Here is a 129,435-nt window from a genome sequence, read left to right on the forward strand (position 1 = left end):
AGCCTTCTGCTTGGTGGTCCTTCTTGGTGCTCATGACTCTCCATGACAACTTTATGGCTGGATGACCTATGCAGTGGCCTTGGTCCCGTGCTTGGGTGGGGGCCCGCATTTTCACTCTCCACTGGACCTCACAAATTATGTCCCCGGCCCTGCCCAAATGCACATTTCCAGCCCAGACATTTCTGCTGGACTCCAGCAGACTCCAGACTCCATCTGCCTCCTCAGCAGCTCATTCATCACCCTCCTCCTTCACGTCTCCGCTCTCACATCACACTCTGACCACCTTACTTAAAACAGCATCCCTCACTGGCCACTCCTGCCCCCTCCCCGCTCCCTGCATTATAGCTAGCCTCCAGCTCTTACCACCTGTTTAACTGATTTATTTATTTGTGGTTTATCCGTCCTGCCACTAAAATTTATGGGACTTTGCTTTGTACATGGCAGAATCCCCAAGGCTTAGAACAGTTCCTGACACACAGTAGTGTGCAGCATATATTTGTGGAATGAATGACTGAAGTTGCTGACTGCCTAAACACGTGACCCTTCTCACCCCTTGCCAGGAGAGAAAAGATCGACTGCCCGGCCACGCTCACCCTCCGCCTGGGCCCCAGGAAGGACCGCCTGGTGGTGACCGAGGCCGCCCTGGAGCACAACCACCAGCTGGCCCCCCTGGAGTTCACCCGCTGCTTCCGGCGCCGGCAGCTGGAGGCCAGCGTGGGGCTGCCCATCCGCATCACCAACAGCGTGTCCAAGCGCTTCCTGGGCCCTGACCTGGTGTGGAACCTAGCAGACTTCAGCCGCGGCAAGGACAAGGGCATGTGCGAGCTCCTGGACCAGCTGGATGCCCTGTTCCGCTCTGACCCAGGGGCCAAGGTCAAGCTGGTCTTCCAGGAAGACGCAGCAGTCCTCAACTCCATCTTTCTGGCCACCTCCCACATGCGGGCGCTCGCCCACGCCTGCCCTCACCTGCTCTTCCTGGATCAGGCCGCCTGCCTGCCAGGTGACTTTGAGCTCTATTCTGTGCTGTGCCAGGATGCCAATGGGCGGGGGCGCGAGGTGGCCTACTGTCTGAGCCAGGCCGGCACACCTGACCTCCTGCTGTTCATTGTAGTCTCGCTGGTGCAGAGTGCACCGGAGATCAAGGCCCACGTGGAATGCCTGACTGTGGGGGCAGCCCTGACGGGCCTGGACGCTCTCCAGGAGCTTCTGCCCCAGGCCAAGGTACAGGTGTGCCGGGCGCAGGTCCTGGATGCCCTGGGAAGGCGGGCACGGGAAGTGGCGGGGCCAGGGCAGCGGCGGGTCATCAACCTGCTGCACAACCTGGCTCATGCCGCCTCACCCAAGGTCTACAGCCAGTACCTGCGCTCCCTGCAGGACACAGCCCCTCTTGAGTTTCTTCGCTACTTCTTGGAGGCCTGGCACCCCCACAGGGACGCCTGGGTGGCTTGTTGGGCCTATTGCCACAGCAGGGAGGAGGGCCAGGGCCTCTTCGTGGACCACTTGGGCACCCACCGCCAGAAGCTCCTGCCTGTCTTGGCCACGGAGCCCTCACTGGTGGGCCTCGTCCGCGGCCTGCTGGAGCTCGAGAGCCTGGCAGCCGAGCTGAGGACACTGCCTGCCGAGGAGGTGGCCCAGAAGTACCGGCAGGCCTGGCCTGCAGAGGCAGCGGCCTTGGTGGCGGAGGAGCTGGCCCTGGCACGGCATGGGGCAGTGGGTGCCATCCGGCCAACTGGGGATGGGGGGTTCATCCTGGAGGGGGGAAGTGGGGGGCAGGGGGCCACCTTTGCCGTAGGGCCTGACTTGGCCTCTTGCAGCTGCTCCATCTTCACCGCCAGCCACAGACCGTGCCGCCACCTCTTTGTGGCTCGCCACTGGACTGGGAAAGCCCTTTTCGATACCAGCCTGATGCCCCCGGGGGATGATGGGTAAGGCAGTCAGTGGTCCGCGGGCCTCACTTACTGGCTGCTCTTCACAAATGGGATGGCGGAAGATATTCTCTTTCACCTTCCCCCACCTCCAGATTGAGTCTGACCCACATAGTGCCCAAGGAAAGGAAGGCAGGAAGAGAAGTTATTTGTGACTATTTCCTTGTAAGAATAAAGGAGTTCGTGCGATATTTTAAACCCTGTGCCTTGGGCTAATTACATCTTCAAGGCAAGGGAAAATAATAGGCTGGAGGGAAGTGCAATGGGAGGTGGGGGGACAGAACAGGAAGAAAGGAGGCTGCATTGCAGAAGGCATGTGGTGTCACTGCTCCAGGACTGTGGTAGGTCACTTCCTGTCCACCTGGAAAATGAGGGGATTGGAATGAGCAAGTGTCTTTAAACTGCGAGCAGCCTAGAAGGTGTGTGGGTGGGGAGACTCCAGTACTGGTAAGAGTTCACTTAACTAAAAAAAAAAAAGTTCACTTAACAAAAGGGTTTTGAAATTAGAATTATCGGAAATGTCCTTGACAAGATATCTTCAAGTATCCAGTCAATCTGTAAGTTTCTTTGGGACAGAAGGAAAGAGAAGAAGCAGTAGATGAGAGGCTGGATCAGGTTGTAAAGAGAGGAAAGTGTTAGGGAATAAAGAGAGTATCTTGGGAATCTGAAGGTTGTAAGTGACAGAAACCCAAAGCAAACCTAGCTTGAGGAGGACCTACGAGTCAGGGTAGGCTAGATTAGGCTGCAGTAACAACACAAAGTCTTTTTCTCTGAAGGGCCAGACAGTAAATATTTTTGGCTTTGCAAGGCCATAGGGTCTCCATGGCAAATACTGAACTCTGCCTTTTCGGTGGGAAAGCAGCCATAGGCGAGAATGGGTGTGGCTGTATTCCCTGCAGATAAGCTGGGTCTGTAGCCAGTGGTAGGCTCTGCTGGGTGGTCTCAAGCTCTGCTGCGTGCATAGGACTGCTGGTAGAGCCTCAGGGTGAAGACGACAGCAAATTGAGTGGTCTCTCAAAGCTCACACCCACAAATAGACTTGTAGCTCCCTCTGGCATTCCAATTCCTAACCTTTTGCCACGTTTGCATTACTTGTCTCCGTATATATCATACATTTATGTGTGTGTGTGTGTGTGTGTGTGTGTATAATTTTTGGCTGAAATATTTGAAAGCAAGTTGTAGAATTCATGACTTCACCTTTGAGCCCTTCAGTGTGTTTCCCCTAAGAAAAAACTATATAATATTCACACTAAAGACAGAAATAATCCTTTCATGTCATCAAATATCAAGTCCAAATTCAAATTTCCCCAGTTACCCAACTTAATAGCCCTTTGAGCATTGCATTAGACTCTTAGGTCTCTTTAGTACTAATTTGGAATGGTCTCCCCACTATTTTTTTTTTAAATGGATTTGAATTTTGTGAAAAGTCCAGCTGGTGGTCTCCTAGAAGGTCCATATTCTGGATTTATCTCGATAGTGTTTGCATTAAGCAGTTATTTTGCAACAAACATGTATACATCACTTCCACTCATATGCCAGTATCTCTAGCAATGAAGGAGGCTGGAGCTGGGCAGCCATTACATAGGTAGTAGCACTAGAATATTTTAAGATTTGAAGACAATGAGCAATGAGCATTGTCTATAGCACCTTGTGAAAACATGGACTTTTATTCAACAAATTCATTCTATCACTATTGTGTACCTATCACGTACCTTTTATGTGTAGTGAGTATGTAGCCATGAACAAAATGCAAATCCCTGCCCTTGAGCTTGATTTTAGTGGAAAACTTATTTTTAAGCCCCTTTATTTTTTTAGCCTTTAATCTTAAAGCTTACTGGCAGGCACTGTACTGCACAGATCAATTCTTTTCAAGTTTTTGACTGCAACCCACTATAAGAATACGCTCCAACCCCTTATACACACATTTGTATATACAACTGAAAAGTCAGAGGGGAGAAGCAACCCATATTCTGTGATGCACTCTGAAATTATCAATATTTACTCACCATATATAATCTTTTTTTGAGGTACTGGGGGCTGGGAATTGGACCCGAGGCCTTAAATGTGGGAAATTGGCATTTAATCACTGAGCCACTTTGGCTCCCCTGCGTTGTTTTTGTTCGTATGTTTTGCTTGTTTTTGTTTTTTCTAGGAGGCACCAGGAACCAGACCCAGGACCTCCTGTGTGGGAAGCAGGAGCTCAACCTTGAGCCACATCCACTCCCCTACTCTCTCTGTCTCTCACTCTGTATATATTTATTTACCACCACCCCACCCCTGAGGTGATTCCTTTATCTGTCTGCCTGTTGTCTGTTCTTTAGGAGGCACCCGGAACCAAACCTGGGACCTCCCATGTGGGAGGTGGGTGCCCGATGTCTTGAGCCTCATCCACTCCCTCTCTCTATATATATATATTTTTAAAGATTTATTTATTTATTTAATTCCCCCCCACCCCGGTTGTCTGTTTGCTGCGTCTTGTTTCTTTGTCCGCTTCTGTTGTCGTCAGCGGCACGGGAAGTGTGGGCGGCGCCATTCCTGGGCAGGCTGCACTTTCTTCTGCACTGGGCGGCTCTCCTTATGGGCACACTCCTTGCGCGTGGGGCTCCCCTACGTGGGGGACACCCCTGCGTGGCATGGCACTCCTTGTGCGCATCAGCACTGCGCATGGGCCAGCTCCACACGGGTCAAGGAGGCCCGGGGTTTGAACCGCGGACCTCCCATGTGGTAGACGGACGCCCTAACCACTGGGCCAAGTCCGCTTCCCCTTCTTTTTTAATATATATATATTTTTTATTTTTTAATTATCTTTTTAAAAAGTTAATAGATCATGCGAAATGTTACATTAAAAAACTAAGAGGTTCCCATATGCCCCACTCCCCCCACCCCAATATTTGTCCTTTTGTGTCTGGTTTATTTCACTCAACATGATGTATTCAAGGTTCATCTGTGTTGTAGCAGGTATCAGAGCTTCATTCCTCTTTATGGCTGAATATTACTCCTTTAAACGTATATACTTTTCCTAATTTGGGGATTATTTTTTCACTTTCTTGATGGGGTCCTTTGCAGCCTGAAAGCTTTTAATTTTACGTGCAATTTGCCTATTTTTTATTTTGTTTCTCTGCTTTTGGTGTGAGGCAGGAATCCAACTTCATTCCTTTGCATGTGAATTTCCAGTTGTCCCAGTACCACTTGTGCCAAAGACTGTTATTTCCCCTTTTAATTGTCTTGACACACTTGTCAAAAATGAACTGACCATAAATGTGAGGGTTTATTTTTGGACTCTCAGTTCTATTCCATCATTCTATATGCCTATCCTTATGCTAGTACCACACTGTTTTGGTTACTCTAGCTTTGTAGTAAGTTTTTGTTTGAGATTTTTTATTTCTCTCCCCTCTATATATTTTTAATGTTTGTTGCAGCCCACTAAATTGATTTCATGCCCTTGTAGTGTATCATGGCCTGGATTTTGAAAACACGGATTCCTGCTTCTGGTCTCTATTTTATTTTGTTTTCTGAATGACCTGCACTGTCTGTTGCCCTCTGAAGACTTTATTTATTTATACCTTATTTTACTTTGGAACACCAAGGAGCAAGGCTCTTCCTCATCTTTGGTTTGTGCTTTGGAATACTTGGGGAGAAGCCCAAGACTCTAGTCAGGGAATCTGGGTGGAGTGCCCCCCACCTGCCAAGCACTGGGCAAGGCATTGGGAACAAAACAGAAGTGGGCCCTGCCCTCTCAGAGCTTACAGTCTAATGGGAGGGTAAGTCATTAAAGGCAGACATATATAGAATAAAGAAAATAAAACCAGGTGATGTGACAGTGACGGAATCCACTTTAGATAAGGTGGTGGGGAAGACCTCTTTGAGGAGGTGGCATTTGAGCTGAGCTCTCTAGGATTAGAATTAGCTAGCCATGGGAAGATCTGGGGGAGAGCTATGTAAGCAGAGAAAACATTACATTTGAAACCTAGGTAGTAGATGAAAGAGTTGTAAATCTTTTCCTTCTCCATTCAAAAGAAGTCTGTTCCCAGCCCCTCCTGAATCTGGCACTAGGTATTATTTGACCAAAGACTTCAACAGAAGTCATGCTGTTCAATTTCTGAGGCTGGGCCCTTGGGAGATAGACAGCTTCTGTCTTCGCTGCTTAGAGAGCTTATTGGAGCTCAGCTGCCATGAGGAAAGGTGCGCGCAGAGGACGGCTCTCTGCTGACAGTCCCAGCTGAGCTCCAGCCAGTCGCTAGCACCAACTACCAGCTGGGTGAGTGAGGTCAGCTCGGGCTTTCCAGCTGTCCCAACTCCCGGCCAACACCTCCCGAATCAGAATTGCCCAGGAAATCCACAGAAACACGAGAAATAAGAAACCATTCTTTTAAGCCACAGAATTGTGGGGTGGTTTGTTATGCAGTGATAGAAAACTGAAATAATCTAGAATCCAGAAAGGGCTTGTCGAAGTCAGAACCTATAGAAGGCCAGCATGACTGGACTGGAGTCAGAGGGTGAGAATGGTATGAGGTAAAGACCATGTAGCATTTCGCCTGCCAAAACAGAGTTGGATCTTTATTCCAAATGTATTGTGAAACTCCTGGGTGATTTTAGGCAAGAGTAACATGTCCTGAAGAACTTCTTTGTGGCTACTTTGAGAAGAGACTGTAGGGAGCAACGGTGGAAGTGGTTGCAGGCAACCTTAAGAGAGATGCCAGGGTGATGGTGCCCTAAAGTCAGGTGGTGATATTCGCGGAGACAGAGAGGTACATGGATTCGAGAGATGCCCGGAGATAGAATGAATCAGGACACTTGGAGAAGCACTGGTCCAATGCAAGAAGCTAGGCATTAAATATGTGAATAAAATACAGCAACTAGGCAAGGTAGGTAAATTCTAATTCCAGCTCTGCTATTTACTTGCTGCGTGACCTTGGGCAAGGGACTGACCTCTGTGCCTCCGTTTCCCTATCTGTACAATGGGAATAATAATAGTATCCGTCTCAAGTTTGAGATTTAACTGTGGTAACCCATGGAATGGCTTGTTCTGTTCCCCAACGTTACCTCACTGAAAAAATGGCTTGAAATTAACTGCTGAAGCAGATGAATTTCAATTGATTAATCTCAGATGATTAATAAATTGTGGGCCTGTGTTCTTTGTGGTAACAATTGACAGGAGATGGATAGTAGCAGCTTTTCTCCGTATAGACATGCAGAACTGTCTACACAGCTCCCCACATGCTCTTTCTGGCTTATTCAAGTACCTTGCTTGCCCCATGCTGGCATTTAATTAGTTTTTGACTACATTATACAATGTGCCATTTGGTTTACACATAGGATCATAATCATCCCCCAAACCCCAGGATGTGGGTATTGTGTTCGTTTTCCAGCTACAGAAACTGAGAGGTTCGGTGAGTTGCCCAAGGCCACACAGTAGAGAAGGGATTTGTCCCGTCGTTCCCCGCCCCCCACTTTTCCATGGTTCTCATTTTAGCAGGCAGAGGGCCTAGGAGTCACGTAGACCTGGGGCCCCAAGACGGCTCTGCCACATGCTTGTTGAGGTTCATTCTCTCTGAGCCTCAGTTTCCTCGTATAAATGGTTGTTTTGAAAACTGAAAATAATGTGCTTAGATTGTCTCATACATGCTCTTTCAAAAATTGGTCGTTATATATCAGCCCTCCTTTCCCTTTTTTTGAGAGATCGAAGCTGTGGATTGACGTCTGAGGGGAGTTTGGTGACGTTGCATAAGGAGTGCCTCCAGTTATTGGTGTCAGACCGGGGCAATTTCATTTTTTAAAAAAATCCCCCCTGGACGAGAAATACAGTACGCATGCGCTTTCGGGCATACGGAAGTGCTTTTGCCCCGATAGATGGAGAGTCCTGTGAACCGGAAGTATACCTGGATGGATAGGTGCGGAGCGCAGCGCTAAGTGGGGTGGGGGGAGCAGTAGAGAGGCGGCGAAGTTCGGGAAGAGAACGGCTGAGTCTGAAGGGCACCCGGGTAGCGCAGCTGACGGCGTCGGCGGCGGTCCGGTCAGTTCCTAGCTGAACAGGGCCTCGCTTCATGCCTCGTCCCCCTCCTTGGGTAACGGTCTCGCCCAATTCCCGTTCTCTTCTGCCACTCCAGGACATAGCAGAGGAATGGGGCAGCTGGGTGGGCGAGACCATTGTCGCCGAGGTCGGGGGAAATGTAGGGGATAAGGCGACCAACTGGCTGGAAGAGGAACGGAAGGGGCTTCTGGAGACCCTAGTTTGAGGAATAGGGCGGTACCCTGGAAGACCTTTGTCAGGAAAAGAAGGCGGGCTCTATGGTGGGGGAGTTCATTGGGTGGCAGGTGGGAGGTACGGGTGGGTGAGTTCATTGTGTGTCCGAGTGAGGGGGATGTCGTTGGTCGGAAGAGACCAATTATTTATGGGGGGGATTTGGGCATTCTTGGAGGTGATCTCTGCGTGTGTGAATGGGGAGAGTCAGAGTGAGTGTGTTTGGGGTGATGGGTTTAAATTGTGCTTTGAAGCAGGCGTTGGATTCAGAGGCTTTGGGAGGACACAGCAAATATAGGGGGACAGGTGTTAATGCCCGTGGTGAAAGAGTTAAGCATCTACTTGCAAATTGAGGGGTAGCGTATTGGAATGTAAACTCCACTGGCAAATACACCCAGAGCGAAGCTGGAGAGAATTGAGGGAGAGGGTATCAAAAGAACCTGGAAGTGGGTTGAGAGGCTAGACCCTGCCCTGGGAGCGCCAGGGAAGTCAAAGGGAGGGTTGTTAGCAGGAGAGGGGCAGGGTCAGATCTGGGTGTAGAGGTCATATGGAGTCAGGGGTCATATGGAGGATGGCCTGGAGGCAGGGAGGCAAGAGAGGAGGCTGGGCATATGGTCCAGACAGGAGAGGAGGCCTCGGCTGGAGCCGGGACAGAGAAGGAGACAAGGCAGAGAGAAAAACCGGAGGGTCAAGGGGACTGATGGCCTTTGGCACAGTGACTGGGTGGGCAATGAGGCCATCCACAGATGGGAACCCGGGAGGATTAATGGGTTTGGTGGAAGCCACTGAGGTCATTGTAGAGGTGGTGAGTGGGAGGGGTCTGCAGGTTGCCCCAGGGGCTCAGGAGAGAGAGGTCACGGTGCTGTCAGCTGTGGTTGGTCCCTGGTGCTGTGACCGGGAAGAGACAGTTGGGCAGAGGGAAGAGCAGGGAGGGAGAACCAGCTCGGAAGCTGTGGCTCTGGGGGCCTTGACACCAGGTTGAGGAGCTCAGTTTTTCTCCTAGGGGGTGCTGGGGAGCCACGGGGTGGGGACGGGGAGCTCTGTGAGCAGGGGAGGGACAGGGACTGCTCTGGGTCATAGAAAGACCCCTCTGGGGCTGAGTGAGGAGTGAACTGGAGGCCAGGAAGCTGGGGAGGAGGCGGCTTGACGCTCCTGGGGCTCAGGGATGTGGGGATGAGAGAACAGTGTGTAGCTGGTCCTGGAGACAGACAGTCGCCCAGGGTTCTGGCCTGGGCAGCTAGGCAGGTGGTGGGAACTGGAGGAGATCTCCCCAACCCCCCAAACACATACGAAAAGCGTGAGACTTGCCTTCTCTCTCCTTCAGTCCCCTTTGCCCCCTCCTCACGGTCTGGAGCTGACCACCAGCAGCCCCACCTCCTCCCCATCTCTGCGACCCCACCCCATGAAGGCGGGAGATGGAGAAGTGGGTCTTGGAGACCCACCAGACGGTCAGGGATCAGATCCATCTCAACTGAGGACTGTCCCCGAGGAACCTGAGGTCCCAGAAGAGGTGAGTTTCCTCCTGCCCCGAGAAGTTGGTTCTGAGTAGAAAGAAAACTTAGAGAATTGGGGGTGTGAGTCCCAGCTCTTCCACTTCCTGGCTTCGTGACTTGGGCTGCACCCACCCTGCCTGAGCCTCAGTTTCTGCTTCGTGGTGGTTGTAGGAATTCTGAGAGATGGTGCCAGGTGCAGAGCAGTTGCAAGTAAAATTTTTTTGGACCTAGAACAAGAGTCGATGGAGATACATGATCATCCTGGTGATCAAACTTGATAGCGTTTGAGAAAACGTCAATTCCCTTGCTTCCTCCTCCTTTTGCATTGTGTACGTCTTTGCTCAACTGTCACCTTCTCATGAACTTTCCCAAGTCATTCCCCTTAAAATGACATCCCCCAAAAACAGTAAAAAAAAGAAAAAATGGCACCCCTGGCATTTCCTATCCCTTTCCCCTGCTTCATTTCTCATTTTTAAAAGAAGAAACTGTTGTCTTCAAGCTGGTTTTAATAAAAACTCACGTATTTATGCTAGTTGTAAAGAAAAGGTTGCATACTAGCTCATGGTAATGAATATTCCTCTATGGAAGCTGGTTCTCATGAAAACTTTTTTTCACTCAGTTCATTTCAAATTATTGTGTACAAGTCAGTTTTCATGAAAACGATTGCAGTCAAGCTAGTTTTGATGAGAATTCACCTGACTTACTTCCCTTTTTATTTATGTATTTATTATCTGCCTGCCCACACTAGAGGGCAGGAGTCTGCCTGGTTTGGTCACTGCTCTGTGGCCAGAATCTACAGCCGTGGGTTGGCACCAGGCAGGCAGTCAGGCTGTGAAATGGTGAGGAGCATGCCCTCTCCTGGAGCTTGGGATTCAGGAATCAGTTAGGCGAGATACTCATGGGTAGGTACTTTTCACCAGCCTCCCCTGGAGATTCTAATGTGGGTGTTCGGAGGACCATGCTTCAGTCCAGTCCAACCCCCTCATTTCTCAGGTGAGGAAACTGAGGTTCAGAGAGTCCTCTCACCTTCCCCAAGGTCACACAGCATGTGGACAGCTGTGGAGGCAGCCTGGTCTGGGTCTTAACCCAGGAGGAACCAGCCATTGCTGAATGATGTTAGAATCTCTCCTGCCTCTCTCTGGGCCCTTGGGTCGCCAATCTGTCATCAGTAGAGCAGCAGGGTACTGCTCTTCAAATCCCAGCTCTGCCTCTCTTGGCTGTGATCTTACCCAGGTTTCTTAGCCCTCCTGTTCCTCAGTTTTCTTCTCTGTCAAATGGTAATAATATAGTATCCATCTCACAGAGCAAGTTTTCAGTGAGTTAATAGCCAAGTGCTCAGAACAGTGCCTGGCGTCCTCTAAGTGTCCAGTAAACTTTAGCTAATGGCATTGTCTCTAATACCGTAGCTAAGGGTCGGTGAATATACTGAGGATCAGGAGAGCACGGCATTGGTGAGGGCTGGCTTTAGAGCCCAACCTTCTGGATGTAAATCCTGGCTCTTCCGTTTCCAGCCTCTGTGACCTCAGGCAAGGGACTCATCCTCTCTGAGCCTTGGTTTCTCTGGAGATGAGTGCATTATTGTGAGCACTCGATATAGTGCCTAGTGCTAAATAAATGGCAAATATACTTTTTAAAAGTTTTATTTTAGTAACCTATACAACTCAAAATTTCCCATGTTAACCACTTTCAATGGTGTTAATTGCATTCACAATATTGTGCTACCATCACCAACATCCACTACCAAACTTTTTCCTCACCTCAGGGAGAAACTCTGCACCCATTAAATGACTGCCCATTTCTCACACTCCTTGTGTAACCTGTAATTTACTGTCTGTAAAACTACCTGTTTCTGTCCTATGAATTAACATATTTTATTTCATATAAGCAAGATCGCAAGTAAACTTTTTACCAGGAGAATCCCCTCTGTGTTTGGAGTCTCGGCAGCAAATGGCATGAATTAGTTTCCTATTGCTGCTGTAACAAATAACCATACACTTGGTGGCTTAAAACAACACATCTTTATTTTCTTACAGCTTGGAGGTCAGAAGTTGGAAATCGGTTTCAATGCCCCAAAATCAATGTTGACAGGGCCATGCTTCCTCTAGGAGAACCCCTTTCTATGCCTTTTCCCGCTTCCAGAGGTGCATTCCTTACATGCCTTGGCTCATGGCTCCTTCCTCCATCTCCAAAGTCAACAGTGTAGCATCTTTGCCTTTTTCCACCTGAAATCTCCCTTGACTTCCTTGGCATTAGGACACGTGATTACATTTAGGGCCATTCACATAATCCAGACAATCTCCCCATCCCAAAATCCTTAATTTAATTACATCTGCAAAGACCCTGTTACCACTTAAGGTAACATTTATAAATTCCAGGGGTTAGGACATGGATAACTTTGGGAGTCCCCCAACTCAAATTTACTTAAGCAAAAAAAAAAAAAAAAGGAAGGGAAAAAAAGGTAATTTATCGCCTCATCTAACCACTTTACCTGACCAAGAAACCAGCAGCCATTTGGGGAACAGACCCGGGGTGGGGTGGGGGGCGGGAGTGGGCTGAGGCTGGAGACCAGTAAGGAAGCAGCCGCAATGGTCCCGGCAAGAGATGATTTGGGCTGAGAGGAGGGGGGTTGACTGTGGAGCCGCTAAGTGGACTGGTTCTGGATGTATTGTCAAGATAGTCCTGGCAGGCTTGCCCAGGGGAGGGATGAGGGTGTGTGAAGCGTCCAGTTTTTACCCAGAGTACTTGAAGGAAGGAAAACACTGCCTTCTGCTGAAATGAAGAGTCAGGAGGCGAGGGGATGGTGGAGGATCTGGATTTGGGTATTACCCCATTGAAGCCGCATCGCCATTCCGCCAGGGAGGTACCGTTATCTCCCCGTTTTACGGATGAGCCCACGGTCACGCGGCTGAGCAGTGGCGGGTCGGGGGATGCCCAGGGACTGAGCCCCTCTCTCCTGCTCTCCCAGGCGCCCGGAGGAGCTAAGGCGGAGGCTCCGGCCCTGGTGCAGCTCATCGACGAGCACGGCGCCTACTCGACGGCGCGCCTGGTCTCGGACGCTGCGGCCGAGGAGGGCTCGTCCCCCGGCGGCCCCGAGCCCCCCGTGGGGCTGGTGGGGCCCAGGCCGTTCGGCTGCGCGGCCTGCGGCAAGGCCTTCAAGCGCGCGTGGGAGCTGCTGAGCCACCAGGTGGTGCACACCGCGGCGCGGCCCTTCCGCTGCGGCCTGTGCGCCGCCGCCTTCAAGCGCCACTCGGACTGCAAGAGCCACCGGCTGGTGCACAGTGACGAGCGGCCGCACCGCTGCGACGCCTGCGGCAAGCGCTTCAAGCGCGCCAGCAACCTGCAGGTGGGCAGCGGGAGGGGGTCCAGGACGGAGGGGGCGGGGCCTGCGCGGGTGGGGGTGGGGCAGAGCTGCGCAGGTGCCTGGAGGTGGAGGACCGCTAGGTGGTGGCAGCGGCGGCGGAAGGTGAGGGGAGAGGTCTAGAGAAAGCAGGCTTGCCGTCGAGGGAGGTGGCAACTTGAATGGTCATGAGATGATAGGATATGGGGGCAAGGGAGAAGGGGTCAGATTTGGAGGGAGGGGGCCCTGGCAAGGGAGCAGTGTGTGTGGGGTGCGGGGAGGGCTGAGGTGGACCGAGGCGGATGGGAGGAAAGGTTCTGGGGTCATCTGGAGACAACTCTGCCCTAGGAGCCCTCCCCTGGATCTCTCATGTTATGGGTGCTGCTCTGACCCTGTCCTGGCTGCACCCCTCCCTGTGGGGCCGAGGGGATATGCCTCCCGTACCAGGGACCCTGAGTTTCCTGCAAGGAGCCCCAAGCTGCCTCCAGGGTCTAGGTAGGCCCCGCTGCCAGGTCCACCGTCCCAGCATGTGCGCTTCGCGGGAGGGGTGACGCCCCAGCTTGGATTTTGGGCTGGGCTGCCCAAATGTGCGTGCGTGTCATTGTCAAGGTCTATTTGTCCAGGTAGGGGGGTTGAACATATTTTATGTTTGTTGGCTTGATTTATCATTTAAAAAAATGTTTAGACATCTGGTCTGTGGGCCTCCATTTGGCCTCTTGCCCTGGAACCTGCAAGGGGCAGGGGATCTACCTGGAGGGTGTGCCTTCCAGGAGTGAGCCGCTGCCCCTCACACTCTGTCCTGCCCCTGCCCCCAGGAGCACCGGCGCATCCACACCGGCGAGCGCCCCTTCCCCTGCGCGGCCTGCCCGAAGCGCTTCAAGACGCCCTACGAACTGCACCGCCATGAGCCGCTACACGCACCTTCACGGCCCTTCGCCTGCCCGGACTGCGGCAAGGCCTTCGCCGCCGGGCCTGCCCTGCTCCTGCACCGGCGGCAGCACTGCGAGGACAAGCCCCATGCGTGCGGGGAGTGCGGCAAACGCTTCACATACGGGCACAGCCTGCGGGTACACGAGCGCGTGCACACGGGCGACCGGCCCTTCGTGTGCCCGCTGTGCGCCAAGGCCTTCAAGCAGTCCAATGCGCTGGCCTCGCACCACCGCGTGCATTCCGGGGAGCGGCCCTACCGGTGCGCCACCTGCGGCAAGGCCTTCAAGCAGTCGTCCTACCTGGCCATCCACCAGCGCGCGCACACGGGCGAGCGGCCCTACGCCTGCGAGGCGTGCGGCAAGGCCTTCTCCAGACCCTCGCTGCTGCTGCAGCACCGCCGCGTGCACAGCCCTGTGCGCCCTTACGCCTGCCGCTTCTGCCCCAAGCTCTTCAAGGACCTGGCCTACCGTGCGGTGCACGAGAAGGTGCACACGGGAGACACGCCCTATAAATGCGGTGTCTGTAGCAAGGGCTTTGCGCATCCCAGCAACCTGCTGCAGCATCAGCGGGTGCATCGGGATGGGTGAGGGCGTGGGGCTCAGCGGAGGGCACAGTGTCCTTGGAGCTGCAGTGGGGACTTTGGGAGCAAGGTTAGCCATGTCCAGCTGAGGCCCTATCTATGGGCGGAAGTATCCACAGTGACGTGGCTGTGTCTGTTCTAGATTTGCCCAGCCCAATATTAGCCAGTAGCCACGTGTGGCTGGTAAGCATTTGAATTATGGCTAGTGTAGCTGCAGGTGTGATTTGGGGGTGTGTAATTTAAAATTTTTGAAATAGTTCAAGGCTCACAAAAATATAACCAAGACTTCCCATGCACCCTGTCATCCCCCAGTGATAGTATCTCAGATAATGATAGTCCAGTGTCAAAACCAGGAGGTCCATATTGGCCTGATACTGTTAACTCAGGTAGAGATCTTATTTGGGTTTCACCAAAAATTAAATGAATTTTAAAATTTAATTCTAATTAACTTAAATTTAAATAGCCACAGGTGGCCAGCTGCTGCCATATTGGGCAGCAGAGGCATAGGACATGAAGACACCAGCAGTGAGGTGTCCTCAGCTGTGGTTTGTGACATTTTAAAAATTACACGTGCCCCTGAGAGCCATGAAATATTCTTGAGTAGGACTTTGCAAAGGGCCTTTCAGAAAACCATTGGTGCTGAGGTCATCCTTAGGGGGAGGGCTTCCTGTTGGTGGGTTATGGCATTTTAGGGACATCTGGCCAATCACAAATGCGGGTGGGAGCTGGAGGAACCCGTCTCCAGCATTAGCCCTCCCAGTTTCAGCCTTGCACGTAGACCATTGGCGTTAGGGCTTCCCAGGGGAGTTTGTCATGGTCTTAGTTTGCCACAACTACCACACACCGGTTGGCTCTAACAGCAGGAATGTATTTTCTCACGGTTTTGGAGGCTGGACGGCCAAAATCAAGGTCTCGACAGGCCGCACTGTCTCCTGGAGTCTCTCCCCTTTTGGGACTGGCTGGCTGCAACCCTTGGTTCCTGGATTTGTAGCTCTGCCTCTGTCATGGCCATCTGCCTCTTATATCTGTTCTCACTTCTGCCGGATTCTGGCTTCGACTTCCATGCCCAGTTCCCTTAGCTTATGAGGACTACAGTGCTGGATTAGGGCCACCCCCATCTTGTTTAGCCTCATCTAAATAGGATTTTCAAAGACCTTCCTGACTCATGAGCATGCATTTTAACTGACAGCAAAATCTTCAAAGGTCCTATTTACACACGGGCTTACACTCACTCTCTGACACATCTTAACACGTTCGAAGATGCTGTTTACAAATGGGTTCACACCCCAGGATGGTGGTTAGGATTTGGACTTGTCTACCTAGAGCCATCATCAGTGAGTGCCCCAAGCCCTATGGTTCTCTGCAGTATAGCGGATTCCAAAGTGCTCACGAGAGTTTTTGCTTATGTCACTCTGCTGACTTGGTTTGCAAAATATTAACTAAGATTTCACATGCATCAAAGAGTTAAAAGCTCCATCATACAGTTCAGGAATCCTCAATTACATGAAGACAAGTGCAAGGCCCCGGGTGTCCACCCTTCCCCAACCGCTGAAAGCACTTTGAAGCCTGAATGAGATCACTCCCTGGATACAGGTAATGATTTTGCAAGCTAGATTTTGATGGCATTTTTACAAAATTTTAAATATCACCTAAGTTGTAACTAACCAAGGAAAAGGGGTATGGGGTAAAGCACTGTTCATTTTAAAATTCACTTGAACTTGAGGCCCTAGTGGAGGGGAAAGGGGGTCTGCTGTGCTTGCATGTGCTCCATGCCATCTCCTTTGCTGTGTTGGCCTCCCTGGTCTGAGATGGGGAGGGAGAATGAGAAAAGACATGGTTGATGATGTTCTCTCCCTGGCCCGTCTATGGATTCAGTGAGGATGAACAGTGTAATAGCTCCCACAGCTCACTCACAAATGTCTCCAACAGGCTTTGGTGGTCCCCTTAGAACTGGTAAAGGCCATGGACTCTGGAGCTGGGCCATCTAGATTCAACTCCCAGCTCTGCTACTTGTAATGTTAGCTAAATAACTTAACCATTCTGGGCCTCATTTTCCTCTCCTATAAAATGAAATAACGGTACATTTCTCAGAGGGTTGTGCTGAGGAATAAATCGATTCACATCAGAAAAACACTTAGAACAGCACCTGCAACTGTATCCCACGTGACCCTTGTGTAACAGCAGTGGCAGCATCTTTCTGCTGGCCTCCAGCTGGTGGTATCACACCACGTTCCTTGTTGCGTTGACTCTGTCCCACACCTACCCTAACCTTCTGAACGACTAGACCTGAAGTCCTATCAGCTTTCTGTGGCCCCTATTCTCTGTATCTCTTGGGCATCAAGAGCTAGGGGAGATGAAACTGGTCTTCTATCCACCTGGCAGTCCACCAGCATGACTTTGCTCCCCATCGCTGTTTCCCCTGGTCTATTGGTTGGGAAACCCCAAAAGGCAGCATCCAAGCATCTTCTGTTTTGTTCTACCATTGCTTAAGGCATTTTTCTCATTTACAATTATGAAGATGGTTGCCATGATATCTGACTGGTCTACATTCCATCTAGCAAGAAGGAGAAGAAGGAAAATGGAGGAGGTCCAACCTCTTTAAAGGCACAACCTGGAAGCTGCTCACATCCTATTAGAACTTAGTTACGTGATCTCACATGGCTGAAAGAGAGTTTGGGACAAATAGTCTTTATTCCAGGTAGGGTTGTGTATCTGGGTAACTTACAAGAGGCTCATGTTTTGTCCATTCAGGTAGCACAAGGGCAGGTCGTTGAGTTCAATGGCAGAGAAGATGTTTAATTCATCTCCCTTGCATGCAACCCTAAGTTTTCACTCCTCCATTAAGGGAAAGCTCATCTTCATGAATGTTTTTCTCCGGTCATTTCTCAAATTGGGGAGTGAGAATTGTGTGATAGAGTCTGCTGAACTTGTACCTTGTGGCAGGCCATGCAAGGACCAGTAGACCAGCCCCAACTGCTGGCAAGTCTCTGACATTGAACTGTGAGGATAATGTGTTTTGTTCTTAGCTCTGGATCTTGATATCCAGTTCTGGGAAAAGAGCACCTAAGAGCTTCCTGCTACAACCCATTTTCCAGATGGGTAACTTTCCTGGCTGCTAAAACAAATACTATGCAATGGGTTGACTTAAACAACAGGAATTTATTGGCTCATGGTTTTGAGGCTAGGAGAAGTAAAAAATCAAGGCGTAATCAAGACAAATACTTTCTCCCAGAAGTCTGGCATTCTGGGACTGGTTGCTGTTATCCTTGGTCCTTGACTTTTCTGTCACACAGCAATGCACATGGCTGTCTCTCCTGGCTTCTTGGTTCCATTGACTGCCGGCTTCTTCCTGTGGCTTTCTCTTGTGTGCATCTGAATTTCATTCTGCTTACAAAGGACTCCAGTAGTAGATTAAGACACATCTTGATTGAGTTGTATCACACTTTCACTGAACTAACTTCATCAAAAAGTCCTATTTACAGTGGGTTCGCACTACAGGAATGGGTTAAGATCAAGAACATAGCTCCAGGCCACCACAGTAATTGAGACTCATGGAGATTGGAAATACCTAAGGCCTTTTAAAAAGTGGGTGGTGGAGCCAGAAATGAATTCATTTCTTTGGAATCCAGCCCTATGATGTCATGCTGATAAATAGGAATCCTTCCTTAGAGCTGCCATAGGGTCCTCAAAGACATGGAACCCACCATATCTGCCAGTTCTACGTGCCAGCTATCCTAGAAAGATCTGGGGGACTGAGGACCAGAGTGAGGATAGAGGTTATCAGTACCTCTATAATGGGATCTTGGGAACAGGGAAGAGGGAGGGGAAAAACGGTAGACTGAGTCACTGTAGCATGCTGTGAACTTGCAATTAGATTGACTTAACTATTAACCCAAACTCTACTGTTTATTAGCCATAACCTTAGGCAAGTGAGCCTCTTTACATCTTAGTTTTGGGATCTGTTGAATGGTCATAACAATAGCACTTAGTAACATCAGTTTATTTAATCCTAGCAAGGTAGATTTTATTACCCCATTTTACTGTACTGGGATTCAGAGAAGTGACGTTGTTCCCCACCTTAATTCCCCTGCCTGCCGGCCCTTAGTAACCTCTTTGCGCTATAGCCCTTTTTAGCAGCAGCTTATGCTGCTGCCTCCCTTCACCCCTCCTCCCAGCCATTGTTATCTTCCCCCTCCAGCCGTTGCTGTTCTTCCCGCCAGTCCCACATTGCCAACATATAATCTGCCTCCTTCCTTAGCCACTGCTTACCTCATAGCCATCCGCCCACTTCCACCTATCCACTATCACCCCGTAGCCAGCCTGCCCTAGCTCCAACCCCTCCCTCTACCCAACCCTATATAACTAAGGGCACTTCCTCAATAAAGTAGACCTGCGCACAGCCCTCGTCTCCGTAGCGTTCTTCCACCGCGCTGCGCGTCCCCACCACACCTTGAGCCGCCTGCTGCCGGCTCAAAGGGCCCCCGGCCCCCCGGCAGCTACCCCTGAGCCAGCTGAGCCAGCCGTCCGCATGACGTAATTTGCTGAAGCCCACACAGTTGGTGAGTAGGGGAGCCTGTATTTGGATACTGGTCTGACTTTGTCCTGAAGTCTGTGGCTTTCTACTCTTATGTTATCTGCCCAAGAATGCCTTATAGTTGGTGACAGGGTGGAGAGCAAGTAAATTAATTTATTTTAGTACTTGGCATGGTGCCCCTCATACAGGCATGGGGTAAACAGTGACTTATGAGGTACTGGCATGGGTGCTTCCCCTACTTTTCAGTCTGATATAGGATAATCAGGTAATGATGGATGCATTAACAGAGGTATAGATACCAGAAGGAAAGAAGTATGGTCCTCTTCTGCAGTGCACTGCTTGGACCACTCCTGCTTGTGGACTTCCATTCTGGAGTGTAGACTTCCATTTTGGATTGTAGACCTCATTCTGACTTTTTTTTTTTTAGGTTGGTTGATTATTTGGTCGGTTGCCTTTTTTCATTCATTTTTTTTCCTCGAGATGTAATTATATAGAGTAAAATGCACAGAGTTCAAGTGTCCAATGCATTGAGTTTTTATTTTTGGGAGGTACTGGGGATTGAACCCAGGACCTTGTACATGGAAAGCAGGTGCTCAACCAATGAGCTTCATCTGCTCCCCAGTGAGTTTTGACAGATGTAATTACTTCTGTAACCAACACCCCAATCAATATATAGAACATTTACATCACACTAGGAAATTTTCTCAGGACACCCACCACTTAAATGTGTCAGTTTTTAACATATGTTATCTTTTAAAATATTATCTTTTAAATTAGCACACAGTAAAATGGACTTTTTTTGGTGTGTTGTTGTACACCACATTTATAGATTTGTGTAACCACAATCAGGGTACAGAACATCATCTCAAAAAACTCCCTTATGCTATTCCTTTATAGTCACACCCTTCTCCCGCCTCTAACCCCTGGCAACCACTGATCCATTCTCCATCACTATGGTTTTATCTTTCTGAGGATGTCATATAAATAGAATCATACAGTACATACCCATTTGAGAGTGTCTTCTTTTACCCAACCTAATGCTTGTGAGACTCATTTTCAAATTGTGGCATTATCAGTATTTATATTTCATGATAAGGATATACTATAATGGTTTATCCATCCATCTGTTAAATGACATTTTGGTTGTTTTCAGTTTGGGGCAATTATGAATAGAGCTGCTGTAAATGTTCATGTACAGGTATTTGTGTGAGCATAAGTTTTTTTATTCTCTATTTTTGAAGAAGCTTTAGATTACATAAATGTTACATTGAAAATATAGGGGGTTCTCATATATCCTACCCCCTTCCACTCCTGAACTTTCCTCCGTTAACAACATCATTCATTAGTTTGGTATATTTGTTATATATTGAAGCACTGCTACTAACCATGGTTTACAGTTTACCTTATGGTTTATACTTTGTACTGCACAGTTTTATAGGTTTTGACAAAATGTATAATGTATCTGTCATTGCAATATCATACAGAACAATTCCAATGTCCCACAAGTGCTCCATCTTACACTTATTCTTCTCTTTCCCTTCCCTCAGAACCCCTGGTGACCTCTGTCTTTTTTTTTTTTTGGAGGTATCTAGGATTGAACCCTGGACCTCATACATGGGAGTGGGCATTCAACCACTGAATTACATCTGCTTCCCAATGAAAGTTGATTTTTTCACTTGTTTGTTTGTTTTGTTAGGAGGTATCAGTGATTGAACTCAAGCCCTCATACATGGAAAGCAGGTGCTCAACCACTTGAGCTACATCACCTCCCCAGACCACTGTCTATATCAATGTCATAGGTCCTTCCATTAATAGAATAATAGTAAGTATACTTTAGTCCATAGTTGTATTCCCCTCTTATGTTTGTTCATTCCTTAATCTTGAGGATTTTGGGGTGGTGATGCCCACTCTGCTTCTAATTGAAAGGGCCTTTGGATTCCCTGGGACAGGTGGATGGAAGTGTCTTGCTTGCAAGTGTAGATACTGTCTATTTTGGGATGGGTGTTGTACATCATTATCCTTTTGTTAGTTGTCCTGGGTGAGTTTGATGACCTGGAGAGTAGGTATTGCCTGCAATTCTGAGATTCAGGACTCAACTGGCCAGAATGTAAGTCACTGTGACATATATTTAATAGGTATGGTGCTAATTATAGGTTCAAATAAAAGGGGCAGAAGAACCATTTGTAGGAAAATTATAAATGTTTCTAACTCTGATATGCTGGGGAGATAGGTTACCATATATTCCAAGGTAAGGTCCACTGACAGGGTACTGATTTCCTGGTGTTGTCTGCCCTGCCTATACTGTCTGGATGTCTCTAGAACCCCTGCTTGAGGCATTGTTTACTGTGGCAGTCAATGAGATCCTCCTGAGACATGCAAAAGGGATGACCTCCAACCATACTTGACATCTCTCAGCCATAAAAACTTATTGTATTTAAGATTTCCTCCTTTTTGCCAAGGCCCTTTTCCAGATTCATCACTGGTTGGCGCTTGGTAATACTCTTGGTGCCAGGGATGCTCATTCCTGGGAGTTATGTCCCACATTGGGGAGAAGGTAGTGAGTTTATATGCTGAGTTTGGTTTAGAGAGAGGCCACATTTGAGCAACAAGGAGGCTTTTAGGAGGTAACTGTTAGGCAGTGTATCTTATAAGGTTAAGTTTCAGTTTCACAAGAAAATGGTTCATAAGTCCAAGCATCAATATCAAGTGTGTGGTGTATTGGTCTATCCTTCTTCACTAGGTACTGCCCATGTACTCTAGAGATTCTTACCATTCTATTTAGAGAATGTAGCAGGATTCCCCAGCATAGGAATTCAATATTCTGTCAGTTATAGTGTGTGTCTCCACCCACTGAGACAATACCTCATGACCATGTGAACACATTCATATTGCATAGAATCATGCCCCAGGTGTACCTCTCCCCTCATATCGCCCTACTGACATCCCACACCAGTGATCCTCCCCTGCCACAATTTTAACCCTTCTGCAATCCAAAATCTCCCCAAAAGCAAAGGCAAATTTTTTTTACCATTGTGACTTTCATCACCATGAGATCTGTTATCTTGTATGTGTAGTTACAGTTTCTTCTGTATGTTCCCCCAGTGTCTTTTTTTTTTTCCCACTTTATTTCCCAAGAAGTTTTAGGTTACAGAAACGCCACATAGAAAATATAGAGGATTCCCAAATATCCCGCTCCCTCTCCATCTCACATTTTCTTCTATTAATAACATTTTACATGAGTAAGGTATATTTGTTAAAATTGATGAGCAAATATTGAAACATTGCTACTAACCACGGTCAGTGGTTTTCATTATGGTTTACATTTTGCACCATACATTTTTATAGGTTTTAACAAAATGTCTAATGGCTTGTATCATTGTAAGATCGTGCAGAAAAATTCCAGTGCCCTAAAAAATGCCCTATGTTCCACCTGTTCTTCCCTCTCCCTCCCTTCAGAACCTATGGTAACCACTAAGTTTGAATTTCTGAAGAATAATGTTCATAGTTACGTGCATTAATATTGAGGACTTGACATGCTGGTCTGTTTTCTTTTATTAGGCACTGCCTGTGTACTCAGGAGATTCTTTTGCCTCTGTTTGAGAATGTAGCAGGACTCCCCAGGATGGGAGTTTAATATTTTCTTGTTTATTGAAGCATGCCCCAGGTGTGCCCTTTCCCACATATCCCACTGTCACCAATGCCCTGCACCAGCAACCCTCCCCTGCCATATTTGCCAAAAGAACATTCCCACATTGTGGTTTCAGCCACAGACTTACAAATCCCCTGAGTTCACCTGTTCCTTCCTTCAGCCCTTCCCCCAGTTCCATGGATAATCTAACACAAGCCCGCACCCTATTTCCCCTCACATTTCAGCACCATTGAATCCAATCACATCACTGCATCACTATCACCCCCATCTACTTCCCAACCACCCACTTCCACCTTATCATAGGTTTTTCCCATATTGAGCATCCGATCACCACACTCTACTCCCTTTCTTTCTCCTGATAACCTATCTTCCAGACTCTAGCTCTTTGAGTCTTGTGTGAGCATAAGTTTTTATTTTTCTGGGGTAAATACCTCAGTGGGATGACTGAGTCATATAGTAAGTGTGCTTAACTTTATAGGAAACTGCCAGGCTGTTTTCCAGAATGACTGGAGTGGAGGGAGGGAGAGAGGGAGAAGGGCAGAGAAAGGGAGAGGGAAATGGGACAAAGAGAGAGAATGAGGTTGTCAAGTCTTTTTAAAATTCCCCCCCCTGCTCCCCACCCCCCCCCACCCTGTTTCCCCCATTGTCTGCTTTCTATGTCCATTTCCTGTGTGTTCTGCTTGTATCCTCATTAGGTGGCTCTGGGGACCAATTCTGGGACCTTCTGGAGTGGAAGAGAGGCGATTACTCTCTTGCGCCATCTCAACTCCATGTTCTGCTACATCTTCTTTTTCTTTCTCCTCTGTGTCTCTTGTTGCATCATCTTGCTACACCGGCTCTCAGTGTTGACTGGCACTCCTGTGTGGGGTGGCTTTCCTGTTCTGGGCAGCATTCCCATGCAGGGGGGCACTCCTGCACGGGGCGGCATTCCAGTGTGGGCCAGCGCTCTGCGTGGGCCAGCTTGCCCTCACCAGGAGGCCCTGGGCATCGAACCCTGAACCTCCTGTATGGTAGACGGGAGCCCAATTGGTTGAGCCACATCTGTTTCCCACAAGTCTTTTTTTTTTTTTCTTTTTAAATTATATTTTTGATTTAGCTTTTATTGTGGTAAAATATACATAACATACAAATCGTTTTAACCATTAAGCACATTGATAGTGTTGTGTAAATTTCACCACTCTTTTATTTTCAGAATTTTTATATCAATCAAAACAGAAACTGAACCCATTAAACAACAACTCCCTAATCTCGCTCTCCCTAGCCCATGGTAGCCACTACTCTGTTTATGTCTCTGTGAATTTTCTTATTCTAAATATTTCATATAAGAGAAACCATATAATATTTGTCCTTTGATGTTGGGGGTCACATCTTTTTGGCTTCTCATTTTTCACTCTAGCAACATCGAACTGCTGTATTTTGTATCTAGGATTCCTGGCATTGAACTATCCACTTATCAATCCCCCCTGAAACTGCCACTTACTAACCCACTTTTCAGAGTAGCCCCTCCCTTCCTGGTTTGTAGAAATGTCTAGGAGTCTCTTCTTCCCATTTGTTCAAATGCCTACCTCCTTGTGTTTATTCATAGAAGGCTTGCTGCCTTACAAGAAAAGTAGTATCTCTTCTCGCCCTTGCAGTACCTGCTAAAACTGGCTCTGACCAGTTGTAGTCTCTAAGCATGCTAAGGCTCCATTTTAAGACCAGGCATAATTTCAAGAGAGCATGTTCTGTTTAATCCTACCTTTTCCAAACCATCTCACCCCATCCTTAGCCACTCCCTTAAGCCTGCCTTCCCCAAACAATACAAAACCTCAGCACCACTTTTGTTTAGGGAGACAATCCAAGGCTTGCTTTTGGTCTCCTGGCTGGTCGACTATGCAATAAACTCTTTTCTCAAAATCCTAGTGACTCATTATTGGTTTGTGTGCACATTTTGGGGAAAAACCTCACTTGAGTGATAACAGCATCATCCTCTGTCCTGGACAAACCCCTGTCCTTTAGCTTCAGCATAATGGCCACCTCCAGGAAGCTGCATCTCAGATTCCTGCCACACACCTTCTGCTGGGTTTGGGACCTCTGCTTTGTGCTCCTTTAATCCACTGCATTCATAAGAGATGAAAGATGTGAATCCACTGATACCAGAAGGGTAGTATAAACCAATCAAGTTAAATACAAGGAAATGCACGTGCAGAATCAGCGCACCTGCCTGGGAGCACCCAGCTCACTGAGCTCGTGCAGCACAGACCACCTAAGTCGAGCGCCGAGGCACGTTCCATCTTGCAGGCTCAGTGATCCATTGCTTCAGCCCTGATGACGTATTTCATCTGTCCTTATTTACAACTGACTGCTCCTCCAGAACTGCCACTTTCCTTGAAAAAGCAAATATTTTGCGTCCTTTAATACTAGCACATCAAGAGAAGTGAGGGTCATCATATGGCTGCTTCACACTGTCAAACCCTCACTCTGCTATTCGTGGTGGTTTGAAGTATGTACCCCTGTTTAGAGATGTTCCTAATTTTAATCCACATCCCTCTGGGTGTGAACTCCTTGTGAACAAGACTCTTGGAAGATGTGGCCCAACTGAATAAGGGTGGGCCTTAATCCAGATTTCTGGAGTCCTTTATCAAGAGAGGAAATTCAGGGATAGAAAGAAAAGCACCTGAGGAGCTGAAAGCCAGCAGGAACCAGAAGAGAAAGGGGAAGACTTCACCACGTGGTGAAAAGCCAGGGAACCCCGAGGACTGCCAGCCAGAAGGCGAGGGAGCCTGGGAGGAGCAGGGTCCAGCCTCAGAACTGTGAGCCAATAAATTCCCGTGGTTTAAGCGAACACTTGTATGATATTTGTCATAGCAACTGGGAAACGAGGATACTGTTTTGTTTTTTTAATGTGTACCACTCCAGAGAAGGTAACTCTGATTTTTAAAAAATTGTAGTTGTACCATTTGCTTTTTTTTAGATACCAGAGCCAGGAATTGAACACGGGACCTGATAAGTGGGAATCTGGTGCTCAACCACTGAAGCACATTGGCACTCCTGAGTTGGTTTTTTCATTTGTTTGCTTGTTGTTTTATCTCTGTTTTCAGGAGGCACCAGGAACTGAAGATGGGACCTTCTATGTAAGAAGCAGGTGCTCAACCATTTGAGCCACAGCTGCTCTCCTATACCATTTGTTTTTATTTTCAGCTAAGTCATTAACCCCCTGAAGAGATTCTGAAGATGGAGTTTACCAAAACTAGCTGTCTTTTAAAATAGTAGGAGCTATAGGAAGGAATTTGTATTTGGTTTCATGCAAAACAGCTGAATTCCTTGTCCATTTCCTCATAGAATCTGTTGCAATGTGTCGTTTTATTTGAAATATACGAAAACAATCTGGCCTCACACTGATAGGTATGTCAAAAGGGGAAGAACATTTTTTTAGCCTTTTCAGTAATTGTGGATGTTCTTCTCTGAGGCGTGTGGTGGTTTAGAACCCAGTGCACCCCAGGAAAACATGTTCTTAAATCTAATCCACACCTCTGGGTGTGAGCCCATTGCAAGTAGGACCTTTTGATGAGATTTCTTCAGTTAAGGTATGGCCCATCTCTATCAGGATGAGTCTTAGTCCTATTTCTGTCCTTTATAAGAGGATGAAATTCAGACACAGAAAGAGAAAACCATGGTAGCAAGGCGCTGAAATCAAAGAAACCTGGAAGAGAAGGGAGAGACCAGCAGATGCATACATGTGACAGAGGAGCCAAGGATCGCCAGAAGCCAGCCCCAGAACACCAGTCTGTGGGATGAAAGTATCGCCTGGATAGTCCCTTGATTTGGACACTTTCCCAGCCTCAAAATCTAAGCAAGTACATTCCCTTTACATGGTATTTGCATAAGCAGCTTAGAAAACCAAAACAAGGCTACATCAAAACTTAACAAGTGGTAGTTTCTTAAAGGTTAGTTGCAATGTACACTCTAAAACAGTATCAGGGAAGTAGATTTGGCTCAACTGATAGAGTGTCCACCTACCACATGGGAGGTCCAGGGTTCAAACCCAGGACCTCCTGACCCATGTGGTGAGCTGGCCCATGCGCAGTCCTGATGTGCGCAAGGAGTGCCGTGCCACACAGGGGTGTCCCCCACCTAGGGGAGCCCCACACACAAGGAGTGAGCCCCATAAGGAGAGCTGCCCTGCGCGAAAAAAGTGCAACCTTCCCAGGAGTGGCGCCACGCACACGGAGAGCTGACACACAAGATGACGCAACAAAAAAGAGACGCACTTTCCCAGTGCCACTGACAAGAATGCAAGTGGACACAAAAACACACAGCAAATGGACAGAGAGAGTGGACAACATGGGGGGGGTGGAGAGAAATAAATTTTAAAAATCTTAAAAAAAAATTAAACCATATCAATGGACTTTTGTATTGTTATGTTAAAATCTGTTTTGCACTTTAAATGGACCCTTTACCAGATATAATTTTTTAAGATAACGCATTGATCACTTGGAAAATATCAGTTCCCTGAGTTATACAGATCTTCCATACGTTGACCCATTTCATTATATAATATCAAAATGCCACATTTGTTCCTGTCATCATTGATGTCATCACTGATGTCATGTCTTTAAGTCTTGGGAATCTGTCAAGCTCAGGGTGGCAGATAGAAGATTTCCAAACTTCTAATTTTTACTTGAAAGTTCATATTTTAATTGTTGGCAAAACAATGCTGTTAGTTGTTTTTCTTGAAGTAACAGGCTTACTTTGTTGATCTTCAAGAAAATATCTGCTAAATATATAAGTTTGTAATCTCAATTTGTCTATCAGTTCTTTGAAGTGAAAAATGGCGCCCCATGGAAAAAGCAGCTGATACATTTCATCACTCAAACAATTGCAAAACTGCTTTTCCTGGAGACAGCCCTAACATATTTCGGTATTAGCAGATGGGCCTCCATTTAGTTTCACAATGTTAAAAAACAGAGTCAATATTTAATAAAATCAATAATGTGTCTTTGGCTTCACCAAGGACATAAGAGAAACTGCCTTTTCTCTTGGGCCACTTCAGCTCCCTGATCTGCTGCGTCTCTTATTATCTTTTTCTCCATGTCTCTTTTTGTTGCGTCATCTTGCTGTGCCAGCTCTCCGTGTGGGCCAGCTCTCTGCATGGGCCAGCTTGCCACACGGGCCAGCTTGCCTTTACCAGGAGGCCCTGGATATCGAACCCTGGACCTTCCTATATGGTAGACGGGAGCCCAATTGCTTGAGCCACATCCATCCACTTCCCGAAACTGTCCTTTTAAAAAAATTTTCTGGGAGTGTGTGGTGAGGAAGAATACAATGACTAATTTTACAGTTTGTAGCATTGCCTTGATTTGTACTAAGATTCCTGCATTTTTTCCCAACATTGATTTTGTACCAACAGTGAAGATACCATTGTGGTTGTTGGGGGCTGACCATGAGATTCAAAGTGGTTATTTCAACCCTACCTATGATAGCTGCTGAAAACTCAAAAGGAAGATAAGACATCCTTTAATAATTAACCACATGTATACATTTGTTCATCCTTAAGGCAAAGTGCAAACCTGCAGATGAGCTATTAACTCAGTCGTCACAATTGCAGCCAAATTTGCATTGTGGAGTGTTGTGACCAGTGTTGGAAAACTGCAGCATATAAGAGTGTGTGATCCCAATTTTGAATGTTTTCCTGCTGACGACTTTAAAGCCCCATCCCCCTTCTTCCCTTTTTGCCCCACATTTGGGGAAGCTGAAAGCTCTGCAAACTAGTCAAGTCCAATTTGAAAGAGTTTCAAGCCACTCCAAGTCTGGGTCCACCCCTAACTACCATAAAAGTCCCACGTCAATGGCTTTTCCTTGTTCTTATGCAGGAAACACCCTGTTGTTCCCAGAAAGGCCTTTTCTGGAAGTAATAAACCTTTTCATATACCCTAATGGTGTGTGTGTGTGTGCAGTGTCTTTGGTTGACATCTGAAACAAATTTTGGGTGGAGAGACCCCCAATGCTGCCGTAGCGGCCACCGTATCAGAGAGGCATCAGCCGGTGCGGGGGGAGAGGCAGCCAGTGGTTATACAGGCAGAGGTGAGTGGCTGGTTTAACAGTAAACTGTTTTTGAAAATTGGGATTTTCTTTTCTCACAATAGCAACAAATCTAACAGTAGCCCACATTTTATAGTTAATATTTTTCGAGAATCTATAGCTCCACGTTCCTTCCAACCCAGATCCCACTAGAGCAATGGTTTTTTAAAAATTGGGGGTTGCTTTTTAAAACCAACTAGAGAATATGAAGAGTGTCAGGGTCCTTCCCTTAATGAATGGGCACATGTATACTCCAGATTTCAAATACAACTTCAGTGGACTAAGGTTCTATAGCTTCTCTGGCAATTGGTTGTTCAAGCTCTGCTTAAATACATCCACTGATGGAAATCTCATTACCTCTGAAGATGGCAGATGATGTTTATGGACTGGATTCTATCAGACTTTGCAGGTGGAAGTGCTAGTATGGATTACACCATATTAACACTTTTATGGCCACTCCACACTAGTGATTTATGTTAACTAAATTCTCCCCATTCAGTGCCCATCAAATAGCCTCTGGACTTCATGGACACATAAATCTAGACTTTTCCCCAGGATATTTCCTCAGAGATTTGGAGGCAAGAGTCATACCCATGTCTTCTTTTCTCTAGATTAAGTACTCCGCCTAGTTCCTTTAAGTCTTCCTCTTATACTGTGACCGGACATCGAAACTGAAGTCAGCTTTTAGCACAGGGTAGCACCAGTGCTTCTGTATTGTTGAGCACTACTGTTTATATCTTCATTCAGAAGATATGTACAGAATACCTACTCTTTTCCATCTGGCACTAGTATGTACATAATTTTAATTATGCTGGAAGAAGGCAAAGCAATGAGAAATGTAGGGAAATATGCAGAGAGCAGGGAGGGAGGCAGAAATAATAATAATAAAGAGAAACAGAGGCAGTCTCAAAGGAAACACAGATATGTACAGCTTGGTGGGTGTGTGAAGTGGTGCAACTTGGTTGGAAATAAAACTTTACAAGGTGAAGAAGGGAGTGGTTTCCTCACTGGTGCTAGGAAATACACCTTTTAACCTTAAATTAATTCCATTTTTGAATAGTGATATGGCATTAAAATCTCAATAGAGGGACTAAACAACATATTGGGAAAAAAACTGAAGGTAGATCTGAAGAAATGATCCAGAATGCAAGCTGGAAAATTAAAGAAACAGGGACTATAAAGGAAAAACTAAGCATATGCCTTGTACTTAGTTTGCAGCACAAAGAACACACATTTGTCTAATTAAAATTCTGCAGGAAGATGATAAAAATGTTAGAGAGGCAATCCATATCTAAATGCATTGTAGTGAACTTGCAAGAACACTAAAGTTCAAAGAGAAAAAACAACCAGAGAAAAATAACTACATCTCTAACCAAGATGAACAGATATGCTAAGAGTTGACACTCAATACAACATTAGGTACCAGAAAAGTGTTAAATGGCATCTGTTATTAGTATATAAATACTAATACAAAGATAACTGTCCACCAAGAACTGAATTTGGAATCAAATAAGAATGAAGGTGAAAGAAGATATTTTTCAAACAAGAAAAGCAAATGGAGCCAATTTACCACAGGAAATCCCCTCTAAATAAATATTAAAAGTATGTCACACAAATAAAAATTAGGGAAAAGAAAAAAGAAAAAAAAAGCACGTCATGATGAAAATAATCGCAGAAGGATAGAAAGATTGGTGAGAAAATAAAATGGCACACGTTTGGAAATATAAACAATGACGGTATAATATAACGTTCTACACTGTATGTTAAATACAAGGGAGAGGGAAGTGGATTTGGCTCAAAGGATAGAGCATCTGCCTACCACATGGGAGGTCCAGGGTTCAAACCCAGGGCCTCCTGGCCTGTGTGATGAGCGGGCCCATGCGCAGTGCTGATGTGCACAAGAGTGCTGTGCCACGCAGGGGTGTCCACCCCCCCGCATAAGGAGAACTGCCCAGTGCAAAAAACATGCAGCCTGCTCAGGAGTGGTGCCGCACACACGGAGAGCTGATGCAGCAAGATGATGCAACAAAAAAGAGACACAGATTCCTGGTGCCGCTGACAAGAATACAAGCAGACACAGAAGAACACACAGTGAATGGACAGAGAGATCAGACAATGGGGGGCAGGGATGCCACAGGAAAGGGGAGACAAATAAATTTTAAAAACTTAAAAAAAAAGAAATACAAGGGAGAAACTGGACAATAGCATTTTATCTGTGAGGAAGGTAATTGGAAATATAATATCCTAAATTATTTCTGTTGATCAGAAGAGATCAAAACATTAGCTTTAGAACTTAAGTTTAAGGTGCATGTTAAAATGTTAAGGATCATCATCAAAAAATAGAGTGCGTAACTTTAAAACCAGTCAAGAGAAAAAATTGAACAAGAAAAACATTCTCATCGAACTCAGTAAAGCAAGAAAGAAGAAAGAGGGAATCATAAAATAAGCAGATGGAATAGAAAATAAATAAACATATATCATTAATTACACAGACACGTTATACTGTCCAATTATTGTACAAAAATAGATTGGGGGGTTTATTTACAAGACTCAGATTTATATACAAGAGGCATTCCTATTATTCACCCATAAAATGATCTCATTATATAAAATTCCTAAAAGAAGCAAATTTCATAGAGACAGTAGATTACAGGTTACCAGGGGCTGGGGGTGGTGGAGGGGAGTTGTTGCTTCATGGGTGCAAAGTTTCTTTTTCAGGTGAGGAAAAAGTTGGGGTAATGGATGTTGGTGATATCCATAGCAGAATATTGTGAATGTAATCAATATGACTGAAACTGTATTAAAATGGTAAAGTTTTGAGTTGTATATACATTACTACCATAACAAGTTTTTAAAAAGCGAAATGAAGCACCGATAGATGCTACAGTGTGGATGCACCTCGACGACACCACGGTGAGTGAAAGAAGCCAAATGCAAAAGGCCATGCGGCGTCCGTATGATGCCATTTCTACGAAATGTCCAGAATAGGGACAGAAAACAGATTGGTGGTTGCCAGGGGAAGGGGGGGTTGGGAAGGGGGAAGCAGCTGCTTAAACGTTATGGTTTTCTTTTGGGGTGAGGACAACGTTTGGGGACTAGAAAGAGGTGGTGGTTGTACAACTTCGTGAATGTACTAAATGCCCCTGAATTGTTTGCTTTAGTCCTTCAACGAATGGAGTATCAGAGAGGTGATTAGAACTTCCCAAGTTACATGTCTTTGGGAAAGCATCTAGGAATAAAATACAGTTTAAGCTTAAGATGAGGCAGAGCTTCCTCTTTCTACAAGGGGAGAACTTCCCTTCCTGAGTTCTAGAAGAGACACCGCCTTTTGTAAACTTCTCCTTCCCCGGGTGACTAAGGCTGTGTCCTGAATAACACAGAGCAGCGTGTCCAGGCTCCTGAAACTGGGCTTGTCAGCGCCCTAGGAAGAACGAATAGCCTATACCTGGGAAGCCGCAGGTGGTGCTTCAGGGGAAGAAGGGGCAAACCGGAGAATCCCCTTAGCTGCAGTTTCTCTAGTTCCTAGCTCCATCTGAAACAAGAAACCCGCACAGGGGCACTGGGAGCCCTATGGATGGAATCAAAGTCCTAACCCCAGCCTGTGGATGTGAATCATTTGTGTGTGTGTGTTTTAAGATTTATTTTATTTATTTCTCCCCGCCCCCTCGTTATTTGCACTTGCTGTGTGCTCTGTCTTTAGGAGGCACCAGGAACTGAAACTGGGTCTCTGATGTGGGAGGGAGGCGCCTAATCGCTGGAGCTACCTCTGTTCCCTGCTTTGTTGTATCTCTCACTATGTTTTTTATTCTTGTGCCTCTTGCCATGCCTGCCTGTCACACCAGCTTGCTGTCTTCTCTAGGAGGCACCGGGAACTGAACCATGGACCTCCCATGTGGCAGGTAGGAGCTCAGTTGCCTGAGCCACATCTGCTTCCTGAGTCAATTGTAAATAGGATCTTTGACCATTTGGTGAGATCAAAACTGAATCAGAGTGGGGCTTAATTCAATATGACTGCAGTCCCGGAAGGCAGAGGAAATTTGGACACAGTCAGTAGGAGGCAGGAGAAAGACGGCCACGTGACAGAGGCAGAGATGGAGTTAAGGTTTGCTGTCAAGCCATCACCAGAAGGCTACTAACTTCAAAGAAGGCGTGATCCTGCCAACACCTTGGTTTCAGACTTCTAATCTCCAAAACTGTGAGATAATAAATTCCTGTTGCTTAAGCCAACCAGTCTATGCCCTTTGTTACAGCAGACCAAAGACATGCGCTTTCAGGGAATGGAGAGACAGAGCTTTCAGGGCTTCTGGCAGCCATGCTGGTAATGGGCAGTCCCAGGGCATCAGCACCATGTTTAATGTGGGCAGGAAGAAAAGACAACACTAGCTTAAACTCGCTTCTGCAGAGTTTATACTACTCTTCCACAAATAATTTTAAAAAGACGATATACAATAATTCCTTAATAAAATTTTATTGAACTATAGCATTGATGAACATATGTAAACAATAAATATATAGTGAAAGTTGTGAACTTACAAAACAAACATGCATATCATCATACAGGGCTCCCAAATTTCATCCCAACACCTTGCATTTTTGTGAAATATTTGTTGCAGACAATGAAAGGGCATTGTCAAAACTACAATAACATATTTTAACTAAAATTCAAGTCCAGTGTAAAATCCTCTAGAATGCATCCAGCCTCTCTCAGCTGTAACCACTATCCACTGGAAACTGTACTGTTCATAATTGTTTATTAATTGTTTATTAATTATTTAAAACTTTTTATTTGCTTAGTATCTTACAGTACCTTCTCTTAGGCAATTTTATTTTCAATATTATGTTTTTAATATTTAGTCATGCTTAACACATGGTTCTAATTAATCCATGCTAACTGGTCTATAGTATTTATTAATTGATGATGCTAGAATAGATTTGTCTATTCTTTTGATGATGGATGGATATTAATTTGTTTCCACTTTTTTTTCTATAGCAAATAATAGTACAGTGAACTATTTCTATGCATTTCCTTGTACATAAATATGATTCTTTGCCTAAAGTATATACATGCGATTGGAATTGCTAATGTAATTAGTATATGTATTTTGATATGTTCTATATATAGCCAAATTATTCTCCAAAGTGGTAGTAGCAAGTCGCACCTCTACTGTTAGTTTATGAGTTCCCATTGCTCCACATCCTCAATTATTCCTGATTTTGTCAGATTTTCTTATTTCCATCAGTATTGTAGGTGCAAATGATTTCTCACTGTAGTTTTAATATGTATTTCTGTGGTAATGGGTGAGTTAGAAAATTCTTACTGTACTTATAGGACACTTGTATTTCCTTCCATCTGAATTCATTATCCATATCGTTTGTCCATTTCTCTATTGTTTCTTTAATATGTCCAGGAATAATAAATTGTATTTCAAATTTGGGAATTTTATATAAATTTTAAAATTTCCAATGCAAAATGTATTATTTTGTATAACAGAATTTTAATATGAACCTGACTTTAAAGAATGTAATTTTGAAATTTTTTTCCCAGTGGAGATGAATACAGATTCTTGAAGGGAGTAAAAAAGAGAATTTAAGGCATGGGATATTTGGATTCCATGAAATAATTTGATTTCTAAAATTAGTGCTAAATAGCTAAAACTTTTAAATGCAGTATAAAAAGTTTTCAATTGAAATATATTCAAATTATGTATGTATCAGTTTGAAAACTAGCATAGTTTTTAATATGGTTTATGTGAAAATCAGATAATAATATTAGAATTTTATATGTATGTACAAAATTTTTCCTGTGAAAAATTTAGGAGGAGATATTTTAAGCGTTTTTTAAAACTTTAGAATGGTAATGAATTCACATAGTCTGTCCCCCAGAGTTAAATGTCACCTGTAGTGTAAGTTTCTTATATATGCCTCTAGAGTTTTTATGCATATACAAACAAACTTGAACTCTTATTTTCTTGCCTTTTTACTTGAATTGCAGAAAGTTAGCATTTTTATTTACTGTTCCTTTTCCCAGTAACAACATATCTTAGTGATATGTCAGTATTGGGTTTTAGAGATTTTCAGCATTCTTTTATAATTTAATATTTCCTTGTATGGAATACCATGCTGTCTTTTTAAAAAATCCCCCTATTGATTATCATATGGATCATCTGCAGTTTTCTTTTATTTGTAAAGAATATTGTGATGAATGAATAGTGTACCTACACCAATGCACACATGGGCAAGTACATCTGTAGAATAAATTTCCCCAGATGGAATTAGTATTCTGAAGGTTATGTGATTTTAAAATTTAATAGATATCACAGATTGTCATCCATAAAATGAATTTACACACCCACCAGCAATGTATGAGAATGCTTGCTTTTTCACAGCCTTGTCAATAAAGTGAATTGTCAGACTTTTGCATTATTGCCAAACTGAAAGATGAAAAATATTCAAGAGTAGCTTTAAGTTCCTTTTAACATGGTGTTTTTCATTCCTCACATACTTGGGAACCATTTGTTTTCCATTTCTATGAATTGTTTATTCATATCCTTCACCTGTATTTTTCTAAAAAGATGCTCCTCTTTTTATTACTGAAAGCTAAGGTATTTTTTATGCATCAGGGAGAAAAGCCATTTGACTCTGCAATGGTAGAAATCTTTTCCCACAGTTGCCATTGGTTAATGACATTGCTGATTTCTGTTTCTTCCCATGTGAAGTATTATTTTTAAATTATTATAAACTAAAATTTATAAATGTTTTTATGGATTTTGTGTTTTTATTTCCACATATCCAAGGTTGTAATAGAAGTAATGAGCATGTTCTTCTAGCAATTTTGTGTTTTAACTTTATTTAAATACCTATTCACTTATCTTGGTGTAAAATGTAAGCTATAAAACCAACTTTATTTGTTCTACTACTGGAAGCAATGCAACTGGTATATTATTTTGAATGGACAATAAGCAATTTTAGCTATCTTGTAGAGATAAAAGGAATATAACATTTATTGAAAGGTTTCTTTGGCTTATTAAATAACAATCTTCTTCGATTTTCTCAGGGTTAGCAGACCACAGTGGAGAACTAAAGACAACATTTGAGAAATGGAAAGTGATAATTCTTTACAATCATGGATTCCTAGGCTCCTTAGGTTTCTTACTGGAAGGTGAGAGAGTTTATGTCCTGTGATGGCTCTAATGACTTTGATTCCCAGGCATTTCATTTATGTACACTGAGATCCAGAACACCGTGGTCGTTTGGTGAATAGAAATCTCTGCATACATTTTTGTTCATTTACTCGTTTCCATATTGACGAAGGGGAAAACCTCCTGGGTACCCAGTGTGTGTCTTAGACCTGTTCTCTCCATCACTGGGTAACGTAATATTGACTGATCATGATAACTTCACGTGTGGGTTAGTCAGCTTGGCTGTTCTCCTGATAAGCCCAGAGCACGGCTTGCAGCTCTCAGCAGAACATGCAGCCTATTACAGTCCAACTCCTGAAGTGCATGAGTTGGTCTGGAATGAGACCAAAGAACACACCTGGTATTTAGTCAGGCATAAGCTTTATTGGGAATTATGGACAGGAGAGGCTCTCTGATGGTGGTGGTTCAGAGAATGAAGATAGCGCTAGGCTAAGAGATAAGAAAATAAGGGGTGATATATAAGGGGTTTCAGAACAAGGACACTCTATAGGGCATGAGAACAGAATTCTAGCTAGGGTCACATGAAATATACACATGGGGTCTGCTGATGTTTTCACTAATCTCATTGGAAGGACGGTGACCAAGGATATTTATTGCTTTGGGAAGATTATAGCTTATGATACCATCTATACATTCTACCTTCTCTGGCGAGGGTTGTTAACTTTTATCGTATGTCTAGGTAATGCAGGTAATCCACCCCCACATAATGGTCTACGTTGACAATAGGCAAGCATTGCATCCACATTCCACAGCAACAGTATAAAAGACAACATGTGTTTTTCAGTAACAACTGCAATTCCACCTGGCACAAAATGGCCAATGGGTAGAACCACCAGGGGGTGCTCTTTAGTCTACATCTAGCCTTGAAAGTAAAATGAAACAATTCAGGGGGTAACTGCTCTACATCACGGATTCCCTCTTGTCATTCCATGAAGATGGGAGCAACATGATGTAGGGTGACAGACTTGGCCATTAACTATCCTAAACCATCATATACAACATATCCTAATAAAGGCCTAGGCTTATTCACCTGTTCCCTTACAAGGGAAAAATGTAATTATGAGTCTCATTGAAAGGCAGCAGCTGGATTTCAGTCTTAAATGAGAAGGTCTTGTTCCAAACTTGTTGATGGGTTGCATTCTGCCAGGCCAGCAAGGTATTCTATGCTGGACAATTTTCAGGAGCTATGGTTCAAGGAAGGCCAGTAGCACCCAAAGATGGTAAGTCTGTGCAAACCAACACTGGGTTCAGTTGTGGGCATGGACTACTGCCAAAGCCCACTGTAGAAAGGTATTAGCTAGGGCGCTATGGGCAAAAAGAAAGATCTTTATGGGAACAATATGGGGCAGATCATGCTGGTCTAACAGTATACAAACAACATTTCCATCAGTAGATAACGAAGTACCAGGTTGGGGAGTCCTATGAGGAGGCTTCCAATACCAGACATTTTCACGTTCTAAATTCTCTGAGTTTTCTACAGTGGCCTCAAAAACTAGTTTACGCATAAGGTCCCAGCTATTTGCTGTCCTGATTGATTGCCTTTCTACCTTTGCCTATTAGCTTTCAGGGAAACAATGGGGAGGCCTTTCTGTTTGCAGTTATCCGGGACTTCTTTTGAGTCTAGGACTTTCAAACTAGACCTCATGACGAGGGTCTTTGGTTGGCTTTATTCTGACCAGCCACCTTCTCTCATTTCCTATACTAACCTGCCTCAACTCCCCCCTCAGAGAGTTTACACCCTTATTCTTAAGGGGGAGCTAAAGCACAATGGTCATTCTTCTGTAGCTGCTTGCTGCTGGTTAGGGGCAGTAGGCCCTGCCTGATGGGGTGTGAAACTCTCTGGACATTCTACTGAGGTTGAGGGAAGGTGGGTCTGGCACCATGATTGGAACTGGGTGAAATCCCTGCATGTCTAATACCTTGTTCTGGAAGACATTTATTCTGGAAGAAAACTTAGTTAGAATTTTGAAGCTACATGGTCTTCCTAAAAGGATAAAGAAAACAGTGGTAAGCAGCTCCAAAAAGGGGGCCAGCCATGTCATGCTGGACCATGGGAATGTGAAAGGCCAGGTGTCTCCAGAGACTACATCCTCCAGAAGCTGATGGGCTTGATCTTGTAAGTTTCAAATGCTGTCTAGGAATTTGTCCTAGGACAGCTAGGAGAGGTATGAGAGACACTGCCCTAGACATAAACTCATAAAGACAATATTGGCAATAGCAAGATAAGCATATGGCAAGCAAAATAAAGATAATACTTACAAGAGACATTCTTCTATCTTGTAGGCACGGTTCATTAATTACTTAGAAATTGAATTAAGTTTTCAGAGACTTTTAACATGTTCAATATCCTTCTGCATGTGATCTAGAATTGAAGAGATAGTATTGTATTTATTAAGTATACAGGTACAACACCTAATAATAATGCACAAGTTCCTCTTTGAGCTGCAGTTAATAGACCTAAGCTCCAGGTTTGCAATACTATATATATGTTGTCTCTCCATGGGAGTAGACCATAAATGCCAATTGTGTCTGTTTAGAATCTACTCACATTACTCTGGTAATTATTGTTCCACTTGGTACATCCTCATACAGCTAGCATGCTGCAGCACCACTAGCCCTTGAAGTTCCAATGCTTCACCAGCCCTGTACATAGCACCCTTCAGCACCGTGAAATAGAGCCAGTTTGGAGACAATGTCCATTGTAAATCTGGCCATTTTGAGCCATTGCTGGCTGCTGCAAGAGTCCCAAACAGCAATGTACTTTCCATCCACTTCAGGAGCCATGTTCAGAGATGTGGCGGATACTTTTATTATTTTAGGGGTCATAGTGACCAGCCTAACTAATAACTCAAAGGGAGATGCACCATGCAGGATACTGGGGGCCTGGTTTGAATGTATAAGAAAGTTTGGCACTACTGAAGGCTCTTTTAATTTTTTTCAGTTTCTAAATATTTCCCATGCAGTTTATAACATATTAAATGGACTTAATTATTTTTAGTACTTTACTTTTTACTTTTATACCTTTACCATGGTTATGTTAATTAACAGGTATTTTATTTTAGCAGTATAGGAAAAATGACTTTCTCCATTATTTTATGAAAATCTATGATTCCCAATGGAATCAAGATTATCTTCCCCCTACCACCACGTTAATATGCAGACTGAGGTGGTCTCTGACAGGTTTCCTTGTTATGAAGTTACTTTTTGTTATTAACATCAATTTAATTTCTATTTAATAATGGCTTACTGGGATTAGCCATTTAAAAATTTCCATTTAGAAAATGCTTTTACAAACTTCCCATGACTATCCCTAACCACATAGACAGTTACTTCATCTCAAGACAAATTTCACCTTTACAAAACACTTTCGCTTACTCGATGCTTCCTTTTACAATACCGTTGACAACTTCCTATATTCATTCAAGCCTTGTCTTACATATTTCCACCCTGATTTTATGAAAACCAGCCATCTTATCTTAGGACAAAAGACATTCCTTTAAACAAACTTATCAAATTTTCATTAGCATTCACTATGAATTCACTTCCACAAACCTTTTACTTCTTTCTACATCCAATTAAAAATCATATCCCTCATTCTGTTCTGTGAAGAAAAGAAAAGCTACTCATTTCAATTTAGACAAAAACATTTTTAAAAAAAGGTTTGTAATAATTACATTAGCTAAAAACTTACAATTTTAATCATCTTAAAGATTTAATACATACACTACTAGTTTATTTCATTAACATCCTATAAACGTAGGAAGATTACACCCAAGCTAAATAAAATTGGACTAATTATAGTTTATGCAAGAAATGTTCTTTTTTCTTCTTTCCTCCACAGGAGGCTAAAACCTCTTTTTTTTCTTTAATAAAATTCTAAAATTGTAAATAGCCTTAAAAGCATACTGACTGCCAGATTCTGGAATATATTATAATTGCTTAATTTGTTTTCATCATAATCTAGAAAAATCTTTCCATAGCTTTTAAGGACTTTTTCTTTACTTACTGAAATTTGGCCATTGGATTATTATTGTCATCTCGAAAGCTGCTAAAATTTAATTGGGGAATTAGAGTATAGACTATACAAAACAAGGTTTATTCTGTAGTATCCCTTCTGCCCCTTTTACTCCCCCACTGCCCCTGGGAAGCCTCCCTCATCTGTCTGCTCATTGCTGGTTTATTTTCTTTAGGAGGCACTGGGTTCCAAACCCGTGTCCCTATTATTTTAATTTCCATGCCTACTAGACAGAAGTCTAAGCTAAACTCACATCTCCTCCAGCTTTGCACACCCAGCCCATCCCCTTATTTCTTCAACTGGTTTTAATGAGCCACTGGAATTCAGTCAAGGTTAGGAGAAGACCCTGGGGGCATGATAGGCTATAGAAGGATTATGGGATAATTCAGGATAAGCTTTTCCTTTAAATAGTTTCTTTAGTCAGGTTTTATGTGACTTTTTATCCTATTTGGCTTTTTCAATTTGGGCTTCAGGACTAGTCATTTCCCTACATAAGCACCCATTTAATTTTTAGCAATTCTAATAGAGTGCTTTTAAAAATTTTCATTTATTAGTTTAATATTACCATCCAGACGTATGAAAATATAAACTGAGCAAATAAACAGACACAAATAGCGAGTTAGACACAAAACACAACTCACTAATGTTGCTTATGATTTGCATTCTCTTACAAAGTAAGTTTAAACATAAAATAACATTATATTCAAAATATCTCTTTGAAGGCTCTTTCTAATTCATCTTATCTGCACTGTGACCATGCAGTTTTGCCCAAGAATTTTGTTCTTTTTAGTTATTGGCTTGTAGCCAAATTGTTCCCAATACTTTGAGGATGGGACTAAATTGAAGTAACCATAAACAAAGGTCTAAGAGCACCATCACAACAGTAGGTCTTGGTTAAATCCATCCAGTTATACCAATCTCAGATATTACCTTTTTGCTGTCTTATAATATAAAGGCATCTACATAATGATCTTAACTCTTAGTTACAGTTTCTAGTAAGTTTTTATTTTAAAACAAATTGGATGCTTTCATTTATTAGTAATGTTCACGTTGCTAAGTTTTTCTGCTTCTCCAGTGATTAAACTAATTTGATTAGCTCCCGTAGCCCACAAGCACACCAACCAGGTGGCAAGGGGTTCACGGAGTTGCTGCTGGAATGTTTTCCCCACCTCATTTAACTGCTCTTGCAGCACACACTCTACTCCCATCAGCATTTTCTGGGCATCCCTGTACTCCTGGGGAGTTCCACAACAGTCAAGCAAGTGGGCGATCCCATATCCTCTCAGCAGTCCTAACCACCCAGGAGGGCAGCCGCCCCTTCCCGCATGGACATTATAGGCCAATTCGGGATTTCCCCCGCTGATTCTCCTTTCCCTGAGCTCACGCCCACTACTGCCGGCAGTCCTTTGGTCTCCTGGCTCGTGGCTCACCAGTTGTTACAACCCAACTCCTGAAGGGCAGTTGGTCTGGGTACAAGACCAAAGAACACACCTGGCGTTTAGTCAGGCATAAGCTTTATGGGGACTTAAGGACAGGAGAGGCTCACTGATGGTGGCGGTTCAGAGAGTGAAGATAGCGTTCTGCTAAGAGATGAGAAAACGAGTGTGGGAGAATAGTCTGAATTTGAAGGTGGGAACCTGGCCTGAGTTGGGATATTTCCATAATGGAAATAACAAGTGTGGGCTTAGGAACACCGGCCTTGACTAGACGGAACGCTGTCTGGTCAGCATGAAAATTGTCTGCGTGTGGAGACGTTTGAACTTTGTCATGGCCTGCTCCCTAGCATTGCCGGGGCTACAGCTTTAATAACAAGCAGCCTTGAAAGTAAACGTAGATAGATACTGCTTTGTAATTTCTAATAAATACGATGTGGAAACTAGGGTCGAGCCTCTCAGTTCCAGAAGCTGTAGAGCCCCCTGGTCCCATCTTTAATTTCTCTCTTGTGTCTTTCTTTCTGTCCTTTCATTTCTTCAGTTCTGTGTTGCCTTCCCTTTGTGCAAACCTATTGCCGAGCTGGTCTCAGCAAATGAGGGGTGACATATAAGGGGCTTCAGAACAAGGACAGTCCATAGGGTATGAGAAGAGAGTTTCTGCTAGGATCACGGGAAACACAAACATGGGGTCTGGTGATATTTTCACTACACTTGTAGGAAGGATGCTTACTGCTTTGGGAAGACTATAGTTTATGATGCCACCTATATATTCTCTCCCTTCTGGGGAAGCTTGTTAACCTTTAACTTATGTCTAGGTCGTGCAGGCAGCTATGTGCTGAGGACTTGGGTTTGGGGGGCCCTCCTCCTTGGCGTTCCTTCCAGAAGCTCCTGTCTCATTTGTGACCAATTAATGCGCAATTTTGTATGGTCTTGGAATTAAAAATAAATGAATACGACCAAAGATTTCTCTGTACCCAGGTCGGATAATATGACGGACATGAAAGACCACTGACTGGGGAATATTGAGGGTGATTGGAGAACTATTTTCTTTGAAAACCCAAAGTTTTCTAGTTTCTGTACTAAGTAATTTTACCCTTCCATTATTAGTTGCCCCAAGAAGTTGTGATGATGTAAAATACCCTTAGTTTAAAAGTTAGAAAACTGATACTCAGAGAAGTTAAGCAACAATTTTGACTTGAATGTAATGATAAAAAATGACAGTGCCAGCATCTGAAATCAGGTCTTTTTGGTCTCCATCACAAAGTCATACTAAACAAATAGATCTTACTTTGTAATACATACTGTGATAATACATTAGGGATTGCAAATCAAAGAAAGCATGCCTCCTGAGATCAGATTACTGTCTCTGAGCAGAGGCAGAGGCACAGAGAGTTCAATGTAATCTATGGAGGAGGGGGCTCTTATTGTAAGATGAGCATCCAAGAAGCATCTTGAAAGAGACTCCTGGAGCTACATCCAGTACATCTCAGGGAAGACACCACCCCACTGTTAAGCCTTCCTCTGTGTTTCCCCAGGAAGCAAAATCTGAATGAAAGGTCTGAAAAGACTGAAAAGACATCTCATGCAGTCACAGAGGAAGACACACCACAAAATCAACCCGATGATCAGAATCACTCGATCGATCAGAAACTGCTAAATTCAGAGGCATGTAGCCTCTCTCGTCGGACTGAATCCCCTGGGCCTGACTTACTTAGGTAAGGGAAATTACCTTCTTTGGGGAAAATGGAAGATTTTGAACTGTCCCCCTCTCTTTCATACAGGTATTTGAGAAGCAAAGGAGTTTAGGTTATTAGCATAAAAATCAGTATATTTTTCTTCTCCTTTCCTTTTCATAAAATTTTTAAAGAATCGTTTGACTAAAACGGAACTTGCAAAAATGGTACAAAGAGTTCCCTTTGTACTGATAATAACTTCTATAACCATAGTCATTGTCAAAACCATAATCATTACTAACCACAGTCATTGTCGAAACCTAGAAATTTATTAGATACAATACAATTAAATTAGTGAAATATGTTATTTCATGGTTGTATTTGATGAGCTGAAAAATATTGCTAATGAACACAGTAATGCCTCACTTCTGGTTAGGCTATCCACCCTTTCCTTATGGGATATTTCCAGTGTTGTGATATTCACAGGCAACTGCTGCTTATGGCACTCAAAGAACCACTTTGATTGAGTTGAACCAATGCCAGATGTCTCAGAGAAGGTGTCTCTGGTCAACTACACTATAACAGATGACTCGGCTCTAGGCCAGTACTGTCCAACAGAAACAAGACCATCATGGAAATATTCCATATATGTGCCAGCCAATATGGAAGTCAATGGACACACGGAGCTTCTGAGCCATTAAAATGTGGTTTTTGCAGATGAAAACCTGATTACCAAAGTTTTAGTAATTACAATTTTAATTTAAATAGGCACACGTGGCTAGTGACTATCATATTGGCTAGTGCGGGTCTTGGCCCAAAGGGCACTCCCTTGATCCTAATCCCAATCTTGATCCCATCAAGCCAAAGGAGACCAAAGAGCTCAGCCCACAAATGTGAAGAGGAAAGAACCTAGCGTAAGACTTCCGTGTTCCTGCCCCATGGAAGAATAAGAGGAAGAAGTAAAATACTCAGCATTACCTTCCGTCTGAGCCTTAGCATGCTTTCATCAGGGCTCCTCGCTATAGGAGGTGGAAGGCAAAAGAGGAACGTCTTAGTTGCATGGGTTCACAGGATACACACTGAATCCCACTGAAGTGCTGGAGTTTCAGTCAATCAGCCGAGGGGAACCTTCTCTTTAGCACCAGTGATGGGTGAAGCTAGAATATAAACAAGGAAGCCCTCCTCACCTAAAATTCTCAGCAAGGTATTTTATGCTTGTTCATCCATTGTGAACAAAATGTTATGATGAAGTATCAAGAACTGACTGAGATGTGCTTCCTGGGACGAAGAGAGCACCATTTCATGGGGAAACAGAGGCAGAAACAGTTCAATTCAATACAATGAAGGTGAGAGGGAGTCGTGTAATAGTGAGGGGAGGGAAGAAGACTCCCCCAAACACAAAATATAAGATCTGTGGTTATGAAGAGCCTGTCCCACCACCAGGTCCCTCCCCTATATTTACAGTACCTCCCTTATTGTGTTTTTTCCCCAGAGAATCTCTTAGAAGATCAAAGTCCCAGTTCCCAGGACATACAGAAGTGGCTACGGCAAACCTGTCATTAGCATACAGCCTTAGTGCTGTGCTTCAGTCCCTTGGGGATGTCATCTTCAGGTGAGAGAGGCTATCCTGTGGGGAACACTGGCAGTATTGGATGCTGTTTATCTCACAGAAGAATGTGAGAAGCAGGGGGGTTTGGGTGATTCACATGGGAATTGGGGAGAATGAATAAGCTTGTACAGTATTACCAGTGAACCCAGAAGTTTCTGAATGAGATCAACCATGTCTTCTTCCAGGGAGATGTCTTGGGAAGCTATACACACAAAAGCTATAACTAACGTTAGTCAAAGACCACTGCATTATTAGCTGAGCCAATGCCAGATAACCAATACAAATTCTCTAGGAAACTAGCTGGTAATGAGGCTGAAATACAAAGTGGGTACTCTGAAGGGGTGTGCTGGTAAATGTTTAACAACAAGCTTTACAGAGCAGAGGGAAAGCCTTGATTTGTAGAGCTGGCCAATTTCCATGCAGTAAATACTTTGACCACGGTGGATTTCAAACTACCAGCGTGACATCCCTGACCATGGAATTGGGAAGAAATGCACAGTAGCCCACCATTATAGAGCATGTTGACCACACAAATACCTTACCCAAAAATAAACTCAAGAACATAGACTACAGTAAAATGTAGTAAAATAATTAGAAAGTGATAAGTGTGAGTCTTTATTACCTTTGTTTCTAATACAATATATCTAAATGTACAGTTATATAATTTAATTTTTAATAAAGGTTGTGTTTAACGACCTGCTTGCAAAATTCCTGGGAATTTAGCAATTTTCTCTCGTGTCTGGTATGACCTGGCTCCAGCTCATCAGTGGGTTTCTCCCTACCTCCTACATCCCAGCCTTCTCCTCAGTCAGACACCAGAAACCAATGTCCATGTGCTCCACGAAAAAGAACATAAAATGACATATCATCCTCAGTTCTTTGTGTGGTGCTGGCATAATCCATGGCTAATTAGTAGCCCCAGGCCTAGCGACAAGTCTAAGGAAGGCAGCCCAAGGGTCTCTAACTGCTTGGCCTGCCCACAGAACCTTTCTGAGTTTAAAGCCGTAGGCTCTTTCTTTGAGCCTCACTCCTCCATTAGCCCTCATCCATGTATTAATTTCTCCTTTAATCCCTTCCATATTGAGATGAGTATATCTATTCAGGAAAATAGCAAGAACTCCTGGGTATATCTAGAACTCAAGGTGACCTAAGAAAATGTCAGCAGAAACCTAGAACATATTTTACGATGCCCAGCAGCATCTATTCTACAATAACTGCCATCCCCATAAAAGTAAATGCTTTTATTTCCTCTTGGGAACTCAGAATTTTGGGGACTAGGACTCTTGCCCTCTGGACCCCATTCTCTTTATTTGTTCCAGACTCAAATACTCCAACACAGGGAACTGGATTGAGTTGGTAGTCTTCATCTAGAGGGTATCACCTATGTTAGGGCATATTTCTCATACCAGGCACTTAATGAACCACTGATGCCTTGGTTCAACATTGGCATGACCCTGGTAGCTTTAAAAATGCTAATACCTGTGACCCAGATCCAACATTCTGATTTGAATCAGAATGATTTAGCCCACTTGGTCTGGGCTACGGCCTGGGAATGGGGGTGGGCAGAGATATTTAGAGTGCCTTCAGCATTGCATTCACACATGGGTCATTTACTTTTTCAGTCTTTGGATTCCAGCGGTCATGTGATATCAATACTGTTCAGGGCCATTTTGGAAACTAGTACAGTAAAAGGAGGTGAGGGAGAATAGTTAAGACATGTTTGGCTTCTGAGAGCCCCTTAGTTCTACCATGCCTACATTTGATTAGCAAATCTTTTTATCTAAGTCATCTCTTATTTTGATTTTGTAGATAGTGCTGTCCAATAGAACGCTCTGTGATAAAGGAAATGCTCTATTCTGCATTGTTCAGTTTGGTAGACATGTGTGGCTGTTGTGCACCTGAGGTACAAATGAGATAGTGTAGCTGAGGGAGTGAACTTTAAATTTAGTTTTAATTTATTTAAATGTACATAACCACACGTGGGTAGTGGCTGCTATTTGGAAAACACAGATGTATTTTTAAAACACATTATCTTTCCTTTTAATTCTTAATGTTTTCTTTACCTTTGAAGCACAAGTACCCCGGTCGAAAAATTAAGAGGCAAGGAATTTCCACAGAAGCACCAGAAGGGAGAATCAAGTAATTTGCTACTAGGTAATTTGCATCATTGGGTTGCCTGGAATGTTCTGAGGTTTTATATGCACAAGACAATTGTGTTGATTTTCATGGCAGTGAAGAACAAAAGGGACTTTTCTTACATCTACAAGGTGCACTATGAAGCTTTAAGGAGTTACTAAATACTTGTCTTCTTAGCTATTATTTCTCAAATGAATTCTGTATTCCAAACTCTGTTAGGTGTACTAAACACGTTCTCTTTTATTCATGGAATTTCTATGAGTGGTTTAATTAGACTCTGTTCTAGATATGAACATAGTAAACTCAGAGATGAGAAATCACTCAACTCCATCCAGCTGGTAGGTGGCATGAGATGGCCCTTGTCTGTTTCTGGTTTAATCAAAAGGAGCCTATTTTCTTTTACCATAACTCATGTTAAATCTTTAAATAATCAGCAATGAGTTGTTATGATATTTTGAGATATTTGTACTATAGTAGACCCAGGCTAAGAAAAATTTTCAAGGCTCATAGTACTAGATTGTTTTTCAAAATTACCCAAGCTTGATAATTCTAGATGCTGTAACTGCACGTGGTTGGAACACTTTCCCACGTGGTAGAAGTGGTGAGATTCAGGAAGAGGTGGACAAGGGCATAGATATCCCCTGCGACGGCTTGCTCAGTTGGTAGAGGTGGGGTCTGGCTGCGGACGAGGGGTCGGTCCAGCTCTGGACGAGGGGTCGGTCCCGCTTGGGACGAGGGGTCGGTCCCACTTGGGACGAGGGGTCGGTCCGGCAGCAGACGAGGGATCGGTCTCACAAGGGGTTGCGCGGTTTGGCTGACGGGGTCGCCCGGCGAAGCCGGCGACGAAGGGGTCGCCTGGAGAAGCAGGCGACGAACTGGGGACAAGGGAGGCCAGGCCCTTGTCGGGGGCTCTCAGGACTGGAGGGCGCACGGCAGAAGAACTACCGCGGAGACAAGGTAAACACGCAAGTCCACTTTACTGAGGGAGAGGCAACAGTTTTATAGGGGCTGGGGAAGGCTGATTGGTCGAAGCCACGCCCTGTTCTGATTGGTTGCCGGCAAAAGGTCAGTGGGCGGTACTGGACGGGGGAGGGGTGGTGGTTAGGGATTGGCTGTCGCTGTTGCTGGAGGAAGGGGCAGGGTTTAGGGATTGGTGGCTGCTGTTGCTGGGGTGGAGGGCAGACTTGAGTTTCCCGCCCACGCCTGGCTGTTGCTGCTGTCGGGGGAAGGGAAAAGGGTGGGCTGGATTTTTCCGCCCACACCTGGCTGTTGCTGCTGTCGGGGGAGGGGAAAAGGGCAGACTGGATTTCTCCGCCCACGCCTGGCTGTTGCTGCTGTTGGGGGAGGGGAAAAGGGCAGACTGGAATTTTCTGCCCACGCCTGGCTGTTGCTGCTGTCGGGGGAGGGGAAAAGGGCAGACTGGAATTTTCTGCCCTGCGCCTGTGCAGGGAGAAGGAAGAAGAAGGGTGCCGCCCCACAAGGCATCGGGTGGCACCATCTGGGAGGAGGGGCGGCCACGGAAGCATGGCTGCCAAGAAGGGGAGACCCGAGGGCACTCTGCGCCCATGCCGAGCTTCCTTCAGGGGTGGCGGTGGGCCCGACCAACCACCCTATTATGGGGGCAGCAGAATTAGGCCTACCGCGGCCACTCCCCTGCCAGGCCAGCAAACCACACTTCAGCCCGAGGGGTGACCGCATTTCCCCCTTCTTTTCAAATAAGGGCCAGGATGGCAGCAGCAACAAGTAGCCGAGGCCCAAGAGGCAGTAAGCAATGAGGGAAGCGGGGCTGAAGAGGGAGGTGAGTATGACGGGGATACAAATGTACAATTTAGGGGGCGGTATCTTGCCGTTGCAAGCAAGGGTGGCCAATGTCCAATTCTCGTTGATCTCGGTGGCTATAAGGTCCATCTGCTTGTTAAAAGTCCAGGATGACAGCGCGTTGCAGGTATTTGATCTCTTCTTGGCGGCGAAGAGTGGTAGAGGCAGACTGTGTGATGGTCTGGAGGATCGCAGCGGTGAGGACAAGTCGCGTCAGGGCACCAGCAGCGATGGTGGCGGCAGCGTCGGGAGTGGTGGAGACGTAGGCGAGGACAATAAGAAGGCCAAAGTCTTCATGGGTGCGAGAGAGGCCGATGTTAATGGGGCGGGCCGACATGGGGCGGCCCAATCTGCAACACAGTAGGGGTTCAAGCGAAAAAAGGAGGGGGGCGGGGGACGAGAAAGGACACTTTGGATGGCTGAGAAGAGGAGTGAGGTCGAGACAGGAGGAAGCTCTGCAAGCTGCGGGCTGGGGAAAGCGGGTTGCGGGCCGTTTAGCGGGGCTGGTGAGAGGGGTTAGCTTGGCCAGAGGTGGCGAGGGAGAGCATAAGGAGAAGGAGAGAGACTATGTTAATTGGCTCGGCAGCATGGCGAGGGTTGTGGCGTCTGCACTGACGGTAGAGTGCGAGCAGCGAACGGACTTCAGGGTTGGATGGTTGCCTCTCGGGGTGGAGGGTGAGCTGGCTCAGTTGGTGCTGGATCACTCGCATCTGGCGCTGTGCCCTGCGGGACATCCGCTGCTGAGGTGGCGGGTTCGACGTATCTCCCGGGGACCCAGATTGGCTGAGCGGCATCCTTGAGAGCGCGGCGATGGGAGCCGAGGTGCGCGGTGAGACGAGGGGTCGGAGCCGGTGGGGCTCCGACGGTGGTCGCGGGCCAAGAGAAGGCCCCGACGAGGGGAGGGCGGAACGACGAGCAGTGGAGCAAGGCAAAGGGGAGCAAGCGCAGAGGGGAGGAGGCAGAGGTGAAGGCAGGGGCGGAGGTGCTCAGGCACGCGCTCCTGAGAGTTTTATTGGCGCCTCTTAATCATAGCGGGTCGGTATAAGCCCCCGACATGGAAGGAGAAAGCCATCCAGCGATTCTCCCAGACCACCGTGGATCATATGAGGTCACCAAGGTTCAGGAGTAGCAATGCAGAGCGAAAAGATAGGGGTGAGAAGAGAGGAGAGCGTAGGGCTATGGTAGGGTTACTTCAGACATGCAAGTGCGTGCTCCCGAGAAATCCAAGGCTCCTCTTAATCATAGCGGGTCGGTATAAGCCCCCGACATGGAAGGAGAAAGCCATCCAGCGGTTCTCCCAGACCGCCGTGGATCGTATGAGGTAGCCAAGGCTCAGGTAGCAGCAATGTTGCACGAGAGAAGTCCCAAGGTGAGAAGAGAGGAGGGGGGGGGCCGCCAGGTTATGGAGTGAGGCTGTGGTGGAGTTGCCTTGCCCCACGTTGGGCGCCAAGTGCGACGGTTTGCTCGGTCGGTAGAGGTGGGGTCTGGCTGCGGACGAGGGGTCGGTCCAGCTCTGGACGAGGGGTCGGTCCCGCTTGGGACGAGGGGTCGGTCCCACCTGGGACGAGGGGTCGGTCCGGCAGCAGACGAGGGATCGGTCTCACAAGGGGTTGCGCGGTTCGGCTGACGGGGTCGCCCGGCGAAGCTGGCGACGAAGGGGTCGCCCGGAGAAGCAGGCGACGAACTGGGGACAAGGGAGGCCAGGCCCTTGTCGGGGGCTCTCAGGACTGGAGGGCGCACGGCAGAAGAACTACCGCGGAGACAAGGTAAACACGCAAGTCCACTTTATTGAGGGAGAGGCAACAGTTTTATAGGGGCTGGGGAAGGCTGATTGGTCGAAGCCACGCCCTGTTCTGATTGGTTGCCGGCGAAAGGTCAGTGGGCGGTACTGGATGGGGGAGGGGTGGTGGTTAGGGATTGGCTGTCGCTGTTGCTGGGGGAAGGGGCAGGGTTTAGGGATTGGTGGCTGCTGTTGCTGGGGTGGAGGGCAGACTGGATTTTTCCGCCCACGCCTGGCTGTTGCTGCTGTCGGGGGAAGGGAAAAGGGCAGACTGGATTTTTCCGCCCACGCCTGGTTGTTGCTACTGTCAGGGGAGGGGAAAAGGGCAGACTGGAATTTTCCGCCCACGCCTGGCTGTTGTTGGGGGAGGGGAAAAGGGCAGACTGGAATTTTCCGCCCTGCGCAAGCGCAGGGAGAAAGAAGAAGAAGGGTGCTGCCCCACAGGCATCGGGTGGCGCCATCCGGAAGGAGGGGCGGCCGCGGAAGCATGGCTGCCGAGAAGGGGAGACCCGAGGGCACTCTGCGCCCATGCCGAGCTCCCTTCAGGGGTGGCGGTGAGTCCGACCAGCCACCCTATTATGGGGGCAGCGGCTTGGCCTACCGCGGCTGCTCCCCCGCCAGGCCAGCAAACCACACTTCAGCCCGACTGATGACCGCATTTCCCCCTTCTTTTCAAATAAGGGCCAGGATGGCAGCAGCAACAAGTAGCCGAAGCCCAAGAGGCAGTAAGCAATGAGGGAAGCGGGGCTGAAGAGGGAGGTGAGTATGACGGGGATATAAATGTACAATTTAGGGGGCGGTATCTTGCCATTGCAAGCAAGGGTGGCCAATGTCCAATTCTTGTTGATCTCGGTGGCTATAAGGTCCATCTGCTGTTAAAAGTCCCGAATGACAGCACGTTACAGGTAGTTGATCTCTTCTTGGCGGCGAAGAGCGGTAGAGGCAGACTGTGTGATGGTCTGGAGGATCGCAGCGGTGAGGACAAGTCGCGTCAGGGCACCAGCAGCGGTGGTGGCGGCAGCGTCGGGAGTGGTGGAGACATAGGCGAGGACAACAAGAAGGCCAAAGTCTCCACGGGCGCGAGAGAGGCCGATGTTAACGGGGCGGGCTGACATGGGGCGGCCCAATCTGCAACGCAATGGGGGTTCAAGCAAAAAAAAGGAGGTGGGCGAGGGATGAGAAAGGATGCCTTGGATGGCTGAGAAGAGGAGTGAGGTTGAGACAGGAGGAAGCTCCGCAGAAGTATGGGGAGGCAAGAGTAGAAACATTATTGGATGCTAGAAAGCAGGCCGCGGGCTGGGGAAAGTGGGTTGCGGGTCGTTTAGCGGGGCTGGAGCTGCTTGAGAGCGATGGCGGCATGGGGGGCCGCGGTTACAGAAGACTTGGGGCTGTTTCAAAGAGATCTTACACCGGTGAGTGTCTAGGAGACCGGCAAGGGCCCGAACTTGCGGGGCTTGCTTAGCAGATAGGATGTTACCCATTGCTAATGGCCTTTTGGAGCCGATAAGAAAAGGGGCCCTTACCTTGAGAGCGTGGCGATGGGAGCCGAGGTGCGCGGTGAGACGAGGGGTCGGAGCCGGTGGGGCTCTGACGGTGGTCGCGGGCCAAGAGAAGGCCCCGACGAGGGGAGGGCAGAACAACGAGCAGTGGAGCAAGGCAAAGGGGAGCAAGCATGGAGGGGAGGAGGCAGAAGTGAAGGCAGGGGTGGAGGTGCTCAGGCACGCGCTCCTGAGAGTTTTATTGGCGCCTCTTAATCATAGCGGGTCGGTATAAGCCCCCCACATGGAAGGAGAAAGCCATCCAGCGATTCTCCCAGACCGCCGTGGATCGTATGAGGTCGCCAAGGTTCAGGAGCAGCAATGCAGAGCGAAAAGATAGGGGTGAGAAGAGAGGAGAGCGTAGGGCTATGGTAGGGTTACTTCAGACGTGCAAGCGCGTGCTCCCGAGAAATCCAAGGCTCCTCTTAATCATAGCGGGTCGGTATAAGCCCCCGACATGGAAGGAGAAAGCCATCCAGCGATTCTCCCAGACTGCCGTGGATCATATGAGGTAGCCAAGGCTCAGGTAGCAGCAATGTTGCACGAGAGAAGTCCCAAGGTGAGAAGAGAGGAGGGGGGGGGGGGCCGCCAGGTTATGGAGTGAGGCTGTGGTGGAGTTGCCTTGCCCCACGTTGTGCTGTGGTGGGGTTGCTTTGCCCCACGTTGTGCTGTGGTGGGGTTGCTTTGCCCCACGTTGTGCTGTGGTGGGGTTGCTTTGCCCCACGTTGTGCTGTGGTGGGGTTGCTTTGCCCCACGTTGGGCGCCAACTGCGACGGCTTGCTCGGTCGGTAGAGGTGGGGTCTGGCTGCGGACGAGGGGTCGGTCCAGCTCTGGACGAGGGGTCGGTCCCGCTTGGGACGAGGGGTCGGTCCCACCTGGGACGAGGGGTCGGTCTGGCAGCAGACGAGGGATCGGTCTCACAAGGGGTTGCGCGGTTCGGCTGACGGGGTCGCCCGGCGAAGCCGGCGACGAATGGGTCGCCTGGAGAAGCAGGTGACGAACTGGGGACAAGGGAGGCCAGGCCCTTGTCGGGGGCTCTCAGGACTGGAGGGCGCATGGCAGAAGAACTACCGCGGAGACAAGGTAAACACGCAAGTCCACTTTACTGAGGGAGAGGCAACAGTTTTATAGGGGCTGGGGAAGGCTGATTGGTCGAAGCCACGCCCTGTTCTGATTGGTTGACGGCGAAAGGTCAGTGGGCGGTACTGGACGGGGGAGGGGTGGTGGTTAGGGATTGGCTGTCGCTGTTGCTGGGGGAAGGGGCAGGGTTTAGGGATTGGTGGCTGCTGTTGCTGGGGTGGAGGGCAGACTTGAGTTTCCCGCCCACGCCTGGCTGTTGCTGCTGTCGGGGGAAGGGAAAAGGGTGGGCTGGATTTTTCCGCCCACACCTGGCTGTTGCTGCTGTCGGGGGAGGGGAAAAGGGCAGACTGGATTTCTCCGCCCACGCCTGGCTGTTGCTGCTGTTGGGGGAGGGGAAAAGGGCAGACTGGAATTTTCTGCCCACGCCTGGCTGTTGCTGCTGTCGGGGGAGGGGAAAAGGGCAGACTGGAATTTTCTGCCCACGCCTGGCTGTTGCTGCTGTCGGGGGAGGGGAAAAGGGCAGACTGGAATTTTCTGCCCTGCGCCTGCGCAGGGAGAAGGAAGAAGAAGGGTGCCGCCCCACAAGGCATCGGGTGGCGCCATCTGGGAGGAGGGGCGGCCGCGGAAGCATGGCTGCCGAGAAGGGGAGACCCGAGGGCACTCTGCGCCCATGCCGAGCTTCCTTCAGGGGTGGCGGTGGGCCCGACCAACCACCCTATTATGGGGGCAGCGGCTTGGCCTGCCACGGCTGCTCCCCCGCCAGGCCAGCAAACCACACTTCAGCCCGAAGGGTGACCACAATCCCCCGATGCCCAGCCCAGCTGCTGTGCTTGCCAACCAGGTGGTCATGGGGAAGTTAATTTATGTTGGTTTTACTAGCAGACATTGAGGGCTTGTGATTGTCTGGGTGCCACGCAACGAGGTCTATCCGTGCAAGTAGGACGACTGTCTCCATCTCCCACACGGGAAGAAAAGCTCAGAGAGGCTGAGAAACCTTCTACACAGTCGAGGCTTTTCATTACACCTACATGCAGTGCCTGCTCTCCACACACACATTACAAAAATGAGATCCCAACATGGATAGTTCTTGGTCGACGAGTGTTGTCACATGCGGTGTATAAGAGACTTTTATTAGGCAGTGTGCAAATACCTGTTCTATGTAAATCGCCACCACTCTGAGCCTGAGAGTGAAAACGGAGTCCAGCCGCGCATGCGTGGAGGGTCCTGAGTGCCGCGAGTGACCGTCTCGCTGCTGGACAGCGGAGAGAAATGCTCGGGGGACTCAGGGAAGGTCTGGGGGGTGGCACCAGGAGGAGAGAGAGTTCTTGGCCTTTTCAGCTTTTGCTCTTGTGCTTTCTCTGGCCTCGACTTTACTCATGGGCAGAAGGTAATACTTCTGTTGAGGATTATGTAGGAAATGTAGCTGCATTGATTCCAGCCCTCAGCAAGTTTGCCCAGCACCAAACCTGCCCAGCCTGCCTCCTGAAAACGCCTTTTAATTGTGGGGAACAATTTTATTAGCAACAAAGGACATTCTTGTGCCTTCATTGACCATTTCTAAAGAAGCACAGCCCCATGTTGTAGCCACACATTGTTCTCTTCAATGTCCCTGTTCCCCACAGCGAGGGAGACTCGGCCTCCAGGGCTCCCCCAGCCTCGCCACGCCCACAGTCACATCTTACGGCACAACATTTTTTTTTTCCAGGAAATATTTTTTCAGCAGAGAAGCAAGTCGTGTCCTCCTTGACTACTAATCTCTGTTCAGGGATTAAAAGAGATTGTACACATAATCGGTTTCTGGGACTTGGAGGCAATGTGGATGTTGAGTTAACTGATAAAGGTGGAAACAGATACAGGTGAGAATAGAAGATGCTGATTATTTCTATGTAACCTGAATATAAAGGAATGTACGGGATTCAGCGTTTCAGATATCTGAAATTTTTGTCAGCAATATGCCTGTTTCCTGCATCTTAATTTCAGCATGAGCAGAAGACAGACTTGGGGCGCAGAGCGCTCGGCTCCCTTCCCCGAGGGCTGTGGTTTTGTGAAGCTGCAGCTGGGTCTGGAGCCCTTGCCCAGCCCCAGCTCCACGTTCCTCCACAGGAAGTGGCTGAAGTCCAGGTCTTGAATGCCCTCACGATTCTCCCTTCTGGCTTCTCCAGCGTTTGCTTCCCCGCAGCTGGCTCGTACATGTGGCCGGCCACGAACCTCGGCTTCGTGGTGAGGGCGGCTGTGACCGTGGAGATGGCGTTTGCTTCCTGGGGTCAGCACCTGGACTTGGCCCTGCAGCACCACGAGCAGTGGATGGTGGCAGGCCCCTTGTTTGACATCACGGCAGAGCCCGGGGAGGCCATAGCCGAAATCTACCTGCCCCACTTCATCGCTCTCCAAGGTAATGAAGGGCGAGAGGAGGCTGTGGGGTGACTGGGGAGCATCTGGTCTCATTGCCGTGGTGGTTCTCCTGCAGCAGGTGAGGTCGACGTCGCCTGGTTCCAAATCACCCATTTTAAGGACGAAGGGATGGTCCTGGAGCAGCCAGCCCGGGTGGCGCCTCTCTATGCTGTCCTGGAAAACCCCAGCTTCTCTCTGATGGGAGTTCTGCTCCGGATTGCCAGTGGTACCCGTCTCTCAGTTCCCATCACTTCTACCACACTCCTCTATTATCACACCCATCCTGAAGAGTGTAAATTCCACTTGTACCTTATTCCCAGCGATGCCTCAATAACAAAGGTAATGTGGACAGAATTTTGGGATTATAAGAGAATGAGAATTATCTTTAAGATGGAAACAACCTTGTGCCACCATGTCAAATCTATAAATCTAATTCTGTGCCATCTGCATTTTTTGCAGTCTCCTGCAGTGAGGAAGTGGCCTTCTTTTTAAAGACCAATCCATTAAAATATGCCTTCATGTCCACCAACAGGCTTTCCTATCCTCCTGTACCCCTCCCATTAACCAAATACAGTCTAACCTAGCCAGCCCATTGGGAATGCCTTGACTATTCTTTCTCCAACCAGTTTCTAGTTCTCCCTAATGCTTGGCTCTTAGAGACACGTCAGAGTCTCTATATTTTCTCAGTTCCTTCTGTGTCCTCAAAGCCCTCAGTTTCAATTACTTCACTACCATTTCTTAAAATGGTTCTGTTTAAAGTCACCAGTCACCCAATCACCTCCATGTTAACTTTTATTTTGGAGTTACCAGGACTGGAGATTGAACCCAGGACCTTGTAGGTGGGAAGATGGCACTCAACCACTGAGTCACATTGGCTCCCCTGAGTTGGTTTTTCATTTGTTTGCTTGTTTGTTTGTTTGTTTTTGTTTTCAGGAGGCACCAGGAACTGAACAGGGGACCTACTGTGTGGAAAGCAGGTGCTCACATCTGCTCCCTATGTTAATTTATTCTTATCTGAAGTCTCAGCAGCATCTTTTACCATTGATACCCCTTCCTTGAAACAGTCCTCTCTAGGATTCTAGGACTCCATGTTTTCCTAATTTTCCTGTTACTGTTCTAGCACCTCCTCAAATCTCCTCTGCCCTGAAATCTGCCCCTGAATACTGAGTTCCTGGAACAGGATTTTGGATTTCTCTTTTCTGTATTCATGGATGGTTTTTTTGAATTCTTCCAGTCCCATAACTGAATTCCAAGTAAGTGGAGGATTCCTAAATCTATATCTCCAGTCCGGGTCTCTCTTCAGAGTTGCAAACTGTACTTGCCCATATCACATCTCTCCTTGACTGTTTAATAGGCATATCTATGAATAACACTAGGTTGGCCTGACTTTGAACTCTAAAATGACTTTTTTTAAAAAAGCTATCTTCCTCATTTAGCATATAAAACTAAATTCCATTCCTTGGTCAAAGCTGATTTATCCATTTCTTCTCTTTCCCACATATAATGTACAATTAAGCTCAATGAATTTTACTCTCATAATGTAACTTGAACCAGTTTCATTTCCCTTCATTTCCACTGCCATCATTGGTCCAAGCCACTATTATCCTCCGTTAGAAATATAGCAAAGTCCTTGAAACTTTTCTTCCTGGTCTCATTTTTTTTTCACTTATTATCTATTTTCTATCCAGCAACTTTTACAAACCTAAATAATATCAGGTCTCTTCTGCCAAGATTCTTCTATACTTAGGAAAGTAGCCAGAGTGAATGAAATGTGATCTGTCCTCCTCTATCCTCCTACTTCACTTCAAACCACAAGTCGAACTTATGTTATGTATTGTTGCCCTGAGTGCTTTCCCTTCTGACTTTCAGAGCAGTACTGTCCACTGAGGTAGCCACTAGACGCCTGTGGCTATTGAGCACTTTGAAATGTGGCTAATATGGATGGAAATGTGCAGTAATTTAAAAGGCACCGCAAAAATGAAATAAAAGAAAAGAAAGAAAGAAAAGAAAAAACTGAAATACAAAAAAATTAAAAAATAAACAAAGGAAAAAAAAAAGAAAAAAATTTAAAATGTAACCCAAGTTTGAAGACTTAATAGGAAGGAAAGAACAGGAATATCATGTTAAGAATTCCTACAGGGGAGTGGATGTGACTCAAGCGGTTGAACGACTTCTTCCCACATGGGAGGTTCCAGGTTCAGTTCCCAGTGCCTCTTAAAAAAACCACAACAAACAACAACCAAAACAAACGGGGGAACCTGCTCAGGGCTGCTGATGTGGCTCAGTGGTTGAGCGTCAGCTTCCCATGTGCGAGGTCCCGAGTTCAACCCCAGGACCAAAAAAAAAAAAAAATTTCCCAAATTGATTACATGTTTAAAATGATAATATTTTGGATTAAGTAAAATATAGATGTATTGTTAATTTCACCTGCTTCTTTTTGCTTTTTAAAAATGTGGCTACCAGAAAATTTTAAGTTACATCATATTTCTATTCAACCTCACTACTCTAGAGAAATTCATTTATTCAGTAGATAACTATTTATCGTGTGCCTTATGTGTTCCAGGCACTATTTTAGGGGCTGGAGATATATCAATGACCAAACAGACAAAAATTTTTAACTAAACAGATTATATAAAATGTTCATGGTACAGGAGAATTATATGTGCATATGATATGAGCTTTTCAAAAATGGAGCACTTTTAGAGAATTGGGAGAGCTAGGTGTTTCAATCCATAAGTGCAGTGGTGTTGGGTCTCATTTCCTGTGTAAATCCTTCTATAATACTAACTCCACTGATGGTATGCTGATATACTCACTCATTTTATCATTTTCACATTTCTTCATCAAAAAATGGCATGGGCTATGCCCAGTATACTGTGGTCCATTTACAGCAAATGTGTATTTCTACTGCAATGGTCATTGGTCACCACTGTTTTCCCACTTTGTCACCTTTCACCTCTCGAGGCCTCTGTTCTATTAAATTCATTGATCAACTTTAGTCTTCAGGGATAGTATGCAAGAGATCTGCAGCTTGACTCCTTGCATACTTTTTTTGTTTCACTCTGGCAGATGCATTCTACCTCCTGGTCATAGGGTTCTTGGGTTAGTTCTTTTTTCTCAGCATGTTTTTAATCATTTTTGCACCATCTTCTAGTCCTCCACATTGCAGGGAAGATCTCCAACTCCAGAATGATGCTTTGTCCCTTGAAGAAACTTATTTCTGCCCATGAGTTTGTAAACTTTCATGCTTTATCCTGAGATAAACTTTCACAGAGTTTAAAGACTATCACCTAGATAAGAATAGGTGTGCTTTTCATTCTTGCTTCAACCCAGGGTGTGGTTCGTGTGTGCAGCCTGGTGGCCTTCAGCTTGGGAATTGTCTTCCGTTATTTGATGATCGCCTTTCCTCCACCTTTGTATCCCTCTGGGATTGTTAGTCTTTCTTAGCATATTTGTATTGACTCCTGGATGGCTCCCCACATCTGTTCCCTGGTTTCCTCTCCATCACAGTTTGCATCTCTGATCAATACAATTGGAGACTTTTCTTTCTTTTGATCATCCAGGTCCAGTTTAGGTTATCTACCTTTTACTTACAGTCTTTTTTTAAAAAGTATAATCAATATGCAGATAATTGCACCACTCAGTGAGTTTTCACAGTGGACACACCTACGTACCTGGCACCCAGATCAAGAAGCAGAACATCCCAGCTCCCCAGAAGTCCCCTGGGAACTCCTCCCACTCCCATGAGAGCTACAGGCTGGTCTCACCACACCATCTCCTGGAATAATTTCCAGTTTAAATTCTTGCTCATTCATTCCATAAAGTCTCTACTGAGCTGTATCCGAGACATCTCAACTGTTCTTTTTATTTCGACGTTCAAGTTTAGTCTGTGCCTTGGTTGGCTGCCCCGGTAGTCCTGAGTGCTCTTCTTCTCCTCCAGTTTCTGGGCCTCTCGGCTTTGACATCACTCTCCTCGACTCCTGTGCTGGCGCTTACGTGGCAGAGCATCTCACGCGAGCAGCCCCACCAGTGGAGAGAGGGCAGGTCTCCACCCTTGGGTGCCCTTGTTGGAGCTCCCGACAAATGAGCTACCAGGCCCTGCTAAGGCATCAAAAGGAAGCCTTTTTGTTTCCAGGTTTGAGGGCTCACCTTGTAAAAAAAATTATAACAACTCAGAGATCTTTAATAAAAAGTTAATAGTCACAAGACATTCCTTGACCTTGAGATAACCACCATTAAAATTTCTTCATGGTACGAGGACCTGGGTTGAATCCCCATTACCTCCTAAAAACAAACAAACAAACGAAAAAATCAACTCTCGTTGGGGAGAGGATATAGCTCAGTGGTTGAGCACCTGCTTCCCACATACGGGGTCCTAGTTTTAATACCCAGTACCTCCTAAAAAAACAAAAGAGTGAAAAATTTTTTCATGTATATCAACATATTCATATATATATATATATGTCTTTTTCTATAAAAATATTACATCTGTTGAATAAAATCATACATGACTTTTAAAAATATATAGATAAACTTTATGGCAGTGTTTTGATTTATTTACTTTTTTTCTTCTCTCTAATATCTTTCTGTTTTTCCTTCTCAGAAAATAGATGAAGAAGAAGCTCATTTCCAAGGAAAGCGTCTGCAGACCTCACCCCCACTGGAACCCCTGAACTTTGGTTCCCGTTATGTCTTGTCTGGTTCTACACACCTGGAAATAACACCAAAGGTTGGTAGAATCTACTTTAACTCAGCAGGTTTTACAAATGGGAGAATTTTGACAAAATGCAATCTTTTTCTTTATTAGTGTCAAACATGTTCATTCTTTTAAAAGAAGAGAGAGAAAAATAGTGTTAATCATATTACATACATCCAATATGCTAACACAGGCAGAATTAACATTTTGGCATTTAATGTAATTATTTTGTGTTTAAATTATTCATTGTTTCTTTTTTATAACTGGAAGTTCAGTTTGCCTGGCATCTTTGCCTCCAGGCCTGATTTTTTGCCTAAGAAAGGCACTCAACAGGTATTTGTTAAAGTTCTTGAACGACTAGCTCATTTTATACTAAGTATTTAATTTTCTTCATTTGTTACATGAGATTATATGTTCTGTGCAATTAAAACTATTCTTACATATTATTTTAACAGGGCATAATATGACAAATAGCCAAAACTCTAGATCTTATTTAGCCCTCTGCTGTTATCCAGCATTTAGTTGTTTCTAATATCTCATTACAGGTGCCTTGGCAATAAAAGTTTCCTTGCATACAGTCTTACACTTGGAACTAGGCTACCCTAGTGATATTACTGATTGAACAGAGTTTTGCTCTCTTATTTAAAGCTACTAAATTTACAAATAAATATACAAAGATTCTGCACAATGTATCTCTCTCAACAGTAAAGAATGAGATTGTCCTACTGGTTATACCATCTCCAGAATAAAATCTCAAAATTTAATTGTTTTCCAATTTGAATGAGAAAACCAAATTGCAATAAATTTTAAGTCTTTTAGTTAATACTGAGATTGGTCAATTTTAATGTTTTTGGAGAAATGTGATTTTTCTATTGTAAGGCCCAGTGAGACCAAGAGTGAAAAGACTAAGGCTTGACAAAATCGAGAGGGTTAGCTGTCAGTGTTCCCATTTCTCCTTTTTGGACACTAAGGCTAAAGTAGGAAAAATGATTTTTCCCAAAGTCACCTCAGACAACAAGCAGTAAAGCTAATTGCAAACATCAATTTAGTGCTCTTTTTCTAGATATACTGGATAATGAAACTGTAATACTCTCTAATCTTGGTCTGCTTATTTTTCCCAGTTTCCTTTATAAACTCTGAATCTGCCAATGCAGCAGGAACTCTCTCCCCCAGTCACTTGTTTGTCCTCTAGGATGCCTACTTGACTGTTGCAAGACCTTCCATAAACCTCGGTGATACAGAGATGAGTAGGATGTGGTGTGTTCCTTAAATGAGAATAACAACAAAATGAACAAGAGATAGGAAATGGAGAATAGTAACAAGTAGTGATAAACTTGATCAAAGTTAACTCTATTCAGAGTTGTCTTCCATCAAAACTCTTTTATTTTTTCCATCAAAACTCTTTACAATCTAAGACGTCTCCTCTGATCAGTTTCTAAAAACGATTTCTCCAGAGCCTTGGAGCTTGCTTCCCAGAGGAACCAGAGATTTGCATAACCAACCTTTACTTAATTTTATCCTGGCCAGGAAGTTAGTGCAATTTCACCAGAATCATTTGTCCCCAGGAGTCCTGGAGAGTGAGGTGCAGAGCAGAGCTAGGGACCTGAAATGACAATGGGATAGCTGACCCTTGGTATTCCCAGTTAGGCTGAGAACTGATGAGTTTCCTTAACCGGTGCTCTCACTTCTCTATAGACTTTAAGGTTCTGATCTCCTGGAATCGTTAGTGAAGACCCTAGAGATCCTAAGAATTTTTCTCTGAAGCATGTGCTGTGGTAAGCTAGGCTCACAACATCATCTACCTTGGATGGTATAATAGTATTTCCTCAAATTGTATGTTTACAAGATTCAACCACTGTCCCTCCATTTTGTCTTCAGACAGGCATGAGATGCAGGTAGATCTGCAGGGTAAATTCCATTGGCCTGTTTATTCTAAGGGACCAGGTCTTCCCATCCTCTACCACTTTAAATCCATTGCTATGTTTCCTCTAGGAGATGAGATTATCCTACAGGAGCCCTGGAGAAATCCATCCCTTTTCTAAAGTCTATGCTGGGCAGATGACGGAAAAAATCCAACTTGAAATTACCGACAAGAGACTTGGGACTTTGGTTTGGGAGACTTCAGTGAAGCCAGGTAGGTAAAATATGAGGCTGAATATTTTGGAGAGAAAAACAATGCACCTCGATCCTTGGGTGTAAGGAAGTGGATCAAAGGAGAACGTTTTATGGCCCCATCCCAGAGAGTAAATTAAATCTAGTGTCAGTTCATAGACAATTGGTATGAAATCAAGATGGCGGCAATGGTTCATCTCCAGGGATTGAAATGTGTGGTGTTCCTGGGAGTGAGGACGGTGCTTGGTGCTATGAATGGATACCACTCATACCTAAACAGGAGCTATAATAAGAGTCAGAAGGTATACTAAGGCCATTTAATTCCATTTTCTGTGAAATTGTTTTATTTTCTCTATAGTCAGATTTCATAATTTGGAGGGTGTTCTATGCCTTTATATATTCTGATGAAACCCATTGTAAACTGTTTTATCTCTTTACATAAACTCAACATCATAAACATAATTTCGGGTTGTTAAGAAACGCCCAGGAGCTTTGCCCAAAGTCTCCTAAGGGTGTTTGAATCCCTGGATATAACAGTAAAGTTGTAAGACAGCATCCCTTGAAAAGGCCGCCCTCTACTTGAATACTTAAAATGATGGAAAAATCAAGATCTTTAAAAGTAACAGATCATTGTCTTGGGTGATCTTATGCAAGGAATAGTTTCTATAAGGCTTTATCAGGAGGAGGGCATTAAGATAAAATTAGTAGGGAGTGATAAATTGCTTTAACATTTCTGGATAGCAATATGGAAACACAGTTTAAATTTTTTAAGTGTCCCTTGATCTAGAAAGCCATGATATTCTATAGAATAAAAGCGTCTGTATGCAAGGACATGCCCGAGGCCTCATTTGCAGTGGGAAAAAATAAAACCAACCTAAATGCCCAATAATAGGGAAACATTAGGAAAAACTGCATGAATCCATATTGTGGAATATTTTGTAACTATTTAAAATGAGTTTTTCTCTAATTGGTGGATTTCCTTTGTTTGGGCATATTGTCACACTGCCCCCTAGTGTTCCTCCACTACTTGTCTTCCTTCTTCAGGGGCCTCAGAACCAATTCCCTCTCTTTGCCCCACGGTAGTACTCCAGAAATGTGAGATCAGCTTCTTCCTGTGGCTCCCTTTCCCCCACCCAAGCGGCCTCTTGAATAGGTCTAGCACATGGGGTTGGACATAGGGCTCCCGGTCACATTGCAGGTGTGGATGGTGTTCCGTCTCCTAGGTCTTGTCTCCTCATGCCACCCTCTTCTGCTCCTGCCTCCATTCTCTAAAATGTCCTAGCAACTTGGGTTTTAGGAGTCTGTGTTTATTTGTGAGATATCTTGGCTCTCTCAGTGGTTTCCAGTGTGGAAAGAAGCAGTGCGGTTGTCCCATTCCCCATCGCCTGCATCCTCAGAGACTGGAATAAAGTCTAGTTCACAGCAGACACGCAAGGCGTATTTTAAAGAAGCACACGAATGCCACGCACCCTCATCTTCTCTTTAAACACCAGAATGTATTTTCATGCTTACTTTTCCTTCATTCAAAAATAATTTTTTTTTAAATTTATTTATTTTTTTTATTGACTTTGTAATAATATTACATTAAAAATATATATGTGAGGTCCCATTCAACCCCACTCCCCCACCCCACCTCTCCCCCCCCCCCCCCCAGCAACACTCATTCCCATCATCATGACACATCCATCCAGGTTTCAAGGTCAACCTTAATAGGCAAAGTATAGATAAAAGTAGGAAAATTGTGAATGGCCGGACCTTTGGATGAGTGGGGAGGTATAAGACCATGGATGTTCGGTTCTAAAGTCAAATGACCATAGGCCTAAAGTGTGGTACCTGACAGACTATGGGGAGCCCAGGTTCATGGAATCTGAGTTGCTGCAAAAGTAGGGGGCTATAAAATTCATCCAAATTTTAAACAAAATCAGGGGCTTAAGGTAAAAGTATATGTATTAATCAGGGTTCTCTAGGGAAACAGAGCCAACAGGAGATATCTATAAATATTATGAGATTTTATGAAATTATCTCACACAAACGTGGGGATACACAAGACCAAATTGCTAAAAGCAGGATACAAGCCCAGAACTCTGATGATTTTTCTCGATGAGTTCCCCAGGAGAAGCTGCGTGTGTGAAGTAAAGATGGGAATTCTTTCTCTGACTGCTGAAATCACTTCTCTTTTTAAGGTCTTCAACTCATTGTGTGAGACATCTCTCATTGCTGAAGGCAATTTCCTTACTCGATTGTAGATGTAATCAGCCGTAGATGCAATCGGCTCACTGATGATCTAAATCCATGAAATTTCCTAGACTCTGTACATCACGTTAAGTGAATATGATGTGAACAGGGTGTAAGAGTATCACTGTGGAAGGGAAAAGGTTTTGTGGTGGATGTATGGGAGTGCTGTATATTATATATATGCATTGCTGAGGTCTAGGGCTCCTGTGAAGAGAAGTTCAATGATTAGGTGGAAAAAAAAAAAAAAGGAAAAGATAGGATGTAGAATTTTTTCCAAGTCAACACGTATTCTTTATCTAACCTTTAAACCCATCGCTATATGCCATTTCCTAGTAAGGGACCCTGACATTATATTGGGCTTCAAATTTCAGGGAGTTCTGGATCACAGAGTGGTTCAACAATGGCAATGGAGGAATACTGGTATAGGATACCATTGACAGGTGATATATGGCTGACAGGGAGCTGTACAGAACATATGTCCAGTGTGCATGGTAATGTTTGGATATACTCATAGTGGCAACAATTAAAAACCACAGCAGGGGGGGTACTGGGCTCCTGGCCAGTGGTGCTCTGTCGTGGTCCCTAGGGGAGCAGCGACAGTCTCCCAGGTGCAGCGGCGGGGACCGGGAGGGAGTGACGGTTCAACAGTGAGCCCCTGACGCTAATGACTATGCTTGTGAGCTGATAAGCCTAAAATAAGAACAAGGCCTAGAGCAGCATTGTGCCTGGGAATTTCCTCCTGTCAGCCTTCATGTTACTCAAATGTGGCCAGTCTCGAAGCCAAACTCAACATGTAAATGCAATGCCTTCCCCCCAGCGTGGGACATGACACCCGGGGATGAGCCTCCCTGGCACCGAGGGACCACTATCAACTACCAACTGATGATGCAACTGGAAAATGACCTTATACGGAAGGTTCAATGCGGATCAGGAGAATATCCCTGTCTACATAAAATAACATGACTTTAAAATGCTGTTTGACCTAAGGTAAGGGGGAAATGGAAAGGAGATATGAGTTTATATGGCTACGAGTCTCTAAAAAAGAGTCTGGAGGCTGTCAGAAGGATTGCCCTTATGCACAACTGAGCAGAGTCTGAGAGACAGATAAAGCAGATACAACCCCCAGATATTGGTTCCTTTGAGGGCTAAAGAGACCCATGGGAGTTATGGTCATGGCCGATGGGGTTAACTACCAGGTCAGATGGCCCCTCTTTGGAACTGGTATTTATGTGTGATGAATCTGGACTCAGATGGGATCTCTCTTCATAAGACTTTCATGCTAATGTGCTGGAGTTGCAGTTAGTGTTGGGGTTTAAGATATATTTAGGGGATTTGAATCTCTGGACTGACAATGTGATAGCCAGGTCCTGAGCCTCAACAGACTCCAGCACCTACAATCTGATTTATTGGACTCACCACACTCACCTAAGATGGAGTTGAAGAAGGACAACCACCACACCATTGAGCCTAGAGTGATTACAACTGAAAGTGGGAGGATTGCATCCAGCATCCAGGTGGAATCTGAGCCTCCTCTTGACATAGAGGTGCAATGGACACAACCAATCCAATGTCCACATAGAAAAGGTGGCATTGGATTGGGAAAAGTGGACATGGTGGCTGATGGGTATGGGGAAAGGCAGGAAGAGATGAGAGGTGGAGGCATCTTTGGGACATGGAGCTGCCCTGGATGGTGCTTCAGGGGCAATCACCGAACATTGTAAATCCTCACAGGGCCCACTGGATGGAATGGGGGAGAGTATGGGCCATGATGTGGACCATTGACCATGAGGTGCAGAGGTGCCCAAAGATGTACTTACCAAATGCAATGGATGTGTTATGATGATGGGAATGAGTGTTGCTGGGGGGGGAGAGGTGGGGTGGGGGTGGTGGGGTTGAATGGGACCTCATATATATATATATTTTTAATGTAATATTATTACAAAGTCAATTAAAAAAAAAAAAAAAGAAATTTCCTTACAGTACAATCAGGCCAGTGCTTGCTTGACCAAACAACTGGATACCATTAACTGGCTAAGCTGACATATGAGCCTAAACATCAACATTTTGAAGCTTTAATGTAAATATTATTTAATTACCTTCCAAAACGGAAGATCACCAGCAGCTTATGAAACAATCCAGATTTCTGCACTATCAACAGTGCCGGTGTTTTCATATATTTTAGTGTATTTTCAAGTTTTGTATTTAATGCTGCTATTTTACTTCTAAAATACATTTATCTAGACTATGTATTTAGATACGGCAGTGTGACACAAATTTGTTGTAGCCATCAAATTTCCTAACACATTGGCTTGCAGGTAGATGCCAAAAGAATATTGGAAAAATGTGTTCCTTCCTCTGATAAATTTCCTTAATGTCTAGTGGATGATCTTCTACTTATGTGGATTCCATTAGTATATTAAAGTTCAAAAGAGGATCTTTGCCTTATGAAATTGTTTAAATTATTTCAGTTGGTTATACCAAAGACTAGAAAAACTAAAAAAGCATATATGATTGATATTTATCTTATTCTCCAATTTTTTTCCTCTTTCCTAGTCGATCTCCAATTTTGTGCTGCATCAGCCACTCCCAGTTTCTCAGGTCAGTGAAATGCTTTCATTAAAATCCAGAGGTTGTGTCTGAATCAGGAAGTCTTTGAATGGTTTGATATCACTGACCAAGGGTTCATTCCTTCCATTCTACTCATTTATGAAAAATGACTAATATCAGGTACAGATATAAACAATGAGTATGATACGTCAAAGGGAGGCTAATAGAGTTTAATATACAGACAAAAGAACATACAACAGAAAGCTTTTGGGAAAATCATCTTGCATCTGGAAGCAATAAGTAAACATGGTTTGATAAGACTGGAACATACATTTTTAGAGGGTCAACATAAACATGAGATTGGAGAGGCAGGCAAGAGCCCAATGTTGGAAATCCAAGAATGATGTCTGAATATTTAGGACTTTAGAGTGAAAGCACAGGGGAACTATTAAAGGTGGATAGCAGTATCCTGACACTTTCAAAAAGTGTGGATGATTGGCTGAGTGTTGGGAATGAGACAGGAAGTGGGGAACTGGATTAGGAGACTGTTTTAAAAATCAAGACCAGACCTTAGCAGGGAATTGGTTAAATTCACTGGAGTTGGTATGTGTCAGAGAAGTACATTATTTAAAATAAGGAGTTAAGACTCAGAGGATCTAAAGTTCATCACCTGGCAATCAGTGGAGCAAATACTTGTCTCTTGGTGCCCTCATCTCCATATTAACTTTAAAAAATAATAGTACAAGTCAACAGTCTGCAGTGTCCTGCGTATCTGTGCAAACATTTGTTTGGCAAATGACAGTTGAACTTAAATGGACTGAAAGGGTAGAGAGATATCCTGGTTCAAGGGAATGAAAGGACAAGAGGTGGGACCAACCTCATGGGGGGCTGTTCCACTGCCTTCAGTGATGTCACAAGGATGCAGCATCGCTCCGTGTGTCCTTTCTGCCTTCCGTGTTTTGGCTTCATCCTCAGGCTCCACACAGTAAAAATGGCAAGACTCACACCTTGAAACAGACCAGCCAAGAGAAAAAATAGAGCTTCTTCTTGTACCTTCCAAAAAAGGGAAGTTTCTTCAATGGGTTACATGGGCCTGAAATAGTTACACACCAATTTCCTGGCCACCTCTTGTTGCCAGGAGATAAGGAGAGGCAGACAATCTTAAAAAGTCATGTCTTCCTCCTGGAGCTACAGTTGGCCTTCAGTTGAACTAAAGAGCTAGGTGAGAATCAGGTAAAGATGATTCCAACCAATGAAATTCAAAGAATTTCCCCATAGGTGATGACTCAGTTCTGGGCAGGAACAACGAAAGCCTCTATACCTTCTCAATATTAATATATGGGGCTCTTGAGCAAGAGGTATCACCTGTTGTCTGCAGGGCAAAATCTAAGCTCAGTAGCTCTATGTATAGGAGACCCTTCACAAGCTGGCCCCAGAATTTCTAGAACCTCTAAAATCAAATCCTCATCCCAGTCACCTGCACACTGTCTTGGAGCCACACAATAGACCACCACCTCTCTTTCTCACTCTTCTCTTCTTTTCTTGGTATCATCTCTGTTTTTTAAAAAAATTAATTTATTGAAGCATATCAGTCATACATAAACATACATAAACAATAAGTGTATAATAATAGTTGTGAACTTACAAACAAACCAACATAACATCATACAGGACTCTCATAACTCACCCTACCACCAATACCTTGCATTGTTGCTAAACCTTTTTAACTAATGATTAAAAAGTATTGTCAAAATATTACTACTAAAAAAAACTATTACTACTAACCAAAGTATATTCCCCTAACCAACCCTATTATTATTATATTCATATCATTTATATATGAACATATATAAACAAGTGTATAGTAAAAGTGGTGAACTTACAAAGCAAACAAGCATAACATCATACATGGGTCCCGTACATCAACCCTCTACCAATACCTTGCATTGTCGTGAGACGTTTGTTACAAATTATGAAAGAATACTGTCACAACCCTACTACCAATCATAGTCCCTATCTTACATTTGGTTTGTTTTTCCCCCACCCCACCCTATTATTATTTTTTAAATATATTTTTTTATGACAGAAGTTGCAAACTTACAAAACAATCGTGCATATGTGCAGAATTCCCAAACAACACCCCTCCATCAACACACCACACTGTGGTGGAACATTTGCTACAGATAAGTTAATATCACCTGATTGTTACCATGTCCGTAGTGTACATTTGGCTCACATTTTCCATACTGCCTCATTATCAACACAGTACATCTTTCGCATAGATGCAAGAATTTTATGTTATTACTACCAACCATAGTCCATTCATCTCAGTTTTAATAACAAAATACTATTCCTTCAAATCTTTCTCTGAGTTTTCCGTCTTCTGTGAAGACTTCACTAGCCTCACATACTTCCAAGGTCAAAATATCCCTCTCTTTATATCCCAAGGCAATTCTTACATTCTTCTTGTGGCGCCAATAATAATAAAGATGATGATGAAGATGGTGGTGGTAATGGTGAAGATGGTGGTGATGATGGTGCTATGAAGATGATGGTGATGGTGATAATAGTGATGATGACTGTGGTGACAGGGACAATTCACCAAACCTCTGTAGGATGCGAAATATTCCGAGTATATATATTTGTACTCTATGGTCCTTAGTCCTGTCAAAAAAACTCTGGCTGGGCTACATCTGAGAAATACAGAGGGGCATCAGCATGAACATGGTAACATCCATGAATAAACAATCTTGTTTTGAGCATCTCTGGAGATCAGTGTAGACAGACACAAACCCTACACACATGGAGTTTATATTTTACCAAAGTGACAATAATGAAACTAATTATACAGTGATTATTTAATACAATTGTGATATGTGTTCCAGGGAAATTACAGAGATTTAGGAGAGGATAGAACAGGAGAATCTGATCTAACTTTGGGGGTATGAGAAAGTCACAGAAGGCATCCTTGAGAAAGTAAAAGGAAAGTTTATACCAAGATCAGAAGATTGATTAGAGGTTGCTAAACAACTGGGAAACGTGAAAAGCAACCCAGGCAGCAGGAATAAGATAGGAAAAAATCTTTCTGTAGCAACAACTTACTCAAATTAGGAGATGCTGAATGAATTTTTAAAGATAAATCTTAAGCCTTCACAGAAATTTCATAATTGAACTCTGGATTAATGGCCCAGATGACATAGCATTAATTATTGCTGACTTTGTGACAAATATTTTTTTTTCAAGAGGCACCCGTTGTACAAACAAAATAACCCCCATTTTGATGAAGCAACTAAAATGCAGAGAAGTTATGTGACTTGGCTCAGGTTACAGGGCTATTATATTACAGGACTCACTATGAGCCCTGAGTCTGATGGGAAAATATCATGTTACTTCTGTGTTGCATCCATTCACATTTCTTCCTCCACAGATTTGCCAGAAAAGCCATGAGTACAGGGAACCAGCCTAATCTAACTCCATGTATCTAGATAATGTACAGCTTCTGGAAATTTATGTACTTGAAGGTTTTTCATGGAATTTTAGAGGGATGCACCCAGTAGAGGGTGCAAATGAAAACCAGAAATAAGCCTGGAGGGGAGATACGGGATTGAGGACGATGCATTCATTGAATGCACTCAAATTCATGGATCACTGGAAATGGATCCATACCCTGTGAATGTGTGTCTGTAAGGTTTAGGTACGAAACAAGGAACAATATTTGCCCTGGAATGACAGCTTTTAGATGGGCGCAGGTCCTGAATCCTGTACGGGAGGCTTTCATCTCTGAGTCTACAATCCATCCTCCCATCCAGGTGCAGCCTTTATGAAGAAATACCGCCGGAGCCTCCAAGCCAGGATGGGGGACCTGGGTGGGGTGCTGGACGACCTTCAGGACTGTGAGGTCCTCACTGAGAATGAGAAGGAGCTTGTGGAGCAGGCACCGACACGGCAGAAGAGGAACGAGACCCTGCTGAGGCTGGTGGAGAACAAAGGGGGCCAGGCCCTGGAGAAGCTCTACGAGAGCCTCAGTGAAAGAGACCCTTACCTTATGAACTCCATCAGGCAGCCGAGTTTTTCACAGTGATTTAGACAGATCCTCGGTGTGCAGTAAAGAATTAGCCTTTCCCAAATTAAGATTTGATACCCTCTAAACCCTTGGAATGTTCTGCCTGATGAGAGTGTCTTTGTTTACCTGGGGCGTTGGGCCATGCCAGATAGTCTGTGATTTATGGTGGGGGCTTTGGGCCACTTAGTATCTATCAACTCCACCTCTGGAGAGCTGAGACTAAGATCAGTCCTGTGCGGAATCAGCCCTGTCTACAAGGCCAGTCTGCCATAAAAAATTCTGGATACCAAGGTTCGGATGGATTTCCCTGGTTGGCCACACTCCATGTGAGTTGCTACACAACTGTCTGCATGACTCCATTGGGAGTGGACCACTGGAAGTTCCACACCTGGTCGCTCCTGGACACTCCCCGATGTACCTCTTCCCTTTGCTGATTTCCATCTGTATCCTTTTACTGTAATAAACTGTAATAAACTGTAACCATGAGAACGATGACTTTGCTGAGTTCTGGGAGTCCTTCTAATGATTAACTGAACCTGAGGGTGGTCTTGAGTACCCCCTGCATCAAATTTGAACTTGGAGAGAGAATCCAGCCAATTTTCACTGGAAACGGCTAAAAGGAATATGACCATTGAGTTCAATAGCCGAGAGAGCAGGGCTGGATCCATAGCACAGGATCTGCTGAGGACAGACATGTAACCTAGCAGACACCTATTTATTGTATACAAAACTGGGAGGGAGGGATATAAAATGCAATGAAGAAAAAATTTGGACTTCTACTTACACCAGGATAGAGTAATAGGGACTAAATTTACCCTCTTGTCTAAAACAAACATAAAAACTAAATAAAATATAAGGAACAACAGTTTTAAAGAGATTGGACATGAGGTAATGAAGGACAGTGATGCCTGAGAGATACAAAGTGATCCCCAGGTTTGCCCTCAGTTACTTCCTGGAGAGAGTTTCCAGGCCACACGAAAGGGAGGGTGACCCAGGCAGACTCTGGCAGTCCTCTTGAGTTGCAGAGACAGAACTGTGTCCAAGGCAGACAATGGGGCAGAGTTCTTGGGTAGAATATTGGAGAGGAGAGGACTGTGAAGAGAGAATGCCAGCACTCTGCAAAGGGCACCCACAAATATTCAGCCAAGTACTGATTAGCACATGCTTGCGAGGCTGGAGTAGAAGCACCTGAAAGGATTAGAAAGGAAACAAGACAAGAATTTACATAAGGTTGGGAAAATACCTGCTCCCTCCAAGCCAGACTGGAAAATCTCATAATCGTGGGGCATTGTTTCAAATACTTAGAATTGGAGGGAAAAGAGTCTTAGATTAAATGTTGCTTTGGTCCCTACTAACAAAATCTTAAAATAAAAACCTGGAAGGGTCAAATTATTTACAAATAAATTAACTACTGCTTAGAACAAGGGTGAAAAATAGTTATGGGAATACAACCAACATCAATCAGAGTAATTCTTATTAGAAAAACGAAGAAAAATCATATTGCATCTTTTTAAAAAAAGATTTATTTTTAATTTATTTCTCTCCCCTTCCCCTCCCCCACTCCCCCATTGTCTGCTCTTTGTGTCCATTCACTGTGTGTTCTTCTGTCCACTTGTGTTCTTGTCAGCGGCACCGGGAATCTGTGTCTCTTTTTGTTGCATCGTCTTGCTACATCAGCTCTCCATGTGTGCGGTGCCACTCCTGTAAGGCTGCAATTTTATCACATGGGGTGGCTCTCCTTACAGGGTGCACTCCTTGTGTGTGGGGCTCTCCTATGCAGGGGACACCCCTGCATGGCAAGGCAATCCTTTCACGCATCAGCACTGCACGTGTGCCAGCTCACCACACCAGTCAGGAGGCCCTGGGTTAGAACCCTGGACTTCCCATGTGGCAGGTGGAAGCTCTATCAGTTGAGCCAAATCCATTTCCCCATATTCCATCTTAATAGATGAAGGAAAGGACTGGGAAAAATTCAACAACATTTCTGATAAAAACTCTCAGACAATGGAAGTAGAAGGAACTTTTCTAAATTTAATAAAGGTGTCTATGTAAAACCTTTAGCTGAAATAATGATTAATGGTGAATACTGAATGCTTTACCCCTAAGATCAGGATTAAACTAAGTATACCTGCTCCTACCAATTCTATTCAATAAGGAGCTGGAGGTTATAGTCCGTGAAACAGAAAGAAATTATACACATTGGAAAAGAAGAAGAAACACTCTATTTGGAGACACCATAATTGTCCATGTAAAAAAATCCTATGGAACCTACTCTCCAGTTCATTGGACTTACCCAGGTCAGCTATCAGGGAGATAAGGATCGTCAACCACCACACCAAGGAACTGAGAGAGTCTACAACTGCAAGCAGGAGAATCCCATCCATCAGCCATGTGGGATCTAAGCCCCCTCTTGATCTAGAGATGGAGTGGGCATTGCCATCCCAAGGTCCTCAGGAGGGAGGAATAAAATATGGATTAGGGTGGTCTTACTGGTATTCTACTATAGAATTATTATGACTCTAGCAGTGGAAGAAATTATATCATTGATGTGAAGACAGTGGCTGCGGGAATGGCTGAAGGCAGGGAAAGGGATAAAGAGGTGTGATATTGGGGCATTTTTGGGACTTGGCATTGTCCTGAATGATATTGCAGGGACAGATGTAGGACATTATATATCCTACCATAACCCACTGAAATGACTGGGAGAGAGTGTAAACTACAGCATAAACTATAAACATCATCTATATAAACGTCATCTAAATCATATAAATGTCAACTATATGGGAAACATTTCCATTTTCATATCTATACTTAGACCACACGAGAAACTTCACATTGGAAGACACAATGTGAATACCAGATATGTGGGAAACATTTCACTAATTGTTCTAACCTTGGATGAAAATGGAGGAAACCATTATATATATCATGTATGTGCGAAAGCATTCTTTAATATTTTGCCCTTAGATGACATAAAGGAATTCACTCTAAAAATGTTAAGATAGTGGAAGTGTTTTCAGTCATAACTCTAACTTTCAAACAAGTGAAAGAATCCACACAGGAGTATAATACTATGTCAATGTAATCAATGTATAAATGCTTTTATTTACAATTTCTCCTTAAACAATATAATTGTATTATCCTTGGAGGAATACTATGTCTGTAGGTACCTGCAGAAGGTTGTATCAGAACTCTAGCCCTGGTGTGCATGAGAAAAACTCAGAGTAGGAATAACATCTAAAACAGGTAATCAGAAGGAAAAGGCTTTCCAGGAGAAGGATAATCTAGAGGGAAAAATAGATAATTTTTTTTTGGAGAAGTTATTCAATGAAATAGCAGGAAAAATTGATTACTTAGAGTGACATTTTGAAATACATGAGGTTTCAAAATATATAAAAAATTCTGTGTATAATTAATAAAGGAACTCCTTCAATGAAAAAAGTAACTAGAATCAAGTGAGCTTCAACATTAACATATAAAACCCATTCTAGAGGGAAGTGGATGTGCCTCAAGCAGTTGGGCACCAGCCTATCACATGGGAGGTCCTGAGTTTGGTTCCCGATGCCTCCTAAGGATGATGAGCAAGACAGCGAGCTCATACGATGGACTGATGAAATAAGATGCCACAACGGAATGCCGCACGAAGAGACGACAGTGAGGAAACACAGTGAAAGACACATCAAGCAGGGAGTAGAGGTGGCTCAAGAAATTGGATGCCTCCCTCCCACATGGAAGATACTGGGTTCGGTTCCCGGTGCCTCCTAAAAAATGAAGATGAATAGAGTGCAGACAGTGAACGCGAACCATGAGATGGGGTAGAAATTAATAAAATAATATAAAATCAATTCAATTCTATATTATATACTAATAAAGAGCAATTAAAAGCAGACATTAAAAATCTATACCATTTATAATACCTTCAAAAATATAAAATAGAAATAAATCCAACATAAGATGTGCAAAATCTGTACACAGAAAACTATAAACCATTGTTGTGAGAAATTTAAGTTCTAAGTAGGGAGAGAAACCACATTCATGAACCAGAAGAGTCATAATTGATAAGACGTCAATTTTTTTCCAAATGGGTCAGTATATTCAATGCAATCCTAATCAAAACCCCAGCAGACTTTGCTGGTAGATGTTGACAATCAGATTCTCAGATTCATATGCAATACCAAGGCGCCAGAATAGCCAAAATAACTTTGAAAGAAGAACACAATTGGAGGACTAACATTACCAACCTTTAAATATTATTATATAGGTTTCTGATTCTGGGAGGATGGTGTCTCCTTATTCATCCAGCTAAGTGCGGCTAAAAACTCTGAACTTCACATATAAAACCAGCATAAGAAGATGCTCAAAGGAGGAGAGAAGGCAGACTAGCTACGGGCTCTCACATATGCCGGACCGTGTACTGGAGAATTTGGCAACCCAGAAACACCAAATAGCACAGACAAAAAGAGAAGTCCCCAGAAATGTCGGCTTTCTAACCAAAGCACAAGAAAAACGGCATTCTCGCAAGGTAAAAAATGTTAGACAATATTAAATATAACGTAATATCGTCTCCCCCCCCCCCCCCCCCCCCTGCATATGTTGAGGGGAGCATTTAAATTTCCACCATTCCTTGGCTGTAATAAAGTGTAAAATCAGAGAAGGCCAAGGGATTTTTCATTCCCTCCAGTGACAACAAGCCCCCTGTCCCGCCATTGTCAGTGGAGCCTGCTGGGGAACCAGAGGAGCCCTAGTTCCGAGTCAGAACTTCCAGCATCGCTCAGTGTTCACGAGCCCCTCCTCCCCAGGTGGTGTCGCTGGAGAGCACAAGAAGAGAATTAACCAGGCGCCCCTCCCCGTCCCAGCCCGGATGGGACTAGCTCAGGGCTTCCTCAACTCCTGGTGCACAGAACCATGAGAGAGATAATAAATTATTTTAAGCCAAAAATGTTGGATAAAAAAAAAAACACCAGTGGTAACAGGAACTACATGGTATAGATACATCATAAGAATAGGATAATGACAGGTTTTTCACTTGGCTGATTTTATTCTATACAGCTGATGATAAGCATTTACTAGTTTTGCAAACAAAAAATAGTTTCCATGAATTGACATGTTCCCTCTTTGTATCTATTCTGTATCTCCCTTTTAGCTTTATTTACCATCTTTCTTTCTTGTGAAAATGTGAATTTCTTATCGTTGGAAAATAACACACAGTATAGAAAAAATAAAGCTGTTTCAGAAATAGCCTAAATTTCTCACTCGCTGTTGTTTGAATCTCTTTCACCACACCTGAAGGAATAGTAATTCATCACCAAGTATGGGAAATGACTACTACCAGAAGCAGCTTCTTCTGTTTTTAGAGGCACTAGATGCTAAGAAGTTCGGTGTATTAATTTATAATCCGTATCTCTGAATCTTTGAAGATAATTATCCCCCTTTATGTAGTAGCATGCCTAATGCCTTAATCTCAGTGATATCCAAAGAGAGTAATAATATTTCTTCTAAATTTTATCTAAGTCTGATGTGATTCAGTCATTGACACATTTCTTAGAGAATGGAGGGAGGAGAAAGTTAAGGCAGGATGTGTTTATAGAGGATGGGCCTTGAGAAGAAATTCTGCTTATTCATGTGTATTCTAGTTCGCTAGAGCTGCTCAAGCATATACCATAAAGTGGGCAGGCTTTTTTTTTTTTTTTTTTTTTTTAAAGATTTATTTATTTATTTAATTTCCCCCCCTCCCCTGGTTGTCTGTTCTTGGTGTCTATTTGTTGCGTCTTGTTTCTTTGTCTGCTTTTGTTTCTTTGTCCGCTTCTGTTGTCGTCAGCGGCACAGGAAGTGTGGGCGGCGCCATTCCCGGACAGGCTGCACTTTCTTTTCACGCTGGGCGGCTTTCCTCACGGGCGCACTCCTTGCGCGTGGGGGCTCCCCCACGCGGGGGACACCCTTGCGTGGCACGGCACTCCTTGCGCGCATCAGCACTGCGCATGGCCAGCTCCACACGGGTCGAGGAGGCCCGGGGTTTGAACCGGGGGACCTCCCATATGGTAGACGGACGCCCTAACCACTGGGCCAAAGTCCGTTTCCCAGGGCAGGCTTTTAATAATGGGAATTGATTAGTTTCAAGGCTGAGAAAAGTGTCCAGATTAAGGCATCGTCAGGTGATGCTTTCTTCCCGAAGACTGGATACTGGTGATCCTGGATTTTTCTGTCATGTGGCAAGGCACATGGTGTTGTCCGCTGGTCTCTCTCTTCTCTTCCAGGTTTCTTTGCTTTCAGCTTCTTCTATGGTTTTCTCTTCTCCCTCTAGAGTACATTCCCTTATGAAGGACTTCAGTAAGAGGATTAAGACCCACCCAGGGCCACACCTGAATTAAAGTGACCAAATCAAAAGGTCCTACTTACAATAGGTTTACACCAACAGGAATAGATTAGCTTTAAGAACATACTTTTCTGGGGTCCACACAGCTTCGAACCATCACATGTGGAAAACAGTTTTAGAAAACACTGCTTGAAGTCATACCTTCTCTCAGCCTAGTCAGGAACTCTTACTAAAAGCTCCCCTTTCAGGACAGTTTTGGTATCACAAGTATTAATGTGGTTTTTTTTTTTCAAACACAATGCCTTTAACATTTTATCTATTGCTAGAATTATTAGAATACTCTAAGTACATTTAATATAGTAGATCACAGGAATGAAAGAAAATGCAAACATGAGTAGAAAATCCTTTTCCCCTAGTATATAGACTGGTTTGAGAAATTAATGTGTCAAATTTTCATAAACACTTCCATGAAACTTGGAGATGGAAAGTGGATAAATGAACTTCATAGAACAAGGAAGAGGAAAATGAACAGAATCCAACTAATTCTGAGAGAGGCTTTCCTGGCTAAGTACCTCACAAAAATAAGCAGAACGTGGCAGTTCCATTCTACCTTTGGCCCTGCCAATTTATAGTCATCTCAGCTATCAAGTACATTGACAATGTTGTGTACTTTCACCACTACTTCCAGAACATTTTCATCATCCAAAACAGATACTCATATCCATTAAACAATAACTCCTATTCTCCCCTCCCCCCAGCACTGATAACCTCTAATCTACTTTCTGTATCTATGAATTTGCTTACTTTAAGTGTTTAATATAAGATGAATCACAGAATATTTATCCTTCTCTGTATGGCTTATTTTACTCAACATGATGTCTTCAAGGTTCATCCATGTTGTACCATGTATCAGCACAGATAGTTTTTGAACATCTTTCTTCTTTATATAATCAGCTTTACCAGTGTTCTTATTTCTTCATATGGCTTTGAGTTACTGTCTAGTGTCCTTTTTTTCAGTCTGAAGGACTCTCTTTAGAATTTCTTGTAGGGCAGGTCTTCTGGCAATGAACTATTTAAACTTTTATCTGTAAATTTATTAATTTCTCCATTTTTGAGAGAAAATTCTTCCAGAATATAGATGTACTGGTTGACAGTTTTATTCTTTAAGAACTTTAATATGTCATCCCACTGTCTTCTAGCCTCCAGATGTCTAATGAGAAACTTGCTATAAATCTTATTGTGGATCCCTTGTATTAATATTTGACAAGTCACTTTTCTTTGGCTGCTTTCAAAATCCTCTCTTCGTATTTGGAATTTGACAATTTCACTATAATGTATCTTGGTGTGGACATTGTAGAGTCTGTCCTGACTAGAGTTGCACATCCTGGATGTGTATGGTTCCCTTTATTGCATTGAATATATTTAAGACAGTTGATTTAGACTTTTTTTTAAAGGATGTACCATGGATTGAACCTGGAACTTCGTACTTGGGAAGCAGGTGCTCAACCACTGAGCTACATCTGTTCCCCTTAAAGTCTTTGATTAATACTTCCAATGTATGAACTTCTTCAAGGATGTTTTCTGGTAAATTCTTTTTTTTTTTTCCCCAATGAATGGGTCATAATTTACTGAATCCTTATGTGCTTTGTAATTTTTTTGTTGAGAACTGGACATTCTGAATATTATATTGTTGTAACTCAGAAAATCTAGTTCTCCCATTCCTCTGGGATTAACTGTTGTTGCTGCTGTTATTGTTGAGGACTGGAGCATCAATTCCTAACTTTTCCAAAGTATTTTTGCCCTCAAACAGGGAACTGGAAGTGACAAGTGGAGAAAAAAGTAGATAGGGTCTCTTTAAGATTCCTCTGTTGCTTTTGCCTGAGCAGAGTTGGAAAAATTGCCACCTTAAGAGCCAGCCCACCAGTGATCTGAAGTAGCTGACTCAGTGATCAAAGCAGTAATCAGCAATCAGGCCATACACCCCAGAATATTGGAGGACTAGGACCTTATAGTCTACTCATAATGGCACCCACAGATGCTCAGGAGCTTGGGCTGCAGTCCCCAGTCCTGTGGCTGGGAGATGAGGAATGATAGCTGGTGAATGGAGGGTGAAATTCATTGATATTTACTGCAATTACCAACATCTTCCTACAGCTCAAAAAGTTCCTGTCAGTTCAACTCTCCCCAGGTGTCTTTTAATTAGTGTTTGCATGATATATCTTTTTTCATTCTTTTATTACTTACTTATATTTGCAATGGGTTTCTAGTACATCACATATAGTTGGATCATTTTTCTTTTACCCATTCTGACAATCTCCATCTTTTAATTAAAGGGTGTGTTTAAACCATTTACATTTAATGTAATTTTTGTATGTGGGAATGTAAACCACACATTTTATTTGTTCTGTTGATTTCCTATGTGCTTTATTCCTGTTTCTCCTTTATTTGCTTCTTTTGGGTTATTTAGCCATATTTCTTGTATTCTACTTTATTTATATATTTTTTTGGAATTTTGTTGTTTTGATTGCATTTCTCTAATTGTTAATGATGTTGAGCATCTTTTCATATATTTATTGGTCATTCAAATTCTTTGGAGAAATGTGTATTCAAATCCTTGGCTTCTTTTATAATTGAGTTGATTGTCTTTTTGTTTTTGAGTGGTAGGAATTCTGTATTCTAGATATTAAAGCCTTATCAGGTATATGGTTTCCAAATATTTTCTTTCAACATACATTCTATTTTCACTTTCTTGACAATGTCCTTTGATGCAAAAACTTTTAAATTTTGATGAAGTCCATTTTATCAATTTTTAAAATATTTTGTTGCTTTTGTTTATGGCATAAAATCTAAAAATCCATTGCTTACTACACGTTCTTGAAGTTATTTCCCTGTTTTCTTGTAAGACATTTATACTATTAGCTCTTATATTTATGCCATTGATGCATTTTGATTTCATTTTTTATGTGATGAGAGGTTGGGTTCCACATTCATTCTTTTGCATGTAGATATCCCAGAATAGTGATTCCAGTGTAATTTATTGTAGTGACTATTCTTTCCCCCATTGAATAGTCTTGGGACTTTCTAATTTAATATCTTTTTAATCCTTTTATAAATCATTAGAGAAACTCTTCTATTGAAAAAGACGGTGTAGCATGTCAGGAACATCCATTGAATCTTCCTTTATAAAAAGTAATTCTCTTCTTTGAAAGGAATGAAGTAATCCTGGAAAGAATTTTATTATTTTTCAACAGCACAAAAGGGCAGATGGTTGGGTACCATGATGAAATAACTCCAATAATTCTATCCAGTTGCAAGTGTTTCTTACTTCCATAAATCATATAAATGGTAAAGCAACCATTTGTGCTATAAAAGAAAACAAAGCAAATCACCAAGTAACTGATACTCTGTGTAGCTTTGATTTCAGGAGATAGCTGAGAAGAGAGGCTGGTTCTGTGAATATGCCAGGCTCTCCTGTGGTGTCTTTGGAGGAGATTCACCATATAGAGACTGCTCCAGACCATAAGGACCACAAAGAGGGTATCTCGAATCACCGTAGCACTTATAAATGCCACTCTATGGTGGTAGTCAGACTCCCCAGTTTTACAATATTCTTCTTGAAACCCAACTCTATCAACAGTTACATTTTTATTGACTTATATGCTTATGATAACATGGCTATATATCAGCATGTTGATGATCCGGAAGAAAAGGAAAAAGGGAAAAATGAGCCTTGAAATTTCAGGTTTAAGCCGTACCCATTTAGAATTACTGGGACTGATAATGATGGCTTGACATGCACTCAGGAGAGAGGTATTGCAGATAGAAAGACCCCAGGTAACTCTGTAAATGTACAATATTATTTTACAACCAGTATCCTTCGTAAGTTGTCCTACTCCAAATGATGCCATTATATTTGGAATCATCCTGAAAATGATGGTCATGACATTGACCAAAGTCAGGTGTATTATAATATCATCAATGTGCTTCTTTAGGTGAGGCTGAACTAAGAAGGTGTACATATATAACACCAAGAGCAGTGAATTGCCCATAATCCCAATACAAAACTGAAGTATAAGGAAAATCCTCCAAATCATGTCACTTGAAAACATGATCTTCATGGTATATTACGTGATATAGTTAGCGCATACAGACCTCAGATAAAACATAAATCGATTATGATGTAAAAGTAAAAGTAATTGAGACTGTGGAAGAAATTAATGCAGAGTGTTGAAATGTTACAATCTGTATTTCAGGTCAAGATGAGGCAGTTCCAGAGGCTGGATTCAAGGTATTCTCACAAATCCCAGAGAGCAGAATTAGGTTTTGTGAAGAAGTTGGAATGTAAATGCTAACACCCTTCATTTGGCCTATATGAAAGACATATTTGCATAAGGCATGTTTTTTTTCACAGTTTTAGGTTGCATTTTTTCTCTAAATCTTTAGGTTTCAAAATTCTGACTTTTCTGTAGAACATTATGCTTTTAATGCATAGGGAATAGCATGTGTATTTGAATTTTATCAGATTTTGAGTACAGTATACAATTCTTCTAAGGATATAGTCATCATTTTTAAAGTTTAACTAAAACTGAAGTTTTCATTTGGGAGCCATTTTGTACCCTTTCCTCCTGGAAGAGTTTAAAGTGTTTGGAGACATTTTCGGTTCGCACACCTGGATTGGGTGCTACTGGCATCTGGTAAGCAGAAGCCAGGACTGCTGCTAAATATACTGCAATGCACAGGACTACTCCCTTCACAAGGAATTCTCTGGCTCAAAATGGCAGCCATATGAAGGTTGAGAAACTAATATACAAAATCTTACATGTATCTTGCTGACTATACTGTATCCAAAATCCACATTTTGTTCTAACATTTTGCTTGTATATTTGTTATGGCAACAGATTTAGTAGATTCGCAATGCAGTTAGGGTAAGAATAAGTATGACATTAAGGCTGACAGTCAAATTCATAAGGTTAATACCTCATCTATATTTATTTAGTTTTTTAGTTGTTTACTACATTATTCTCTCTCAAACTCATTTTTCTACTCACCCAGTTGTTATCTAATTCATAAGCCTTCTTTGCTTCATTGGCCTCTAGTGAGTTCCATGTGTCTTATTCTTTATGCTGAAGGAGTCCATACAAGTATTTTAAACTTACTCACCTGTATTCTTTTCCTTCACAATTCTCTACTCTGACATTCATCCTTACCACACCAATGATATTCTCATCATCTAGCAGAAAGGGAGGAGGGACCAAAATGTTTACTGAACACATATGATATGGGAGATATTATTCCTCCATTATCTCATTTGTTCTTCTACCAACTTTATAATTTAGGTTTTGTTATCCTGATTTGTTTGAAATTGGGATACTTGATATGGTTGACAGTTGTTGACCATACTCTCATTCTTGAAAATACATCTTCTGTTTAGTTTTGTGGCACGACAGTTTTCAGCTTCACCATTGAAGCTTTTTTTTTTTTTTTTTACCATTACCTTCCTTTCCAGTTTATTAAGATTGGCCTTTTCTCACTCCATAATGTTAATTAGACTTCTCTCTTCAGTTGTCCCCTCACTCCACACACCTTCCCTCAGCCATACAATCTTTGTCAGTAATGTTACCATCCAGCTCAATTCCCCAAATTCCCTTAGATCTTAATGAAGTTCAGACTTCTTTGTGCTGGGAGAGAAGCCCTGGATAACTTACCAGGCTCTCATCTGAAATTTACGCAGGCTCCTCACTGCACGGTACCTGACTGCATAAGTGGTTGTTACCCACTCTACATGACTACACAGGAAAAGGTAAGCACCTTACAATGGAAGATAACATCATCTGGAAGCACTGAGTTAAAATACCCAAAGTTTAACATTCAATAAAAAAATCAGGAGTAGAAATACACAGAAATAATAGAAAACCATGATTAAGGCTGCAATAAAGGCATACCAACAGTTGTCCAGATAGAAGATATGCATGTAGGGAATTTTAAATAACTAGGATAACACATTATTTGCATTCAATCAGGACAAGAATACTATAAAACCCTTTTTTGGGCATAAGAGATTCAGGAAAGGAATTTAAGTTTACATCAATGTGGAAGGGGCTGTGCAACTCAAGGTCTAGGAAAGATGAGTTGAGTCAAAGGAACAGAGCAAGCCACTAACCACAATACCCTGGAGAACTAGAATAGGAGTGTAGGGAGGATCTGGTAGGGAAATCCAAGTAGCCATGGATGTCAGGTCACTAAATTTGTTTTGTGACAGGGTAGCTTGTGGAGATACTGTGCAAGCTGCCCAATCTGAGATACTGAATTATGCTTGGTAACTGGCTTGGGGCCATTTGGAAGCAGACAATCTGGGATCTGGGGCCTGCTGTGAACTTTTGTGTCTGTCCTTGACTCTGAATGCCATAATATGACAAGATTAGTGGCCTCTGCTTCATTCTTACCTTCCCAGGTTCATGAGGGTCCTCTTTTTGTCAACCCAACCCAGAATTTTACATGGAAGAGTATTCTGTGAAGTGCAGTTCTGAATCTTAGACAACACGTAAGACCAAGCTGACAAGTTGAAAGTCCGCCCCTTTGTCAATTTGACACCTATATATACCCCTTTAACATCCAAGTAAAGATAATAACAAAGTCATGCTTCCATATAACATGGTGCAATTATTCCTCAAAGAACTGAAAACATTCAAATCTTCTCCCAAAAGAGGATATAAAAGGTCATCCTTATATGATTGTATTTGAATGATATTTCTTCCTCCTATAACATTTCCTATCCTGTAAATTAATTTCAGTCACATAGGATTAAAAACTATTAATAGACCTTATGTTAGTTTTGGGGAAACAGGAAGTGGGAAAAAGAAATGATAAAAAGATGGAGAATTAGTACTTCCCTTAGGCAGAACAGAGAAGGTATACTGTTATTCCTCCCAGGGGAAATCAGACTGCTTTTGGGTAGTGTTTACTAAGAGATATAGTGGAAAAAAGTATTCACAAAATCAATAACTGCATACCAGTTTCCAGGGGCTGTGTTTATTTTAGTAAAGAAACCACAACTGGAGCAATACCTGCGATTAGAAACATCTTTTGACAACCCCAGTGATTTCATCAGCATTTTTTCTTTTCTCTTTAAGTGATATGCATTGGATTACAATAATTTTTCTTTCATTCTAAGTAATAATATTTTACACTTTAAAGAGAAGGGTCGGGAAGAGGGGAATTAACAAATCCTTTTGGAAAGTTATTGCTGGGTCCATTTAGGCCAAACCAGTGACAGCTACTCTGTACGACAAAAGAGCTGCACGCGTTTTGCTCGCTCCCCTTACTTTAATACTTAGAGAGCCACAGGAAGCACAGTTTGGGAGAAACAATCAATTTTGGAAAGCTCTCCTAAGATGACACTACAACCATGATCATATCTCCTTACTTTACAAGTTATCAAAAAATGGTTTTGTTTTTTGTTTTGCTTTGAATAAAAACTGTTGTAGGGCAGTGGATGTAACTCAAGTGGTTGGGCACTTGCTTTCCCCACAGGATGTCCCGGTGCCTCCGAGGGGCATGGAAACAAACAAGAAGCACATAGACCAGGAAGCCAAGTCAAGGGAGCCGATGTAGCTCAGTAGGTTGAGCATCGGCTTCCCACATACCAGGTCTGGGGTTCAATCCCCAGGCCCCAGTTCCTCAAAACAAAACGAAACAAAACAAAACAAAACAAAACACTTCTGTAGAAAAGATGAAAGATAGAACCTGTGGAATGTTAACAGGCACAAGGGAACATTTCCAGAGTTGCAGTGTTCTGTTCTGATAACACCTTGTAGGAGATGCAACATTTTCTGCCATAGGACTGATTAGCAGGTCTGCTGCATAACGTTCAGCAGAGATATGTTCAAAGGCAAGCACTGATCACATTTTTGCTCAAAAACCTCAACCTTAATCTTAAAATAGTCCTTTGTAAGAAAATCACATGTGAAGTATATCCTTGTATGGACTTCGAGAACCTTTTAAAATTAGATAGTACAAATGTCTTCTCCAGCAGCCTAGACATTAGGCTGTCCTGATGAGCCATTACTATTGCTGCTTCTACTTCACTTGATCGTTTTTTTCTAGTCACATTTCAGCCAATTGCTGTGTGGACGCCAAGCTCATTTGTACTGTTTGGGGTCAAGATTGGGGTCTCAGAAGACAGGATCATGGACGTGGACTCCTCTTACTTCTTGGTTTCTAGACGTCTTCAAACTGCCTGAACCACTTTGTTGAAAATGTCCACATCCTCAAGCCCCCAGCCTTGGGTGGAAACATCAAAGTCACCTCATGGGACAAGATCTCCCTCATAAATACAAGTGATGCCAACCCAGAGTTTCTCCAGAAGCCAATTTTCTGAATAAATGCAAAATGGTTGTCTCTGGGATCTTTCCCACTATAAACAATCTTTGGATCGTACTAAGTAAAGATGACTAGAAATACATTTGCTGGCCTAGAATCATATTTGCACAACATCCCGGAAGGAATTCTATAGTAAATGCGTGGTCAGTGTCATAGAAGAAGAGTAAGGATTCATTACTAAACTGAGAGGATCCTACTGAAGGGCCAGGGCTCTGGAAAATTCTCCAGACACGGGCAAAATCTGCACATCAGCTGTAGGATACTGCTTGAGATTCTCGCTCATTAGTTCAAACTTTTTGGACTTGTCACGGCTGGAATCAGAATTGAAAAGCAGAACAAGCTTGACATTCTGATTTGGGATAAGATATGCCTTGCAAAGTTTCCCATGAATCTCACAAACATATCAAAACATCTAGAGAGAGGAATCAATATGTTTATCATTTAATCTTTGAGTTTTTGTGTCCTTTTTTTGGACGAAGGGAGCTGAAATAAAACAAGTTTCTTCAGGGAATTCAAGAGAAAGGATAAGGATCCAGATTCTGGGTTAATTTTGTTGGCCTGTTCCTTGTGCTCCACAATGGATCTTGCTGAAGACGTGCTACAGACATGCCTGCCTCTGTAACTTTTCTCAGGGACAAAAGGTTTGATATCCTTAAGCGGTTGGCTGAGAAAGGGGCCATAAAGGCTTTGCACCTGCACCACTTTATCTAAACTGGTTTTTTAGCTGCTGAAATCGAAGACAAGTTTGGTGTGCTTGAGACAACACAGGACTGAGAAATTGCTCATACCCTCCTCATAAGACCTCTGGCCTCACCCTTTTTTTCGTTTGATTTTGTTTTGGTTATTTGGTTTTGGTTTTTACTTGTTTTTCTTCTCAATATCCCTTTTCATTTTCTTTTTTCCTATAAAAACCCTAGCTCCCTTTTTCACTTTGAACTGCTTTTGGGAAGATTCCCCAGTTCCTTACTTTTGCACTCGCAATAAATCACCTTTTCACTAAGAGATGCATTTGTACTTTGTGGCACTGGATCGGGAAGGCCCGTCTGTTGGAAATCGCCGTGCTTATGGTAACACCTACTCATGAACCCGTCATCTTCTTGCTTCTGTGCTCTTTAAGGAGGAGTAACAGGTCCAGGTTTGCTCAGCCCCATGCCTGGAGTAAATGAAAAATGGACATAGTGCATCTCCTTAAAACCAGTGAGGCACTCTCTGGACTTGGCCTTGGAGTTGATCACCTCCATAACCTGTATGACAACATCATCCAAGGTTTCTCTCTGGGCAGAGTCCATCCCTCTTCGAAGGGACTGACCATCAGCAGCCAAATACAAATATTTTCCAGTAAGAAATTCCCATTCCAAAATCTCTCCCTGGGGCTGAAACCTCCCAAAAGAAGGAGGAGTTCCAGCTGCAGAGCTTCTTTCTGAATCTCGGGATTACCCTATTTGCTCATCAGGATAATTTCTTGTTGGAGCTCTATGTGCCAGGATGGAGTTCAGCTATCTTGCCCCTAAGCCTAGAGCTGTAAAGTCAGTACCGGTAGGGTGGGTTTTTGTTAGGGTGTGATGTGATAGCTCCGTGAATTCGACTGTTACAGAGATCGTGAATGTAACATTTGTGGAAACCAGCCCAAGCAGCCCATGGAGCCTGGCGCCCCTGCCCATCTGGCCCGAGTCACCCGCAGGCCCCACTCCCACCTAAAAAGGCTTTTGTTGTCTTCCCATTTAATTCACTGCCCTGGACCCAGCGATCACTTAGCTACACCAAAGATCTCAGTACTTCAAGCCATTCTCAGTACTCTTTGGACCTCTTGTCCATTGGGGTAAAGTACCTCCTCCTTGTCTCTGACAGTTGAATGTCACCACTTTGACTTCTGCCACTACAGGATCCCATCTTCCTCAAAGAAATCGAGGAGCTCATTTTAATGATGATGTCATTAAATGTCATGCCTAGCTTGCAGAAAACAGTCTCTGCAGAACCTTTGAAGGGAGGATACACTTTCATCCCAGGATTTCCTCAATCCTTGCTGAAGGGGACATCATCTTGGATCTCCTGGGGTACGTGGGGAAGTAGGTTACTGAGTTGTAATGAAAACCCATTCCATTTTTCCCATCTTCCTTCGCCTTTGTATAACTACCTCCATATATACCAAATAATTTCTGACAACATAAATTTATTTAATTCAGACCTTTTTTTTTTAAAGGAGGTACCGGGAATTGAATCCTGGACCTCACATATGGGGAGTAGGTGCTCAACCACTGAGTGACGCCCGTACCCATAATTCAGACCAATTTTGAATCAAGGATTCAGTCATGCAAATGAGAACAAGGTGGATGGACCCAGCTGCTTGAGCTAAGATGACAATTTCAGAATGTCTAGTTAACATATCCTACCAATGAGTTCGATGTCATTCCACATGACATTATTGCCATGGAATCCCACATTCCTCAGCTTTCTTTTTATACAGATTGGTAAAATCTTGCAGTTCTTTTGTTGTACATGGCACCTGACACCAGTTAACTTTGTATCTGACACACCAAGGTCTACTAGGACTTGAATTCGGTAAAGATTTGAAATTAATGAGAATTGTGAAAATGGGTCTAAAATTGTTTAGCTTTCCTGTTCAAGGAGAGGTTACTAAAATTGTTTCAGGCAAAAAGAGAATACGATCCTAACAAAAGGCGAGGAAGGACCGTTTGTATTTTGAAATTCGTCGCAAAATTTGGGAGTTCAAGGACTTCCCAGATGTCCCTACCACAATTTCAGTGTCCCAATCTTTTCCATTCAAAGCCCTAACTTTAAAATTAGTACAACAGTGAGACAGTGAATGTATTTCATGTTATTATTGCTCAGCCACTCTTGGGAGCAAAATTTGAATTTCATTTTCAGAAATCTGAACTCGGGGACTCTAGGATATAAGGGCTTATTTTAAGATGTTGTTGAAATCCTCTGAACCCATCATTTTTTCCTTCAAGTTTTCCAGTGCACTTAGAAGCAACTAGTCTATTCCACCATTTTATCCTCTCTATTTCCACCATAGTGTTCTATGGAAGCAGATAGATGGTCATGCAAAGCCTTGCCTTCCATGGATATTAGACTCCAAATAACTATGGGTGGTATTTAACTAAATGTCATGGAACCGCACATGACAGGTAGCCAGTATTCATTTACCACTGACAATGTGGTTTTAATGTTTTAAAATGTAGTCAGATGAGAGGGGAAAAAATCCTTATTTCCTTTCTGAAGTTTCTGATACCCTGGAACCACTTTTGATACTAAAGCTCGTATCAGTCAGGAAACCAGATTGACTAAAATTTTAATTTAACTAAGGGGAGTACTTTCAGAGTTTAAACTTACTGAAATGTAGGAGAGACTGGTAGAGAGGAGTTGGAGGATCAAAGAGAACCAATAACCAGGAGAACCTAAAACATCGGCAGGTGGGGAGGAAGAATTGCTGGAAAACAGGCACCTATGGGAGACTAGCCATTGTAGTGGTGTTGTAAAGGGGAAGGTCATGGGGAGATCAATGGAAGTTGCCACCTCTGTGAAAGCTACAGCTCACGCTTGCCAGTTAGTTGACTTGGACGCTTCTTTCTAGGGGCCAGTTATCAGGAAGATGACCTGGACATCTGGGAGCCTATGAGGTTCCCATGACTCTGTTTGCCATTAGTTCTCATTGCCATGACACCTTTAAAATTCCCAATCCCATTCCTCCACATCCTCTCCAGCATTTGTAGTCTTCTGTTTTTTTTCATAGCTGCCAATCTTATGGGAGTAAGATGGTATCTTATTGTAGTTTTGATTTGCATTTCCCTGATAGCTAGAGATTTGGAGCATTTTTTCATGTGGTTTTTAGCCATTTGTATTTCTTCTTTGGATAAGTGTCTGTTTAAATCTTTTTCCCATTTTTAAAATGGGTTGTTTATCTTTTTATTTTCAAGATATAGGAGTTTTTTATATATGCAAGTTGTAATCTCCTATCCAATATATGGTTACCAAATATTTTCTCCCATTGTGTAGGCTCTCTTTTCACTTTCTTGACAAACTCCTTTGAGGTGCAGAGGGCTGTAATTTTGAGGAGGTCCCATTTATCTATTTGTTCTTTTGCTGCTTGTGCTTTTGGTGTGAAGTTCATGAAGCCATTTCCTATTAAAAGGTCTTGTATATGCTTCCCTACACTGCTTTCCAAAGTCTTTATGGTCTTGGCTCTTATATTTAGGTCTTTGATCCATTTGAGTTGATTTTTGTATAAGGTGTGAGATGGTAGTCCTCTTTCATTCTTTTACATATGGATACCCAGTTCTCCAGGCACCATTTGTTGAATAGGCCATTCTCTCCAAGTTGAAGGGTTTGGTGGCTTTATCGAATATTATATGGCTATATATATGAGGATCTATATCAGAACTCTCAATTCGGTTCCACTGGTCTGTGTGTCTTTCCTTGTGCCAATACCATGCTGTTTTCACTCCTGTAGCTTTGTAGTATATTTTTTTTTTTTTTTTAAAGATTTATTTATTTTATTTAATTTCCCCCCCTCCCCTGGTTGTCTGTTCTTGGTGTCTATTTGCTGCGTCTTGTTTCTTTGTTCGCTTCTGTTGTCGTCACCGGCACGGGAAGTGTGGGCGGCGCCATTCCTGGGCAGGCTGCTCGTTCTTTTCACGCTGGGCGGCTCTCCTCACAGGCACACTCCTTGCGCGTGGGGCTCCCCCACGCGGGGGACACCCTTGCGTGGCACGGCACTCCTTGCGCGCATCAGCGCTGCGCGTGGCCAGCTCCACACGGGTCAAGGAGGCCCGGGGTTTGAACCGCGGACCTCCCATATGGTAGACGGACGCCCTAACCACTGGGCCAAAGTCCGTTTCCCTGTAGTATATTTTGAAGTCAGGTAGTGTGATTCCTCCAATTTCATTTTTCTTTTTCAATATGTCTTTGGCTATTTAGGGCCTCTTTCCTTTCCAAATAGATTTCATAGCTAATTTTTCTAGTTCCTTAAAGAATGCTGTGTTGATTTTTATTGGGATTGCATTGAATGTGTAGATCAGTTTTGGTGGGATAAACATCTTCATAATATTTAGTCTTCCTATCCATGAACAGGGAATATTCTTCCATTTATTTAGGTCTTCTTTGATTTCTTTGAAAAGTCTTGTGTAGTTCTCTGTGTATAAGTTTTTTACATCTTTAGTTAAATTTATTCCTAGGTATTTGATTTTTTTTATTGACTATTGTAAATGGTATTTGTTTCTTGATTTCCTCCTGAGCTTGCTCATTATTGGTGTACAGAAATGCTACTGAATTTTGCGCATTGATCTTATAACCTGTGACTTTACTAAACTCATTTATGAGTTCTAGAAGCTTTGTTGTAGACCTCTCAGGGTTTTCTATGTATAGGATCATGTCATCTGCAAATAATGAAATTTTGACTTCTTCCTTTCCAATTTGAATGCCTTTTATATCCGGTTCTTGCCTCAGTGCTCGAGAAAGTACTTCTAAGACAATGTTAAATAGAAGGGGAGACATTGGGCATCCTTGTCTTCTTCCTGATCTTAGAGGGAAGGATTTTAGGATTTCTCCATTGTAAACAATGTTGGCTGTGGGTTTTTCATATATACTCTTTATCATGTTCAAAAAATTTCCTTGTATTCTGATCTTTTGGAGTGTTTTTATCAAGAAAGGGTGCTGTATTTTGTCAAATGCTTTTTCTGCATCTATAGATATAATCATGTGATTTTTCCCTTCAATTTGTTTATATGGTGTATTATATGGTGATTTTCTTATGTTGAACCATTCTTGCATACCTGCAATGAATCCCACTTGGTCATGGTGTATAATTCGTTTAATGTGTTGTTGAATACGGTTAGCATGTATTTTTTGAGGATTTTTGCGTCTAGGTTCATTAGAGAAATTGGTCTGTAATTTTCCTTTGTTGTGGTGTCTTTGTTTGGCTTTGGAACTAGGGTAACGTTGGCATCATAGAATGAGCTAGGTAATGTTCCTTCTATTTTGATTTTTTGGAAGAGTTTCAGCAAGATTGGTGTTCTTTCCGGAACGTTTTGTAGAATTCACCTGTGAAGCCATCTGGCCCTGGGCTCTTCTTAGTTGGGAGGTTTTTAATGACTGATTCTATCTCTTTACTTGTGATTGGTTTGTTGAGATCATCAATTTCTTCTTTCATCAATATAGGCTGCTTATATGTTTCTAGGAATTTGTCCATTCCCTCTGAATTTTCATTTTTGTTGTATTATAGTTTTTCAAAGTATCCTCTTATGACAGTCTTTATTTCTGTGGAGTCAGTGGTGATATCTCCTTTCTCATTTCTTATTTTGTGTATTTGCATGTTCTCTCTTTTTTTCTTTGTTATTCTCACTAAGGGTTTGTCAATTTTATTGATCTTCTCAAAGAACCAGCTCTTGGTCTTGTTTATCTTGTCAAGTGCTTTCTTATTTTCTATTTCATTTAGTTCTGCTCCTTCCTTCCCTCCCTCCCTTCCTTCCTTCCTTCCTTCCTTCCTTCCTTCCTTCCTTCCTTCCTTCCTTCCTTCCTTCCTTCCTTCCTTCCTTCCTTCCTTCCTTCCCTCCCCCCCTCCCTCCTTCCCTCCCGTGGGGTTACTTAACAAAGTAACTAATTCCTCCAAATGTGCAGTTCTTCAATTTTTGCTCTTTCTTGTTTTTTGATGTATGAATTTATGGCTATAAATTTCCCTCTCAGTACCACTTTTGCTGCATCCCATAAGTTTTGGTATGTTGTGTTATCATTATCATTAATTTCAAGGTAGTTATTAATTTCTTTTGAAATTTCCTCTTTGACCCACTGTTTTTCTAAGATTGTGTTGTGTAATTTCCATATCTTGGTGTGAAATCTGGGCCTCTGGCCCTTGTAGATATCCAGCTTCACTCCACTGTGGTCAGAGATATTATTTTGTATGATTTCGATCTTTCTGAATTCATTGAGCCTTTCTTTGTGGCCTAGCATATGGTCTATCTTGGAGAATGATCCATGTGCACTTGAGAAAAATGTATATCCTGCTGTATTTAGGTGTAATGATCTGTATATGTCTATTAGATCCAGCTCCTCTAATATACTGTTCAAATATTTTGTTTCTTTATTGATTCTCTTTTGAGATGTTCTGTCCAAAGTTGATAGTGGTGTATTAAAGTCTCCCACTATAATTGTAGAGGCATCTATTCTTTCACTTAGTTTTTCCAGTGTTTGCCTCATGTATTTGGAGGCACCCTTGTTAGGAGCATAAATATTTATGATTGTTCATTCTTCTTGAGAGATTGTCCCTTTCCCTAATATGTAGTATCCTTCTTTGTCTCTCACAATTTTTTTGCATTTAAAGTGTATTTTGTCTGATATTAATATAGCTACTCCTGCCTTTTTTTGGTTATTGTTTGCTTGTAAGAGTGTTTTCCAACTATTCACCTTCAACCCCCATGAATCCCTGGGTCTAAGATGTGTTTCTTGTAGACAGCATATAGATGTGTCATATTTCCTTATCTCGTGTCCCAGTCTGAATCTTTTGATAGGTGAGTTTAATCCTTTGACATTCAGTGTTATTGCTTTCAAAGAATTATTTTTATTAGTCATATTTTGTTTGGACTTTTGTTTGTCATATTTTGTTTTTTTTTTTCCTTCTCTTTTTGTCTTTTTTGTTGCTCTTCCACTCTCCTCCATCTCTGCCTCTCCTGTTTTTTCCTTTCTTCCTGCAGAACTCCCTTTAGTATTTCTTGAAGGGGAGGGTTCTTGTTGGCATACTCTTTCAGTTTCTGTTTATCTGTGAATATTTTGAACTCTCCATCATTTTTGAATGCTAGTTTAGCTGGGTAGAGTATTCTTGGTTGCAAATTTTTTTCTTTTAGTACCTTGACTATATAATACCACTGCCTTCTTGCCTCCATGGTTTCAGATGAGAAATCAGCACTTAATCTTATGGAGCCTCCCTTGTATGTGATGGTTTTCTTTTCTCTTGTTGCTTTTAGAATTTTCTCTTTGTCTTGAGCATTGGATAATTTGACAAGTATATGTCTTGGGGTGGACCTGTTGGGATTTCTGATGTTTGGGATGTGTTGTGCTTCCTGGACATGTACTTCCATCTCTCTCAGTAGATTTGAGAAGTTTTCAGCCATTATTTCCTGCAACACCCCTTCTGTCCCCTTTCCCTTCTCTTCTCCTTCTGGGATGCCTGTAATACGTATGTTTGTGCATTTTGCATTGTTGTTCAGGTCCCTATGTCCTAGCTGGATTTTTTCTATCTTTTTATCAATCAATTCTACTACCTGTTTGATTTCAGATGTACTGTCCTCCATGTCACTAATTCTCTCCTCTGCCTCTTCTAATCTGCTGTTATTTGCTGAGAGTGTATTTTTGATTTCTTGAAATGTGGTGTTCATTTCCATTATATCTGTTATGTTTTTGCATATGTCTGCAATTTCCTCTCCAAGTGTTTTCTTCAAATTGTTTATCTCTTCCTTTCTTCCTTAAGTTGGTCTCTAATATATGTTTTGAGATCTTTAATTACTTGTCCGATGTTCTGCTCCCCTTCCTGATTTTTAGTTTGTTCATTGGATTCAGCCATGTTTTCCTGATTATTGGTTTGCTTTGTAGTTTTTTGTTGCTGTCTGGTCATAATTTTATCTTGACAGGTTTACTCAGTTCCTTAGCTTCTTTGTCTAGTCTTGGGGATTAATTCATTTTTGTTCTTGCATAAGTGTTTTGTCTTCTCTTTGTCACTTTGTTCTTCTTACTCTAATTTCTTGTTGCTGACTAAGGTCACTTTGAAGGAAAATATTATGGCCAGGGAAAGGAAAATGTGTAAGAAAATAAAATGTGTAAAGTACTATTGGTAATAACTGTTAACAGAGCAACAGTGTGAGATCTTGGAGAATGGATATTAGACTCATGTCAGTTGTGTAGAGTTATAGCAGTAAGGAGGGTACTGATAATGAGATAGTCAACTGAATATGGGGAGGAATATAGTATGAATTAAAAAGCCAGTGTTTTCATGAGAGAGGAAAAGAGAAAAGAAAGACAATAATATTAAGAGTGGATAAAAGAGAGAAAACAAAACACAGGTATTAGAAATTAAAAGTTAGAGAATTTAGGGGCCAAAGAAAGGGAGGTGGAAAGTAAGAGAGACAGTAGATGATGGAGGATAGCAAGATGTGAGGGATAGGGGATAGTGTAGGTGGCCAAAATCAAATCACACAGAAATGAGGAAATGGAGGATGATGAAACATAGCAAATATGAAGTGCTCCCAGCAGCACCTATTATATAAATGAAATAAAATAAAATAAAATGAGAAGAAAAAGAGAGAAAAGAAAAAAAAAAGAAGAAAAAAGAGGTGGGAAAGAAAAGGGAGGGAAACAAGCAAGAAAAAGAAAAGAAGAACAAAAACCTAAATAAACAAAAAAGGACATTGGGGGATAAAATGGGAGAAAAGACCAGGAGATAATGCAATATTAGCACACAAGACAATAAAAAAAAAAAGAAAAAAGAAAAAAGGGAGGAAAAAACACAAATGCTGAGGGCTAGGATAATCAAGGACCTCAGATGGACCTCAGGGCATAGTGGCTTCAGGGATGGGAAGTCTGTGATATTGCAGACTCAGGTGTGTGAGTCTCTGGAGCGTGGGCCACCAGGGTTTAGGGGACATAGACCTGGAACCACATATCTGGTTAACAGGGAGCCTGGGAGCACCTCAGCACAACACAGCCTTCAGGGATCCCTGCAGCTGAGCGCCAGCCCTAGGGGGAAGGGTCATGCCTGCAAACTCTGACCTCCATGTCAGAAACCTAAAATTCCACCTCTCACAAGAATCTCCTCTGTCACTCTCTCACCAAATCGACTTCCAGACACCTCCTGCCCTGCAAGCCTCTGAAGCAGCCTGCTGGGGGTGCCACTGCACTACATACAGTTCAGGGCCCGCTGCAGATGGGCCATCAGCCCTAGGGGGACTCTGACCTACGTGTCAGAAACCCGAAATTCCACCTCTCACAAGAATCTCCTCTGTCACTGCCTCACCAAATTGACTTCCAGACACCTCCAACCCTGCAAGCCCCTCGAAGCAGCCCGCTCAGGGCTTGGGAACTCCCCAGCACAGCAAAGCCTCCAGGAACCGCCGCTGCTGGGCTGCCAGCCCCAGGGGGAAGGGTCCTGCGTGCAGCCCTGATCTCCGTGAAAGAGACCCAAAATTCTACCTCTTACAAGAATCTCCTCTGTCACCGTCCCACTAAATCAATGTCCAGACACCTCCTGCCCTGCAAACACGTGAAACAGCCCAGTCCAGCAGGACTCCAACCCTACTCAGCGCTTCTTTGCAGGAGAGATTATAAGGTGCACTCATTCAGACACCATCTTGCCCCGCCTCCCCTTATTGTACTTTTAGTTGGACTCTTTAGAACCTGGTAACTGTAAGCTTCTAGCCCAAATAAAAACCCTTCATAAAAATAACCTACAGAGTTCTGAAACTTTGCATCAGCACTTCTTTGGCTGACTCATATGACATGGGATTGCCAAGTCATATAGAAATTCCAAACTTAGCATTCTGAGGAACTGCCAAACTGTTTTCCACAGCAGCTGCACCATTTGACATTGCCACCGCAATGAATTAATGTTCCTATTTCTCCACATCCTCTCCAACACTTGTAGTTTTCTGCTATCTAATAGCACACATACTAGTGAATGAGAAATGGTATCTTTTTGTGGTTTTGATTAGCATTTCCTCAATAGTTAATGAGGTTGAACATCTTTTCATGTGCTTTATAGTCATTTGCTTATCCTTTTTGGAGAAATGCCCATTTCTTAATTAGGTTGTTTGTCTCTTTATTGTTGAGTTGTAGAATTTCTTATCTATTCTCCCCATTGAGACTTTATCAGATATGTGGTTTCCAAATATTTTCTTCCAATGAGAAGGTTGTCATTTCACTTTCATGATAAAGACCTATAATGCACAAAAGTTTTAAATTTTGATGAGGTCCCATTTATCTATTTTTCCTTTTGTTGTTTGTGCTTTGGGTGTCAAGTCTAAGAAACTATTGCCTAACACAAGATTCCCTACATTTTCTTCTAGGAGTTTTATAGTCCTGGCTCTTATATTTAGGCCTTTGATCCATTTTGAGTTAACTTTTGTATGTGGAATGAGATAGGGATCCTTCTTCATTCTTTTGCATGTGGATGTCCAGTTCTCCCAGCACCAGAAAGAAACTATTGTTTCTCAATTGAGTGGACTTGACACCCTTGTCTAAAATCAACTGGCCAAAGATGTGAGGGTCTATTTCTGAACTCTCAGTTTGATTCCATTGGTCTATATATCTATCCTTGTGCAATGCCATGCAGTTTTTACCACTGTAACCTTTTAATAAAAGTTAAAGTTAGGAAATGTGTGTCCTCCAACTTCATTCTTATTTTCAAGATTGTTTTGTCTATTTGGGGCCCCTTGCCCTTCCAAACAATTGTGATGATTGACTATTCCATTTCTTCAGAGTAAGCTGTTTGAATTTTTATTGAGATTGCCTTGAATCTGTAAATCATTTTTGGTAGAACTGACATCTTAACAATATGTAGTCTTCCAACTTATGAGCATGGAATGTCCTTCCATTTATGTGGATTTTCTTTGATTTCTTTAGCAAAGTTTTGTAGTTTTCATGGTGTAAATACTTTATATCTTGGTTAAATTTATTTCTAGATATTTTATTCTTTTAGTTGCTATTGTAAGTAGAATTTTTATTGACACCCTCCTCAGATTGATCATTACTAGTGTACAGAAACACTACTGATTTTTTGCATGCATCTTGTACCCCACCACTTTGCTGAATTTGTCATTATCCCTAGTAGCCTTGTTGTAGATTTTTCATGACTTTTTATATATAAGATCAAATCATCTGCATATAGTGAAAGTTTTACTTCCTTTCCAATTTGGATACCTTTATTTCTTTTTCTTGCCTAAATGTTCTGATTAGAACTTTCAGTACAATGATGAGCAACAGTGATGACAGTGGGCATCCTTGTTTTGTTCCAGATCTTAGAGGGAAAGCTTACAGTCTTTCACCATTGAGTGTGATTTTAGCTGTGGGTTTTTCATATATGCCCTTTATCATGTAGAGGAAGTCTCCTTCTATCCCTATCTTTCTAAGTGTTTTTTTATCAAGAAAGGATGCTGGATTTTATCAAATGTCTTTTCTGCATCAATTGAGATGATCAAGTCGTTTTTCCCTTCATTTTGTTAATGTAGTTTATTACATTTGAGTTTCTTATATTGAACCACCCTTGCACCTGGGATAAATCCCACTGGGTCACTGTGTATAATCTTTCAGTTTTATACAGTGCAGTTGGTTTTGATTTGCTAGTATTTTGTTGAGGATTTTTTCACCTATATTCATAAGAGACATAGTGCTATAGTTTTCTTTTCTTGTTGTGTCTTTATCTGGTTTTGGTATAAGGGTTATGTTTGCCTCATAGAATAAATTAGGGAATGCTCCCTCCTCTTCACTTTGGAAAAGTTTGAGCAGAATTGGAGTGAAGTCTTCTTGGACCAGAAGGGTCCATTTTCCAGTTAGGTGGTCCAGCAGAGACCGGCTTGAGTATGTATACCTCATTTTCTTTTTACCTTATTTTTTTAAATTTACTGCCCCCTCCCAGCAGATGGTTCTGTCATCTGTCTGATCATTGTTTGCTTCCCTTCTCCAGGAGGCACTGGGAACCAAACCTGGGACCTCCCACATGGGAAGCAAGTGCCCAGTGACCTGAGCCACATCTGCTCCCTGGGGACTGTGGCATCTGCTGGCTTGTGGCATCTGCTTGTTTAGGCATCTGCTTGTTGCAGCAATGCGGCATCTAGCTCATCTTCGTTAGGATGGATGCACCAGGATCCAAACCTGGGTTCTCCTGTGTGGTAGGCAGATGTCCAATTGATTGTGACACATTCACTTTCCTGAACCTCTTGCCAACAGTTCTGCCACAGTCTCTTTTTTTTTGCTGGGAGAACTTCTGTGTGTGTGGCACTCCTCAGCTGCTTATTTTCCACCATGGGTCTCTGAGGACTTGGGTCCCTGTGCCTGGATATGCATGGGGCTTGGGTGCATTGCTCTGCATGACTCTATGGTTTATAGCTGAAGTAGAAAGGACCCAGGTCATGCTGCCTCTGTGTGATTCCCAAACTGCATGGGACCAAGGGAAGAGGGAGGGGTCCAGACTGGTGGGTTTGGGATGTAAGTTCCTTACCTGATTTTGGTGTTTTCCTTTTTCTTCAATTCACTATGTTGTACTCCAGAAATTCAATCAAGTGGGATTTGTCCTTTTATTAGTTGATTCTAAGGGTAGAGTTTTCATATATTACACATGACCCCTGGACTTCTAGAACAATGTTAAATAGTAGTGGATGTAGTGGGAATCCTTGCTTTTTTCCTTGGCCTTGGTGGAAATAGCTCTATAGTTTCACTCTTCAGTTAGCTTCTTCCTTTAGGATCAAGGCATATAAATATTATTGTGTTAAGATATATCATCCATTCATAGTTTGTCAAGGGTTTTTATGAGGAAACAGTATTGAACTTTGTTATAGGATTTCTCAGCATGTATGGAGATAAATGTATTTTCCTTAGGGCTATATGATAAGTTATAGTAAGAGGCTTTCTAATATTGTACCATCTTTACATAGTTAGTTCAGTTTGTAGCATTATGCTACAATTTTCTTCAGTTTGTGTTTGGTTTTGGAAGGAGAACTTTTGTCAGCACACACACACAAAACCTTCTCTGTGATGTATTTTACTTTTTTATGATAGTTTTGTTTGGAGTGGTCTGGTTTTTTCTGTTTCTATTCATTTTTTGGACAGAGTTCCTAGTTCCAGGTTCTTCTTCTGTCAGTTCTTCCCTTTTCTGTGCATTTTTAAAAAAGTGAGTGATGTCAGTGATTGATGGAGAGGGTTTGGCCTGTCTTGTTTCTTTTTCATTTTTGCACAATCTTAATTTCCTGCTCTTTCTGTCTTTCTTCCCATCAGTTTCCCCCCATATATTAGATTGTCCACCAGTGCCAATGTGTGTCTCCATCCCAGCATACTATCAAGTTCTGTGCCCATTGCTAATAATGACCTGTGCCCAGTGACATTGTACAGACACAGTTCCACATGTTGTTTTTTCCACTTAAAATATTTACCTAATGAATTCATTTCTTGTGGCTCCACTTACAAATACCACAAACTAAAGCTAAACACAAGCTAAAAACAACAGAAATATATTCTTTCCCAGTTCTGGAGACCAGAAGTCTGAAATCAAGGCATTGGAGGGACCACACTGCCTTTCAAGGCTCCAGGGAAGGGTCCTTGCTGGCCTTTTCTGGGGCTTCAGGTGTTCTTTGGCCTCTGGGAAATCCTCTCTTGTAAAGTTTGTATAGACCTTTTGGGTTTTCTGTCTTTTTGCAGTGATTTATCATAATGTTTTGAAAATTTGGAAGAGTCCATTGTCAGTTTTATATATGTTGCAAATATTTTTCCAAGCTCCGTAGCTTGCGTTTTCACATGCTTAATGGTGTTTTGCTAGGTACTGAAATTCTTAACTCAATGTAGTCAAATTTCCTTTATGGTTATTGCTGATTGTTGTTCATTTCTCTCTTAAGAATAGGGAGGGGAGCATATATGGCTCAAGCCGTGGAGTACCTGCTTCCCACATGGGATGCCTCCTAGAAAACAACAACAACAAGGAAAACAAAAAAAACAATCAGGGGAGCCGATATGACTCAGTGGTTGAGTGCTGGCTTCCCACATAGAAGGTCCCAGAAGCTCAATCCCCAGCCCCGGTAACTCAAAAAAAAAAAAAAAAAAAAAGTTACTTTGGGCCAAAACTGAAGTGAATTAATATTTTATTACTGTGAACTTGCATTATGTCTTCTGGCTGTATCTGAATGAGCAGAGGAAGGAAGTGGGAAGCAATAAAAAGGAATAAGCTGAAGAGTGGTTATAAAAATGATGAGTCATTGACTTATGCTGTTTACTAAAGATGACAGTCTGTAAGGGGTTATGTCATCAGTATGTGCCGTTACTTTTTTAATATGTATTTTTCATTTATTTTTAAAAGATATATAGATTACATGAAATGTTACATTAAAAAAATAAGGGATTCCCATTGCCCCACTCCCCACACTTCCCACCTTTCCCTCCTTTACAACTTCTTTCATTAATGGTATTCTACTATAGACTTATTGTGAGTCTAGCAATGAAAAAAATTATATCATTTATGTGGAGACAGTGGCCACTGGAGTTGCTGAAGGCAGCGAGAGGGAAAAAGAGTTGTAATATGAGGGTGCTTTTGGGACTTGAAATTATCCTGAATGACATTGCAAAGACAGATACCGGACATTATATATTTATGTATCCTGCCATAACCTACAGAAAGGAGTGGGAGAGAGATAAACTACAAAGTAGACTATAATCCATGCTGTGTGGCAATGCTCCAAAATGTGCCGTTACTATTTTATTTCCACTGAATGATAGAACGGTTCTCCCCCTAGGAAGCTTTAGAGCAAGGAATTTCAGGGGAGCACAATGGAGAAAAAAGACAATGGAGCTTATCTTGAATCTATTAGCTATAGTGAAGAGGTACTACGAGGCAGACACAGCCATGTAATTTAAATTATATGTCAAATGGTTATCGTTTCTTGTTTCATAAGGCTACCTTCCCTACCTGAATCCTGGATTTGGAGAAATCCTATTCCTTCTTTCCACAGGTCCTGTCCTTGCTCCAAAAGGAAAACACACACCTGATTTGCATAACTGATATTCCAGTGAGACAGATAATTGAAAATCTCCAGCATCCTAGCTCTGAATAGCTTTCTTTGGGATACATCCAGCAGGGCCCCCCTTTCCTGGGTTTATACATCTTTCAAGTTCACTAACTCCAGTGGTTGCATTGTCAATAGCTTGGCTGACCTCTATCTCTTGGGTTGCCATGACTTCCAGGAAAAGAGAGGTCTATGCAAAGCTGACTCTTCTGTGCCTCCTGGTGGGCTGCACTGAGGAACCCAGGGCTTCAGGCTGGGTTCTGCCTGGTAATGCAGGACCTAAATATTCTCAAAAGGAAACACCAGGCAGACCTAGGTAGGGATCATCTGTGCTCCTCAAATGGGGGCGTGGCCCATGTGGGCATCTCCTCTGTGGGTCTCCTCTGTGGTTCATGCAGGAAGGAAGGGTTTCTACTAAGAATTTGTAACATATACTGTATGTGGAATTTGGTCAAATGCCTTTCCTGCATCTATTAATTACTTAATGCAATCACATGCAATATGGTTCTTAATCTATTAAAGTGGAGATTTATACTGATTGGTAGTCTATGATTGAATGAGTTCTGTATTCATTGCTTACCTTGATCATGAAGTAGTATCCATTTTAAATGCTTCTGGCTTTGAATTATGTTCTAACTGGGATTTTTGCATCTTTGTTCACAAATGAGATTGTCCTCTAATTTTCCTCTCTTACATTTTCATTGTCAAATTTCGGACTCATGGTTATACCAGCCTCATACGCTACATTGGGGAATGCACACTTTTCTTCTGTTCTGTGTTGGAATTTGAAGAAAATTAGAATCATTTCTTCTTCAAATGTTTGGAAGTGTTCATTGATATAGCTATCTCTGCTTGAAGCTATTTTTGTGAAAAGCTTTAAGTTACTGATTCAATTTGTTTTAACAGTTAAAGCATTATTCAGGTTGTCAGTTATTGCCTCATGTCAGTTTTGGCAAGTTGTATTTTTTCCCAGGAACTTGTCCATTTCATCTAATATTTTAATTTACTGATGTAAAGTTTTTCATAGCATCCTGTTATTGTATTTTTTATATCGGCAGCACCTATAGTAGTTAGATCTGTGATCCTAGTAAAATTAACCCTTTTGTGTTATGTAACATATAGGTCATGATTCATTTTTCCCCGTATAGATATCGGACTGACTCAGTTCCATTTATGAATGCCATTTTTCCAGACTATACTGCAGCATCACCTTTGCTATAATTCAGCTAGCTATATGTGTGGGTATCTGTTTCAGGTCTATTTTCCATGGATGTATTTGTCTATCTTGTACCAGTACAACAAAGTCTTATTAGCTATAGTTTCATAATGGGGTCTTGATAGCTGGTAGTGTATGTCTTTAAATTTCATTCTTCTTTAACATTGCATTAAGTTTTCTTGGCTCTTTGCATTTTCTTTTTTTTTTTTATTCTGTTTTTTTTTGTGTCTTTATTTTTTTAATATTACATTAAAAAAATATGAGGTCCCCATATACCCCCATGCATTTTCAAAGATATTTTAGAATCAGATTGTCAGTTCTAAAATTTTTTTTACTTTTAAAAGTGATTCATTGACTTCCTTTTTTACTCTCAATGGTATCTTTTGATAATTTTTTTTCAATGGTTAGTGTTTCATATCTTGCTTAATTCACCTTTGCCAACGTCATGAATCTATTCTTTGTCTACTACTTGAATCTTAATTCATTTAGCTTTCACATTTAGATCTTCGATCTCTTTCAAATTTATTTTTGAGGATCATTTGGGGTAAGGATCAGAGTTTCCATTTTTTTCATATGAATACTTCAGTGACATAGCAACATTTATTGAAAAGACTCTTCCACTGAATTGTGGGAGAACTTATATATGACATTTTGAAGCTGGGTGGATCCCAGAGGATCATGTCCTTGGAGCCAATCCATTCTTGTGCATATAAACCTATCCTAGGTGGGATCTTTTTATTAAATCACTTTATTTGAGGGCTTTGATTAGATTGTATAAGCCAGGGTAGGTTCTAATCCTCTTACTGGGGTCCTTTATAAATGGGAGAACCTTAGTAACAGAGAGAGAAAAATGCTCAGGAGCTGAGAGAGAAGGACCCAGGAGCCAGAAGCTGAAATCAATGGAACACAGAAGATGAGAGGAGCCACTGAAGCCAGAAGCTGAAAACAGCAAGACCTGGAGAAGAGGAAAGAGATGAATAGAAGCCACCATGTGCCTGATTGCCAACCACTTGAGCCACATCCGCTCCCGGAGCTTAGTTTCTTAGTGCTACCATAGATTAAATCAGGTGTTATTTCCTTACAGAGCCTTTATACAAGCTCTGCCCATGTTAAAAATTCTCAATCTCCATTTCCTAACACCACATATTATACACTCAGAGCAAAGGCTTTTAGAGAGAGCTTCTTTCTGAAAACCATATGTGTATCTTGTGGTCAAGTTAAGTCATCTGTTTGGACCTCTGTTTCCATTCATTTGCAAAATGGCATCCAGTAATCCCAATCTTGAGAACGAAATATAGGCCAGTATGGTGCTGCCATATTGCTTTTTTTTAAGCTAGAGAGATACCTGAAAGGTACAGGAAAGAATGGCTTGGCCCCCAAACGATTTCCTTTTTATTATCAGGACTAATAGCTGTTCATATCACCATGTCTTTAAATAAACAGAAAGTGGTTTTTTACAGACAAAGCCTTCTTCTATCAGTTAACAATTGACCAGCAGCAATACTCCTTGTTTCTCTAGACCAAAATAGAACAGTTTTTTTCTGCTCATCAATTGACAGGTGGAGGAAGAGGATCAAGAAAAGTTTAAATGTCTTATTTTTATAATAGTTAAGGTATTAATGACGCTTATGCTGAAACATCTAACAAGGATTTCGTTCTTTAGGATTTTCTTAATTATGGTTAGAAATACAATTATATCCACTTCTGTAGAAAACCAATATCCTTGACACATAGTAGAGTTTCTGCTTTATAATAAGCAAAATAAAAGTATGTTTAATATTTTAAATGACCAAGGAGAGATGTCCACACTCGCTAGTCCATGAAAAATGTTCACTACTGGAATATATGTACTCGCCTCAGATGTAGAGATCTCAAAACGTGCGAGCGTGTGTGTGTGTGTGTGTGTAGAGAGAGAGAGAGAGAGAGTGAACTTAAGCTCTCCCACGGCAAAGGAATGGGGAAGAATGAATTTTTGGACTCGTTTTTACTTTCTTGTAAGGGAAACGAGAACATCTTTACTATGGGAAACACTTTCCTATTGGGGCAATGGGAGATAAAGCAAAAGAAATTGACCTTGCGAATTGATCGTTTCTGTTTTTGCATTTCTCTCATAGTTTCCGTGACTGTGGTCTCTCCACTGATTGTTGTCAGCCCCTCACTAAACCATCAGGATCAGACACATGTTTACCTAGAAGGCAATTATCTGAAAGATGAGGGAGTGGATTCTTTGTGTGAAGCTGTGTCACACCAGCATGCAGAGTTCAAAACCTGAAGTAAGTCCTCCTTTATTTGCATTGTGGACAGAGACCCTGCTAGAGGAGTGGGATGAGATGGCTGAAAGAGCCTCTCTTACCTTATGAATATCAAGTTGGCAGATAAAGGTGGTGTATGCCAGGATCTCTGCATTAATATGAAATGATTTTGTGCAGCCACAAAGATAATTTTATTGCGTGAAGAATTGATACAATATATCCAAATGTTGTAATGCATCATTATTAAATGACCACATGTGAACCCATTAGCCAACCCATGACTGAGAACATTCACACAACCTACACCCTCCTGTCTGGTTGTAGCCCTGCTTCCCCAAAGCCAGAGATGTCCATTGTCCTGAATTTTGTATACACATTCCTTGGCATTAAAATTTTTTTTCTATGTATATTGATATAGGAAGCAATGTATTTTTAATTTTTAAGGCTTTGTTAAAATGGCATAATTTTCTATGTCATATACTGTGCTTCTTTTCTGACATCAACAGAATTTTTCTAAGATTCAACCAAATTCATGCACATAATTAATTTTATGCACAAAAAGTTGGTTATACAAATATACCAAAATTTATGTATGCTAACTCCTGCTTATAATAGAAATTGGGTTGTACAACACCCACATTAAGCCTAGTATAGGCTTGTTCAGGCATTGATTCCTTGCAGAGCTCTACAGAAATATACCTCTAAGTCTGGGTAAAAATTCTGCATCTTGAATCTCTGAATTTCAATGTCCATTCAATTTTATCTGGCATTCCTGATGAAAATATAACTCAGGTAGACTCAGAATAAATTCTTCCACATGGAGTGTCTTTGAAAAATCCGTGTTACATTTGGTAGATAAGAGAAATGTGATTCTTGTGTGTTTCTTAATAGGTTTACTGGCTTCCATAATGTGGAAGGGATATGAGCCTCATTATGCCCTGTGGGGCCCCTTATGTCGTTTTCTCTTTGAGACCAGAGCACCCCCTTCAGGTTTCTAAGAAAGAACTGGCTGTACCAGAGAACAATCCTTGCCCATTATCCAATGATAGCGGTTTTCCTGCTCAATTCAGTTTTAGGCCAAAATAAATGTAACTTTTCAGACAGATCTTTGTCTGTTAGTAAATAAGTGACAGGCAAATGACAGCCATCAAAATAAACAATAGAACACCAGTCTAGAATTCTTCAAAAATGTCCTTGGATTGAGGCCCAAGATAGTGACATAAACCTTCCTTCAGATTTCCTCAGAAAAGCTCTAGAGACGTGACCTAATGAATTGATAGATACAGAATGAGCTTAGTGGGAATATGCAGGTTATGTATTTGCAGTCTCAGTCCTTGGATTCTGTAACCGAGGGTTAAGGCATAGGATTATCACTAATACCCAGGGAATACCACATAACTTTGACTTGACATTTAAGCTGTGAGAACACTTTCTTGGTATAAACTGAAATAGACCATGGGTCTTGAAGTACTTTATTTATTTATTTATTTATTTTAGGAAGTACAGGGAATTGAACTCAGACCATGTACATGGAAAGCAGGCACTCAATCACTTAATCTACATCTGCTCTCCCTTTATTCCTTTTGGGCTTCTCTTATAGTTTTTACAGCTGAGGTATCACCAGTGACCATTGTCAGAACTTCTCATTTATTTTCAACAACTATCAGCACCTGATAATTCTGGACCCAGGATATAAGAATCTGAAGGATATTGGGTTAAAGCTATTGTGTGATGCCTTGAAAATACCTACATACAAACTTCCAAACATGGGGTAAGTTTCCATTGATTTTCATTACGGAGAAGTTTTTTCTGAAGGGTAGGGTCATGGGGCAAAGTTAATTTAATGCCTTACAAGTGTTGTTGGTACTTTACAGGGAAATTTTACTGACACCTGCATTAGATGATCAGTTGAAACATTTAGCTGAGCCCAAATGAAAGGTCAGAACCATGTTTGCTTTGAAAATCATTCCAAGATAGCATTGTCCTGGAACAGAGCCCCTTGTGTCAACCTCAAGAGTAATTATAGTAATCTGACCTGAAAATTTTCCAGCAAGCACACTTTCTCTTCTTACATAATGAACACAAAATATCTTAATGATCTTCATCTCATTTATTACTGGGCAAAACATTAAATAACCCAGTGAAAAATAAAGCAAGACCAATTATAATATTTTTCAGTGTACCTGCCCAGAATAGGAACCAGAAGGCTTTTACCTTTCACCTGTTGAGAAATCATTTGGGTGTACTTTCAACATTAAAGAGTTCTCTTGTTTCACTGTGTTGAGTTTTATTTTGTGAGAAGCAATGGAGTGAAGGGTCCTATACTACCTTGTAAATTGCACACATTCATGCAAATGTTAAGTAAATAGAACCAATAACAAAACATCAATTGTACATGCATTTGACCTCAATAAATTGATCAGTCATTTTAGGGTAGGGTCCCCTGGGTCCTCTAAAGAGGTTGTTCTGGTGAGTTGGAGGAAGGTCTTTAACTGAATTTCCTGTCAAAGAAAAGCTAAACAAGTGGTCATTCTTAAGAAATCATTGCAATGGGCTTCACATTGACCCACATTATTTCTTCTCCTTTTCTATACTGTAGTATTGATTTTTTAGCTTTAGAATCTCAACCCTCCTATTCCTAATCTAAAGCACTTTCCTTTTATTCCTTATTGGCCAAACCATGGTTAGATAAACAAATGGTGAATTAGTTTCCTGTGTCTGCCATAACCAACAAACTTGATAGACTTAAACAACAAAGTTCGTGGAGCATGCGTAGCTCAGTTGTTGAGCTCATGCTTTGCATGTATGAGGTTCAATCCCAGGTACCTCCTACAGAATTATACAACAATAAAAAAATAAACAATAGAAATGAATCCTGTCACAGCTCTAGAAGTCAGAATTCCAGTCTCCCTCAGAAGGCTCTAGAGGAGAATTCCTTGCCCTTCCCAACTTCTCGTGGCTGAGTTCCATTGTTGTGTCAGCATCACTCTGCCTCTTCTTATATTGCCACCTCCTCTGTGCATGTGTTTCTCTCAAAACTCCCTCTGCCTCACTCCCTCTTATAAGGATACATGTGATTGAATTTAGGGCCTTGATGGATAATCCAGGAAAACAAAGCTAGGGAGCAGTAGTTCTTGTCTGTTCGTTTGATTTTTATGAGGTACCAGGGTTGGGTTTGAACCTTGTACATGATGGGAAGGCAGTGCTCAACCATTGAGGCAAATTGGCTCCCCTGAGTTGGCTTTTTCATTTGTTTACTTGTTTGTTTTCCTGATTTTAGGAGGCATTGGAAACTGAACGGGGACCTCCCATGTGGCAAGCAGGTGCTCAACCAGTTGAGCCACATCCATTCCCCTGGGTTTTATTTTATTTTATTTTTCAAATTCTACTCAATTTACTCATTTAAAAAAAATATTACATTCAAAAAATGTGAGTTCCCCATTCACCCCCACCGCCCCCACCCCACCACTGCCCCCACAGTAACACTCTCCCCCATCATCATGACACATCCATTGCATCTGGTGAGTACATCTCTGGGCATCGCTGCACCCCATGACCTATGGTCCACACCATAGCCCACACTCTCCCACGTTCCATCCAGTGGGCCATGGGAGGACATAGAATGTCTGGCAGTTGTCCCTGCAGCACCACTCAGGACAACTCCAAGTCCCAAAAATGCCTCCACATCTCATCTCTTCCTCCCATTCCCCACACCTAGCAGCCACCATGGCCACTTTTTCCACACCAATGCCACATTTTCTCAATTATTAACCACAATAGTTCATGAATAGAATATCATTAAGTCCACTCTAATCCTTACTGTATTCTTCCTTCCTGTGGACCTTGGCTTGGTTGTGTCCATTCCACATCTATGTCAAGAAGGGGCTTAGATTCCACATGGATACTGGATGCAATTCTCCTGCTTTCAGTTGTAAGCACTCTAGGCTCCATGGTGTGGTGGTTGACATTCTTCAACTCCATGTTAGCTGAGTGGGGTAAGTCCAATAAATCAGAGTGTAGGAGCTGAAGTCTGTTGAGGCTCAGGGCCTGGCTATCATATTGTCAGTCCAGAGATTCAAATCCCCTAGATATATCTTAAACCCCAGCACCAAATACAATTCCAGTAAAGTAGCATGAAAGGCTTGTGAAAAGAGATCACATCTGAGTCCAGCTCCATCACGTAGAAACACCAGCTCCAAAGAAGGGCCAACTGGCATGGCAGTGAACCCAATCTACCATGACCATAGAACCTGTGGGTCTCTTTAGCCCTCAAAAGAACCAATACCTGGGGTTGTATCTATTTTATCTGTCTCTGGGACTCTGCTCAGGTGTGCATAAGGGCAATCCTTCTGAAAACCTCCAGACTCTTTTTTAGAGACTCATAGCTATATAAACTCATTTGTCCTTTCCATTTCCCCCTTACTTTAGGTCAAACAGCATTTTTAACTCCTGTTATTATATGTAGACAGGGATATTCTGCTGTTCTGCGTTGAACCTTTAATTTAAGGTCATTTTCTAGTTACGTCATCAGCTGGTACTTGGTAGTGATCCCTCGGTGCCAGGGAGGCTCATCCCTGGGTGTCATGTCCCACGCTGGGGGGAAGGCAGTGCATTTACATGCTGAGTTTGGCTTTGAGACTGGTCACATTTGAGTAACACAGAGGCTGTCAGGAGGGAACCCCTAGGCACAGTGCTGCTTTAGGCCTTGTTCTTATTTCAGGTGTATAGGCTCACAAGCATAGTCATTAGTATCAAGGGCTCACTGTTGTACCCTCATTCATTCCTGGTCCTTGTCATTGCACTTGGGGGACTGTCACTGCTCCCCTAGGGACCACGACAGAGCCTCACCCCGCACCTGGCCAGGAACCCAGTACGCTCCAGTTGTTGTTTTTAATTGTTTCCACTATGAGTATATCTAAACATGTCCTTGCACCCTGGACACATGCCCTGTATAACTCCCTGTTAACCATATGTCCCCTGTCAATAACATCCCATACCAGTATTCCTCCACTGCCATTGTTGAACCACTCTGTGATCCAAAACTTCCTGAAAAGTGAAGCCCAATATAATGTCAGTTTCCCTTAAAAGTAAAATGGAATAAAGCGATGAGTTTAAAGGTTAGATATAGAATATATATTGATTTGGAAAAATTCTACATCCTATCTTTTTCTTTTCTTTTTTCCCTAATTATTGAGCTTCTCTTCACAAGACCCTTAGATCACAGTAATTCATATATACAATATACAGTACTCCCACACATCCACCATAAAACCTTTTCCCTTCCACAACGATAATCTTTTAACTTATTCATATCATATTTACTGAAACTGATGTACAGATATTGAGACAATAGCTTTCAAACAAGGTAACATTTGTGTTTACTTCCCCTGGGTTTTAAACCCGACTTCCAGCACCAGGTCCATGTTCCTAACCAGTCTATCTTACTGCCTCTCCCACCTCAGGCCATAATTACTGCCAGAATAGTAGTTGAACATCATATCATTTTAGAAAACATAGTAGTTTATCAGATTACCAGGTCTTAACTTGTTTGGTATCCCATGTTGTGACTGAATATCCTTGGTGGAGGTGGATACTGGAAAATAAGTTCAAAAATCTTATTGAAAGCGAGCCCAAGTTTGGGAAAATATTCATAGAACCCAGAATATGGAGATCCCTCATTGTTGCTACAGAGATTCGTTTCTGAATTTCAGAAGTCAAGTATCGAGATGGGTTTGATATCTCTGTTAGCTAATTTTGCAAGTATTAAGACCATTCCTCAGGCAGCTTTGCTTTGGAATAGAGATTTGCTGTAAGAAAATCTTCTAAATATTTAGTAAGAAAAATTCAGTGTTTCTGTTTAAAGAAGACTTTCAGATCTAACAATTATATATAATTTTAATACAGCATGTCTTTTCCAAATCAATTGCCACTGAAGTCTTACACTCTGGTTATCTCTACCATGAGCTCTTTCAATACCCTCCATCCAGCCTATGACTTCTCCCAACCATCCCCACCTAATGCAGGATAATCTTTTTAAAACTTGTATCCATTCAAGTAGCTCTTCATAAACAAAATCTTTGTGGATTCTATTTGGCCAAATATTAAAGCCTAATCCCTTTATTAAGTCTATATAACACTCCATGATCTGAATCTATGTAAAGCTACAGTGTTCTTTCTTAATTAACTTAAAATTACCTAAACACAGCATGATATTTGCATTGTTGAGTCTTCAAATTCATGTCCTAGAATGTTCTTGTCATTGACAAAGCAGAGCCTGAAAGTGGTAAAGAAACTATTAGAGAAGGTTAGAAAAAAAATAGAGAAAACATCAATAAAAGCTGAAAAATAGTGATAAAATTGTTACTGGAGTTTGGAACAATGGAGACCCATTTAAGGTACAATTACCCAAATTGCCACTGGCAGTAATTTAGAAGATAAAGAACATGCATAATGAATTTTTGGGTTTTGCTAAGGGAATCTCCTGACAGGACACTGAGCATGTCACCTGAGTGCTCCTAGTTGTATAGGAAAGTGAATAAGAACACAGAGAAGAGCTAAAGAAGGAACTCTTCACTTTGCAAGCAGCATCTAAAGGTTGTATGAAGGAATTAGGATTTTCTAGGCTGGGAATTGAAAGAATTTATTATCTCCAGTCTCCTGTATAGTACATGTTCTCAAAATAAAATAAAACCTGAAGACAAAGATCAAATAGAGGGTGTGTGTGTAAGCTCTCTTAAGATTTCTGAGAGATTGAGAGGGATACTTCTTAGACCTTTTAGCTCTAAAACAGGATTTTAGGAATCTAAGAGCATTGTCCAAAAGCAGGTTTACATGTTCAATTAGAGTGAGACCTATTTTTTAAAAATTGTAGATAAGGATTTGGGGTCATGAAACAGATCTATAGATAGCCCACCAAGATTTTAAGGAAGTTATATTGGTAAAAACACTGCAAACAAGGACAAAAATAGATTAAGAGGTCTTCGCATACGAAGAATTTAGCCTTACCCCAAAAGAGGGCTGACCTTTGCCCTCCCTTTTTGGGAGGGTATTGCTAAGACCTTGGAATGTCATACTTGATGACTGGGTGAAAAGTAGGTCTATTTCTGTTTTCTGGACTTTTTTTTTCCCTTTTTCTTCATTCTTGCCATGCCTAGAAATTTTGCTTAAGTGATGGACGTTGTGTATGGTAAGTTGCAAAATCTATGTATAATGATATCTGCCTTAAAAGAGGGTTTCTAATCTTCTTATCAGCAGATAGAGTAAAGACCCATTACTTTAATTGAATCCAAGAGTGAGCCTAATTGGTGTTGGCTTCTATTTTTGTAGAATTTCAGTTACCTGTGCTTCGCCCTCTTAATGATTCCCAACTTTGATTGTGTGATATCTGTTAGGACTGCTGTCCAGTGGTTGGTCCTTAAATCCATTGCTCTGCCTTTGATATAGTCCTTTTTCCATAAGAAAATGCAGATTGCTTGCAGTTCCCTCTTGCGAATAGGTATTATGGATACATACTTTTGGTGTGGTGTTTCTTCTATAACTCATCATATCTGTGAATTTAAAATCCCTTAATTACACCAAGTTATTCTGTATAGCATTGTTTCTAACCAGTAAAATCACTTACCATGAAGGAAGGGTCATGGCAGGCTTATACTCATGGAATACACTGGTCTTCTTCTATGCCTCATCACTGAGTAGAAGCTAGGTGATAAAAAGTTGGAATAGCCTAGATAGGATTAAATAATGGTATCCAGTTTGGTGCTGCCTTACAAGATGTATTAAGCATCTATTATACTATGCTCTTTCACCCATAACCAGGATCCATGGACTCTTGAACAAAGCACAGATTTGGCAGTGACCCATTCCAAAATATACCTATTATCCCACTTCAGTAATTTTTGTTTCCCACCCCAACCACGTTAGGCTTAGCAGGTTTCAAACGCCTACCTGCCAAGGAAAGGACAAAAAGACAGGCATGATTCACTACATTATACGTTGTCTTCCCCCTGACCATTCTGTGTTCCTTATGCCATTAAACTGATAGAAAAAGAGTTTACTCTATTGATTGAGGTGAATGATCCTAATTGCCAAGAGGAATTTGGCTTGCTCTATCCAAAGGTTGAAAGGAGTAGTATTGTTTTGAGACCCACAGATTCAGTGGGGCGCCTTGTCATTTCCATGCCCCAAAATAATTAAGAGTCATATTGTTGTTGGAGCTCTAACTAAAGGTCATACATTTCAAGTAGCTGGAAAGGGGAAGTGCAGCAAAAGAAAAGCACAGGCCAGCTAAGTCAGTCCTCTTTTTGAGGAACACAGTAGCATTTGTTTATATCTCATTTGCCATAATCTGGTTACACAATTATCCAACTATAAGGAAGATTGAGAAAAATTAATATTTTCAACCTTGCATATTGCTTACAAATTTTAAAGAAACCATCTCTAAAATTCTTGGGCTCATATATTAAGGAAAAAGGAAAGGATTATGTTAGGTAAACATTCAACAGCCAAAATCTTTTTTTCCTGAGGCGACCAATGATCTGATATTACTTAGATGTGCTAATTGCTTCACAATGGTAGCTAAAGTGAATCATTCACAGATTGATTGCCCATATCATAGGGTCGCAAAGATACTGATAGCAATTTCTTTGTTACATGGATGTCCATGATGAAGTTAGGTACTAGAAACCCAACTGAAAATCATTATCAATGAAAGCTCATAAGTGACTTCTGTGGATGATCATGGCTCAGGACATAAAAGCCAGTTGTTTCATATGAGAAAATGTCATCATTTCAAAGCCATGGAACTTGCATGTTATTTAGGACAAGTTAAAACTGTCCAATACACAGGTTCTGCTTGTCCACAGGATGATTGGGGCTTTCTGAGTTATAGCGTATTTCTGATTTTAATATCTAATATGCATCATCCCCCACCACGCCAAAGCTCACTCCACCCACAATATCATTGCTGTTCTTCAGATCCACATCTCATTTGTCTCATGAATCTAATGTTTTTTTTACCCCAGTCTGTGTTTTTATATCAAACAATAATTCAAAATCTTACTAGAACATAGTTTCTAAAACATGTCTTTAGACATATTCCCCACATGTAAGACCCGTGTATGAATCATCTGCACTTGACATAATAAACACGTTAATACGCCTAATTTCCTATTATTGTGCAGACTCACAACTTGATGGTAGTGCCTTTTCACTTGCAAAGCTGTCAATATTTCATTTCAAGAAAAGGATGTGGCTTAACCAGATGGGCACCTGTCTACCACATGGGAGATCCCAGGTTTGGTCCAGTGCCTCGTAAAGAAGACGACCAGATGCCAAACCCACCCCAACGAACTAGATGACCCACCACACCACACCCTGCCACAAAAAGCAGATGCCTAAATGAGCAGGTCCCACAAGCCAGCAGATGCCGCAGCTCATGGGAAGCAGATGTGGCTCAGGCTGCTGGGCACTCCCCTCCAATGTGGGAGGTCCTGGGTTTGGTTCCTAGTGCCTCATGGAGAAGGTGAAGAAAAAATGAACAGAAAGACCAGAGAACAATCTTGGGGGTGGAGTGGGGGCAGGAATAAATAAAAATAAATAAATCTCTTTAAAAGGTATTTCATTTCTTTATCATTTCACCAAGAATAATTTTTGTTCAGTTCTTAAAACAAATTTATAACCAACTATATTCTGAAACACTCCTTTTCCTCTTAGAAATATTGATCAATGTTTCTTTTGTACCACTGAAATTTATGAGCCTCTAAGAAAAATGGTCATATTTTCACTGCTATAATTTGTTCAAATATGTACTTTCCCTAGCCAAAGATAAATTTTTATACAGATAAATACACAATACAGTGTCTGGTAAAACACTGGAAAAAATGTAGTTAACATATAATCAGTTTCCCCTGAACACACACACATAATGTATGCATATTGCTTACAAGTCCTTCAAGTGTTTCTTTGATAGGAAAATAAAAGTAGACTTAATCTCCCATCACATAGATTTGAAACATGGGACAAAATCCTTACAATCATTTAGTTTTCTTTTTCATTAGCTGGAAGAGTTCCTATTGCTTAAATAAATGTAAAATAGAGGTCTAATTTAGTTAAATGTCAGGATCACTGTGTGGGCTTAACATCTTTGACCTGAATGAACAAAATAACTCAGGCTATGAAATATGTCTATTCTAGTGTGTGGCATGATTACATTCTATGACTTTCAGATATATTCATTAATTTAAGGTATCAGCCTTTATTTTACTGAATTCTTCCCTCATATGTCTACTGAATACACCAATGGAGCCATCCACCAAATACCAGGACTTGAAAACCAGGAGACTTGGCTGGTAGAGGGTTGGGGTCAAAATGGATTCCTTGAGCCTTGATTATAAGATCATGTTCCACACGTGGCCTGTGTTATGCTTTCCCAACAAGCAGACCCAGGAAGGGGCAGACTTTGGGGAAGGAGAGTAATGTTATGTTTGGTCCTAGGAATAAATTGTGCCAAATCAAAAACAAGATGTGGAAAATTCCATAGATGGATGTAGTAAGCCTTTGTCCTCCAAGTCTTTTCTTTCTTAAAATGTTTATAAGGCTTACCATATACATGCCAAAGGGTATTGAGATAATTGAACTTGTATTAGATGCTATCCAAAGGAATATTTTAATGAACACACACTTTAGAGCAATGAAGGCAGACCTAAGAGTTTAAAGAAAAGAATATATATATATCATTTGACCAACCTAAAGATGGATCACCAAAAATGCTAGCTACATTCTTTATATTGGTTTTATCCAAGAGTAAATGTCGAGGAGAACTGAAAACGTTGTTGTCCTTAAAATCTCATTGGTTGTCAAGTATTGTTAGCTTAGGGATCAAATACCAAAACCTGACTCGTTTCTAAAGTGGTAATTAAAGTTTGCACCTGCCAACCTGGATGCTATTTTTGTTATTTTAAGATTACCTCTAGGCAAGTAGGGGCAACTAATTCACACCATTCCATGTCAACACACCATTGCTATGAATCAAGTCAAATCGTCAGGATCCCTTTCCCACCAGCAACAACTTCACAGGTGCTGAGAGAAAGTGCGGTGCAGCTTACATCAGGATGTACGTGCTGCTTTTGAGCCTCACACTTGGCCTGACCTGCTGCTCTGCCCAGAGTTTTCCTGAAGAAGTACCACTGTATGAAGCGGGTTCTGAGGTACCAATAGAGATACCGACTCCCTGAAAAGTGTGTATGTGTGTGTGTGTGTGTGTGTGTGTAGTGTTGGGAATTGGATTCAGAGTTTTACCTTGACTTGCCTCTATGGCAAAAATCATGGCACCAGAATTGTGACTAACCTCATCACAATATATGGTGGCCAATGATACACAACATTGGACATGCGAGATATGGTATCCTGCTTACTTTCAGGATTATTGCTGTGTTTGGTGTTTTGAAGTTTGTTTTTTTTTTTTTTTGCTCTTGAGTTTTGCATGACTCTTATTATCCAGCAGTGGGGTTTTTTATCGTTTCTTTTTTACTGTGCATAAATCAGCATGCACAGAGCAAAGGACACTATGTATCTCATAGAAATGTTTTTAGTAGGATGGAAAGTGGAATACTGTTTACTTGGTGGCCAACAATGTGAAAAAGATAAGTGAAAATGGACCATTAAGAATATACATCCGTAATATTGAAAGATTAGAAAATTTGGACCTCATCTTCACCTTTTATGTCAGGTGAGTAATTTCGTGCAGAGAGTAATAGGTTAAGAGGCTGGAAAAAATAAAGAGGAAAGAAAACTATGCAGCCATGGAGGCTTGGAAATGTCCACATTGAGGAAGAAACTGTAGCACTGATCTGGAGAAAGTGGTCATGAAAGTTTCTGAGCGCAGGGAGAGGGAAGACTGATGAGCTGTGGGGGCATTTCAGGACTTGGAGTTGTCCTAAATGATATTGCAGGAACAGATGCTGGACATTATATATCCTGCCATAACCCATTGAATGTACTAGAGGGGGGAGTGTAAACTACAGTGTAAACTGTAATCCATGCGGTACAACAGTGCTCCAAAATGTATTCACCAAATGCAATGAATGTGCGACAATGATGAAAGAGGTCGTTGATGTGGGAGGAGTGGGGTGTGAGGTATGTGGGAACCTCTTATATCTTTTAATATAACATTTTGTGCGATCTATGTATCTTTTTAATAAAAAGAGTTTAATTAAAAAAAAAGATTTTTACTTTTCAAAGAATCAGGGCTATCCAAAGGACCTATATGTGCAAAATGAGAAATAACCTGCTTTATTATTTGTCCTAGTTGCATATATCCATCTGGCCAGCTATGCTATATGTGACTTGAAAGGGAGCTAGAATAGTTTGAGAATAAACAGGTAGACCTTCGTGAATGTATAGAAGCCCTGATGGGTACTGAGCACAGACTTGACACATAAGATACAAATTATTCCAAAACTCCTATGGATTGCTGGAAGAGAGAGTGTAGACAGGCACAACTTTAGAAGAAAGCTCACAGTTTATCTCAGCATGAATTAGACACTAAAATGATTGAGATGACAAATTTTCTGTTATGTATATATATGTTGCTACAGTAAAAATTAAGGAAAAAAATGAAAACAAAATAAAGGCATTCCAAAGAAACAAAAAAGTTCCTAGAAACCATTGTCGGGAGGCTTGCACTGCTAAAAATAGTGAAGGAGATTTTCCAGGAAGAAATGAAATAACACCAGACAAAACCATGAAACTACAGAAAGAAATAAAGAGAACCAAAAAGGATGAATATATGGGTAATAAGGATAGAAAAACAAATGAGAGGTACACAGTTTGGTGGAAAAAAGAATTTAAATTGTCATTATTCACAGATAAGACTTTCTATGAGTCGGAGCAGGTGGAGCTCAATGGTTGACACCTGCTTTGCAGGTACGAGATCTAGGGTTCAATCCCCAAAATCTTTTTAAAAGAAAAAGATTTTCTATCAGGAGAATAAAAAATTACTACTAAAGAGTACATGCGAAAATGTAACATTTTTCACCACGGAGTTTAATATTTTGTATTTGAACTGAAAATAAATCTGTATCAAGTAAACAAACAAAACTCTATAAATGATCTCTCATACTATTCCTCGTATCCCCAAATTAGAAAAAGCCTGAATGTCTACCACCTGTAAAATGCATGAACACATTGCGATGGCCTCATGGGCTGGAATAGTACAGAGCAGTGAAAAAGAATAAAATAATGCTGTGAGGCATAGCTGAATCTCACAGGCATAATACTAAGTGAAAAAAGTCAGGCGCAAATGAATTTGTACCACATTGTACTACTCTTCCACTTGTGCAAATGTCAAAAGCAGGCAAGTTCGTCTATGCTAACAGAGGTGAGAATAGCAGCTTCTTTTGGTGAGTTATTAGGTGAGAGGATTCAACAGAGATAGCCCTGAATTTCTCAAGATGTTGTATTCTTGGTCTGGTTATGCTGGTTACATGATATATGTAAATCTTAATCCTGCTATTCTTGTATTAACATGTTTTAATGAATGTTTGTTACAACTCAATCAAAAGAAAGAAATAAAAGCAGACTGGCAAGACCACTGCACGTAGCAACTGCATTGCCTTGGCCAATCCCATCTCTGCTGTGAATCGTATTTTCTTCATGTCCATGTTTTTCATGGATCAAAGAATTCTTTGAAGGCATAACAAAATAAAAAGATGAAATATCTTTTAAAAGTACCACTTGTAAATGTTAATTATTTCTTTTATTGAAGGAAGTCATTGATTTTTCATTAATTTGGCATTGTTTCGTTTTCAAGGGTTAATTCTACATGCCAAAATTTCACTGTCACTGCAAAGCAAACTGAGTATGCCTGGTACAGGATGCGCTGTAAGTATGACTGGCCCTTGTGAACTGTGCTCCTTTTATTTTTAGATACTATTGCTGTTTATTATTGCAATGACAATCATAACAACATTCCTAAAAAGCTTACTAAAAATCAAGCAATGTGATAAAGGCTTTGCAGGCACTCATTTATTTATTACTCACAATAGCCCTAAGAAATGACTAAAGAGAGTAAGAAGCAGGTTCATCGTGATTAAGAAGCCTTCCCAAAGACACACGCAGAGCCAAGATTTCCACGCAGGATGTCTGGTTTCAGAGCCCTTCTCCTTGAAAATCTATGCTATTTTCCGAATGACCCAGAGTTTTCAAGAGTTTCCATGAAAGCCAGCAAAATAAAATTATAATGATTCGGTGCTGTTTACCTAGACTTGAGAATCAATGGGTTCATAGGCTGATCCCTGCATTCCACTCTGTGCAACTAACCAGCTTCCTTTCCTCATGTGTAAAGAGATGAACACTGAGGACAGGAGCCTCCTCACTGAATCTGAGTGCTTGGAGAAATGTACAGAGCACATTTATTCATTAGGCTTCACCTATAAAGGAAAAAATAGAGATACTTAATAGCCAAAGTCTAAAAAGCATTTTTAATAGGGTTATGAGCAATGCTATACCAAATTTCTCTTTTATATTCTTTTTTCTTTTTGGTAATCTATATAGAAAACAATGAACATTATAAGCTATCCCTTAGAAAATCATGTTTAAGATCTAGGCTTTTAAATTTTAAAATAATGTAACAATAAAAGTATATACAGCATTATTACATTAGGGAAGAAATATCAAAGTATTCATATTATGCAGAGTTTTCTTTAAACCATTTGAGACTCATAAACCCAGTAACTTGAAAGAGCTCTAAAGGATGCTATTCTTGAACATTCTATGATATAAATTCCTAAGCTCATACACTTGGTATATACTTTTCCTGAGATTAAAAGTGATGATTTTGCAAGCTGGTGTAGCTCAGTGTTTAAGTGCCAGGTCCCCATGTACGAAGGCCCAGGTGAAATATCTGGACCCAGTACCTAAAAAAATAAAAAATAAAATAAAATAAATTAATTAATTAATAAATAAAGCAGTTACTTGTGTTTGAATTTCATCCCTGTACATTTCAATGACTTGGCAGCTATCTTTGCAGCCACCAAGAGTCTAGAGATGAAATGGACTAATGGCGGGTTTGACCCTAAGCCTTCCAGTCAACATTTGACATCTCATTGCTGAGTCTTAATTGGTTCCTGTATTTGTCAGCCAAAGGGGTGCTGGTGCAAAGTACCAGAAATCTGTTGGCTTTTATAAAAGGTATTTATTTGGAGTAGAAGCTTACAAGACCCTAAAGAGTCCACCTCAAGGTACCATGAGAGGTACTTCTTCAACCAAAGGCTGTGTTGCTGTGCATTGAGGCAAGCTGGCGGGCAATCTCTTAGAGGGTTCAGCCTTCATCTCTCTCTTAAGGCAATATGGTCCCAGCTCCTTCCGAACTCAGCTGTAGGCTGGAGGGTTCGATTCTTTATAGCCACTCTGTTTCCTCCACAGGGTCAACTTTAAGCTATCAAGTGAATGGTTCCTCTCTCTTTTGGGGGCCACAGGATCCTCTTCTATGTCTATGGAGCTCCTTTCTCATGTATCTGCTTCTGTGTATCTACCTCTCTGTGTTCTTGACTGCGCGTCTGTTTATGTAGCCCACCAAGGCGGTGGGGGGATGACTCAACCCTGCATACCCTAATGCCGTGGTCAAATCAAATCCTTAATCTTGACTTAATCAAGTAAATGTCCAGCCTTTTAATGTAAATCAATCAAAGAGCATCATGCCCAGAGGAACAGACCAGGTTATAAATATAATCAATATCTCTTTTTGGAATTCATAAATAATGTCAAACTGCCACAGTTCCCCAATATAGTTCATTTTCTCTCCTCAATGTTCATATATATTTTTCTTGTTGCCACATCTTCTGCCATCATTTCCTCCCTTTCTTTTTCTCGCTTCTAGTGTGCACTCTATACAGTTGTCAATAACAAAGAAGAACTGGGTTATCTCAAGGTCTCTAAATAACCAGGGAAGTGGAGTTCAGCAAAGCCAGGAGTTCTGAAATGCAGAAAAACCCAAAACTGGCTCTCAGGAGATGTGGAGAAACAGATTTATTATGCGAGGGCCCAAAGGAGAGTCAACCTCCAAATTCTGAGCCCCGTTTTTTCGTTTTCATTGGTTTATATAGAATTTTATGTGGGATCAGCATGACTTTTTCTCATTGGCTAATGTGTTGGTAGGCAAAATTTTGCAAGCTGGGTTACAGAAGCAGAATGCAGGTGCAAGGTTGCAGGCTGATTTACAGAAGTGGTGGGGGTTAGGGGAAGTCACTCATTTGATATCTTCCTGCTCAGTCACGTTTTCACAGGCTAATACACAGAAACAGGGGCCAGGAGTTATTCATTTGTTATTCTCCTGCAAGGCCATGCCCTCACAAGCCGATCCACAGAAGTGGGGGCAGGAGTGACTCATTAGATATTTTTGCAGGGTTATGCTTTCTATTTCTCAACAACCCCCCCCCTTTAACACCCTTATAATTTTTATAGGGTGTTACCCAAGCTAAGTGGAAAAACAACTTAAGGTAGTAAAGCATTTTACAAAACACAAGTACATTATTAAAATTAGTTGTTTTTAAAACTAAATTTTAGTTTCTGGGAGATGTAGTTGTAAGTTCAGTCCCAAACAGTAATCTGAGCATTTGAAGAGGAGTAGGAACTATAGGGAACAGGAGTTCATTTAGTCAGGTGATGGCGACTCTCAGTGGTTCTGTGTAATTCGGATTTTCAAGAGGCAGTCAGGTACAGGGTGAATTGTCCAGTTGTCTTGTTTTCTGGTTGAGTGTGCCCTTTTAATTCTAGTATGATGACTCCAAGGGCCAATACCTGAAACTCTGAGAGCAGTGGGGGTTAAAAGGATAAAAATATGTGGGTCCATCCAGGTAGGCTGGAGGGGCTCTTTTTTCAGTCATTTACCCAAATTAGGTTTCTGGGCAAGTGTGGCTGTACCGGGTGGCCTAATGGGATGGGATCCTGAACCAGAACAGTTTTGTGTATTTGAACTAGGTTTTTTTTAACTGCTGGAGGATAGAATCCTGGCCAGTTTTTCCTAGGAGCCTGAGATTTCCCTTGAAGGTTTGAATAATTGGGGGTGGTTGTTTAAACAGAACTTCAAAAGGAGGAAAGCCTGAGCATCCGGGAGGTGCAGTCCGACTTTAAGGAGGGCTAATGGAGTAGATTTATTCACAGGAGGCCAGTTTTTAATTTTTTTACAGAACTTGGCTAGGGTGGTTTCGAGAGTTTGGTTTATGTGTTTTACTTTCCCTGAGCTTTGGGGCCGATATGCCGTGTGGAGTTTTTACTTAATTTCTAACATTTTGCTAGCTCTTGGATGATGGCTGACATGAGAGCTGGGCCATTGTTGCTGCTTATAGATAAAGTTACCCCATGCCAGGGAACTATTTCCCAGAGCAAAGCTTTAGTTACTTTTCTTGTTTTTCAGTGCAGGTGGGAAAGGCCTTGACACAGCCTGAGGAGGTGCACATTAGTACTAATAAGTACCTATACCTTTGACTTGGTTTTATTTTTGTAAAGTCCTCTGCTAAGTTTTTAAAATGGGCAGTTCCTGTGTGCTGGGTGCTGACTGGGGCCTGGGGATCCTGGGAGGGGTTGTTTTAGTGCACGTTAGGCAATGGCTGTTAACAGCGGTACAGAGTGAGGTTGTTCTGGCAATGTAGTCATATTTTCTGAGCAAGACTTTTAAAGCCGTTTTTTTCAAGTGGCTAAGCTGGTGGCATTGTTGAACAAGGGTGTCAGTGGCCCCCTCTGGGATGATGACCTCACTGTTGGGAGTAGCCAGTTTTCCTCTGGGGTCTGGTGCCTTTCTTTTTCTTTGCCCACTCCTGTTTCTCCTGCGTATAGTTTAGTTTTTTAATGTGCTGTTTTAAAAGGGACAGGTGAGGCACCTGTTGTGGGGTTGCAGTTTGGGGACATTTTTGGCTGCCTGTTGAGCCTCTTCATTGACTAGTGTATTTCACACAGTAACTGCATCTGTTTTCTTCCTGGCAGTGTATGACGGTGACCCTGCTTGGCTTCCATACTGCATTCAGTAGTTAAATGATTTTTTCCCCCTGCAGTTAGGAGTCCCCTCTCCTTATAAACTGCCCCATAGATATGTACAGTAGGGATTGCATACTCAGAGTTAGTGTAATGTTTACTGTTTGCCCGGTGGCCAGTTGTCAGGTTTGAATTAGTGTCCAGAGTTGTGCTTGCTGTGCAGACTACGTTTTAGGTAGGGGAGCTGCTTTTTTTTACTTATTTAGCTGTGGTGACTGCCTATTTAGTCAGCCTCTTTTCGTTTCTGATAAAACTGCTGCCGTTTGTGAATAGGGTTTGATCTGGGCAAGGAAGTGGCCCATCCTGTAGGTTAGGGCAGCTGTTATACATCTTTTTGTCATTTCTGTGCAGCTGTGTCCAGGAGTTCCTCTTTCAGTCGGCAGAAAAGTGGCAGAATTTAGGAAAAGAGGTGGGGGAGTTTTTTTTGAAGCTCTGTGGGAGCTGAGTCCAAGTTAATTGAGTCTTTTTTTTTTTTTGAGTCTTGTGATTCTCCCATTTAAAAGCAAATACTGAGTCACTCTGGGGAGCTACTTGCAGGCAGAAAAGAAAGCTTCCTTTAAATCCAGACACATAAACCAGGTGGCCCCCGGCAGTACTGGCAGCAGTGGGGAGTTTCAGGGTGAAGTATTGCCCCCTTTTCACGGTGCCCTTTTCTGATTGGTTGGGTCTGGATTTTTAAGGCTGCTGTTAACAGGGAGACCTGCTGTTGTATTTGCTTTTTTGCTTTCCCCTCAGCGGTTTTGTCCCAATTGATGAATACTTTGTGACTCTGAGGAACTGGGAGACGTTTATCTCTGTGAACCCGTTTAGCTTCTGAAGTTTTTGTTTGCTGTCTGGAGCTGCCTGGGCGACATAAGCTGCATTGACCATTTTCTGGCTGTCTGGGGTTTCTGGGTTGAAGGGGGTGCAAATCTAGAAGGCTTTGCTTACAAAACTTTCCTGGAGGTTTTTCAGGCATTTTAGTAATGGAGGCCATTTTGGACATGTTTGTGGGCAGCCTTGCTCCTTCCCATACTCCTCTGAGGAGGGGGTCTCCATACCACTGAAGAGCAGCCCACCCCTGATCTGAACCCCAGACCGGTTGAGCTTCTGGTCTTGCTTCTTGGGCCCATTCCTATGGCTCTAAGACACCTGCAGGATTCTGTTCTTGCAACCACTTTCTTGCTTCTGTGAGGATTTGGCACCTCTCCTTCATATTGGACAGGATTAGGAGGAGAGGGCAATCATCCCAAGTTGGGTGGTGGGGTTGGAAAATGAACTCCATGAAGTCGGTAAGAGCCTGAGGCTTTTCTGAACATGAAGGTGTGTGGTACTTTCAGTTTAAGAGATCTGTAGCTGAGAAAGGCTGAGAAAGCAGGATTGGCCTCCCGGGTTGGGCTGTTCTGCCTGCACTGATCTGGGCTGGACCCTGTGGCTCACAGAGGGGCATCTGAAGCACAGGGTGTGCTGGCTGGAGTCTTTTTGCAAAGGGATTTCTGGATCCCCCTGGGTGGGGGGCTGATGGGCCCAGGGAGACTGAAGGTGAAGGAGTTCTTGGGAGATCTGCCTGAGGAGGCTCCGGGGCAGGAGATGTTCTGAAATGCCTGGAACAGACGGCGGGAGTAGTGGGTTTTCTTCTAGAGATTTTGTAGAATAATAGGTTTTTGAGGTTTGGTCATTTGAGTTACAGGACCCTATTCTGACCCTTCCTTTCAGCACAGAATTGAACCTAAGAGGTCAGAGTTTGGGCAATTTTTAACCAGAAACTGATGTAGGGAAACTGATCAGGGTGTTAGGGGGTCCCAGCGACTGCCTGCCAAAGTACACGAACTTTGGCCACCTCTAGGGCTTCCTCTGAGGGCTAATTAACACCACACTTAGGCCAATCTACTTTGCACAGAGTCTGGAGAGTTCTGGGGGACATATGGACACTATAATCCCCCAGAAAAGCCTTTCTTGAAGTTTTTTTTAACATGCAATCTAAGACTCTGTGTTTGGACTCTGATGATCCCATCCCTGAACGGGTGTTGCAGGACAAACAAAGGAGGGGAGCCTCTCATGAGGCTACTCAGATTCCTGCCTGTCCACATCTCTCATGAGAACTTAGGCTCATCTTAGCTAAGGTGTCCATGTAGAGTCCAGATTAGCCGTTACGCCATATGACGTAGCTGTGGAGTGCAGGTTGGGGCCCACTCAGACTCAGTAGCACAGGCCGTGGAGCCAAAAACTGGATAACAGAGGCAAGCCTCTGCAGTCCTCATTCATTCACTCAATCACTCAGAGGTTACACAGTCCCACCCAAGGGACACTCCTAACCTGGAATCTCAAATATCAAGATTTGGGGGAGGTGATCAGTTTCCCCTTCTATCCAGAGACGGGCCTGACTGGAACTCAGAAACCTAGGGCTTTACCTTTCCGGCATCTCCTGATGTTGTTCAATCCACCTCTCCACCGAGTCAGGCCAGGGTGGAGGACGTGGCCCACAGCGATCCTTTCCCCGAAGGAGGCCCCGCCAAGGAGACAGGTTGCGCTGCCTTGTTCATGTGGAGATCTCTGCCGGCCATGCCCGCCAGTCCCAAACCTGAGGCTCAAAAGGCCAGTGCAGTTGGGTTTCCCGGCCAAGGAACCAAATGTTGCAGCAACGCCAGGAGTTCTGAGCCACAGAGAAACACAAAAACAGCTCTCAGAAGAAGTGGAGGAACAGATTTATTATGTGCGGGCCCAGAGGAGAGTCAGTCTCCAAATTCTGAGCCCCATTTTTCAGTTTTCATTGGTTTATATAGGATTTTATGTGTGATCAGCATGACTTTTGCTCATTGGCTAATGTGTTGCTAGAAGCATAATGCAGGTGCAAGGTTGGGAGCTGATTTACAGAAGTGGGAAGGGGGAGAGGTACTCATCTGATATCTTCCTGCTAGGCCATGTTTTCACAGGCTGATTTACAGAAACAGAGGGCAGGAGTTACTCATTTGATATTCTCCTGCAAGGCCATGCCCCCACAGGCTGATCCACAGAAGTGAGGACAGGAGTCTTTTATTAGATATTTTTGCAAGGTTATGCTTTATATTTCTCAACAATGGCACCTGCAAAATGGCTGACTTTGTCTTAGAGGCAGACATAGATTAAGAGAGCTGCAGTTTTAACCTCTATAAAACATGCCGACCTGGATAGAGGGGGGAAGGAAGGACAGTGTCACTGGCCTTTAATCAATGGTGCAAACTAGAAAATGTAGCTTATGAATTTATTATCTGGTCACTAGTATTAATATTAAAACATTGCAATGCTGTGCAAATTCGTTTTAAAGTGACTAATTAGATAAATTAGCTTATAAAGAAATTTCCACAATGCTCCAAGAGATAGAGGTATAGAATGCTTGCTCTGAAAAAATGCTATTGGGAGAGCAATGTGAAAATCAGAGGTTGTTCTAATTTGCCATAAAATAGTGTAATTTTAATTGGTAATGCTTTAAAGACAAACCTGCTAAATCACGCATGCAAAGATATATTTTCTGAGTGGAAGAATCCATCATCCTAAGATTTGAAACTTGGAAAAATCTTCTTAACTCCCTGAAACCAAGCAGAGTACAGAAAAATCAGAATATTTTGTGCCAGGCCTGTCTGATCTTATATTCTTGAAGTGTGCTGCCCAGAAGAGAGATAATATGAGTCACATATAGAACGTTCAATTTTGTAGTAGCCATATTATGAAAAGTAAAAAGAAATAGGTGAAATTGATTTTAATACAATCTTCTATTGAACCCAATACATGTTTAAATTAACCCAATATGTGATTACATTTCAATATGCAATCAGTTCAATGAAATTATTTGTGAGTTATCTTAAAGTTTGGTTATCCAGCATGTAGCTCGCAACTACAGCACCTCTCAGCTCAGACCTGCCACCTTGCAAGGGCTCGACAGCCACATGTGGGAGTGACTGCCGTATTGGATAATTCCAGAGTTTCCAATATTAGCAGAAGAGCGTTAAGTATCATGTAACAACTCTCAGTACCTATGTTTCACCTGAAAAATTGAAATGATTATTAATATGCATCAATAAAATTGATGTGTAAGAAAAAAGTTCTCAACCTTAACAAAATCGTTGGAATGGTACCAGACTTCCAGGGTCATTGTTGGACTTCAATGCGTTCATGCATAAAAGTGCTGAGGACAATCCCAGGTGTGTGGATTCCATTTCTGGGACCGCCTCTGGCCTCCTCTCCACACCCATACTTTATGCTCCCTCCACCTCAGCTGCATGGCATTCTGTCTTCAAACACCACCCACGTTCATTCCCCAGGGCTTTGGCACATGCTGTTTCTGCTCTCTTTCTGGAATGTTCTTCCCTGGATATCTACAGGGCCCTCCCCCCACATTTCTTTAGCATTTCTGACATATGTCACCCCTTAGCATGGCCCGCTGTGACACCCCAGCCTATACAGCATTGGCCCCTTTTTCTCTACATCTTTTTCCTGCTCTGTTTCTAAATAAATCACGTAACCAGTAAATATCACCCACTGACATGTTCCATTCTTATTTATTTCTTTATTTCTTCCCTCAAAAAAATGGCAGCTGTGTGGGAGCAGACACCTTGTTGGTATTGTTCTCTGCAATATTGCCTTTGCTTAAAAACATTATCCAGCTTCCTAGTTACTGATAAATGTGGAAAGGGATAAAGAATTGAAGAATGGGTACTCCGTCAATGCTTGTTTTGAGCCCCACTCATATCATAACTTGAGAGAAACTCTCAAATATGGTACTGTTTTAGGCCATGGTGATATCCCAGCCTGAAAAACGAGGAGTTATACCAGGACATTCCAGGGCTAATTTTTGAACTGCCAAAACCTCAAGGCTTAAGAAGCTTGAGCTGATAACACATTGAAACACTTTTCTGGAAATATTGAGCTAATAAGTAAGTTCATCAATGTAAAAAAAACTGAGAATAGAGTCAATATTTTCTTTCCTCAGTTTCCTTGAAATGGACTCCAAAGGTCCCTGACGCATCTTAGAGAGGCTGTTGTGGGGTGCCCTGCCTGATACTATGGATGAGTTGTGATGTCTAAAATGTCATGAATTAATTCTTTCCAGCATTAAGGCAAGTTGTTGTATCTTTCTATCTTTCGCTCTCAGACTCAGGGCTCACCTATATTCATGTGATGGACACAAACAAATATGCATGCATCCTATTTCTTGCCAATGTAAGTGAGGAGGGCCAGGTGACATCTCTGCTACTTGCCTTTGGTAGGTATCTCATCCTCACCCCTTGGGGGTAATGAAGATTCACGAACATGTTCTCTAGGCATCTGCTAGTGTCTGGCCTCGTGGATAGGAATGAGGAGGACACTCTGGTATTTATTCTGTCAGAAGGTTCTAACAGAATGAATAGAAATGTGTCACGTTCCCTGAAAGGAAACTATGATACAGCTCACTGTTTTTCTTGAGATACTGATATGGGGTGGGGGTGGGGGAATAAGTACCTCTTTCCTTCCATCCTTACCTGAACCTCCCATCATAGACATTTTAATTTGGAATTATGTGGGAAGCTGTAGGGTTGGGTGGGAGGTGGGAGATATAAAAAGATGTTCAGGGTAGAGGGTGTAGATCAGTTTTGAGTGCCTGCCTCCCATGTACAAGGCTGTAGGTTCAATCCTAGGTAACTTCTTAAAAAAAAAAAAGGAAAGGAAAAAAGTTCCACTCCTGGGTATTCACCCCAGAGAAATGAAAACTCACATTTACACAGAAGGTTTATAGCCACTCTATTCATAAACACCAAAATCTGGAAATAACCCAATTTCGTAACTGTGGTACAGCCGTAATATGGACTATTACTCAGAAATCAGCAGGAATGAACTACTGAAACATCCATCAACATGGGTGAATCTCAAATGCCAGATGCAAATGGCTACAGAGCATATGATTCCATTTGTAGACATTATATAAAACACAGAACTGTAGCAATAGGAGTCAGAGCTGCCAGTGTCCTGGGGTTAGGGGTGGGGAGTGTTTGACCACAAGGGGGCAGCGCGTGGGAATTTGTTGGAAGTGAGGGACTTGTCCTGTATCTTCACTGGTGGGGTCACAACTGTGCATTCGTCAAAACTCATAGAACTTTTCTGACATACTCAAAGAAGTAGATTTTACTGTATGTCCATTTAAAAATAAATTTTGAAAAAGAAGTTCAGATCCATCAGAAATGACTCTGAGTATTACCGTGATTATCTCATTTCTTTGGCTTTCTCCCAGCAGAGTGAAGAACTGGAAACATAATTCTCTAATTCAGCGATTCCCAAACTTGTTTCCACAATGACTCATCTGGGGAGGTTTTTATTATTATTATTAGTAGTAGTATCATAAAATACACATAACTTAAAATTTACCTTTTAAGACATTTAAAAATACACAATTCAGTGCCCCTTAGTACATTCACAGTGTTGTA

General features: G+C 42.6%; 3 protein-coding genes and 1 pseudogene across 17 annotated transcripts in view; 3 read left to right on the forward strand and 1 right to left on the reverse strand.

The window, feature by feature from the left end:
• The window catches only part of LOC101421050 (uncharacterized protein ZSWIM9-like), a 9,151-nt gene extending 7,028 nt beyond the window's left edge, over positions 1–2,123 (forward strand). For all 4 annotated transcript variants that reach the window (XM_004455074.2, XM_004455076.2, XM_004455077.2 and 1 more), the window contains exon 3: positions 561–2,123. In XM_004455074.2, the coding sequence (XP_004455131.1) occupies positions 561–1,929 (1,369 nt within the window). In that variant the 3' untranslated portion in view covers positions 1,930–2,123. The remainder of the gene's footprint in view (positions 1–560) is intronic.
• Positions 2,124–7,795: 5,672 nt separating this feature from the next.
• Positions 7,796–18,905, forward strand: LOC101425176 (zinc finger protein 34-like). The gene is made up of 4 exons (XM_058280513.1): positions 7,796–7,938; positions 9,491–9,676; positions 12,625–13,002; positions 13,812–18,905. The coding sequence occupies exons 2-4, from the start codon at positions 9,569–9,571 to the stop codon at positions 14,511–14,513; spliced, it is 1,188 nt and encodes a 395-aa protein (XP_058136496.1). The 5' UTR covers positions 7,796–7,938; positions 9,491–9,568; the 3' UTR covers positions 14,514–18,905.
• On the forward strand, positions 14,573–116,088 carry CARD8 (caspase recruitment domain family member 8). Of its 12 annotated transcripts, none has more exons than XR_011646387.1 (17): positions 14,573–19,065; positions 32,592–32,648; positions 35,804–35,908; positions 42,932–43,111; positions 44,562–44,681; positions 46,750–46,832; positions 48,535–48,612; positions 51,094–51,171; positions 54,736–54,886; positions 55,193–55,422; positions 55,498–55,760; positions 60,025–60,150; positions 62,110–62,251; positions 67,018–67,062; positions 104,861–105,019; positions 106,599–106,769; positions 116,072–116,088. XR_011646387.1 is itself a non-coding variant. In XM_058280510.2 (16 exons), exons 4-16 carry the CDS (start codon positions 35,847–35,849, stop codon positions 71,090–71,092), a joined length of 1,830 nt encoding a protein of 609 aa, XP_058136493.1. In that variant the 5' UTR covers positions 14,573–19,065; positions 20,737–20,862; positions 32,592–32,648; positions 35,804–35,846; the 3' UTR covers positions 71,093–71,569. The 12 variants fall into 12 exon arrangements, 9 of the variants coding, with proteins under 9 accessions (XP_058136493.1, XP_058136491.1, XP_058136494.1 ...); XR_011646388.1 differs by lacking the exon at positions 116,072–116,088 and adding an exon at positions 114,178–114,612; XR_009181641.2 differs by lacking the exons at positions 104,861–105,019; positions 106,599–106,769; positions 116,072–116,088 and adding exons at positions 65,282–65,451; positions 70,821–71,569.
• LOC101426067 (chondroitin sulfate synthase 1-like) lies at positions 85,464–88,042 on the reverse strand (annotated as a pseudogene).
• Positions 116,089–129,435: the final 13,347 nt, after the last annotated feature.

The sequence above is a fragment of the Dasypus novemcinctus genome, chromosome 18 (assembly GCF_030445035.2).
Source record: "Dasypus novemcinctus isolate mDasNov1 chromosome 18, mDasNov1.1.hap2, whole genome shotgun sequence".
Lineage (NCBI taxonomy): Eukaryota > Metazoa > Chordata > Mammalia > Cingulata > Dasypodidae > Dasypus > Dasypus novemcinctus.

Excerpts from the sequence above, each read along its gene's own strand:
- LOC101425176 (XM_058280513.1), top strand. The coding sequence starts at position 9,569 with ATGAAGGCGGGAGATGGAGAAGTGGGTCTTGGAGACCCACCAGACGGT. Across the intron at positions 9,677-12,624 it reads AACCTGAGGTCCCAGAAGAG|GCGCCCGGAGGAGCTAAGGC; the intron begins GTGAGTTTCCTC and ends CTGCTCTCCCAG. Across the intron at positions 13,003-13,811 it reads AGCGCGCCAGCAACCTGCAG|GAGCACCGGCGCATCCACAC; the intron begins GTGGGCAGCGGG and ends CCCTGCCCCCAG.
- CARD8 (XM_058280510.2), top strand. The coding sequence starts at position 35,847 with ATGGAAAGTGATAATTCTTTACAATCATGGATTCCTAGGCTCCTTAGG. Across the intron at positions 46,833-48,534 it reads ATCAAGTAATTTGCTACTAG|GGCCAGGATGGCAGCAGCAA; the intron begins GTAATTTGCATC and ends TTTTCAAATAAG. Across the intron at positions 54,887-55,192 it reads AAAGGTGGAAACAGATACAG|CGTTTGCTTCCCCGCAGCTG; the intron begins GTGAGAATAGAA and ends TGGCTTCTCCAG.